Source organism: Crotalus tigris, unplaced genomic scaffold, assembly GCF_016545835.1.
Source record: "Crotalus tigris isolate CLP2741 ecotype Arizona unplaced genomic scaffold, ASM1654583v1 scf7180000019649.48550810456:505611, whole genome shotgun sequence".
NCBI lineage: Eukaryota > Metazoa > Chordata > Lepidosauria > Squamata > Viperidae > Crotalus > Crotalus tigris.
In genome coordinates, this window is record NW_024097641.1 from 132,501 (window position 1) to 252,500 (window position 120,000).

The 120,000-nt window shown below is 42.0% G+C and overlaps 1 long non-coding RNA gene across 2 annotated transcripts; it reads right to left on the reverse strand.

Moving 5' to 3' along the window:
• Window positions 1-42,561: 42,561 nt before the first annotated feature.
• LOC120317439 lies at window positions 42,562-117,457 on the reverse strand. 2 transcript variants are annotated; one of them, XR_005559233.1, is made up of 6 exons: window positions 117,361-117,457; window positions 112,695-112,788; window positions 68,629-68,741; window positions 52,008-52,169; window positions 46,613-46,648; window positions 42,562-43,706 (listed from the first exon to the last, which is right to left on the reverse strand). It is a non-coding gene; the product is annotated as an uncharacterized LOC120317439 (long non-coding RNA). The 2 variants fall into 2 exon arrangements; XR_005559232.1 differs by lacking the exons at window positions 112,695-112,788; window positions 117,361-117,457 and adding an exon at window positions 104,245-104,620.
• Window positions 117,458-120,000: the final 2,543 nt, after the last annotated feature.

Below are 120,000 nucleotides of genomic sequence, written 5' to 3' on the forward strand. Positions count from 1 at the left end.
TATCGAGTCCTTATCCAGGACCTGGGATAAGCAGATGTGGATGTTGGATGGTATTATTATTATTAATAATAATAATAATAATATGGATCATCGCACAGTCAGCCAGATGTTCAGACTGGATTTGGCATTTTGTCTACCTATCGAGTCCTTACCCAGGACCTGGGATAAGCAGATGTGGATGTTGGATGGTATTATTATTATTATTATTATTGACTTGGAACGGCTCGCATCCTGCGATGGTACCTTGAACACCACCAAACCTGCCCCCAAATCCTTGGGAAGGACTCCAGAGGTGGGCAGAAATGCCAAATCCTTTCTAAACATCTGGCTGACATATCTTACACCACATCTGCCTGGTCCTGGTGGTGAGGAAGGACTCCGTAGGTGGATAAAGATGCCAAAGGCAATCTCAACATCTGGCCAACTGGGCAACAAACCCTATTGTTTCAATGTATTGTGGAACATCTGCCTAGCCCGGGTTCTCAGGAAGGACTCCGTAGGTGGATAAAAACGCCAAATCCAGCCTGAACATCTGGCTGACTGTGTGACCACCCCTCATAGTAGTAGTAGTAGTAATAGTGATAGTAGTAGTAGTAGTAATAATACAATAATGATAACAATAACAATACTACTACTAGTAGTAATAGTAATAATAATATCATCCTGGACCTACATCCTCTCTACATTGACACATCGAATATTCCAAGTTATGCTTCCCTTTCCAAAAAAGCCAATCCTAAAAAAAGGGAGGGAATTCAGTCAATGAATGTGGAGCATTGCCAGATGAAAGTTGGAAAGCAACCAATTTTTATTGAATACATTTTTCTTGCTTCCCTTCCCTTTCGGCTCCACAGACCTCACCCATCTCTTTCCCCCACCTTCCTGAATTGCACTGTTAGAAGCTACAACAATGAGCAAACATGAGCATGCGCGCGCGCGCGCACACACACACACACACATAGAAACATACACACACATGCACACAACCTGGCCATCTCTCTTTCTCCCTATCCCTTTTGCTTGTGCTCAGTACCCACTAGATTTGCAACACTGAGTAAATTCATCCATCCACAATATGTCTCGGATTTTTAAAGAACCCAGCAGTCAAATGGGAAGGTGAAGGGGGGGGGGGAATTCTAAGACAGCGATCCCCAACCTTTATGGCTTGGTGGCTCAATTGGGGGGGGGAACTGGCCCACTGCTTGCACAGGTTGAGCTGCGCGCACGTGTGCACCAGCCCGCCACTTGCGTGGCCCAGTTCTGAAGGGCCCACAGCCCAGGGAATGAGGACCCCTATTCCCAGACATTCTAAGAATTCTAATTTTTAACATGCTTTAATTATTCTTCCCTCCTTAATTTTTTTTATCATTTTTCCAATTTTTAGCTTAAAATTGGACTTTAGCAGTTCAATTTTCACAGATTGTTTTACATTTTGATGTTCTATTGTACAACGTCCAGAGTCCCCCTCTGGGAGAGATCGTCGGTGTGACATATCAAAAAGTAAATACATGTATAAATAAATAAGCCACTTTCTCTCTTCAAAGGCAGATCAAATTGTGATTTTTGCAAGCAGGTTCCCCGTACACCCACGTGGATATCTATCTGTCCAGCACCATTTATTCTTCGCTCATCACCAAGCCAAGCAATAAAGAGATCAGGCTGAGAAGATGACACTTGTATAACCCATGTATATGTGTGGTTGTGTTGTGTGTTGTACATGCACAGTAATTAGACAACAACATTCACCTTGGAAGAGGAGTATCCAGCATTTGTGGAGCTGGGGGTATAAAATGCCTTATTTCAGAGCTGTTTTCCAGGGGTGTTAAGAATTATAGCAAACCAAATAAGCTATTACTATAGAAACAAGAGGATGGGGAGAGAAACTACCTTAGGATACCCCTGAAGGATAGGGCTGAGAAAGCCCACTGGAAGGACCCATCATCTCCCAATGTATGGTTCTTGATGATTGCTAGAGTTTATCAATGATGGACCTACAACTGTTGAGTTTGTAGAAAATCCTGGAAGGGGGGGGCAGCCCTCTGTAGAATCCTTGTTCGTTGGGCATTGCTTGAGCTGCACAATGACAAAATAGGACAAACATTTACAAAGAGAGGTAGGCTTTGGTGAAGGCTATAGTAGTGAGTTTCCCCTGTACACATCCATCCATCCATCCATCCATCCATCCGTTCATCTAAACATCCCTGGGTGATGTCAGGATGAGGAGGACCAAGGAACGGGGAAGGGCAGGAAGACTGTTCAGAGGACTTTGAGTCATTAGGGAGTGTCCCTTGGACACAAGAATTGATGATTATTCAAACCCATTACAAGCTATAGCTTGGAATCTTCTGGTCCCCAGTGGGTAGATCAAAACTTCTCTAGCCATGATGTGATTGCCCTCAACCAAGCACATTTACTCAGCTGGTAGGTTCTGTCTCTCTGTTTTAATGCAGTTAGGTTATGCTAGGTCAATTACTTCAGACTCTTTGGCATCAGCCACCACAAACTATGTATTCAGAAAGACTTTCCCCATCTAGACTTTCCCCACCGGTTCCTTTGAGCTTGGTCAGATGGACCAGCTAGGTGGCAGCATCTCACTGACTTTGGTTGGTCTTCAAAAGCTAAGGAGGACCTGTCTGGTCTTTGCAGGTGAGACCACCAGAAAACCCAGGGCTGAAAATATGTGGGAACAAGGTAATGGCTGTCCACTTCTGTTATCAAACCTTGGCAACTGTAAGACTTGTGGACTTCAACTCCCAGAATGAAGATGTGCTATGCTGGTTGGGGAATTCTGGGAGTTGAAGTCCACATATCTTCAAGTTGCCAACACTGCTCTAGAGAGATGAAACACTGATACATATTTGACCTATTTTCCCAAGTTTGGTTTAAAAACAAATCTCTATTCGGCTTTACCAGCTCTTTGGAGGATACGTCTCAAGCAGTTAACACCTGATCCCAATTTACCACACAAAGTGGGTAATTATTTAGTACCCAAGGGCCCATTGCAAGCGGATAGTGGCTGGCAATGAACATCTCTAATTATTCCTTTTTTGTGCTGGCTGTGTTTTAAAAATACGGTGGTTCTTCTGTAAGGGCTTGGGATGAACCAGAAAAATGTGGGGTTCTTTGTAGTCCAAGTTACACCCAAGGAAGACTGGAAAGTAAATAGAAATTAAATGCACTTACCTTGTAGAGTTTCCTGGTGGAAGAAGGTAACTTACTGCTGATGGCAGTTAGGTCTTTGGTGGGTCAACAAGCCCCAGAAAAATCCTTTTGAGTTTTCACACAAAAAAAGGAACACTTGACTGGTGCACCAACTATGTGAGGCTGATTTCATCTACGAAACATAGTGAAAACTTGCCAGTTTATCACAACACAGTTGTTTCATTCTGTCCTTTGGCTGGTCCTCCATTGATGCTAGTGAGACTTAGGTCTGCAGGATGACTATTTTAAGGGTGCAGCAAAGCCAGAATAGCAGGGACTTCCCAGCTACATATAGGAGAACAAGGAACAAAGCCAAGCAGAAAAGAACAGAGCTATCTTTTCTCTGTCCAAAGGACTCTTTATCATTTTATACTTTATGGGAGGGTTAAGATTTGTCTGCTCAATGCTTTTTATTGTCCTGAAAAACAAGGATGTTTCTTTCAGGACTTCACGACTTGCAACTGGTGGTAAGGCTGACGTTTCTCGAGTGCATATTTGTGCACATGCAAAACTCTCCTCAATCTTTGGAAGGATAATTTTGGATGGACACCCTTCCTCTAGCTCAGTGGCCCCCAACTTTTGGGCACCAGGGACCGGTTCTGTGGAGAGAGGTTTTTCCATGGACCGGAGGATGCGTGGTTTGTGTGCTGCCTGCATCCCAATGATGGGGCTTTGCTTGATTGTGTGGACTGGTTGCTGGCATGCTGTGGCCTGGTACCAGTCCAGGGACTGGGGGTTGGGGACCCCTGCTCTAGCCAGTCCAGCTAGTTTTGGCTTTGACTTGGCACTCCGAACAGGTGAGAGTGAAATCTGAAGGAATCTTTGTTTCATCTTTCCATAGAGTTTGGTTTGACTGCCATTTGTTTTGGGAGTCATCATTGGTGCTTGGGTCTTTGGTTTATCTTTTTTTTTTTAGTGTATTGTTCTGTCTGCTTTTATTTGGGAATTTAACAGCTGCAGTGATTCACTTAACAACTGTGGCAAGAAAAGGTCGTAAAAGAGGGCAAAACTCCCGTAACAAATTTCTCACTTAGCAACATAAACCTGTAGCTCAACTGTGGTGGTAAGTTGAGGACTACCTGTATTTTGTCTTGAGTGGCCCCGGGGAGATGTTTGTCTCTGCCCCATTTGGGTTGAGTAACAATCTTGTGCTCATTATTTTTAAGGAAAAAAAAAAAAACAAAGAGCCGAGGTGGCACAGCAGTTAGAGTGCAGTACTGCAGGCCACTTTAGCTGAATGTGTTCAGCAGGTCAGTGGTTCAAATCTCACCAGCTCAAGGTTGACTCAGCCTTCCATCCTTCCGGGGTAGGTAAAATGAGGACCCAGATTGTTGGGGGCAATGTAAATATATATATATATATATATATATATATATATATATATATATACACACACACACACACACACACACACACACACACACACACACACACACACATATATATATATATATATATATATACACACACACACACACACACATACACATTGCTTACTGGTGTACACCGCTTAGAGAGTGCTTGCACTTAAAGTGGTATATAAGTCTCATAAATAAATAAATAAATGTTCCATGACAGCCACTTGCATTTGTAATATATAGCAGAGGTCCCCAACCTTTTGGGCACCAGGGACTGGTTCCGTGGAGGGAGGTTTTTCCGTGGACTGGAGAGTGCCTGGTTTTGTGTGCTGTCTGCATCTCACAGATGGGGCTTTGCTTGCTTGTGCAGCCCGGTTGCTGGTATGTCCGGTACTGGTCCACAGACCGGGGGTTGGGGACCCCTGCTATACAGTATCAACTATACCAGTGGTTCTCAACCTCAACTATTGAGGTCATACAATCAAGGGGGGGGCAGCACTCCTGGTGTGTGACAGACCTCATTGTTGGTCCTTGTTTTTATCCAGTCTTGGTACAGTTCAGTGGTTCTCAACCTTTTGGGGTCGAATGACCATTTCACGGGGGTCGCCAAACAATGTAGTCTGCCATTTTCTCCCCCTTTTCCTTAGCTGTGCTACTCCCTTTTATTCTATTGGCTTTCGAAAGCCAATAGAATAGACTCTCTTGAATAGAGTCTAATTCTATTGGCTTTCAAAAGCCAATAGGAATTGTCCAGGCTGTCTCTGCCCTGCTGAGCCTGCCAAAAGTCCCATTCTGCAAATGGTGCTGCACCAGTTGAGTAGTCTTTGACTTACGACCGGTTGAGTAGTCCTCGACTTACGACCGGTTGGGGGTTACGGCATTAAAAAGGTTGAGAACCACTGAACTACCAAGACTGGATAAAAACAAGGACCAACAATGAGGTCTGTCACATACCAGGAGTGCTTCCCCCCCCTTGATTGTATGACCTCAATAGTGAGCAGCTTAGTAGATTCTCAGATGTACTATTTCTTTGGTGTCCTTTGCAAATAGCTGGGTGGTCCCTATAATCTCAGAATGCAAGACATAACACTGACAATGGAGCGATGTATTTTCAAGGACACACTTTTCCCAATGGTAACATAATGCTGGACTGTCAGAAAAGCTGAATGAAATATAATCAATGTCTTTCAATGGTGGAGCTGGAGACAAAGGTTGGGAAGACCTTGGCCTTCAAGAGGAAGAAATCCTTCAGTGCTGGATGGTGAAAAACCACTGAAAGCTTCGTGGGCAAGGAAGCTAACGCGTAACTATTCTGCAGACATAATGCAAAGTCAAGAGTCATTGTAGAAGGCTGAGACTTGGAACAACAGAAGGGAGTTGTTCAAAAGACCATCAGAAAGCAGGATGGCCAAACGCTCCCACTGGTGATGCAGGCAGAAGTTTGCAAGTATCCAAAGTTATTAAAAAAACAGTCTGACTAATGCAATGTCTGTAAAGCCACAAAGAATTAAAAGAGATTGAACTGTAACCATGTGCTTCTGCATTAGCAAGAATATGAATACCACTGTTGAGTCAAGTTTCCTTTCTAATATTTGGGTGATGCCTCCTTGGTGCATTAGTAATATTACTTCCAGTGGAAAGGGGGAAAAAAAGTGATGGCAAAATGGCATATTAATCCCGGCAGAGACTGCAGCTAACGAAGCTACGCTACCAAGGTGATTGCAGGATCCATTCCAAGTCATACTGGAGTAGACCTTCCTGGGTGAATATTTAAGATGTGACAGTTGTTTTTCTGTTTCGCTAAATTGGGTTTGATTATTTGTTCAGCCTCCTTGCCAAGGATCAGTCTGAATCTAGGAAGTGATTCAGAGAGCAGGAAATATAATATTGATTTATTTTAAAAGTCTAATCTTCCTTCCAGCTCATAAAGGCATTCTTGGGGCAGTTTGCAAGCAATTGGAAAGAAGGCTGAGTAAGGCATAAAACCATGAGCCCAAAGCCCCCTTTAGGACCAAGCTCCTATTAAAACAAACAGTATTTTTTTTTAAAAAAAGAGCACATTAGTATCATCACTCAGATCTCTCTTTTTTTCATACAAAATCAAACTGGCCAGAAAGTTTTTATCAACAGTTTGGGTGAGGGGAATAACAAGCGATTGTTTAATATCCCAGCCTGGCTTACTTGTTTTCTGGTTAGTGCCCAATATTAGACTTATTGAGCAGTTGCTCTAAGATGGCATAGTCATTTGGGCCCTCATTTTCAGAAATATATTCTCTAAAGGAGGATATTCTTTATGCTACCACCGAGAAGTTCCTGTTGCTAGCATATGTTCACTTAACTTTAGCTAGTAGAGATACCACCTAAACGAGGTTTCATCCAAACTCATGCAAAGAGAATAAAACAAAAAAGAGTCTCAACTACAGTACAAAGAAATGTTTTTGCATAGTTACAAGAGCTGTGCGCTCATTGAAAATTATTTGTGCATGTGCTATGAATCATACATAAGCAGCACTGTTCTCTGACCATTAAAGCATCCACTCCTTCAGGCCTCTGTGCCAGGATGGCAAGTGATACAGATGCTTTAAAGAATCAAACTTATTAAAGTTAACGCTGTGCTGTATTCTCACGATAGACAGGGGGTCTTCTATGAGTTTTTTGACGCGCTTCGGGATTCATATTCAAGCTTGTCCATCCCTAATGTTTACACAGATGACAGTTTCCCAACCTTGGCATCTTTAAGACATGTAGATATCAACTCCCAGAATTCCCCAGCCAGCATGAAAGGTTGTTAGTCGAGAACAACCATATAACCACTAAGTCAGCCTGCCACTTTGGGGATCAATAAAGACGCTGTCCAATTGTCAGTGCTGAAGCAAATTTTAACCTCCATGCAAGTCAGCTCTGATCCCAGATAGCAATAGCAATAGCACTTAGACATATATACCACTTTACAGCCCTCTCTAAGCGGTTTACAGAGTCAGTATATTTGCCCCCCAACAATCTGGACCCTCATTTTACCGACCTGGGAAGGATGGAAGGCTGAGTCAATCTTGAGCCCCATCAGGATCAAACTGCTGGCAGTAGGCAGAGTCAGCCTGCAATACTGCATTCTAACCACTGGGAAGGAAGGAAGGGGGGAGGGAGGGAGGGAAGGAAGGAAAGCAATAGTGCTTAGATTATAAACCGCTTCATAATCCTTTACAGCCCTCTCTAAGTGGTTTATAGAGTCAGCCTATTGTCCCCAACAAACTGGGTCCTCATTTTACCAACCTCGGAAGGATGGAAGGCAGAGTCAACCTTGAGTCGGTCAGGATTGAATTGCTGGCAGTGGGCAGAGTCAGCCTGCAATACTGCATTCTAACCACTGCGCCACTATGGGAAGGAAGGAAGGAAGGAAGGAAGGGAGGGAGGAAGGAAGGAAGGGAGGAAGGAAGGAAGGATAGCAATAACACTTAGACTTATATACCGCTTCATGGTGTTTTACAGCCCTCGCTAAGCAGTTTACAGACTCAGCCTCTTGCCCCAACTATCTGGATCCTTATTTTACTGACCTCAAAACGATGGAAGGCTGAGTCAACCTTGAGCCGGTCAGGATCGAACTGCCAAACTGCTGGCAGCCAGCAGAAGAAGCTTGCTGTTGTTGCCATGGGTGGTGGGATGCACTTTTTTTTTAATGGTATTATATGGTGGATCTTTTAAATTTTTAAAATGTTGTTAAGCTGCCCAGAGTCATCAGGGTGCGAGTTAGGCAGTGAGTTAAATTTGTTTAATAAATAAATAATAAATATGCTGGAGAAAGCAAAGAAGCAGCTTTTTTAGTCCCAAGGAAGCTTTTTTCAAGTGGCAACTGGACTTTGTTTGTTTTTCCTTGAAGACATTTCGCTTCTCATCCAAGAGGCTTCTTTAGTTCTAAAGAAGAGAACCGAAGAAGCTTCGTGGATGAGAAGTGAAACGTTTTCAAGGAACAAAAACCAAGAAAGTCTAGTTGCCTTTTGGAAAAAGGACCTTTGGGACAACCATGACCTAAATAACAGAATAACGGAGTTGGAAGGGACCTTGGAGGTTATCTAGTCCACCACCACCACCCTGCTCAGGCTGGAAACTCTATACTATTTCAGACAAATGGTTGTCCAATCTCTTCTTAAAAGCCTTCGGTGATGGAGTACCCACAACTTCTGGTGGCAGGTTGTTCTCACTGCCAGGAAATTTCTCCTTAGTTCTAGGTTGCTTTTCTCCTTGATTATTTTCCATCCATTGCTTCTTGTTTTGGAGAATAGGTTGACCCCCTTCTTCTTTGTGGCAGCTCCTCAGATATAGGAACACGGCTGTCATGTCCTCCCTGGTCCTTCTTTTGATTAAATTAGATGAGTGAGGATCTCCATAGACCAGGGGTAGGCAACCTTGGCTCCACGAGTCATAAAAGAGCCAAGGTTGCCTACCCCTGCCATAGACAAATAGCTTTTTTGTATTGCATTAATCCATCTCTGTACATATTGCAGAGATCAATCTATGTATGGATCCATGATCGGGGAGAGGTTTCTTCTGGTCAAACCCCAAAAAATAAAGACTGCAAATCCTTCACAATATCCCATTGGGTGCCACCACTGTTGAATTTCTCCTTAACAAGAAGCATCCCCATCAGTGCTACTTACTCCTTAACAAGAAGCATTCCCATCAGTGCTACCTGCTCATGCTGAGGCTTTCGTTATTATCTGGCTGAGTTCAATGAGCATTTGACTCTTAATGTCTCCAGTGGCAATCATTCCAGCTGTTCATTATCTAGCTGCAGCGGAGAGCAGTATGAAAGAATCACTATTTGAGTCTCTCCCTCCTCTTCCACCGTTTTTTTTCCTTTGTTCTCCTTTCGTAGCAGATAAATAAAAGCAGAAGTGTAAAAGTGCAAAAGAAGCCCAAAGAGATGTGATGAACTGCTGGAATGGGGAACGAGGAGTTGACCTCCAAGGAATGTCTTTCCCAACCCAGAGATGCCATCATAGTAACAAGGAAGGAGGAAGACAGTCAGCATCTGGTGCCTGTCCATAATTCTGAATTATGTTGATGTTATAATCCAGACTGGATCACACCCAGATGTTTAAGTTAAACAACTGCGAATTGCAACATTCAGGAGTATTGTAATAAGGTTGATCCATTCAGGTAAATCAAAATGAAACACTTAAGGATAACCTAAAATCCCATTTTTTTTCCTTTGGTATAACTTCACTCCTTCCCTCTCTTCCTTTCATCATTACTTCCTTCCTCCCTCCCTCCCTTCCATCACTCCTTCCTTCCTCCCTTCCATCACTCCTCCCTTCCTTCCTCCCTCCCTCCCGCCCTCCCTCCTTCCTTTCTTCCCTCCCTCTTCCTTCCTTCCTTCCTTCCTTCCTTCCTTCCTTCCTTCCTTCCCTCCCTCCCTCCCTCCCTCCCTCCCTCCCTCCCTTTTTTCATAACTGACAATTTCACAGTAGCTTTCTGCATTCGGTACTTTTAAATATTTCATCTCCTTATCGACTACTTATTAATTAAACACCTAGAGGGTCTTGTGACCTCACTTAAAACTTGAAGCTCCGAAAAGCCTCAATTATAACCTGTTTAATCTCTTAACACCTTCCAAGAGGACAATTTTATGTCTCCTGCACCTGCTGATTAGGAAATTGGTTCTGCTCCACAGGTTGAGGGAGGAGGCTATTCAACAGGACAAGGCTACTGCTTAAGACCAACCAGATCCAGGGATTTCTCATCCTGGTTTTGAATACTGGTGATCTTCCTTCCGGCACAAAATTATTGGAAAAGTCTTAGAGGCTGCAGTACCAAATTACTTGTGCTGAAGAGTAAGCCCTGTTGATCCCAATGGGACAGACTTTGGAGTAAACATCCATAAGGACATAAGTTTACGTCCATCACACAAACATACAGTACAGACAACACAGGTTGGAAACATCTCAAAGGCTGTAAGACTGCCATAAATATGTTAAAACAGCTACCCCAACCTAGTACAGGCAGTCCTCAACTTACAACCGTTCATTTAGTGGCTGTTGAAAGTTACAGTGGCATTGAAAAAGTGACTTATGGTCACCTTTCACACTTAGAACACTTGCAGCATCCCTGTGATCACATAAATGACTCACGTTTATGACTGTTGCAGCATTTCGGGGTCACATGTTCCCCGAATTTCTGACAAGCCAAGTCAAGGGACAAGTCCTTGACTTAACAAATATGTTGCTAACTTAACCACTGCAGTGATTCATTTAACAGCTGTGGCCAGAAAGGCTGTAAAATGGGGCAAACCTCACTTAACAACTGTCGCGCTTAGCAACAGAAGGGCTCAATTTTAAGTCAAGGACTAACTGTGAACTCTAGATGTGAGGACTTCAGCTCCCATAATGCTCAGCCAGGCTGTCCAATCTACCTTGAGAGGATCAGGTTGAAGAGGGGGGAGAAAACTTTGCCCAGGATTGTTAACCTCCCACAAGAGGGAACAGACCGACATTTCATTCAAAGCCACTTTTTCCATTCTTGAAAACCAAGGTAAAATCCGATCCTTGGCTCCTCCCTGTGGCAAGACCATTTAAATAAAGCCAGGCATTTCCTATGTGTGAAGGAGGTTGCAAACAGAGTTTGCCTCAACCCACCAAGACTTTGCAATTGCATCAAAGTTGGCCGAGCACGTAGCAAACATACCCAGCTCATTTGGCAGTCATCCCTTGACAGTTCCAGGAAAATGTGGAATATTTACAGAATAAGTCAAGAGGGCCTCTCGGTGATCCCTGTCACAACAACTTGACCGTGTCTACTTTAAAAATGGAGTTCTTGCAAAAATAACAACAACAACAAAAGTCTTTTAAGTGCAGGCTACTGGAAAGAAATGGAGAAAAAGAAAAAAGCCCAAACTGGTAGGGTTTGTGAGATCACAATTCCCAAATGTTTTTTGTATGCTGTAGGGAAATCTTGGCAGGACTGAGAAAAATCTTCTCCCTGAGTTGGAAGGAAGAAGCCACCAGCCCCTGATTTCAGAGTTTCCTATTAATAAGAGAATAAAATGAGATATAGTCGAGAGTTAGGTTTCTCTGATGAGCTGTCTTGAGTTTCACTTTTGTTCAGGTAGGAAGGCCTGTCATGGTTCTGATAGATGAGACTAGTAAAAGCAGAATTCCAAGGCAAGAGGTTTCCTTCAAGAACATATTTATTGGCTACAGAGTATTGGCATGATCAAAAGTGAAGCCAAGACTGAAATTCCCTCCTAAAGGTTACAAGGTTACACAGTTGAATTCCCCACCCAGTAATATGTCCTAAATCACATTCCCCAATAAACTACTTTGGCAGGCTTTCTAACAGAAGCCTCAGCCCACCAAAACTCAGGCAGCAATGACCTTGGTTCCCACAGGACAATGTATTGTTTTGTCTAAACCTAAAAGCACACATCCCCCACTCCCAACACTGTGGCAACCGAAAACAAAGGGAAAATGGCTTCAGCTGAATTCATTGCAGCATTGACAAGGCCCTTTTATGGCTGTTCAATCAGAATATGTAAAAGTGGAACATGTACTCCGAGGAAAGACAAGCAATGGAAGCTCAACTTAAAAGTGCCTGGAAATCTCTATCTGAACATTGAGCAAGAGTTGATGTTGTTTTTTGAAATGAGCTAGAGGAAAGCAGAGACATATCTTCTAAATCAAGGATCACCAACCTTAACAACTTGTGGACCTGACCTGTGGACCTCAATTCCTAGGAGTTGATTGGCTGAGGAATTCTGGGAGTTGAAGTCCACAAGTTGTAAATTGCCAAGACTGGAGATTCCTGCTCTACATAACCAAATCCCAATCAGGAGCCACATTCAAAACCCCAATACGCAGGGAAGCCCCTTCCTTCCCTTTCTGTTTTGATGAAAGGCATTAAAGGCATTTATGAACACATTTGGCCTACTTAATGGTGTTCTGCAGCTCCACCATTGGTTTAAAGAGGCTTGGACAGCAATATAGGCCTTGTATAGGTGAAGCTCCAGATGTTCTATCTAGCAAGAAGAGTAAGCAAAGTTATTTAAGAACGCTGAAAGATCTAAAGAACAGCTATGGGGTGTCTCTAAAGTTACTGGGTAAAGGAAACAGCCTGGAAGAGAATGAAAAAATACTCTTAGAAAGTTGGAAAAGGAGGGCAATTTGGAGGCCGGGATTGTTATTTTACAAAAGGAATTTAAGGAAAGGCTTCTCCAGCTTGAAAACAGCCCATCCGTTTGTAGCAGAAATTGCGTGCTCTAAAACAGGAACACTTTTTAAATCTTTTCCAGATCTTTGGAAAGCAAAAATTTCTAGAGATGGAAAATTTCTAGGCCAAGCTATCCTTCTGTCCTTATTTTCAGTGGCAGGGAATTGTCTTCCCTGGGATGCCAACACGTTGACTGTCCGCACAAATCATTTATAGTTTTTTTAAAAAGTGTCATTTTCAGCACCACAGCTGTTATTCTTGAACACACTGACAGTAATATTTAAGTTAGCCAGCTTTGTCATAAACAAAGACTTTTTATCTGTTTATGTTTGAGTGTCTGCCTACATAGACAATTTATTTATAAAATAGTTCCAAGGCAATTCCATTCAAGCCAACAAAGTTATGTAAAATAACTTTCGCTCAAACTGAGCAGTAAATCTTAGTGAGAGTCTTTTTTTTAAAAGGGGGGGAGGGGAATAACGTAATTGTGACATTAAAATGTTGAATGTCTCTCAACATTGTTTTGTGTTTTATCATTTCGGACCCAATTGTATTTCTCCAAATGGTCTTTCTTCATGAAGTCTGTGTGAAAGACGTCAACAGTTTCTGATGGAATTTTTGTGGGGAGAAAAAATGATCTCAGATTAGTTAATAGTTAATCCATTAGTTAATCTGCCTTTTTCAAGATAAAACAGAACTGGGCACTTACCCTATTCCACCAATGGAATTCAGATCTCGGAAAGACATCTAAAGAACAAGTTAAACTAAGCTTTTCCCCATCAGGTGAGGATATGTTTGCGTATGTATGAATGATTTGCTTCTGGGTACAATTTAAGATGCTGGCTGCCACATGACTTGAGACTAGGTTATTTGAAGGACCATCTTTTCCTGGTCACATCTGCCCAACTCACCAGAGGGGAAGTTATAGGTCTCCTCTCCCAAGGAGGCACATCTGGTGGGACCAAGAAGAAGGGCCTTCTCCGTGGTGGCTCCCTCCCAGTGGAGCATCATCCCTATGTAGATAAATTGCCCCCCACTTTGACACTCTTTCATGAAGCCCTGAAGATCTGGCTTTGCCAATGGGCCTGAGAACCCCAGAGTGGAATGGACCCCATTAAATGCTCATGTGATTGTTGTTGTCGTCAGGCATGTGTGGGGGTATTGTTTTTTCATTGTTTTATATTGGGTTTTTATCTTTGTAAGCTGGCCAGAGTGACTGAGAGTTGGGCAGCCATATAAACATGAATGAATGAATGAATGAATGAATGAATCTATTTCAGATGGATAACTACATAGCTTAACACACTCTCTGATTCCTTTGGCTCATATTTATTTCCCCTCTCTTCCTCTGCTTAGGACAACATAGCCTAAAAGCCATCTTCAACCACACTTATGACCACTGAACAACCACATTCACACCAATGCAGATTGGCACCCCAAGTGACACAGATTGACAGGGTGGACTCTGAAGGTCTGTGAGAGGAAGAACATGCTATCCCACCCCCTTATCTTTGTTGCAATCTCAATTGCTCTTTTCCCCTGCAGTTCCATGACATTCATGCCCACAGAGGATGAATTAAATCTTTCTCCTTGTAGCGGTGAGCCTGGTTCATTTGCTCTCCTGGAGGTCACGCTTTTAAAGTACGATAAAAACAGAAGGAGACAGAAGAGGAGAAAAGCTGGAGCCAAGGGCACCTTTAGAGCATTCTGCACATAGCCAAGAATGAAACCGAGTGAAGGATCCCCAATGCATCAGCCTCACTTCAAAGACAGACTAATCTCAAAAATCCAAGAAGCGTCATGCGGTGGCTTTTGAAAGCATTCTTGGTCCTAAGAAGACAGAGGTCACTGTTCAAGCCAGTCTGGATGGCAGACCTGCTTTTGAGTCATATTTTCCAAAGAGAAGCAGCGACTTCCAAAATAGTTGAATTTCTCATGATGTTTTGGCTCAGATGAAGTCCAAAACCAGCACTGCGTGACCAAATAATTGCATGCCAAATACATTTCCACAGGAATCCTTATTCATTTATGGGCCTTGCTTATTTCTATTAGCCTTTGCCTTTACATGTATTCAAGACGGACAGCGGTTAATATTTATGTGTTATTTATACGTACGGATGTAGGTTTATACGTATGTCGTATGTAGCATGTTTAAATGTGTGTTAAGTATGTGTATGCTTTTGAGAGCAAGCAACAAAATTTCATTTTTAACGCATGCCAATATGCCCACAGTAAAAAATGACAATATCTATCTACAACTAGTGTCTGAATTCAGTTTCTCTCCACCACCCATCCAGCCTTACCACTCCACCTGAAAACCTACAGCTAGCCAGCAGCTGGTCAAACACCTTCCGCGCCCCCCCCCCCTTCCCAACACAGACTGAGAAACAGCAAAGTCAACATTTTAGCAACAATTCAGAAAAGCAACGAGCAGCAACAGGAGCCACAAACCGAATGGCTAAATGAAGGCGACACGTAGAGCTATACAGTAACAAAACATACCAACAAAGGTTTAGACAATATTCTTATGAAGCTCAGGAAATTTTGCCTGTACCATTTCTCGAAAGAACCCCATCACACCAACACAGTTCATGAAAATTTAGGTCAGTTCAGTCTTTGTTTCTTCTGCTTTGTTCTAAAAGGCCGGTTCCCACCCCAAGGCTATGATATTGATCGTCAACCTTGATACCGAGAACTACAGTGAATTATAAATTGTTCTCCGGTGACTTTCAACCCAAACATTATGATAGCCATAATGAAACCCTCTGAGCTTTAGGTGTTCTTTACCTGGGGCTAAGATGAACTTGGAAAATTCATCAAGGCTTCAGAACCGAAAGACAGAACAAGGCGCGCTCTGAAATGAACAGTTGCCTTCTGTTCCGGAGACACTGAATAAAGAGGAGAGGCAGAAATAACTCTTTAATTTCATCCCAGGTTTTCTCCAAGGGTTTTCACTTATTTATTTTTTTTGACTCACTGTCAGCTGCACTACTGAGTAACGTGTCTTCGGACTGCGGGGGGGGGGAGGACCTTTCTTGCATTCTTCCCAATCCCTAACTCAATAAATGTCATTAAATAATCTCCCAAATTAGTTGGGTTTTTTTTTTTGCAGACGTTTCATTACCCAACTAGGTAGTGTCATTGGTGCTAGAAGGGAGTGAGGTTTGGTTTCGTTATAAAGAGAGCGAATCTTACTCCCTTCTAGCACTGATGATGTTACCTAGTTGGGCAATGAAACGTCTGCAACAAAACAGAAAAGGTCAGAGTGCAACTGAGGACCTCTCATTTTAACCCTGATATGCAAATATTCTCTTCTATCTATAATCTCCCCGGCTGGCCTCAACACAGTAGAGTGGGGTGTATATTTTGTTTTTCTCTTTCAAATGAGAGAACAAATTTTGGTTAGCGACCATAATCCAAATTCTCTTCTCTTCTAAGAGAGAAATAATTCTGTTTAAGACTAACATTCTAAAGGGAGAGTCCTACTGAGTTTGAGGAAGTTTATTTTCAAGGCAGCCTGTTTTGTCCTATAACTTTCTTTTCAAACCTTCAGTTTATAAGCCAGGCTGGCTGGGGAATTCTGGGAGCTGAAGTCCACATAGCTTCAAATTGTTAGGGTTGAGTAACATTGCTTTATGATGACAAAACATGTTTTTAGGAATGACAATTGGTCCATTAAGGTGAAGGCAGCTGCCACCTTTGTAGAAAGCAGGAGACCGTTGCATTTATTTATTATTATTTATGTATTACTTTTTTAAAATCATGTATCTTCCCTATAAGGTGGAGACTGGGACTTGGTCATCCCCAAACAATTGAGCAGTTAAAAGCCTGGTATGGTTTTGAGACTGTTCACTTCCAAACATGAATACACAGCATTCAATCTTCCAGCTTATTTGCTGTTTTGGAAAAGTTTGCCTAGGAAACACCTAATACTCTCAAGATTCATAAATCGGATGTATTTCATGCTGATATTTATAAACTGCCTAAATATATCCCATGGGATGCTGGGTGTTAAAACAATACATCATTTTTACATTACATTCTATTTTGGGTCTGTGTTTTCACACATTTGACCATGTGGGTTGTTGGTGAATGGCTGGAAAATGATGGCTTAGGATGGGGCTACGGGAGAATCAATTACAAAAGGGTAAAGAGAAGTTCAGTGCTCTAAAAAAGACAACAACAGTTTCGTTAGTGTGAGTTTAGGATTTGCTTCCAGGTGAGTGCCAATCACGACTGGAGGGATCTGCTTTAAAATTCACAAAATGACCGTGGGCTACACACCTCTTCCTTAAGTCAAAAGTTGAATAGGAGAGAAATGAGCCAATCTGTCAATTTCATTTTTCCCTAGTTGCAAATTAATGCAATTCTGCATCAGTTTTACTATGTTTCAAAACAGAAAATCCCACCACCACTCATTTTTATAGACCAGGGGTTCTCAACCTTGGCAACTTTAAGACTTGTGGACTTCAACTCCCAGAATTCCTCAGCCAGCTTTGCTGGCTGAGGAATTCTGGGAGTTGAAGTCCACAAGTCTTAAAGTTGCCAAGGTTGAGAACCCGTTATAGACGCTTTTGCCTAAGTACAATAGTTTTTTTTTTCAATTTCCCCTTTATGTGCTTCTTTTAGCGAGTTACTTTCTTTCAAAATACCTGTTTTGTGTACGTTTGCTCAATCACATCCCTAGGAGCATATTCTTGTGTTAGCATGGACATTTTATCTAATGCCATAGCCAGAAAAAAAAAATGGATTTTGGCATGAAACTATGTTCTGGTTCAGGAATGGGCTACATACATTTGCACGTAAAGGCAAAGCCATTCCCTGAATTTCTGTCCCTTTCTCCAGGTTTGCATACCACATTGAGCTTCTTGGAAATAAGATGAGAATATATCACATGCTAAAGACATGTATTTGACCACCCAACAAGGTCAGATACAGTGCACATACCCCAAATCCTCTAAGACATTTCCATCTAAAGAAAGACAGGGGGCATGCATTTTCCATAGTGGTCCCTGCCCTACACAACATCCTCCCCTGGGGATCTGGTAGGTCCCTACCATTTCAGACTTCTAAAAGATTGCAAAGAGCTGGCTGATCCCCAGGATGATGAAATGGAAACTCAAGTTTTGTTGGATGCATCCATGGAGGATGCCTAAGGCAACAGGCTTTTGTTTTTATGGTCTGTATTTTTTTTCTTGTTTTTTTTTTGTTGTTATTGTTGTTGTTGTTGCCAGGGCTTTTTTTTTTGTCATACAACGCCCAGAACGGAGTTCCGGCACCTTTTTTGGATGGAACCTTGTAGGGTAGGCAAAGCGGGTTGTATGACATGTGTGAGTTCCGGCACCTTTTTTTTTCTTTTCAAATAAAGCACTGGTTGTTGCTATGAGCCATCCAGAGTTATGTCTTAAGTTATGTCTATTTTTAATTTCAGTTCATGAAGGAAGAGGAAGAGGAGCAGAGGGAAATCAACGTACTCCATTTTCTTCCCTTCTTCTCATCTTCCAGCAAGCCCTAAAACTTTCAGCAAATTAACAAGGGTGACGATCTTCTGTAAGGGCGATTCGTTAAAAATAAGAATCTATAGAAAAGTCAAACTTTCAAGCTCATGAAGATCAATAGCAGGAGGGACTTTCCTGGCACATCTGGATTGCTTATGAATAGACCTCTCCTTCCTTTCTAATTTCTTGCCGGAGGGCTGAAAAGTCCAACAAGGCTGTTATATGATGACTGCAAAAGGTCCCGACTTGTAACGCGGCCACATTTTTCAGGAAGTCTAATTAATATGCTGGAAGACATATGATGGAATGCTAATTACCAGCGAGACATATGGAAAGCATATTTTGAAAGGACATATGGAGGAGCTTTCAGAAAAGGGCACTTGAGGACATATTAATGTATTAATTGCACCAGGTTCTGATGAAGAATGCTCTTTTGCTAGAAGTACTAATATTCCCTTGAATCATAAATGTCTGCTTTACTCCTGAAAGACCTTTTAAGGCAACCTTTTCCAACTCACTGCCTTCCTCATATGCCAGACTTCAAGAAGCTGCACAGTGTTGCAGGCTAACTCTGCCCACCGCCAGCAGTTCAATCCTGACTAGCTCAAGGTTGACTCAGCCTTCCATCCTTCTGAGGTCGGTAAAATGAGGACGCAGATTGTTGGGGGCCACATGCTGACTCTGTAAACCGCTTAGAGAGGGCTGTAAAGCACTATGAAGCGGTATATAAGTCTAAGTGCTATTGTTATTGCTATTCAATAATCTCCAACAGGGCCAAAATATGGATATTGAAATAATTCGACATATCCACCCTTCGTGCAGCTTGCTCCTTTCCTTTCCATCTTGGTTTTTTTTTTAATTTTGTCAATTTTAACATTTTAATGTTTGGTCTTGTTGCCTTTACTTGGGTGTCAGCCACCTAGAGGTGCCTCCAGGTGCAAAGGGCAGCATGTAAATTTCATAAATAGAATAGAGAAATAAAATATCTGAATGGGAAAGAAGGTTAAAGAAAGAATGGTTAAAGAAGGCCTCTTTAAAGAAGCTGAAGCAGCTTCATGGATGAGAAGCGAAACGTCTTCAAAGAAAAACAAGAAAGTCCAGTTGCCTCATGAAAAAAGCATCTCTGGGATAAGTTCTCTTTATGATTTCCCTTATGAGTTCACGTATGTAAAGTTGAAGTATATTCACCAGAAAGGGAAGGAAAGAGTAGGGATTTAAAATAACTTCTGCAAAACTATATTTGATGTAGAGAGATATTCTAAACATTTTAAATCAGTGTGTCCCATGACCACTTCAACCCTCCTAATCATTCATCTGAGAATTCCTCAGGCAAGTAAGGGCAGGATATTATTTTTGCCTTTGGTCTTCATCGTTGTCATAGTCTTTGTTCTCCTCTCTAGACTACTTCCTTACACCTGGCTGACCTAGTCTGGACTCAGAAGTCCTATCAATTTGAGAAGAGACCACGGGGCTACGAGGCTATTTTGGGAAGTTGAAGTCTGCAAACCATTTCTTGTAGGGTTGCCGAGAGAACAAAATTAACGCATCCTTGAAATTGCCAGGAGGCAGTTGTGATTGGAAGGAGATTTTTCAGCGCTACGTTCAAAAATGAACATGTTTATACCTGAGTCCATGTCAGAGTTCTCCAACCTTTCCGGGCTCGCGGCCCAGAGGGAAGAGCAGCTTCCAAATTTCTGCGTGTATGTTCGTGGCCCGTTTGCACATGTGCAAATAGGCACTAGGCGCCACGGGGGTGCACAGCCGTTTGCACATGCGCATGGCACCAGCGCATGCTGCATGCATAAACATGGGCACTAGTACTGTGCCAGTGGGCATGGCCCCATTTGCGTGGCCACTGGCACAGTACTAGTGCCCATGTTTATGCATGCAGCATGCGCTGGTGCCATGCGCATGTGCAAACGGCTGTGCACCCCCGTGGCGCCTAGTGCCTATTTGCACATGTGCAAACGGGCCACGAACACACACCTCCGTGCTTGTGGCCCATTCGTGCATGCACAAATGGGGTGCACATGCCCCCCTGCATTAGCGTTCCTGTTCGCGCTCGTGCACATGCTCAAACAGGGTCATGGGCGCTAGCGCAAGGGGCCGAAAATGCACCCACACATGCGTGCCCTGGCCAGCCATTTCTGTGGCCCACTAGCCAAGAACCCTCGGCCCGGTACCATACCCCTAGTCCAGAGGTAGGCCACCTTGGCTCTTTTATGACTCGTGGACTTCAAGTCCCAGAATTCCTGAACCAGCATAGGGTAGGCTCAGGAATTCTGGGAGTTGAAGTCCAAGAGTCATAAAAGAGCCAAGGTGGCCTACCCCTGCCCTAGTCTATGTCATTCAGGTTAACAGAGCTGAGTCGAGAGTCAAGATTTGGACATTTGGGAGAAGAAATGAGGGACTTCAGACCTCCAGAAATAAAAAAAATGATGGGAATTTTACTGCCGAGTTATCTGGCTGAGCTTCCCAATCTCTGAGAAACAAAGTGAAATTTCAACATCCAGCCAAATCATAATTACTACTAAACTGTCATAATGCTAAGATGCTTTTCCAAAGGCAACCGGAGTTTTCTTGTGGTTTTTTCCCTTGAAAATATTTCAGTATTTCTGGGATGAGAAACAAAACATTTTCAAAGAAAAAAAGATAAGAAAAGTCCAGTTGCTTTTGGAAAAGTACCTTTGGACAACCGTGATTTGGATGATTGGGAGTCTCACTGCTGAGAACAGTGCTCACAACAACCATGCAATTCACTTAACAATCGAGGCAGAAAAGGGAGTCATTAAATTGGATGCAACTTACTTAAACAACCGCATCGTTTAACAATGGAAATTCCCATCCCAACTGTGGTCATAAATCAAGGCATACCTATATTAATTATTAGTGATACAGACTAGTTCTTTGCTATTAGAGAGGCATATTAATAGAACTATCTCAAGCAGAATTTCACAGACTTAATTGGGGAGGGGGAAAAAAATCAAACTCAGAGGACTGTTTTGTTTCATATTGATAAAAATATTCCCAGACTTCCTGTTGTGAAAAATAGGAACTGTACGATGTTATTAAGTTCCAGAATATATATATGGAATGAATAAAGCGCGTTCATATATGTGTGTGTGTCTCTGTGTGTGTCTGTGTGTGTCTGTGTGTGTGTCTGTGTGTCTGTGTAGGTCTTTAGTTATTCGGGTTTTCTCCCGCGTAAAATTGGAAGTGTCTTGGCGACGTTTCAACGAAGTCCCATTCGTCATCTTCAGGCTGGTGTTTTCAGCTTCGTGCTTCGAGGAGCTTGAAGCATGAAGCTGAAAACACCAGCCTGAAGATGACGGATGGGACTTCATCGAAAATATAAAATCCCAAAGAGCTCCTGTCTGCACGGACCCCAGCCACTGGTGATTACTTGGCCACAATGCTCGGCTTTATAACTTTGAGTCTTTGTTAAAGGAAATTCCTTCTTTTTTCCCCCCTGTTAGCGTTTCACAAAAGAGTCCTTACCTGTCCACTGGCGTCCCAAAGGATTACAGCCTTTTCATCAAACTCGCTGCTTTGCGCACGACCCAAGGAAAGCTAGGAGGCTGTACAGTTATCTCCCTTGGTGTAATTCTAAACCATACAACCTACTACCTCAGCTTGGATACATGCAAGAAGTCAAAAAAAGAAAAGAAAAATAATGATGGCAGGGTAGGGGGACAGTAAAAGTAAAGGGAAGCATCGTCTTCCAGAGCTCACCAGACTTTCACAAAAGTCTTAGAGTTGGCCAGAAATACAGCTGATCTCTACAAATTAATTAAACGGGGAATGAGTTTCATTCCCCAGCTCAAGAACCATCAAATATCAAATCAATAGAGAGCAGACAGTAGCAAGCATGGAAGGAGACAAGCGATCTGCAAGGAAACAGAGGGAACTCAAAGCACATGAAGGAGACACAAGGGCTTAAAATCCTTCCAAACTAGAATTAGTGGGTCTGGGCAAGAGGCTAATTAATGGCCAGCTGTAGAGAGGCGTCATCCAGCTAGCCAATCCAACACTGTTTTGCCAAGATTGAACCAGGATGATGCATTCAACTTTATCATTAGTCTTTGAAAGCTCTCTTATAAAAGTCTAAAGCAATATTTCTCAACATTGGCAGCTTAAAGATGGATGGACCTCAATTTCCAGAATTCTACAGCCAGCTACGCTGGATGGGGAATTATGGGAGTTGGAAGTCCACCCATCCTCAAATTGGCAAGGTTCAGAAATGCTGGTCTAACATATCTCTTCAGCTTGGCTGCATGTTGGCTTTCTTACTAGTTTTATCTGAAATGTAGCTTATATCAAAATGCCATTTTCAGACAGGATCTGGAGAGCTAATGTTGTTCTATGTTACGCCACATTGCAAGTCTGAAAGAAGAGGCTAACCATTGTGCCAGAATGTTATACTTTTAGTAGCAGAATTTTGAGCTGGAACGATTCAGGTAAGTATTTTAGGCTGTTCAGCAGATAAGCGAAACAGCTCCTTTTTCCAAGATGAAAAGTGAGAGTAAAAACAAACAAATTTACAGGGCAAAGAACAGTGAAAAATAATAACAGGGTGATGTTTTTCACAACAATGTAACTTAGGCTGTAACAAAAGGAAAACCCATATCCAAGCCCAAATGAAATTTAATTGGAATAAAAAGAGGAAAAATTTCCCACAACATTTCAAAGTGTGGGCTGACAGATTCCAACCGAACGGAGGGGGAAAGGTCATGAAATTATAGCACATGTGATCAAGATGTTCAGCCAATCAGAATTAATAAATGACATTGAACTCTATCAACATGATTACTTTGACGGCATTACAAGAACTTCATATTTTAAAAGCCCTTTAGTCGCTGTGCCTCTGTACCAAATATTACAAAAATCACATGTTGATCAAGTCTTCCAAATCTATAATTGTTACAAATTCTTCTACTGGAATTATTACCTTCAATAGAAGAACATTTTTCTAAGACTGTTTGGTTGATCTTTACTTAATGAAAGGTGCCACCTGTTAATTTTGGTGGAACTTACTCCAAAATAATTCCAAGTAAATTTATCGCATGCGTAAACCTTAAAAACATTTTTTCTAGAATCAAGATGTAAAGCTGTCGAGATAAACTTTATTGACGTACTACTGAAAATTCACTACTCAAGTGAAGGAACCATTTTTACAACAAGTTGCAAATGAGTTGTTTGAAGAGTTGACCCAGAAACAATTTCTGTGGGATACAGCTGGAAAACACTTTGGATTTGATATGGAGGAGGAACACATTGTTGTGGGAATGCAGTACAAGCTTGAGGTTCATTAAAGTAACTTTGTCTTTGTCCACTACTGCTTCTGCTACAGCTGTGTGATCCCGGAAACAGATGTGGCTACTTTAATTAGTCCTAGGTCAGTGGTTCTCAACCTGTGGATCGGGACCCCATTTGGGGTCGAACGACCATTTCACAGGGGTCGCCAAACAACGCAGTCCGCCATTTTTCCCCCCTTTTCCTTAGCTGTGCTACTCCCTTTTATTCTATTGGCTTTTGAAAGCCAATAGAAGAGACTCTCTTGAATAGAGTCTAATTCTATTGGCTTTCAAAAGCCAATAGGAATTGTCCAAGCTGTCTCTGCCCTGCTGAGCCCGCCAAAAGTCCCATTCTGCAAACGGTGCTGCACCAGTTGAGTAGTCCTCGACTTACGACCGGTTGAGCAGTCCTCGACTTACGACCGGTTGAGTAGTCCTCGACTTACGGCCGGTTGGGGATCGCGGCATTAAAAAGGTTGAGAACCACTGTCCTAGGTAGAAGACATGCTACCGTTCGTACATGTTGTGAACATCTAATTTTAAATGTAACCATAGCATTATACAGCTCTAATCTGGTACTGAATTGACATATAAAATATATGTACCAATAACATTCTATATCAGTGGTGGCGAACCTATGGCACGGATGCCAGAGGCAGCACTCGGAGCCCTCTCTGTGGGCACACATGCCATTGCCCCAGCCTTGCCTCTGCCCACGACCCCCTCCTCATCAAGAGCCTCCCTGGAGGAGAGTTGTCCCTGAGTGTGGCCCATGCAGAGCAGCGCAGCCAAGGACATGGCAGCCAGGCAGCATGGACAAGACTCTGCCCTCACGCCCCAATGCGCACAGTTGATGCTACGGGGCGTGGGCAGAGAGCGTGACCACCATGGCACTACTGGGCTGCCTGGGCGATCTGCGGCAGGCCCTGGAGGTGGTGAGTGGCTCTGCGGGCAGGCAGGGTGGGGCGGAATGGGGGCGGGGCAGGGGGTGGAGCAGGGGCGGGGCCAGTTTTTGGGCACTCAGTCTCCAAAAGGTTCGCCATCACTGTCCTATATCATCCCCTTAATTCCTGAGATCTGAACTTTTCAGAATATTGTGTTGCTATTCCCAACTTTTTTTAAAACAAAAAACAAAAAAAAAACAGGTACAGATATTAAGTAAACCCAAGTATATATACCCACAACTACTTTCCAAAAGCTTCCCCCCAAAAATACAGACATAGGAAACAGCATTATATGAAACAAATAATGGAAATTCATTGTATTTTTTTTTATTTTGGAAAAAATTCGCAAACTGATGCAAAAACAGCCGAAATTAATTCAAAGTAAAAAAAAAAGGAGCACAGAACCCTGCTGAAATTGACAAGTGACCCATTTGTTTAGGATGAGATGAAAGTTTGGTTTTGCCCTAGATCTGTCATCTCAACAAGGAGACATGATCAAGGTGTCATTTGGTGGTGAGTCAAAGAGATTGCCCTTCACCTTCTTCATATATGGATAAGGATCTGTCTACAACAGGGGTGGGGAACCTTGGCTCTTTTATGACTTGTGGACTTCAACTCCCAGAATTCCTAAGCCAGCATTTATATCCCTTTATTATTTTTACAAATAACTCATGGCAGCAAGCATATCCAACATGGCTTCCTCCTCCTTTTCCCCCCACAACAACCCTATGAGGTAGGTCAGGCTGGGAGAGAATGATTGGCCCAAAATCACCCAGATGGCTTTCCTGGCTAAGGCGGGACTAGAACTCACTGTCTCCTGGTGATTGGCCCAAAGTCACCCAGATGGCTTTCATAGCTAAGGCGGGACTAGAACCCACTGTCTCCTGGTGATTGGCCCAAAGTCACCCAGATGGCTTTCATAGCTAAGGCGGGACTAGAACTCACCGTCTCCTGGTGATTGGGCCAAAATCACCCAGATGGCTTTCCTGGCTAAGGCGGGACTAGAACTCACCGTCTCCTGCTTTTTTAGCTCTCCTTTGGGAAGTTTTGTTTTATTTTAGGTTAACCATTGCCTCTAACTTACGTTTCCCCACTTGGCAGAATCTCTTTGTTGATTTCCAAGTGATTTTCACCAATTATGTCTTTACTCAATTAGTGCAATTATAGATAATTATGTAATTAGGGTGAATATGTGCAGTCACATAATAACAATGTGACAATACAGTATGTGCTGATGTCACAAAGGCATTTGTGAGTTAAATGCAGCCAGAATGGAAGTATTATCTGCTTCAGACCCTAAAGTTTCTTTTAAATTTGTATACTTTGGGTTTGTTTGTTTTTTTAAATTTCTTTTGATTAACTTGAGCTCTTGTTTTTAACAGGGTTTTTTTAAACCATATTTTAACGAGTAGAAACAATTGTTGATCCCGTTTGTGTTGGATCGGCAGATATATCCAATGTGTGTTGAACTTGGAACAAGGAGAAAACTCAAAACCAAAGAATACAATACTGGTGTCCACACAGCAGAAATAGGCACGATAAGACATTGCTTTGGGACAAACCCAAACATTTTTCAACATACTGGACGCTATTTGCAAATCTTCTATCTCAGGAGATGTAGGGCACTGGGACTTCAATTCTTCCCTTCTCCTTCTCACATCTTATGTTTCAAAACAGTGTTTGGAATTAGAGGTAGTCCATGACTTACATAATTTCCTTTAATAACCGTTGGAAGTTACACCAGCCCCGAAAAAAGCGACACGGCTATTTTTCACGCAACCCTTGCAGCAGGTCACGTGATCAAAATTCAGACGCTTGGCGACTGACTCCTATTTATGACGGTCACAGCGTCCCAGGGGGAGTCAGGGGATCCCCATTGGCAACCTTCTGATGAGCAAAGTCAAGGGGGGGGGAAACGGGTTCACTTAACAACCGGGCTACTAACTTAACCCCTGCAGTGATTCATTTAACAGCTGTGGCAAAAAGGTCATAAAATGGGGGCAAAACCTGCTTAACAATGGTCTCACTTAGCAACAGATTGGGGAGGGGTCTCAATTGTGGTCATAAGTTGAGGGCTACCTGTAATATCTTACTCGCAATGAGACATTTGACTAGCTGGGAATATAGGAGTTGAAATCCAATATATGTAATGATAACAACAACAATAATAACAACAACAACAATAATATAGAGTTGAAAGGGACCTTGGAGGGGAAATAACATGGAGCCTACCTCCTTGTAGACCAGGGCTGGGGAAGATACCATGTTAGCAAAGGCTGAAGTTGGAAGGCTGAGAAGTAAAATGGCGTTTGACAGGGGAGAAGATCTCTGAGAATGGACTAACACCACCTTCTTGAAGCTAAGCCATCTAGATATGGTCATCATCTAGATGAGACAGTGCTTGGAAGCCTGGATCCGCTGCTTTGAGTTCCAGCCTGGGAAAAATGAGCGGCAGGGGTACCAAGAAACAAAATGGCTAAGAGGAAAAAGGAAGGCATGCACAGCACATGGAAAAATGAGAAAAAATCTCAACTAATCTAGCAGGCCTACAATCTCTAGCAATGTTTTAGCAGTTCTTCTTTCCTCCTCCCCCATTTTCACGAGCAGATCCCGTAAAGCTGTGCTTTTGTGAAAGAGTTTTGTGAAATCAAGAACAATGTGGAACATGGGTACAAGGTAAGGAAACTGATATTTGATAGATACCACTCCATCGTTCCTTGCCATTGTTCATGGTGACAGGACCAATTTGTGGTTGACTGAAGCCAGTGCAATCTAGGTTGCATTAAGAAAAGGATAGAATCAAGATCATGTGAGGTATTAAGTACCGCTCTATAAAGCCATAGCAAGGCCACATCTGGAATACTGCATCCAGTTTTGGTCACAAGACTATAAAAAAGATGTTGTAGAAAGAGTGCAAAGAAGAACAACGAAGATGATTAGTGTCCTGGAGGCTAAAACATATAAAGAACTGGGGATGGCTAGCCTAGTGAAGAGAAAGACCAGGGGTGACATGATAGCAGTCTTCCAATATTTGAGAGGCTGTCACAGAGAGGAGGAGGTCAGCCTATTTTCCAAAGGGCCTGAAGGCCAGACAAGAAACAATGGATGGAAACTAATCCAGGAGAGAAGCAAATAATAATTAAGGAGGAATTTTCTGACAGTGAGAACAATCAACCAATGGAACAGCTTGACTTCAGAAGTTGTGGGTGCTCCATCACAGAAGAAGACTGGACAGCCACTTGTCAGAAATGGTATAGGGCACGGGTCAGCAACCCGTGGCTCCAGAGCCGCAAGTGGCTCTTTGAGCCTTCTCCAGTCCTCCGCCATTTGCAGAGAGAGAGACAGAGAGAGGCACTTGTGCTTCCCTTCTCTCTCTCTCTCTCTCTCTCTGTGTGTGTGTGTAAAAAAGAAAGTAGTCTCATGCTGTTCTCTGACAAGCTTATTGGGTGGGGCTCCTGCCTTTGCTGCATCTCCGCAGAAAGCAGCAGAAAGCAGCAGTGCTCTCTCTCTCTCTCTCTCTCTCTCTCTCTCTCTCTCTCTCTCTCACACACACACACACACACACACACACACACACACACACACACACTGGGGGGGAGGAAGAGGACTGGCAGACCAAGGGCAGGAAAGAGCCAGCCCAATAAGAATGTGTGTCAGCTTGTCGGAGAGCAGCGTGAAGCCAGCTTGCCAGGTGAGCAGAAGATCGGAGAGAGGGAGAGAGAGGGGGAGAGAGGAAAGAGAGAGAAAGGGAGAAGAAAGAGAGAGAGGGAGAGAGCGAGAGAGAGGAAAGAGAGAGAGGGGGAGAGAGGGGGGAAATAAAAAAAGGGAGAGAGAAAAAAGGGAGGGAGGGAGAGAGAGAGAGGGAGAGAGAGAGAGGGAGAGAGAGAGAGGGAGAGAGAACTCATGCACAGCAGCCCTATTTCTTTTTAATTAAACTCTTCAATCAAGCCTTTTCCCTCCCGGGGCGCATATGCGCACAAGTTTTGCGGCTCCCAGTGTTTTCTTTTCTGTGGGAAATGGGTCCAAGTGGCTCTTTGAGTGTTTAAGGTTGCCGACCCCTGGCATATGATCTTCTGCTTGAGCAGGGGGTTGGACTGAATGATCTACAAGGTCCCTCCCAACTCTGTTACTCTGTTAATCTGACCCTTCTGAAGCTTCCACAGAGGACTTCTCTGAGGTCTCCCTCTCTCTCCCCCTCCTTCCCTCCCTCCCCAGAGGGAGAGGTGTAGACCTTCACAAATTCAAGCTCACCGAGAAAGATGGAGGATGTTGTTGACAGGATGAAAGACCAAGAAGCTAAGAATGCTGGATGAGGGAGGTGGTGTATGCACCGGAGAAAAGGCCTCGATTTAGTGCTATGATAAATATTTATAGACAGATGGTTCCAGCTTTAACCCAGCTAGCTCTTGTTAAAAAGAATCAGAGCCGTTGAAGGTGAACCTCTTGTTGAAAGGAGCCAATGCAAGGCAGCTTATTATATCATTTTATGTGTATATTTAGCTGGTTTACACACATACATTTCAGAGCGCAGAGCTATTAATCACTTCTCCTGAGAACAAGCTTCCTTAACTGTTACCTGCCCAGCAGCTACTTCATCCCGTTTTATTTCACCCTATCTGGCTGAGATAAGAACTGTCATTTTAAGAATCGGTGCCTGGGCTTTTTTATTTTTTCCCTTCCTCCTTCCCTGACCCTTTCCCCCTTGGGTACCATGTTTTTCTGAGAGCTATTGGTCTTCATGATAGAATAAATACACTTTAGTTAGCAATTGATCTATCACCAGGTGGTTATTGTTTTTTGGGGGGGGGTTGCAAGTCTATTTTACATATCCAGTCTTTTGTTTTGTTTTTGTTTTTGTTTTGTCTACGCCAGACAAAGAAAAAGCTTCTTCCTCTCAAAAGTCTACCATTTTTAGATAACTACTTACAAATTCTTAAGGACTGGGAAGTACAGACATAATCAATTATCTACTCTGGGAATAGCAATAACCGGAAAGCCAGCAAACAATGTGGCAATTAGGGTTTCTTCATCTTCCAGAATTCCGATTCAGGAATTGGCTTATATGACAACCATCCTGCCCTCAAACAACACAAAGGAAAACACTGTGGCAAAGCATTGTCTTCGGGAAGCAGAAAGCATCCGTGGGCAGTTCCAATCCTAATGCAGTCAAGAAGGCCTATCTATTGTACCAATGCTACCAGGAAACATAACCCAGGACAGACCATCTCAACATGACAGCTTGCTGACTGATAGGAGAAGAACCCCGGAATCCTCGCGGCTGTCTTAGTAGTGTGGAACCACAACTCAGAAGCTACATCCAGCATGCCCAAAGGCCACAGATGACAGTAGTCGCAATCCAGTAACCTCTGACTCACTGCAGGCTCCCTAGTTCTGCCTTAAATCTCGGATCAATATTAGGTGTCTTCCTGGATATAGAAGGGAAACGGGGGGGGGGGCTCCTGGAGATAGTGTGATCAAACCTCTAGGATATTCCATAACTTCATGCATGCTATATAATCTGGAATTGACTACCAAAAAGGGGGGAGGGAGGGAGGGAGGGAGGGAGGGAGGGAGGAAGGAAGGAAGGAAGGAAGGAAGGAAGGAAGGAAGGAAGGAAGGAAGGAAGGAAGGAAGGAAGGAAGGAAGGAAGGAAGGAGAAGGGGAAAGGGAAGGGAGTGAAAGGGAAGGGGAAGGGAAGACTTGTGTGGTTGTATCCATTCAGTGTAGGATGTTATCAATGTTTAGTGAAATCTTCAAAATCAAAACATGAGAAGGCTGAGGAGGGTGACTGGTGACAAACAGGACAGGAAACCCTGGAAGTTCAGATGGGCAGACTAACAACATGCAGCCTCTGGAGACGGGACTGCATCTCCCAGAATCCCTTGGCCTTGCCCTCGCTGGCTAGGGGAAAGGGAGATGGGAGTCCCAAATAGCTGTAAGTCACAAGAAAGTCACAGGCCTGGACAAAAAAGGAGGGGTTCTCTGAAACAAACAGACGAGGGCTCCCAATTTGGTTCAAAGAAGGTGGCGATGCTTCCAGAGATTGGACAGGAGAAGCTCAGCAACAGTGCATCTGTTTGCATACTGGAAGTCCCCTACTTACAGCCACAAGTGGAACCAGAATTTCCATCGCTAAGCAAGGCAGCTGTTAACTGAGCCACACCCGATTTCACAACCTTTTTGCCACAATTGTTAAAGGGAATCACTGCAGTGGTTAAGGCGAATCCAGCTTCCCCCCATTGACTTTGCTTGTCGGAAAGGGCAGGTCACAAATGACCTCGGGACACGGCAACCGTCATAAATACACGCCAGTTGCTACCACCCAACTGTGGCCGTGGGAATGCTGTGACGGTTGTAAATGAGAGGACCGGCCATAAATCACTGTTTTCATTGTCACTGTAACTTCGAGCAGTTGCTAAATGAGTGGTTGTAAATCAAGAACCACGTCTACAAAAGGTGCCTGGTTAGTCCCAGGTAAGTATGCAAAAAAGGCTGGTTTGATGCTTAGCAGAATTGCTGCTGGCCAGTGTGGTCCATTCTAAGTCAGATGAAGCTATGAATTGTTTAGGATAAGTCAGCTCCTCTATATTCATTAAAACTATTCAAAAATACCTGCTCAGTTCCTATCTTGAATTGATGCCGATCTCCTTACGTTTAGGCTAATTTGGGACCACTTTAAATTTTGCTCTATATTTCAAGAGGAGAACAAAAGTAGAGAGAAGAAGAGGCAGATCAGGGGCAGGTGGGCAGGGCTTCCACTTTTGCAAACGAGGGGGGGGGACATTTACAGCCTGTAAATCCACCATTTGTGCATTGGCCAAGCAGACACATACCTATAGATACAAGCTTGTGTAGGATAGGAGCACAAGTTCGGATCTACGGGTTTGTGGCAACCGGCAGAAAGGTCTTCTCCTTAATAGCAGTAGGAGCAGTAGCATTCATAATCATAAGTTTTAATCACAACCATTTCTGGAAATAAAAACACAAACCTGTTAGAAACGGTCAAAAGTCACAGCGAGCCTTTGCAAGACGCGCCATAAAAACAAAGAAACCTGCCTTTGTTCTGAATTCTGGTGGTGGTGGAGGAATGAAAGATCAGTTCTCCACCCCGGGAGGTCTCCCAAGGCGCTCCTGAAATTCAACCTGCACACGGATCACTCACAAACACTGGCTGGACCAAGAAAGACTATCTGGGCCCCAAGTCCCTTCTCTGCTCCGCTCCTAGCTGCTTCTTTTTTTTGTTCCTAGTCTGCATATTCTTGTAAGCTGGCCAGTTCTTTCTATTTCACCCCCTTCCAGTTCTCTCTAGTTTCCCACTTCTATTTCTCTTTTCCAACTGCTACTCAACAGTTTGTGGCTTCTGGTGAATACTGAGCAGGCTCAGGCCACTTTGCTCTGTTTTGTTCTTCTGAATCCCTAAAGATTTCTCCAAGCAACTGACTGTTTCTCCCTGGTCTTGCTTTAGCTTTAATCCTGTTGGCACCACCTGAGTTGGGTATTAAAAGGCCAAACTGCTTCCCTGTTCAGAGGCAACAAAGGAGCAGCTGCTAAGGAGAAACAGAGAGGAGGAGGAAGAAGGGGGGGGGAGGAAAACACCCTCTCTGTCTTCCTCTGCTGCTTTTTGGGGTTTTCTGCATTTTGTTTCTGGCCGTTCCTCTTCAGTTTAAATGCCTTCAACATTTCTTCCCAAGGAGAAAAATGTGGAGAGATTTCCAAGGAATCGATTGCGCTTGTGTGCTTATTTTGATACCCGGAGGCCAGGAGACGTCGGGCGAGTGTCTTTCATCATGCGACCATCTCTCCAATATCCTTCAGCCTCCCTCGTTTCCAACAGTTCTGTTCAATCTGGACAGCAGAGGTCCCAAGAAAGCGATGGAAAAACGTATAATGGAAGACAGCAACACTCAACAGATCACCTCCATCTGTGAAGGAAACTCCAAGGTGTCTCCCACAGAAGCTCAGAAGATATCCCCAAATACCCAAGTAGCAAGTCATACTATGGGAGCCTCTTTCGCAGCTGACGAAAACTTCTGAGAAATTGAGAGGGAAGTTTCTGCAGAATATTGTTATTGTGAGCTCCAGGATAATGGACTACCCTGTCTTGCATTGGTCAAATATGTCTATTTTTGAAGGGTCCTTGGTGCTCTCTGAGCTTGCTTGTTTTCTTGCAGACGTTTTATTACCCCAAACTAAGTAACATCTTCAGTGCTCTGATGATGTTACCTAGTTACCAGAGCATTGATGATGTTACCTAGTTTGGGTCATGAAATGTCTGCAGGAAAACAAGCAAGCTCAGAGAGCACCAAGGACCCTTCAAAATAGACATATTTGACCAATGCAAGACAGGGTAGTCCATTATCCTTGAGCTCACAATAACAATCTCAACCCTGAGCGACAAATATTCTCCTTTATTGTGTCTATATTTGCCAGGACACCAATGTATTTCAGCCTTCCTTGGTCTACTCTAGCATTCACCTGCCAAGAAGGGAAAATTCTCCACTCTCTCCCCTTCTGCTGGATGAAAGCCCTCAATGACACGCCCAGTGTGACAACTTGGTCTGCTATTTTTTCTTTCTTTCTTTCCATTATTGCTTGTTTAAAAGCCCCCTTTCATTCCAGCCTGTGCTTACTCTTTATGTCACTTTATATAACTCCAATAGGTAACATTTTCTTATGTTTTATTTCTCTGAAATATTTCTTTAATGCCACCCTACGCCAACATTAGCTCGAGTGTAGATGATGCCATTACGATATAAAGACAAGTAGAACCCCTACATCATAAAATAAACAAGCAGATAAATCAAAGCTGATGGTACGTCTGGAGCCACAAATCCTTCCAGCTCTATGATTCTATGAGTAAGCTAACTTGAACCCAACAGAGTACCATAGATATTTTGCATGTTGCTGAACTACATCCCCCAGCATTCCTCACAATTGGCTTTGCTGGTGGGAACTGCTTAAATTGCGGACTAGCAACAACTGGAAGGCCAAACTACTAAGCTGCTATAATACCTAAGGAATTTTTAAAATGGTTTACTTTGATACCCCAAGTGAAGCCATGTTTTAGGCAGGACTGGACTTTAGATACACGGGAATTTGTGAATGAAACCACATGTTCTCCAGGGGTTCTGATCCACCTCTTTGAAGGAGGTCATCAGTATTAGGGAATCGGCAAGTTGGCTTTTTAATACACTCCTGTAAAATTCAGGGTGGATTGAACTGTCAACCTTGATTACTCTTGATTACAAAGGCAGTTATGATCAATTACATTAAGATAGAAGCTCATCTTCTAATTTTTGAGTTTCCAGTTATGGAGAAACTGAAACCGTGTTAAGCTATAGTTTGTTCAGCCATGGTCTGCTGGCAAATGCACTGGAGAATTTATGCCTTATACGTAGTTGACAAACTAAAGAGATTGAGTTTACACAATATGTTTAGTCAACTCTACGCAAATTATGTTATGATTTAGTATGATATATGACCCAATAAGAAAGGTGGACTAGAAATACTTTTGTTTGATCCCATGGAATTATTCTCATCTCCTGTTGTTGAAAGAGTACCATGAGTTACAATACGTCTACACACTGCTTGCACACTTTTCTATTCATGATTTATGGAACAATAAAAATGACATGCTACGCCATTAACAAAGGCAGGCAAAGTACAGTGGAACTCACTCAACACCCTGAACTCAACCAAGCAAACCATATGATTTACTGTAGAGTATGAATCAGATCAATCTTTACCCTAATTAAAGCACTGTTTCAATCTATCACTATACAGTATCTTCACCAGGTTCCCCAAAAGATTTCTGCACATGGATTGGTTACTGCTTAGATTTTTTTTTAGATCAGTTTGTATCCAACCTTTCATTCAAAACAGTCTCATAGGATCCCATCTTCATGTAAGGTCCACATACTGTTAGCAACATGAGTTTTATAGGTAGTCCAGATCAATTTCCTATGGCCAAGATAAGAAACTGAAATATAATTCCAAAGAACACTTCTATTTTCATTTATAATGCAAAACCTTAATGAAGACCAATGGAGTTGGCATAAAATTAAGTCTTTGGCAGAAGTTCATTCTTCTTTGGGGACAATGTTGCTATCTATAGGTGAAAGAGCCATTCCTGAAAACATCTTACAAGCTTGATTAATGTAGATAATAGTAGCAAAAATATTGAAATCTTTTATTCTATTGGTACATAGCTATTCTAACAGGTGTTTTACCTAGGGAGATGCAAAAAAACAAAAACCCATCACCAAAGAAAAAGAGCAGATGTGTCACCAAGAGAGAGAACCAGACACTGAGCTACATAAAATCTGCTTGTGCTAATATGTATGTACAGGTGCAAATTAAGGAAGGGAGGGTATTTAATTTAAAGAGAAATAGAATCTTTCTCACTTTTGTGGAGAAGATTGATCAGGTGCACACCAACTTCAGCTTCTCTGATGAACTCAGAAAATCAGGACGGGAAGGCAGTTTTTTTCAGAACAAATGTCAAATAAACCTTCACTCTTCTTGGCTCTCCTCTTCCAAGTTAAAGTCTCTGTCAAGTTGCGATTGATTCCTGATTGTTTATGAACTCATCCATCCATTTTTTGTGGCAATAGCACATGTTTGGTTTGCCTCTATTGTCTTCGTTTAACACTATCTAGTTAAATAGTGTTACTATAGAGCAGGGGTGTCAAACTGATGTGTCACGCGTAAGTTGTGCCCACTCCATTGCCAGCAACAGCAAATTGTCCCAATACATTGTGTGATGTCACGTGACATCATGAGTTTGACATTTCTGCTATAGATAAACTGTTGATGGCCCACAGTCTTGGGGCTAACCAAGAATCTCCTATCCAGGTGCTGGTTTGGTTTTTCTGCCCAGACAAAATCAGCTTAATGCTGGTTACTTCCTCTTGGTGCCCCAACACTACAGAGCATTCAAGAAAACAAAGGTATTTTGACTTCGGAGATTTTCACACACACAAACATATACATACATACACACAAACACACGCACACACACGGGAGAGGGAGTGAAAGAGAGAGGGAGGGGGAGAGGGAGGGAGCGAGACAGAGGGAGAGAGAAAGAGAAACATTTCTCTCATAATTTTAGAGACTGTAATACAGGTAGTTCTCGACTTACTAAGGTCTTGGTGAGCGTTCAAAGTTACAACAGCACTGAAAAAAGTAACTTATGACCATTTTTCACACTTATGACCATTGCAGCATCCCCATGGTCACGTGATTTACATTCAGATGCTTGACAACTGACTCATATTTGTGATTGTTGCATGGGATCATGGGATCCCCTTTTGTGATCTTCTGACAAGCAAAGTCAATGGAGGAAGCCAGCTTCACTTAACAACCCTGTCACTAATTTAACAACTGCGGGAATTCACTCAACAAATGTGGCACGAGAAATTGTAAAATGGGGCAAAACTCAATTGACAAATTTCTCACTTAGCAACATACATTTTGGGCTCCTTGTTGGTTGTGAGTCAAGGACTGCCTGTACCTTACTAGCTTGTCTTGAGAAAGCATTTACTTCTCCCCATCCCAAATCTGACCTTCAAAATGAGCACAGGTTCACAACAGGACTATTTTCACGGAACACATATACATTTATTATTCACAACAAGCAGGGCCCAGCTTAAGTAGACAACGCTCTTTCATGCCATTGATGGCTGGCGTGGTAGCTAAATCCCATTTTAAGCACTGGTTCATTTGACTTTAGCCTTTCCTAAGCTGAAATTCCCAAGTGTGTTGGAGTACAACTTATTACCGTCGGTGAATGATGGGAGTAGTAGTCTGAACATCCAGAGTGAAACACTTTAGGGAAGATTTGGGGGGCAAGATTTAATAATTTAGTAATAATAAATGGACGGAAGAATGGATTGAAACAGATCTCAAGGCCTTCTCTCCAGCAGATCATACATTAAATAAATATTTTCTTTGTCTCAGCGTTAGACTGATCTGCATATGCTTTTTTAAAAAATACAGATTCACATTTTTCCCCACAATACATTCATAGGATTAAAACAATGCTGCCATCTTATTTTCCAAAGATATCATTGTCTCTGAAGAGTATCTTGAGAAACCTGGAAAGGTGCTCAGATAAACATGGAAAAAGAAGAGATTTCCTTGTATTTTGCTTCTATATCTTATACTAAGTATGGAAAGACTTGGGATATCACCATCTCAAAACCTTTTTTTGCTCATGTCAAAGAAAGAAATATATAAGCACAATTAAGATAATTGTATTATCTTAAAAGGCTTCGGTATATCAGAGAGACAACTATGACTGAAAAAAAAGTGAGTTTGCAGTTGTGTTCACATAAATTAGCAGAAGTATCTCTACTATATGCCAAGCTTGATTAGGGTTAATATTAGTTACTTGTGTGCATATGTGTGGCTGAATGTGTGCTATGAATCCAGACCATAACAGAAAATAAGTCATATTAGTAAGCTGTTTTATTGTGTTTCCATGAATGTAGCATTAATCAAGCAACGATAAATACTCTTAAACTTTGGGATTTCCCGGAGTCAGTTTTAAAAATGACCTGAGTAAACATCGGTGCAAAACTAAGCATTTTGAGACAACTAGAAAAAGGAAATTTGATTAGAAAGCCGTTTTGAAAGAGAAGATTTTCCCTCTCTCTGCCAATTACATTCAACAATTCTGCATCCGCTATGAATGTGGTTTTCAAGCAGCTTGCATTAGTCTTTTCAAGAGACTTGTCAAACAATGTGAAATAGAGACAGGGTCAAAATAAAAGTATCTTGTGACTGTTGGCGTTCGGTCAATTGCATCTAGATTTCTTCATTAAGCTACTCATAGTTTTTCCAAACATTCAAAAATTAGAAATATATTCTTCTATAACCTCCTTTTTACATTTCAAAAAAAAAAAAACCCAAACAAACCTGTAACTATTAATACGCTGGGGAGAAAAAGAATATTTATAATTCTTGAGATACTTGCAGGGACTGGATCAAAATGTTGTGGAAATCCTTGCTAAATGCAGGAGACCATCTCATTAGGCCCAAATTTAGGAAAAAAATGTATCCCTGGGCAGGTGGTCATTTGTTTTGTTGCATTTACATGTTCACAGAAAGAGATATGCCATTTTTAAGGAGCATAGCATTTTATCTTTCTCTGTGCCCCCCATCCCTCTAGCTATCTAGCTAAACATACATCCGTTGATAGAAGACGATAACTCATAATAAAATGTGATTCTTCTAATTTGAATATCATCAAATAAGCCTCAGGAACAAAGAGTGTTAATAACACCAGATTATTAAAAACAACAAGAACAATTACCCTAACTAGCTACGGTGAGAATTTTGCTGCGGATTTACATCAGCAAAGATAATAAGAGAGAGAAACGTTACCTGGCTCCATATTGGATCATGCATTCTCCACTGTAACTTTTTGACTCTTCACGCAGATGGAGGAATAACTGTTCCAGCTGCTGAGATTGTTTTAAAAAAAAATATAAGAGGGAGGAGAAAGAAACCCTCAGCAGAGATCTTTAGAGAAAGCTATTCCCTCAGTGCCCCAGCTGGACGCTCAACTGCCAGCTTGAGCTGCTCCCCTTGCCAAGTTTGCTGATTTTGCCTTTCGGTTTATTGTTTCTTTTGCTACCGCTAAGACCACACAGCTGCTAACAGGGGATAGCAAATAATAATCTAGATAGATAGTAGAGAGAGAGAAGGAGAGAGAGAGAAGGAGAGAGAGAGGGAGGAATGTATTTGTAGCTCAGGGTTGAAATATAGGATGCTTGGTGCTCTCTGAGCTTGGTTGTTTTCCTGCAGACGTTTCATTACCCAAACTAGGTAACATCACCAGGGCTAGTAAGGAGTGCAGTTTGCTGTCATTTTATATTCTAGAATATAGTATAGAATATGGACTCCTTACTAGCCTTGATGATGTTACCTAGTTTGGGTAATGAAACGTCTTAAAAAAACAACAACCAAAAGCATCAAGGATCCTTGGGAGAGATAACTGGATAACTGGATAGATAGATAGATAGATAGATAGATAGATAGATAGATAGATAGATAGATAGATAGATAGATAGATAGATAGATAGATAGACAGACAGACAGACAGACAGACAGACAGACAGATAGACAGACAGACATTATATCACATCAAAGGACATGAAAGCTTGAAACCAAAAGAATGAAAATAATCTTTCTTTCTTTCTTTTTCTTTCTTTCTTTCTTTCTTTCTTTCTTTCTTTCTTTCTTTCTTTCTTTCTTTCTTTCTTTGCTTTCTTTCTGTCTGTCTTTTTTCCTAAGACTTTTGATGTTCTGCCTTCTACAGTTGCCTCTGGGGAGGAGAATTAATGGCTACAGCCAAATCAGTGTCAAAATCCAGAATGGAAATGGAAACTGGTTCAAATGCAATCACATTTCGGAGTTTTTTCAATCCCATAAAAAAAATGGGGGAAATAATTCAGAGGGTCGCTATTGCTTTTTTAATGCAACAACCTGGCTGAAAATGGTGGTGTAGAGAATTCCCTAGCAAATAATGTGGGATTTTTTTTTTTTACCATATTCATTGAAGAGACATGGAAGAATGATCTAATAATGGGTGACCTTCGTGAGAAATCTATTTTTTCTAAATAGTTTGGATCATCTATATATAGTAACCTGTAGAAAAATATACAGAGTGGTTAACTATATTATAAGTAATATACTATTGTAAATACTGTTTATTTCTAAGTACACTATTTGTTTATGCACATATAATTAGAACTCTATATTGTGTACAGACCAGAGTTTGACAAGCAAGTAATGTTGTCCTGTCAAAAACAATATACTTTACATTTCAATGAAGACTTTAATTAATCCATCAATCCATTTTTTTTAAAAACTGGAACATGAAAAGAAATACCCAGAATGACTTAGTCCATAGCATGGATGTTCCAAAAAGAATCAATACCAAATAAAAAATAAAAAAATTGAAGAGAGGGTCTTTTTTGTTCCCTTTTTTTAAAACTAAGTTTAAAAAACTTAAACTAAGCATGAAACGCAAAATCAAAAAAATAAATAAATATTGCAACATTGATCAGATGCTAGATTTTAGTTTGTGGGGCCCCTCCCTGAACCCTAGATAACTCTTGTGGACTTTTAATTTGAAATAAGTTCAAAAAGATGGATGGATGGATGGATGGGCGGATGGAGATACAGATAGACAGGCAGGCAGGCAGATATAGATATAGACAAATAGGCAGATGGATAATTACTAGATAGATAGATAGATAGATAGATAGATAGATAGATAGATAGATAGATAGATACCAGTAGATATCGGTAGATAGATAAGATGATAAATTAGGTAGATGCCAGATGTTTAAAACAACAATTACAGCAAGATGGAGAAAATCCCGCCTAGAGATGCAACAGACAAAAGAATAAGAAATAGAGATCATTTTACATTTCATTCAACTTCTACTGTGTAAAGAAGGTAATTTTTCTCTAAGAAACTGGCCAAAGGGGCCTTCAGACCTCTGCAGAGCTTAACAGCCAGCCCACCAAAAGAGCTTTTCTACATTTAAAAAAGAAATACCAAAGTGATAAAAAGAAATAAAGTAAAAGGTCCCGTCATCTAGTCCAGGACCAACATTCACTTATGGGGGAGTCTCTTACAGGATTTCGAACAGAAAACCTTCTATTTGTATGCATGTGTGTATATGCGCGTGCACATGCACACACGCGTGCACACACACACACACATAGATGCACACAAAGATATCAATGCACACACACAAAAGCACCACCTTGAAGTGGAAGAGGTCAGATTATTTTCCTCCCTGTTTTGTCGAGACACGAAAGTAACCCAAAGAGTAGCTTTTCAGACAAAATTGATTCTGATGTGGAATCACAGACGGACCCAGACAAAACCTTCTCTCTCTCTCTCTCTCTCTCTCTCTCTCTCTCTCTCTCTCTCTCTCTCTCTCTCTCTCTCTCTCTCTCAACACACATCTGTAGCCTTCACCCACCTTTCCAAAAACTCTGTTGCACATGTATATCTATCTATCTATCTATCTATCTATCTATCTATCTATCTATCTATCTATCTATCATAGGGCTTAGTATTGGAGCAAAAAATAAAAAATTATATATATGGGGGTGTCAAAATCGGAATTTGGAATAGGAAATCTGAGATTGTTAGTTGCCTTGGAATAACTCAAGGGAGACAGTTTCTGTTTGGTGCAGAAGCCTGGTGAAATATATGTATAATTTTTTGCTCCAATACAAAGCCCTACTTAACTTTGCAAAGACAAGGAACATCTGTTTGAATGGCAGCCAATTTCAAGTCTTTCCGAAAAAGCAAAATGGAATTTTTAAAAAAGAAAAAGGGAAAAACAAAAAGAAATTCATATATATATAATATATATATATATATAATATCTATCTATCTATCTATATATATATACATACATACATATATTAATCTCCCTCCTATTCGCTCTCCCTGTGGCCCACAGCCCTTTTGGAGTTCATCCTTTTCCAGCCACAATTTCACCAGGCTTCTCACCAAACAGAACTCTCTCCCTTGAGTTATTCCAAGGCAACTAACAATCTCCAATTTCCTATTCCAAATTCCGATTTTTGACACCCCCACCCACCCACCCACCCAGCCATATTAATTTCCTTTCTTCTTTCTCTTACACCCCCCCCAAATGCAACGTACCTTCATCGCCACTCCTCCCAAAGGAGTTTATTCTTCAGTTGTCAAGTTAAAAAAAAAAAAAAACTGTGGGAGGGGTAGAAAGGGGGGGGAACCCCACGGGAAGGTTTTGGGGGAGGGACAGGAAGAAAAAAAATTCAGGGACCGGAGCTCTCTTTCTTTTGTTTTACTAGTTCTCGTCTAAAAATAATAATTAAAGGAAAAACCCTGCAAGCAAACGCCTTCCAAATTGTTTAACAAACAACAGGCTTTCGCTGGTGTTTCAGCACCTCAAAGAGGGGAAGTGAAAAAAAAAAAGAGGGGGGGAAATAGGTGGGGAATCTCTGTTCCAAATTGGAAAGAAACTGGGAAAAACCCCAGTTCTCTAGAGGTTTCTCTGCATGAAAAAGTCCTGAGTTCCTCACCTCCCACATTTCCAAAGGGGTGTGGGGAGAAACACCTCTGCCCCCCCCCAACTAATTAATTCCCCTCATTGGACCCCAGGACACAAAGATTCAGTGGAAAATAAACTATTTTTTTTTTAATGAAAAGGCATGTTTTATTGCGTGCGAAATTTGGGGGATGGCCTTAGGGATGTGCGCGCACACAGACTCACACACACACACACAGAGACACACACACAGACATGCACACATGGACATGGCCCCCTCTGCCCTTGCCAACATTTTTAAAAAGATGTCAGACAAGTTGCTAAGGAGACTTGCAGAAAGTCGGGATGCCAGCACCATGTCTTTGCCTCGTTCGCTGATACAGAATTCCATCTTGCATTCTGATCACGCTCTGCTGCGGCACAGGAACACCAATGCTTTGCAGTAATCCTGGTTTTTAATGCGTCAATGGGCAAAGCAAAATGTTATCTGTATCATCTTTCAAATTTAGCAAGTTGAGAGAGAAGGAGGGAGGGAAGGAGAGAGAAAGAGAAAGAGAGAAAGAGAGAGAGAGGGAGAAGAGAGATGTTCAGAAAAGAACTGGGCCGTTTTTTTCAAACGGGGGAACAGGAAGGAAAGGAACCAAATGTTTTAATATGTTGCTTTCATTTGGAATAGAAACATGTATGTATGTAATATGTACGTGTGTGTTTGTGTGTGTGGCTGGATGGTGATAGATAGATAAAGAGAGAGAGAGAGAGACAGACAGATATATAGATATAGTCCAAATTATATGGCAATGTTATGTTTTACAACTCTTGAATGCAAAATTGGAATAGATATATATAAGCATGTAATATACAAACATATGTATCTGTCTGTCTCTGTCAGTCTCTCGATAGATAGATAGATAGATAGATAGATAGATAGATAGATAGATAGATAGATAGATAGATAGATAGATAGATAGATAGATAGATGATCTGATTGACTGATCGATAGACAGACAGAAAGATAGACAGGCAGGCAGACAGATAGCTAGATATTCCAAATTATATGGCAATCTTCATAAGGGATCATGTTTTGCATCTCTTGAATGCAAAACACTGGGATACATATATCTATGTAATACCTATGTGTCTCTGTCTGTCTGTCTGTCTATTTATCATCTATCTCTATATGGCAATCTTCATAAGGGAATCACATTTTGCATGTCATGAATGTAAATTTTTTTTTATAAAAGCATCCTTAAACGTCTGGCTTTCTGTCTGTCGCCTTTTGATGGGACTCTGCATCGTCTGGCTGGGGTTGCCAGCCCACTGCTCAATCATTCCTTCTCTCTCCGCAGCATTTTCCCCAATGCAAAACCAATTTTCTTGCCCCAGCCCAGAGCAGCTGGAGACATAATACGCTGCTGTTAATAAAAGACAAAAAAAAGCAACTGGTTTTTCCTTTTCTTTTGTACGGTGTCACGTTGGCCTTTGAGATGAGGAGGGGGTGCTTTTACTGTAAAAAAAAAAAAATCAAAGAGGTTGGAACCCACATCCCTACCTCGAGCGATGGACATTGGGGACAAATCTCTCCTCTCTTTGTCCAACCCCTTCAGAGATAGCCATGCCTGGGCTAAGAGAAGAATAAACAGTTGGGTTTTTGAGTTCCATTCTTTTCTCTCTTTTAATAAGTAAGTCTGGGACTGAAATTTACATTTTCTTTCAGTGCTCAGTCACACACCAAGTTCCTTTTCTTCCTTTCAGCTTTTCTCCCCCTTCGTCTTTGGAGCAATATTGTGTGTCAGGAATTCTTAATTTATCCTTGCAGTCAAGGAGGAAGGTGGCACTATAAATTTGTGTGCTGCAGGGTATGTGCGCGCGGCAAAGAATCGGCTCGAGAAATAAATGGACCCACCTTCCCCCAGAAAACTCTGCCCTGCTTCCCAAAGGTGTTCGACGTTCAAGCTCATTGGATTACAACTTCGTTTAAAGCAGGAGGCTTTCTAATCATGCCGCAACCCCAAAAGTCAAGTTAACAGGATTCCACGGAGCCTGTTTTGCTTCCCACCATCATCTGGGACCAGCAAACTTTGCATAATGTCTTTGGGGTTGAAAATCTCTTACCAGTTCGTCGGAGGGTGGGGGAGCAAAGCATCACCTGCAAGAGGTCAGAGAAGGGCACCCCACTCAAATTAGACCGCAAAGCCCACCGAAACACTGAGCATGCTCACAAGAGGTTCACAGGTATCTTCATTCCAAGTCGTGTCTTTGAAAGGCCAAAGGAATGCATCAAGGGACAGTTTTGCTGCTTTTTGAAAATCTGCCCACCTCAGGGAATGACCAGCCTTGCTAAGAAGTCCCTGACATTTTATCACAATGTTTCTTCCTCCCAAATCTAGATAATTTCCAGCAGATATAAGCCTGGATTCAGAACTGAAAATTGTTGTGGTCAAATGTCCCTGAGAAGAATGGGGATCCTTTTCTTAAAGTTGCTGAAGAATTCTTTCCCTCCCTGCTGAGAATCTGATGGAGACACATCTCCTGGAAACATGGCTGTCCCTTAGTCACCAATTCCTAGAAAGCTCATTCTTTGGATGTCCTCAGCTGTCCACGATTCCTCTCCGGGGACTTCCTCAACTTCCGAGAAGCCGTGTTTAGTACGCCAGCGGAAGCAGAAAAAAATCTTTCCCAGGAAGGAAACTATTCTCCTTACAGTTGTATTTCTATCTTCGGTTGACATGGCTTGGATTGAACTTCTTTTGGCTTGGAATTCTGTCCTAGATCCTAAACCTTTCTCTTTCTGTGTCATCTTCTATAGTTCCTGCTCTGAAGAGTTTCCTAATGGAAAATCTGTCTTTCTACTATGCAAGAGGCCTTCATAGTCTTTAGCCTTAAAGAAGAGCCTGTGCGGTATCATAGCAAAAGCTTTGTCTCTTTCCTGCTGGAAGAAGCAAGTAAGAGGAAGGAAACAACATTCTTCTGAATGGTCAGGGAGCCTCCCACACACGAAATAGGGAACAGTCTGAAAATGTTCAGTACAACTTTCAAACCTTCTCCATTTAGATCAGTGGTTCTCAACCTGTGGGTCGGGACCCCGTTTGGGGTCGAACGACCATTTCACGGGGGTCGCCAAACAACGCAGTCCGCCATTTTTTTCCCCCTTTTCCTTAGCTGTGCTACTCCCTTTTATTCTATTGGCTTTTGAAAGCCAATAGAATAGACTCTCTTGAATAGAGTCTAATTCTATTGGCTTTCCAAAGCCAATAAGAATTGTCCAGGCTGTCTCTGCCCTGCTGAGCCCGCCAAAAGTCCCATTCTGCAAACGGTTCTGCACCAGTTGAGTAGTCCTCAACTTACGACTGGTTGAGTAGTCCTCGACTTACAACCAGTTGAGGGTCGTGGCATTAAAAAGGTTGAGAACCACTGATTTAGATTGTGATAAATGTTGACTATGAAATGCGACATGTGAGCAGACGTTGGTCTGAAGATGAGGGAAACAGATTCTGGAGAGAAACCAGTCAACCATCAGATTCTTGGAGGAGAGATTCCCTAGAAGTTGCTGGGAGGACTTAGTATCCCTTCTCTGCCCTGCCAACTCATACAGATAATTGTCCATGGACTTCTCCTTTCTCCCCAATTTCAACAAATGATTGGCGCTAGTCAGTCACATAATGCGAATATAACATACGTGGCAAATTCAAATTTTGTGCCCAGGACTTGGCTCAAAAAGACTGAAATCTTATTAATATTAAAACTGACTCCTAGTCCTGGTTGCATCTTCGCTTTTTACCAAATAAGACTTTTCCCATTATTTTTAGCTTCTGAGATTCTTTATGAATCATCAAGGCACTACAAGGAAGCAGAAGGGACGCTTAACGTTCAACTTACGCTGATATGCCCAACTTAAATCCAACTTTTGCATGAAATGACAAGTGAAATTAAGAGAATGAATGAAGAGGAATGATCTGGAGGAGGAGAAAAGGAAAAAAAAAATTCCGGTGGAAAGCAATATCTTCTGTTTTCCCTTTCATGTTAAGTTCTCATTCATGGTTTCCAAACCAAAGTATCAAATATTCTGTGGGAAAGAGGAATGGTGCAACTGTGGGTCAAACAGTGGCTGCCCCAGGAAAGTTTAAAACATGCAAAAAAAAAAAAGAGGGGGTATAAAACGTAGACATAAAAAGAAAGATAAGCAGCTCATAGAATCCTAGGGCTGGAAGGGACGTTGGAGGTCTTCTAGTCCAACCCTCTGCCCAAGGCAGGAATCCTTATAAAATCCCATACAAACAATTGTCCAAACTTTTTTTTTTTTGAAAAAAAAACTCAAGCAATGGAGCATCCACAACTCTTGGAGGCAAGTTGATTAACTATTGTTGCTGTCCTCCTTATTTCCAAGTTGTATCACCTTCTGACCAGCCTTTACCTGTTGCTTCTTGTCCTACCCCTAGGTGCTATGGAGAATAAATTGATGTCCTCTTCCATGTGACAGCCCTTCAAGTCATGGAAGATCCTGTCTCCCCTAAGCTTTCTTTTCAGGTACTATTCTCCAAAGCACTTGAAGGCAGGACAAGCAGCCATGGATGGAAACTAACCAAGGAGAGAAGCAACCTAGAACTAAGGAGAAATTTCCTGACAGTTAGAACAATTAATCAATGGAACAGCTTGCCTCCAAAAGTTGTGGGTGCTCCAACACTGGAAGTCTTTAAAAAGAGACTGGACAAGCATTTGTCTGGAATGGTTTAGGGTTTCCTGCAGGGGGTTAGTCTAGAAGACCTCCAAGGTGCCTTCCAACTCTGTTATTCTGTACTGTTCTATTCATTAGTCTAAACATACCTAGTTCTCTTAGCTCACTGTCTCATCCTCTTGTCTTGTAAGATCCCTTACCAAATACATTTGGGGGATTGGGGCTGGCAGACCAAAGGAAGTCTAGATAGCTGGTTTTCAAATTCTCCCAAGTCACTAAGATGGTAAATTGAGTGGATCTGCTTGCTCCCTTATCAGGTGAGGTAGAATCAGAATATATCTCCATTGGTAACCCCTGATGAAAAAAGAAATTTTACTTACTGATTGTGCCAAAGTCTGCTGTTTTGACTCCCAGCCCTGGAAAAGAAAGCAAAATACAGTCCATGTATTCGCAATGAAAAAATGTCAGACAAGTGAGCCAACCAATAGGCAAACACGTTCAAAAGGATTAATTCAAATTGTAAAAATGACCTTCTCCGGGAACATGAAGCTCAAGAAGTGTCAACGATTGGAGGAGCGTAGCTTTTCCTAACTAGACCCTACTAACTGTGTTGGATAGCAACTGGCTGAGGATGATGGGAGCTGTCCAACACATCGGAAGCATGGCATATTGAGAAAGAGTTGAGGATTGTAACCAGGGGCAGAAGAAAACCCCTTGCCTTCCTGCTCTTTTCATAGGCTTCCTAAAAGCCATCAGTTTGACCGCAGTGACCTTTTGGTCTTTGATCTTGCAGGCGGTTTTGACATTCTGAAGAAAGACTTTCACTTTCCCAGCAATTGAAAACAACTCTGTCTAAGTTTAAGGCAACCTTGTGGTTATGGGGAAGCAACTACAAAGGAAGCTTGGCAGGAAGAAGATGGAGTTGGAGAAAACCAAAGCTGATTTAAAAAAAAAAAAAAAAATCAAATCTCTTGAAAAAAACTGATTGGTCATATAAAGTGAAGATGGTTTGTGGTTTGCTCTTCCTTTCTGGGTCTGAATTCCTGGGGGTGAGGGGAGAAGCAACTCATGGAAATGATGGTGGACCTTGTTATATGGTTCATGGATGAATCACAAGCTACCGTGCAGTAGGTTCTTAGATGTCCTGTCCCTTTGTATTTTTTTAATATAAAGTTGATTAAAATTTTGAATAGAGAGTAAAAACTGAGAAGCAATATTTAGACTGAAAAAAAAGAAGAAAGAAAGGAAGGAAGGAAGGAAAGAAGGAAGGGAGGATAGAATAGGATAGAACAGGACAGGACAGGATAGGATAGAAATTACAAAATAGAATAGAATAAAATAGAAATTACAGACTAGACTAGAATAGACTAGAATATAGAGTAGAGTGGAGTGGAGTGGAGTGGAGTGGAGTGGAGTGGAGTGGAGTGGAGTGGAGTAGAGTAGAGTAGAGTAGAGTAGAGTAGAGTAGAGTAGAGTAGAGTAGAGTAGAGTAGAGTAGAGTAGAGTAGAGTAGAAATACATTTACATGTTATATTATAATATAAATCCTTCCATTCCCCACCCATCCAGCCAGAGCTGAAGGAGCTTGTTGGTTGAGAAGCGAGACGTCTTCAAAGAAAAGCAAGAAAATCCAGTTGCCTCCTGAAAAAAGCACCTTGGGGACAACCAGGACCTGGATGACGGAGAATCTCCACAGACATCTATCGAGACCTCAATTCAGCTGCCTCAAATTTGTTCCAGAACCGGCTGTGGTTTCACTTCCTGCCACATTTGCCGAGAGCCGTGACTCAGAGAAGCATCGCAAAGACAGGGGGAAGCTTTGCTGGGACTTTAAAGGAACAGTGGATGCAATTTCTCCTCCTCCCCCAACCCCCCCCCTCTTCCCAGCTTTCACTTTCAAAGAATATGGTTTCAATCAATACCCATCATCTTCGATGTTGCTCCCCATTTTGGGGTGGGTCAGAGGAGAAAGATCTACTCCCCTCTGATGAGAGAGCGACATATTTGCAAGTTGATCAGCAAGCCAAACCATGCTCTGGTTCATTCATAACCTGACTTCGTAAACAGTTAGTTAGCATGAATGAAGTGGGCGTGGGACTTTCTCGTAAGATCTGTCAAAGCAAAACGACGACAACACCCACCCCTATCAAGAAGCTTCCAGCTCGCAGATGTGACTGAAATATGCCACTCTTCTCTCTGGAGTCTAAGGCGGTATTTGCGCGTGTATTTATGCATTTGCATGTATGTATTTTTATCCTGCTTTTATTATTATTTTTATAAATAGCTCCAGGCAGGGAACATACCTAGACCTTCCTTCTCCTATTTTTCCCCACTACAACAACACTTTGAGGTGGGTTGGGCTGACAGAGAGAGGGATTGGCCGAAAGTCGCCCAGCTGGCTTTCATGCCTAAGTTGAGGCTAGAACTCACCTCTCCTAGTGATTGGCCCAAAGCCACCCAGATGACTCAATATCTAAGACAGGACTAGCACTCATCTCCTGATGATTGACCCAAAGTCATCCAACTGGCTTTCATGGCTAAGTGGGACTAGAACTTACCACCTGCTGGTGATTGACCAAAAGTCACCCAGCTAGCTTCCATGCATAAGACGGGAATTGAACTCACCCTTTCCTGGTGCTTGGCCAAAAGTCACCCAATTGGTTTTTGTTCCTAAGGAGGAACTAGAACTCACTAGCCCAAACTCATCAAGCTGGCTTTCATGCCTAAGGCAGGATTAGAACTTACAGTCTCCTGGTGACTGGCCCAAATAAAGCCCAAGCTGGGAAAATTGGATGTTGCATTATTTAAAGATGTATCAACTCTTTTCTAATGAAACCAGTGCTCCGTGGCTGGCTGAGGAAATCTGGGAGTTGAAGTCCCTAAGTTTTAAAGTTGCCAAATTTGGAGAGCCCTGTTCTAGTGCTTTTGAATGGCTGGGGCAGACCCAAAACATAGGTCCCATGACAAATCCCAACCATTTTCTTTTTCAATGGGAATTCCACAGAGAGGGCACACCAAGCTTCTCACACCCAAGGTAATACCACCAACCACGCTATCAGTATTTCAGAAAACTATGATAGGAGAAGATCGGAAGACCTTGGGGTGAGATGATAGCAGCATTCCAGTATTTGAGAGGCTGCCACAAAGAAGAAGGGGTCAGCTTATTTTTCAAAACACCAGAAGGCAAGACAAGAAACAATGGATGGAAATAATCAAGGAGAGAAGCAACCTAGAATTAAGGAGAAATTTCCTGACAGTGGGAACAATTAAATAGTGGAATGACTTGTCTCCAGAAGTTGTGGGTGTTCCATCACTGGAGGTTTTTAAGAAAAGACTGGACAGCCATTTGTCTGAAATGGTATGGGGTCTCCTGCTTGAGCAGGGGGATGGACTAGAAGACCTCCAAAGTCCCTTCCAGCTCTATTCTGATTACCTCTCCATGTTAGTCCTTTCTCTTTCCCCTCTTCCTTCTGAGGAAATGATAGTGTTGGCACACACAATTGAGGTTGAGTAGCAACGCTCCCTGTTTCCCTTCTTGGTTCCCCCAGCTGGGCACAGACATTTGTCTCTTCAGTTGTGCCTCTCCCAACACTCACTGCACACTTTGGAATGTGGTCACGTTGCTCCTAAGTGAATGCAAGCGATGACTCAAGCTTGCTAGATGAGGTTGTAAAATGAAATCCACGGACAGATTGTCAGAGGGAAAAATGAACCCTTTTCTTGCTTCTGCCTGGGTAAAAGGGGGGAGAATGGAGAAGGAGATGGCCTGAATCATTTCCTGAAGGAAAAAAAAAAGTTATGTAGCGTAATTGGGTGATTAACCCAGGAGCCATGCTTGACTCATATGGGAAAAAGGTCACGAATGATTCAATTTTTGTTTTTTGTTTTGTTTTTTTTTAAAGAAGAAAGTAATAAAATCTCATGCCAGTAAATGTTTATAAAAACAACCTGTTGCCAAAAAATGGGTGGATAGGTTCTACTTTAAAGCAAGTTTCTTTACTTCTCTTGCAAAGAAAGATGCACTGATGAGGTTATATAATTTGGCAATGAAACAGCTACAAGAAAATAACCAAGCTCAGAGAGCACCAAGGACCCTACAGTCCACCTCCTCCTCCTCCTCCTCCTCCTCCTCCTCCTCCTCTTCCTCTCCACAAATGCCATTTCTTTCTGGCACTGATGATGCTAGTTTGGCAATAAAACTAGAAAACAACCAAGCTCAGAGGGCATCAAGGGCCCTGCAAAGATGATAAAAGGTAGAAATAAATTGGGGGGCAAATCAAGGGGAATTAGAATTCCAAGGCAGAATGTGTGGAAAAAGAAAAGTAAATTTGTGGATTCTCTGAAACACATTAGGGATGAAAGGTGTTATCGTTAACAGTCGAGAAATTTCTCATTAGCTCTAGGTTGCTTCTCTCCTTGATTAGTTTCCATCCATTGTTCCTTGTCTTGCTTTTGTATTCGAATGTATTGTATTGTATTGTATTGAACACAAACCAAGATAATGCAAATAACAAAAGAATAAAATACAACACGATAGATATACGCATAGAAAGAAGAGTATCAATATGTATGGGTCACGTTTTGCCATTTTATTGCTCAATGAAGCCAATGGCCCAGAGCTTGAAGTTGCTGTAACTTCATTTCTGATATGAAATGTTAAAACTCTTAATAGAGCAGGTCAACTTCACAGGGTGCAAAAACAGAAGGCAAAGGATAATAGTCTCTCAAAGAAGAATAAACAGATCTAACTTAAGCCACTTTTTGAGATGACTTGCTCGGCATTGCTGGAATTGTGTCAAGTCTCCTTTATCCAAGCAGATTGCTGGTCTTTGGCCTTCTACAGGTGTGTCCCTAAATTGGGGGCTAGAACTCCTGGTCCACCTCTGCCTAGCAACCTGTTTGAAAGCACGCTTTCACGAGGATGTTCTAACTCATCCATTCTTGGCACAGAGGACAGCGAAGCCATTGTTTGCTTGGATACAATGATCCGAGTTTACCTTGCCAACTTAATGGCCTGAAAGAATGGCTGGGTTTGAGATAACTCTAAGAAAAAAGAAAAAAAATCAAGGTAATTTGCGGTGCTTTCTGTGCTAAAGGGAATTTGGCAATCCCACCAATGCATTCTGTCTGAGACCTGTTATGAGGATCCAGTTCTGCCTCAGGAAATATAGTTACGCCTAGGACAAGCTATGCCATTTCAGACCGTGTTACACATCGTTCAGTGGTTCTGCATGTCCTGGTAACATAGCACGATTTGAATAACATCTCTTACTGCCCTCTACTTTTCTGCATGGAATTTCATGGGATGGAGCAACAGATTTGACTTAGAATTTTAACATCACTGTAGGGCAGGGGTCTTCAAACCTGGGCCTTTTATGACTTGTGGACTTCAACTCCCAGAATTCCTCAGTCAGCGTGCCTGGCTGAGGAATTCTGGGAGTTGAAATCCACAAGTCATAAAAGGGCCAAGTTTGAAGATGCCTGCTCTAGGGTATCTGAGGCCTATTAATACACACTATTGCTAAGATCTTCTTGGGTGAGAAGAAGGAGGAGATGCAGCAATGGCTCACTTGATAACTTGAAAGAAGGGATATACAGAAGACCAGGCAAAGCCTGGAGGTGGAGTCAGGTGAGTAATCAGCCTAGAATCATTACGTTCCCACAAACAACCTAAGTCCAACCCCTCTTGAATTCCGTTGACTCTTATCTAGCCCCAATTTAGTGCATTAGTTCACTAGATTGTTGCCTAGAGGAATGACCAATAAATCATCTTACCTTTAATTCTATGTGTAGTCCCGATTCTTCGCACCTAACAGGAGGCTAGCCAGACATGGACCTTGCTGGGTTGAAAACAGGACAGTCCAATTTGTTTTCCTCTATGACATTATATTTTCATAATATTCACCAGAAAGAGAGCTCCCCTAGGTTCCCATTCATCTGGAAGGAGAGAAAAGTAGGAGCAATGTTAGATTATCATGGCCTTGGCAAAAAATTGATAGGTGGGGGAATCCTGAGCCAAATTCCACTTCAAAATTGAATAGCTGGATAACCATTAAGTAAGTCAGATTTAGTTGGCCCAAGCTTTAGGAAGAGGAGTGTAGTTAGAATTATGCATCATATTCTAAAATATGCTTTTGAAGGTCATAACAGAAGCATCTTGAAAGAGCAGTCCCAGCCAAGAAAGTGGCTGCGATAGCATTCAATATTAGGATATGATTCAGAAGACTGAATGCGATGTGGCTGGATTTGAGGGCCACACTGTGAGCTAAGGAACACCTGGTAGGGCAAGGATATATTGCTGAATGTTCCCATTCTTACAAAAAATAAATAAATGTTCTGAGCTGCTTAAAGAAAAAGAAACAATGGAGAATGAAAAGCCTCGCTTAAAAGGCGGTGCCTCTTAGGATAAGGTTACCCCGTGAGTTCAAGAGGGAAAATGCATTGCTATTGAAATACTCTGTGCTGGGTGTACTTCCGTATTTGCCAACAGTCTACTATCTGACCCAGGAATTCTTTTACTGGGGAGAGCTTAAAGGGGGCTATAAGTGCCGACAACCTTATTGAATTAAAAACGAAAGCCAAATCCACCACCTTGGGATGTCTTAGCAACCATGTTGCCCCCTCCAGCATTCCGACCCTCGACAGCTGCATTGGTAACTTGCAAAAGAGGGGGGGGGGGACGACAACTTTCATTGGATCTAAAGTCATTCAGAATCGCTTTCCTCCTTTCTTCCAGCCCTGGCCCCAAATATTGACATGGCCATTTATCTGTGCCCGTGACATTTCCTCTCCTCTTTATAATCTTCTCGGGCAAATAATGGCAGCTAATCCATCATCTGCACACATACAGGGGGGGGTGTTTTCAAGTTGCCAGGAACGGCCCACCCAGACAAGGGGGTCAACAGAAACTCTATTGGCTTGACCTAAATCCTCCACTTCACCCTGAAAAACACAAAGTCTCAAGTGTTCCGGGTCCAGCCCAAGGACCCCTTCACAAAGGTCTGCCTTAAGCCCCAGAGGAAGCCCTTCTGAGTTGTAAAACCCAGCAAATAACCATGAAAAAAAAAAAACACAGTGTGAGGGGTCCTTGGTGCTCTTTGAGTTTGCTTGTTTTCTAGCAGACGTTTCATTACCCAAACTAGGTAACATCCTAAGAAGCACTAATGATGTTACCCAGTTTGGGTAATGAAACGTCTGCAAGAAAACAACCCAGCTCAGAGAGCACCAAGGTTCCCACAGTCTTCCTCCTCCTCCTCCTCTTCCTCCTCCTCTTCCTCCTCCTCCTCCCTGTAAACCCCACTCCCTTTTATCACTAGTTGGGTAATGAAATATCTGCAAGAAAATAACCAAGCTCAGAGAACACCAAGAACCACACAGTTCTCCTCCTTCTCCTTCTCCTCCTTCTCCTTCTCCTTCTCCTTCTCCTTCCCCTCCTCCTCCTCCTCCCTGCAAACCCCACTCCCTTTTAGCACTGATGATGTTACTTAGTTGGGTAATGAAATGTCTGCAAGAAAACAACCAAGCTCAGAGAACACCAAGAACCACACAGTTCTTCTCCTTCTCCTTCTCCTTCTTCTCTTCCTCCAACACTGGAAGTTTTTAAGAAGAGATGGACAGCCATTTGTCTGAAATGGTATAGGGTTTCCTGCCTGAGTAGGGGGTTGGACTAGATGACCTCCAAGGTTCCTTCCAACTTTATGATTATAATTATAATTATTATTATTACCATCATCAACATCATTCCTCTTCCCTTCCTCCTCCTCCCTGCAAACTCCACTCACTTTTAGCATTGATGATGTTATCTAGTTGGGTAATGAAATGTCTGCAAGAAAACAACCAAGCTCAGAGAACACCAAGAACCACACAGTTCTCCTCCTTCTCCTTCTCCTTGCAAATCTCACTCCCTTCCAGCACTGATGATGTTACCAGTTTGGGTCATGAAACATCTGCAAGAAAACAAGCAAGCTCAGAGAGCACCAAGGACCGTGCATCTCAACCCTGAGCTACAAATATTCTCCTTGATTGAAAAAGGAGTGTGCTAGGAGTGGTAAGGAAGGGTCTGAATCAATGCATCCCATGTAAACTGGGACATAATAAATGCCAAACCAATAGCATGATATACAGGTAATCCTCAATTTACAACCCTTTGTTTAGCGACCGTTCAAAGTTACAACAGCACTTAAAAAGGGGTGGTTCTCACACTTACAACCCTCACAGCATCACCGTCATATGATCAAAATTTAGGCACTTGGAAGAGTCACGGGTCACGGGATCGTCATATGGGACTTTCCCAGCCGACGTCTGACAAGCCAAGTCAAGAGGGAAACTGGATTTTCTTAGCAACTGCAGCAATTTGCTTAAAACCTATGACAAAGAGGTTGTAAAATGGGGCCTGATTCACTTAACGACCGCCTTGCTTAGCACCAGAAATTCTGGTTCCCATTGTGGCTGTGAGCAGAGCTCTGCTTATGGTGCCTTATTTTTCCCAATATTCTCCTGATATTTATTATCACCATTTGCATGCTGCCCCAGTGAAACAACGTCACCCAGGCCTGTCAATTTAGACTTCTTTATGGCCAACTTCTATCCTCCATGGAGAACAAAGTCAGAATGCAAGATCACATTTTTTTCTAATGTGATGTCCTCCCTTTGCACCTGTCATATGATGTTATGTTTTTTCCAAGGACTCTCCTTATTTCTTGATCTATTCCAGTTCCTTCATTTTGACTTTGGGAGAAACAAAAAAAAAAGAACTGTGGTTGGATATCCCGTCAGCTGGGCCAAATGGAGATAAGGAGCCTTTGAAGTCCTAGAGGCCTGTTTTGAATGTTGATAGCATGGAAGGCATCTCACCCTCCCTGGCTAATTTCACAATAGATACTTCTTGAAAGCAAGTGGTGAGGGAATTTCTCACAGCCCCTATTGGCTTCCAGGATACTGTATATCTCAGTGTCTCTCGGCTCCTTCTTTTCCCCTAGGTTAGAAGGACACACAAGTCAAATTCTGGGCTTCAATCATCTTCCTTCCTTTCTTTCTTTCTTTCTTTCTTTCTTTCTTTCTTTCTTTCTTTCTTTCTTTCTTTCTTTCTTTCTTTCTTTCTTTCTCCCTTCCTTCCTTCCTTCCTTTCTTTCTAAAAACTTTCTAAGACCGCAGCTGGAATACTGCAGCCAATTTTGGTCACCATATCACAAAAAAAGATGTTGAGAGTTTAGAAAAATTTCAGAGAAGAGCAACTGAGATGATCCAAGACCTGGAGACTAAAACATACGAAGAATGGCTGCAGGACTTGGGTTTGGCTAGTCTAAAGAAAAGAAGAAATAGGGGAGACACGATAGCAGTTTTCCAGTATCTGAGGGGCTGCCACAAGGCAGAGGGGGACAGGTTGTTCACCAGAGCACCAGAGGGAAGGACGAGAAAGAATGGCTGGAAACTGATCAAAGAGAGAAGCAACCTGAAATTAAGGAGAAACTTCCTGACACTGAAGACAATCAATCAATGGAACAGCTTACCCCCAGAAATCGTGGATGCTCCATCACTGGAGATTTTTAAGAAGAGACTAGACAGTCACCTGTCTGAGACAGTATACGTTCTCCTGCTTGAGCAGGGGGCTGGACTAGAAGACCTCCAAGGTCCCTTCCAGCTCTAGTCTAGTTTAGTCTAGTCTAGTCTAATCTAGTCTAGTCTAGTCTAGTCTATCCTTATCCTTATCCTTATCCTATTTTCTATGAAAAAGCTTACAGGGCTCAGAAGAATTCTGTAAAGAAAGATGTAGGCAGGTAATTTGCTTTCTAGCAAGTCAGTTTCCTATTTCATTTTTACTTATTTTTTTAAAAAATTAAACTCAGCTAAGACAGGAGGGTTTAAGACTTTAGGGCCCCCCAGGTAGAGGGGCACAAGTGTCCTGCTCTGCCGTGTCAGCACATAATTTTGTCTGATTGAGGGAAATGCCACGCTGTGTGAAATTTCAATTTTTTGCAAAGAGAAATCCCCACATCCAACTCCTAGATAAAAATCCTTACCCAAATTTTGCAAGTTCAGAGTGTATGTTGGTATAAACAAAGAAGAAATAGATCTACCTGGATCTGAATGGTGTAACACAGGTTCATACATGCCATTTTATTCTGATACAATCAGAGCTCCTCTTTGAATCAAACCTTCAAGTTGAATCGTCAAGATTCCCTTCAAAGGTTTGATGGGAGTTTTTACACACATGCTTTTACTGGATCACATCACAAATTCAGTTTGCACTGATAATTCAAATAGAATTGCAAATTCAAATTGGATCTTTGATTTGCATCCTTCTAATTTAGTAGGTCTGGTCTGGGCTCAAAAGCTAAGCAAGTTTAGCTTGGGTTCATGCTCAGATGGGTGAATGCCAAACCATTCTAGGGCTTAGGGTTGTTAGAGCACTTGAAAAAGACAACAGGAAGCCATTTCTGGATTGTTGCTCAGCCAACTACAGAGATACATCTCATCTGGGATCAAACTCACGTTAAAAGAAGTTCTACTTTTTTTGCTTTTTATGTAGAAATGCTTGCAAACAGCCTGAAAGCTTGATGAAATCTGCAAGGATTCCAAATGTTTGCTTCTTTTGAGTGCCATTATTCCCATAATAACAGAAATCTATTATTGTAGCATATGCAGCCTGTTCTGCTTCCAGTTAAATGTGAATATTCACAGTTCAACCACCATGCAACAAACTCTCAGAAAAGAGCAATAAGTAAGCTATATAAAATTTATCTCAACCTGGGCTTTGTTATTGTTTTACAGATTTCCTGTTTGTTCCTTTGTAACAAAGGAAGGGAAAAGATGAAAAAGAGAGAGGGGATCTTCTCAAAATGAGTGTTAAAAGTAGCTTGCGTATCAAATATAATATCCAATGTGCTTCAGGTTCTTTTCGAGATTTCTAAAATTGTTTCCTTCTCTCTTCTTTAAAACGACCCCTAACCCAACATTCTGATCCCTTTAATAACTTCCTGGAAGAAGTGATAAGAAAAATCCTGGACTGTGCTGAGATGGACAAATTAACAAAAGAGATAAAAGAAAAGGAAGACACAGAGTACTATTTAATATGGAATAAGTGGTACGACTGGTTGGAGACTAGAAATAATAGAGGAGAATAAATGTGGAAAGGCCAAAAGTGGAAAATGTGTGTATAATAATGTATAGTAAAAATAATATGTATTATTTTTAGTATGAAGTATAGAATGAAGGAAGAAAAATGTAAACAAGAAACAACGGGACAACAAGGACAAATATATTTAAAGAAGAATAAGGGGGGGGGGGAATGTAAATAATAGATTACCGTTACGAAATTGCTGTTAAAAAAAAAAAAGGAGGAGCACACACTGTGTGTGTATGTGTGTTATGTTTTGTTTTGTCTGGTTTCGTTGGTTTAAAAAATAAAAAATATAATAATTTTTTTTAAAAAGGGGCAATGAAATAATAATAATAATAACTTCCTGGAATTTTTGACCAAATGTTTCATATTTTGAATTATCATTTGCTGTGGGTTTGTTCATATCTTCCGAACTCTAACCATACCTTTACCACCCAATGCATGCTAACATTGTTTAAATTTTCTGTTTCAGCTGGGGAGTATGCAAATTGCAGTGCCTAAAAACAGGTCCCTGTGTATTATCTGAAATGGGTACAAAAATAACTCTGGTCAAATTAGACACTGGGGAAAAGCCGGACGGACACGAGGCAGGCAATAGCTGCTCAGCTAGTCTGCATTTTCAGCACAAAGGTGTGGTTGTGTATCCTTTGAAGGCCATGAAATGTGCAAGTCAGTGCCACCTAGTGGTTAGGAGCAGTGGTGGGATTCAAATAGGGGAACAACCGGTTCTCTGTGTGGATGCCGCTTCCAGAGGTCTGTTCTGGGCCTGGGCAACGAATAATTAGCTACCGGTTCTGCCGAAGTGGTGCGAACTGGCTGAATCCCACCCTGGTTAGGAGTAGGAAAGAGAATGGAAAAAGATGGATTAAACCTACTTGCCACTTTCAAGAAAGTTACGGGGTCTCTAACATGACTCCAAGATCATTTTCATGGCCAACAACTGCCAGTTTGATGTATATCGGAAGCCAGGCCTCCATCTATCTATTTTGTTTGTTTGTGGTTAAATCACTTCACACTTTCATTGAATCACAAATTCCATTTCACTGACCTTTAACCAAGTGGATGAGTTCACTATGGGATTCCTTCCAATCCTTTTTATTTCAACCATCCTCAATTTGATGTCCGGAGCAAACTTGAACATTTCCTTGTTGTTTTTCTCACTCTAGGTTGTTCATGATGAAACTAAAAAGCAGCCAGCCTCTTAATATAGAATCTCGCTGGTTTTTGCATTCCTCTGCTGAAAGATTCTTCGCCTCTTTAACTGCAAAGCCGGAACCTGCATCTGCCCTTTTATCTCATGCCAAGTTTACTCACAACTTTCAGGAAGAACTTGATCAAAAGCTTTTAAATGTCCAAGTGCAATATCTACAGAATCACCATCACACCCCTCATTGCTAACTGTCAAAAGGTTAAAATGATACAGAGAAAGGACTCATTTTTACAGAAGAAATCTTGAATTCCAGACTTCTTTAAGAATTGTCATTGTTACCAAGAGAATCAATGGTGTAGTAAACTAAATAATAATAATAAACTCAAAAAGCAATATTTTTATTATGATTGTGATGAAATTGTGGAGGCCATGCTTGGTAAGCTAAAGAAACAGGTTGAAAAATAAACAGCATGGATTTTAAAAAATTAACAGTGCAACCCTCTTCTGGGAGAAGGCAGAAATCAAAGGCACAAGAATAGAAAAGGCCTTGGAATAGAAGTTGATTAAAAACCAATTATAAATATAAATCAGCAGCGTGATGTGGCTAACAAAAGGACAAATGCAATTTTGCGCTACATCAACAGGGTTCCAGAGCTGGGTTGCATCCAAACTGAATACATTTTTAAAAATGTATTTTATGAATCACAGTAAGCAAGAATTTCCACTTTCTTCTGTTTGGGCGGACTTCACTCCAATGACAGTATCTCAATCCTGAAACGTGTTCTGAAAAGAATCACTAGAAAGATCAGGGATGATCTTGGGAAGAGGGATTAAAAAAGATGTAACGAAGTTTAGCTGTGACAGAAGATTGAACTGCCACTCATAAGGCAGCAACTCTTCAAAGAAACGGAAAGGTGCTACCAAACCTGTATTTTTTATTTATTTATTTTGGAGTACCGGGCATGAGAAAATGATTTTAAGTTTCAGCAAGGCATATTCTGACTGAATGTTAGGGGGGGGGAGAAACTTTCTAAAAGTAGCAGTACTTCAAGAGTAGAACAAGAAGCTGAGCAGTAGAAAGATGATTTTGAGGAACAAAGTTTAAACCTCTCCTTCAACCCAAATTAGACAGCAAAGCTCTCGGAGCACAGTCATGGCCCGCTTGCAGTCTTTTTCTGGATCACATGACTTGGGAAAACGGCACCATTTCCAATCCAATGACAGTTTTGGGAAACGGGCAACATTTTCACGGCCTCCTGTCTACAGGATGGAAAGAGATGGAGTCTACAGGATGGTCTCTGGAGTCAACTGCTTCAGAGAGAAGGGATTGCAGTCAAAAAGTTCTGCGCCCTGGAAATTCCAGAAAGGTCTCTCCACTGTTTTTTTGCAAATAAGCAGAATAGCATTCATTGGCATCAGGAAATTTCATGTTACCCTGGCAAGTCCTCGTGACACAGGCATTCAGACCTACTGTAGGTCCTATCTAGTAGACCATCCGCTTGCAAGAGGCAGTTGGATCATAGACATAGAATGTGATGTAGAATAATACAATTGGAAGTCTATCTAACCCTGTACTATTTCAGACAAATGCCGGTCCAGTCTCTTTTTAAAAACCTCTAGTATTGCAGCATCCCACAAGTTTTGGAGGCAAGCCATTCCACTGATTAATTGTTTTCACTGTCAGGAAATTTCTCCTTAGTTCTAGGTTGGTGTTCTCCTTGATTAGTTTCCAGCTGTTATTTCTTCTTCTGCCTTCAGGTGCTTTGGAAAATAGGTTGACACACACACACACACACACACACACACACACACACACACACACACCTGTTCTTTGTGGCAGCCCCTCAAATAAGGAAACATTGCTATCATGTCACACCTGGTTCTCCTTTTCACTAGACTAACCATTCCCAATTTCTAGCTGGGGGAGAAACAAAAATAATTTCAACTCCTTCTTGGTGCCGTGCATCTAGCAATGAGCCGAAGGAGAAGCTATCTCAGATTACCTCCAAACAACAGTTTGGTGTTCCTTTTCACCACTCAAAAGAAGATTATGTTCTGAAAGAAGCTGTTTTCTGCCTGGTCACGTGAAGGGACATGACAGGGATACCATCCAAAAGTTTAGAACTACTGGCATTTTGAGGAGAAGGAGGGACTAAAATAAATGCTCGGTATTCCAGAAGCCAATCACAGAATAGTTTGCAAAATTAACTGCCCAAAATGCTATGCAAAGTGTAGCTAAAGTCTTATTTTTTCAAGTAATGCTTAATAGGATGCAGTACAAGATGGGGAAGTCTCTTTGTATTACAAGTAGTAATACTTACAATACAAATATTGTATTACTTGTATTGTGCTTACGACCACAATGGAACCCAACGTTTCCGTTGCTAAGCGAGACATTTCTTAAGTGGGTCTTGCTCCATTTTACAACCTTTCTGGCCATGGTTGTTAAGTGAATCACTGCCATTGTTAAGTTAGTAACACGGTTGTTAAGTGAACCAGGCTTTCCCATTGACTTTGCCTGTCAAAAGGTTGCAAAAGAGGATCCCATGGCCCCGGGATGCTGCAATTGTCATAAATATGTTAAGCGTTTGAATTTTGATCACATGATCATGGAGATGCTGCCATGGTCATAAGGGTGAAAAATGGTCATAAGTCCCTTTTTTTCAGTTCCGCAACTCCGACCGGGCACTAAAGAACTGTTCTAAGTCAACAACCACCTGTATTAAAAACATACAGCCCAGACACATGGGAGATCATTTGGGTGAGGAATGTCAAATTTACACAAGCCCAAAATCTAAGGGAAATTTTTTATAAAATGTTTTATAGATGGCACCTTGATCCACAAAAAATGTCTCGTATGTATTCAAACCTGCAGCCTAAATATTGGAGATGTGGTTGCTTGGATGCCACTTACTATCATATTTGGTGGTCATGTAAAAGTATAAAAGCTTTTTGGATTAAGATATGGTGGAATATTCAAAGAATTTTTAAAAGAAGGATAAAATTTACTCCACAACTGTTTTTGTTGGGTATTGTTTTGGATTGTGATGATAAAGAGATTACTTTAATGTTAAATTTAATTACTGCGGCTAGGCTGTTAATAGGGCAATATTGGAAGAAGGAATTTTTGCCTACTTTGCAAGAATGGGTTTTTAAAGTATCTTATTTAGCGGAAATGGCAAAAATTTCGGCTTTCTTGAAAGATCAATCGCAAGAGAAGTACCTCTTGGTGTGGAAAAGATGGATACATTTTATACAATATAAGTATGATACAAGAAAATACCATCTAGCTTTTGAATAATTTATAAGTTTAAGATATTTATCTAGAAGTATAATTATTATTATTCTTTATTTTTTTTTATCTTTTTATTTTATCTTCCTTTCTGTTTTTTATATATCATGGAGTTAAAGTATGTCGTAATTTGTTCATTGAGTGTAATGATATTAGTTTAAGGTTTATTTGGGTTTAATTTTTTTTTTTTCTTTTAAGTTCTAGTTAAGCCTGTATTCAGCTCTGGGAAGAATGGGGGAGGGTTTTGGGGAGGGTTGGGAGGGATCGGGGAAAGGGTTTTTATTGTAAAATTTTAAAAAACTTTTAATAATAATAAAAAAAAACCTACAGCCCAGCTTCACCCCAATGGCTGAGAAAAATGCTGGGTTTCAGGGATGGAGAAACCGTCAGAGCCACCAGGACAATCAACTTAATTGTTATTATTTAACCCTGTGGGGCCTGGATGTGGAGAAAATTCATCCTGCCCAGATCAATAGATCAAATGAATTATGAGTCACTTAAATTGGACTGGTTTAAATGGCCCTTTGGTATGATCAAATTTCTTGGGGAAATGGCCCAGCGTAGAGCTCAGCCTTGTATATTCTCCATCCCAGATTATATTGAATTTGGAAAATTCCCTGCCTCTAAATAGGCAGAAGAAAAACAGACCAAGTTATGGGAAAATGTTCCTTTAGCCCTGTAAGTCTTCTCAACTGTCCATTTGTGTTTAGATTGGCTCAGACTTTCTTAATTATCCATCATCTGTAGGCAAACCAGCGACTTCAGTTTTCTTTAAAGCAGTCAATCCTTTGATTAAAAGGTGAGCCTTAACAGCTCCAATTATTAACCTGAAAGGTTTACTCCTCAGGAGAATGAATAGCACAAATTTGCTAATTATTGCTATTATTTATAATTGTTTAATGAAGGAGGAGAATAATATCTTAAATGTCAAAGTTCCTATTTTAATTGCCTCAAAGGAGCGATGGAGATCATTATGTTGATCCTGGAGGGGGAAATATACATAAATTTTATTTTAAATGCTCCAGGAAAATCTGAAGATATGTTTAGAAAAACACATGGCATTCATATTGTTACTGTGTGTGTGGATGGCACAAAACCCCCAGAGCTTATTGGGATTTCATGATAAATAAGCTTTTTACAGTTAGGGCTTTACTGAGGTTTACTTCAATAATCTGATTCATTAACAACGGAAGATCAGTTACAATTCAACAAAGAGGGTTTATTTTTATTTTTTAAAATGAAAAATCAGCACAAAAGAGGGAGGTTTATTTCATGTAGGTGCCAAAATTATGACTTACAGAGATGGCTTTCTTTTAAAATGATTTGCTGTTGTACATCTTAAATAAATCACCTATATATTACAAAATGTATACATATGCAGATATATAGATAATCTGTAGAAAAAGCTTAATGCGTGTGAGCGGAAGCTGAATGTTTAAGTCTACCAAATTTGGGTGGGATTTCTCTAGAGCAGCGGTCCTCAACCTTGGCAACTTTAAGACTTGTGGACTTCTACTCCCAGAATTCCTCAGCCAGCAAAGCTGGGAGTTGAAGTCCACAAGTCTTAAAATTGCCAAGGTTGAGGAGCCCTGCTCTAGAGTAGTGTTTTTCAAACTTGGCCGTTTTTAGATGTGTGAACTTCAACTCCCAGAATTCCTCCAGCTGGAGACGTTAAAGAAGGAAATCCAAATCTCCAGCTGGTATTTTAACTAGGCTTGCTCTGCTATTGAAATATGGTGTCTCGTCTACATCTGTCATCCATGAATTGCCTCCATGACTTGCATTCAAGAGAAATTCAGCTGTTCTGAGAAGATACAGGGGATGGCACGACCAATAGGACCTCAATAGAAGAATCCACAAAGGTAGCAATCCTGCTCAGTTTCTTGTAAACCAGACATGGGCATTTTACGCCCCCCCCCCTCCAGCCACATCTGGCCCTTTGGCTGTCCCTGTCCAGCCTGCGTGAGGTCAATCAGAAATTAGAAATCAAATGTAAATCAGTCGGCGCCATAAACGCAACACAACTGCATTGCATTCATTTTGAAGGCGACTGCTTTATTTTTCAATTTGCGTGCGCGTGTCCCTGTGCACCTTCGCAAGCCTTATCGGTTCAAGCCGTCCACCGCAATCCCAGTTTCTCGTATGGTCCTTTGGGAAAATGAACTGCCCATCCCTGAATGCTTCCCTTTTCTGTAAACCAGGGGTTCTCAACCTTGGCAACTTTAAGACTTGTGGACTTCAACTCCCAGAATTCCTCAGCCAGCAAAGCTGAGGAGTTGAAGTCCACAAGTCTTAAAGTTGCCAAGGTTGAGAACCCCTGCTTAAACTGTCTGGAAAATATCAGAGCCTGCCTTTCCTCAGGTCCAATGTGAGGTCCCCACTTCCACGCGTGCCCCGTCTCTCCTACAGAACCAAGAGTCTGAGCGACCTAAACGAAGCCTTTCTGTTGGCAAAGGCACAGCATCCGAAAACTGCTTTCAGGACTGGCCAATGAAAACAAGCCCCAAATTGCTGAGCAAAGGATTCTGTGGCCAAGATCGGCTTACATTCCCTTGTCGGAAGGAAACGAGAGGCCCCTTTCTCTGGTGCATACATACCGAAGAGAATGTGGACTTTGCTTGCTTTTAAGAAGCCATCAATATTATGACATAACACACCCTCCTCCCCAAAAAGCCTTCACCGATGTTAAAGCCTACCATCACTAGTAGAGCAACTAAGACAATGAAAGGCCTGGAGACTGAAAGATAGGAAGAACGGTTGCAGGAATTGAGTATGGTCAGTCTAGACGCAGTGTTTCCCAAACTTGACAATTTTAAGGCATGAGGACTTCAACTCCCAGAATTCCACAGCCAGCGTTTGGGAGTTGAAGTCCACATGCCTTAAAATTGTCAAGTTTGGGAAACACTGGTCTAGAGAAAAGAAGTTCTAGGGGTGACAGGATAGCAGGGTTCCAGTATTTGAGAGGCTGCCCCAAAGAAGAAGGGGTCAACTTATTTTCCAAAGCACCGGAAGGCAAGACAAAGAACAATGGATGGTAACTAATCAAGGAGAGAAGCAACCTGGAACTAAGGAGAAACTTTCTAATAGTGAGAAAAATCAATCAGTGGAATGGTTTGCCTTCAGAAGTTGTGGAGGCTCCATCACTGGAGGCTTTTAAGAAGAGATTGGCCAGCCCCTTCTCTGAAATAGTATCTCCTGCTTGAGCAGGGGGTTAGACTAGAAGATCTCCAAGGTCCCTTCCAACTCTGTTTATTTGCCAGGGTTTATTTGCGCCGAAGCAGAGTCCACTTGAGTAGACTGCCATAATTCAAAGCAATCCAGAGTGGATAGCCATTATTTCCTTCCCCAGACTCACTTACTTATACTTTGATTCTCTGTCTGCCTATCTCTATAATCCAGCGTGACCTATCTGAGCAGGCTTCTCCTAATTTTAGTCCCCACTCTGGTACAGTTGGACCTGCCACCTGAGTGCAAATGTTCTGCTTTCTTTGTTTCCGAAGACTTCCTTCCTCAGAATCCTCAAAAGCAGATTGCCTGCTTCTCTTGCAAAATCTCTTGTTTTAATTGTTCAATAATACACGCTTCCCCCCCCCCCGCCATAAGCCAGCCTTGTTTTCAAAGCAATAAAGAGAGGCAGCCCACCCCTTTTCCCACTCCCTCGTCGTCAATATTGCAAGTGCTAGACATTGTCAATATTGCAAGTGCTAGACAAAGCGTGGTTTTATTGGGACATCCAAGGATGGGCTTGGCGGGGAAGACTTTGACCTCCAAAGAGAATTAGAGCAGAAGGCCCAGCTCAGTAGCCTTGCCGCCTTGCCTTTGTGTCTTGCACTTTCATTGAATTCCGACTTTGATTGAGGTGGGCAGATAAATGGGGAGACAATAATCCAGAGATTTCATACCAGCTCTGGAGAAGGGAAGACAATTACCATGACAACATGGCTAAAAAAGGGGGAAATGGGGCACCAATTTTACTCTGGTGAGAGAAACATAGGCTTTCAGGAGAGGGGCGGGGGTACAAATTTAGATTTTCGCCAGTTGGTTGCCCTGATGCTTGGCCCAAAAGAGTAAGTCCTTTTGATTTTCTCCAGGACAAAGTTACGGGCTTACAGTGGCGTAACTGAGATCAGGATATGGTTGATAGCTCTCCAAAGACAACAACATCCGGGCAGATGGTCTTTGCATTTGGATTCAGAGGCCAAGAAGCCAAAAAACTTTGCAAACCTTTGATTACTGACCGATGCATTCGTTTGGGGAGTCACAAAGGTACAAAAACTCAGCATGGGACAATTCTTGTCATTTTCTCATCATTTGCTCTTCTGGGCAATTTTCTTCTCCTGGCTGTTGGCCAACACCTCTAGCCTTGTTAACTTTTGTGTTGTAATAAAGCACCTGCAGCTCATTCCGTGTGAAAGCGAGAGAGGGAGAGGGACGGGGAAGGGGAAGAGAAATCTGCCATGGGCTGGAGACAAGGATCCCATTTATTCTTTTGTTCCAATTTAAAAAAATGTAGAAAGGAGAATGGAGGATCCTTTGCCTTGATCTGACAGAATGGGCTGCAAAATGGAGAAGCTTGAAACACACCCTACAAACACTTTTAGGAGTGCTTGTACATTCTGTGTGTGCAGGTGTGAAAGTACAGATATTTTAGGCAGTAGACACAGATAGAAATGTATCAGGAGAGTGACCGATTCAATATTTCAAATTCAGAGGGAACCTGGTAGAACATCAACTTCAAGCTTGGAAGAAAGTAAGTGTCTATATCTCACTCCCTTAGATTGGAAGATCTTCACCATTGGTCTAGACCAGGGGTAGGCAACCTTGGCTCTTTTATGACTCGTGGACTTTGCTGGCTGAGGAATTCTGGGAGTTGAAGTCCACGAGTCATAAAAGAGCCAAGGCTGTCTACCCCTGGTCTAGACCAGTGATGGTAAACCTTTTAGAGACCAAGTGCCCAAACTGCAACCCCAAACCCTCTTATGTATCGTCAGGTGCTGGGTGGGCATGGCCGATTGGGTGGGTGTGGCCCATTGGGTGGGCATGGCTGCCGTGGTAACGGCAGACTGGGTGGGACTAAAAAGTTCAATCGATCAATTCCAACTTTGTGAGCTCTTTTTTTCCCCCCCGGGAGAAGTTGAAATTGATTGATTGAACCTTTTGGGGGTTTTTTGCACATGGCCGCGGAGGCCTAAAGCGAAAAGGTTTTATAAAACCTAGCTGAAGGCCTAAGACTGGGGTGACGGCGCACATGCCCACAAAGAGCCATAGGTTCGCTACAGACTCTAGGCCATTTTTAAATGTGGACTTCAACTCTCAGAATTCCCCAGCCACACTTGTTAAAGTGGCCAAATTTAAAAAGTGCTGACCTAGCCTGATCTAAACATGAATCCTTTGCTTTTGGTCCTAGCTTGTTCCTGATTTGGTGACTCCTTGTGTTCATTGCAATTCAACATCCCATTTCCACTCTGTCATTGTACCTTGATAAATACGCATCATGAACTCTTTCATCACTATTTTCTATTTTATAAAAAAAAATAGTTTTAATTTTTTTCTAGAAAATAGAAAAAAAACTATTTGGAAAATTTTCTATTTTATGAAAGCACTATTTGCATGTTGTCCCGGTCCTCCCACCCCATAAAAAAGTTCATACATAGCACTTTTTAGGAATTTCTGCAGTTAAAAAAGAGAGAGGAGCGGGGCTAAGCCACAAGGACATTGAACATTGCCATCTACCGGATGGAGATTGTATATACAATCATTGCATTTTTTTTCTCCAGCTTAATGTTTTCCAAATGTTTTGATATATGACTCCTGAAGTTGAAATATAATGGAGCAACAGTTTATGCACCAAGGTACCTCAAATAGGTTAAATTACAGAATGCATCCAAAATCTTAGACCTATGACTCCCAAGGGAATGATATTTGGGAAAGTTGTGGCTATTTCAATGCTATTGGCTGCTGCTGCATAGCTGGGCTGCTGCTGTCATTTTCTGTGACAGTTTCCCAGTCACTCTCACAATCCCTTGTTCCCTCTCCCATCCAGCAACAGCCATTTTCCCACCTTCTGGGAAGGGAAGGGAATTAGAGAGCATAAAAGATTGGAACCGATTGGCTCGTAGAGGACAAGGGATGTAGAAATCAGGCTACATTCATTCTATGTAAGTATTAATCATGAATCCATTGGTTTCATGTTATTCAACATGTGAAGATTGCCAATATCTCCACTTTTGTTTCATTTGAAGTTTTCCTGACCTAAGGATGGATGTCTTTTAGCTTCATCTTGCACACAACAAACATACACATTTTATGTCCTAACTTACCAAAGTATGCATTTTTTTGCATCAGATGTGGAAAACCATCTCCTTTTGCATATTCCAATCTACTCTTGTGTGCCATTGTTGACCCAAGACAACCTGCACAACAGGCTCGAGAGCCATGCAATGCTTTATAGGTGCCCAACCTTGACAAAGAGGTCTACAAAGAATGTCTTTGAAACAACTTCACAAAATGTTGCCCATAGACTGTGACTCTATAGAATGGAGGAGGGTAACCACAACTTTGTGCAGATGAGCTAGTATGCATGACCAGAAGTCCATTTCTAGTGAACTGAAGAGATGGAAGAACTGTTTCAAGAGTCTAATCAAAGATTAAAAAAAATTAAAAAAAAGAGTCTAATCAAAGAAAAGTACCTTGCACTCTCCAGGAGAGAGCATTTCACTGGACCTCATTCATGTCAAGATGAATGCCATTTTGGCACCTCATTTCATACTGCTGGAAGAGGAATCTATGCCACGTTGTGGCAAATCCTTCATAACAATATCTCTAGCCTACTTACATGTGCTCTAGAAAGCTGGAAACCGGTTGTGAGGGGATGACTGTCTTGTCTGGGCTCCAGGGAAAGTAGGACATCTTTTTGCATCTTTCCATCCCATGTCCGTTGCGCAACATCTAAGAATGGAATAGAGGGACAGGTGTGTTATAATCTTCTCCAACAAAATAGTCCTGCAGCCTGTTAAGGATTAAGAGGGTTATTGTCTGCAAAAAGAAAAAGTAAAAAGAAACCACCCAAAATATTTTCTCCTCAAAATGAGCGAGTTAGAACTCACCAGAAAATTCAACTCCATTTCTCACAGGTTCAACAGAGACCTGGCTGTCTTCACACACAGTATACATTCTGCAACTTTTCATGTCACTTCTGCTTCCTTCTCCTCCTCCTTCTCCTCCTCCTCCTCCTCCATTGCTCCAATTCCTACCATCTTTTAAAGACCCCTGAAGAACTGGCTTTCCCCTCCCACAGGCCCTGGGATGAGGTGTTGTTTTTAATGGAGAGTTGTAAACTGGGCTGATATTATTTTCAGTGGCGTTCATGAAGCAAACATGGCAGTTATGAAATGAAGGCCACAGTCATTAAGCATATGCTGCAATCGTTAAGTAAAGCTATTAAGTTGTTAAATAAAGCTATTTGGGACAGTTTTTGCCCAAAAGCAGGAAGTAAATGCTCTTTGTAAGCAGCATTTGGAGAAACCTGTTGCAACTCTGAACAACACTAAGCAACTGGTGGAAAGTTGAGGACTACCTATATAATACTCTCTTTTTCTGTACTGATAAAAGAGAATATTTGTACCGATAAAGGAGAATATTCGTAGCTCAGGATCGAAGTCTGAGATCCTTGATGCTCTCTGAGCTTGGTGGTTTGACAGCACTCATAAACATCAAGAGCACTGATGATGTTGCTACGTTTGGTAATGAAAGATCTGCAAGAAAACCACACAATTCGGAGAGCACCAATGACCCCACTATCTTCTGGGGTTTTTTTTTCTGTCAAAATGGACTGTGATCCATGAAAGCTTGTGCAAAAAAAGCTTACACAGGCAGTCCTCAACTACGACCACAACTGAGCCCAAACGTGTTGTTAAGTGAGAAATTTGTTGTTTTGCCCCCATTTTACGACTTTTCTTGTCACATTTGTTAAGTGAATCACTGCAATTGTGAAGTTAGCAACGCGGTTGTTAAGTGAGTCCAGCTTCCCCATTGACCTTGCTTGTCAAGTCGCAAAGGGGATCCCTTGACCTCCGAGACACGGCAACCGTCGTAAATGCGAAGCATCTGAATGTAAATCACGTGACCCTGGGGATGCTTCAATGGTCCTAAGTGATAAAAATGGTCCTAAGTTGCTTCTTTCAGTGCCGTTGTAACTTTGAACGGTCACTAAATGAATCATAAGTTGAGGACTACCTGTGTAGCCTTTAAGGTATCACTAGGCCCTTTATTATTTTTTTCCCTTAAAACTGGTCAAGATTCCTCTACGCCCAAAGCTGCAACTGGAGACCAACTTTACGGGAGACCCCTGATAATTTTATACACTCTAAAAGAGGAATTTTATATCAGCCACGCTGGGTATTAAAATGGCCTCCCGATTGAACAGAAAACAGCACATCCCATTTGTTGCCATTTCAGCTACTTTAATCAATGTTCCCAGGGAATTCCTTCTGGGAAACTCATCTCATCTGGGACTGAGAATGTAAAAGTAATCATCAAAGCTTTAGAATAATTACGACAAATGAAAGCAAACGCATACGATGCTCTTTTTCGAGATATTCCCCACGGTCAATGTATTAAGACAGCTGTAGACCTGGCTAGTCTGAATTAGAAGAGAGATCCTACATAAGCTCTGGAGATGTGTGGAGGTTCCTTCACCCTGCCAAGTGAATATCCAGGTGGCCAGTATTTGGATTGGAGATTATATGAGAGCCCAGAACAATCTGACTCTTTATGCGTTATGAAAGGAAGGAGAATGTTAGAAAAATAATAAAGGCAATTTGATCACCTCCCCCGGAATGACATCCTCCATAAATTTTGCCTAATTCTGACCCAGGACTAGTTGAGCATGATCCCAAATGGATTGAGATCCAATGGTTCTCTTCATCACAGAGGATATAAAAAAATCACCTGGAACAAAAATTCAGAGGTTTTTTTTCCTGACTTTTTCCTGACATATTTGAAATCTTCCAAGATACAGTTGGTTAGATGCAGTATAGTTTTGCTACTAGACCTTGAAATTCTTTATTAAGCCTACTTGCAATAGATTTTAACATTTCCCCAAGATGAAAAACACAATAAATACGACTGTTAAAATAATCTACATTCAAAAAGCCAGGCACTTATTACCATCTTTGATAGACATGCTCCAAAGCCGAAAGATTCTGGTTAAGAATACACATATGGTTAGAGAAAATGACTAAAAAACATATAGATTTTAATCCAGAACTATTTTTGTTAGGCATAATTGTAGGAAATTATGAGAAAGAGTGTATATATCTAATGTTACATGTATTAACTGCAGTGATAATTGTATTCGCTCAACATTGGAAAAATGAAGATTTACCAACGGAGGAAGAGTTAATTAAAAATTTTAGATTGTGCAGAAATGGATAGATTGACATTGAAAATGAAAGAGAAAGAAGATTCAGTATATTTTAGAACATGGGACACCTTTTATCAATGGCTAGAAAAACGAGGTAGAGAGAAAGAAATTTAACACGTATTAGTAAGTTAAATGTTGGAACCCAGACAATATGTTGCTGATAAAATATTAAGCACTTGTGATTATAAAAAACTACTGTTTGACGTGGGACTCCACAGTCACACTGAGGGGTGGATACTATGCCCCATTTATATAGGGCAGCGGTTCTCAACCTATGGGTCGCGACCCCATTTGGGGTCGAACGACCATTTTACGGGGGTCGCCAAACAACGCGATCCGCCATTTTCCCCCTCAGGGGGCGCCGCCACGCATGCACGCTGCGCATGGGAGCGCCGCCGTGCATGGGGGCGGCACCACGCATGCGCGACGCATCCATGTGACCGGGGGTCGCCGTATAAAAAGGTTGAGAACCGCTGATATAGGGAGTCCCGGCAGAAGCTGTGGGAAAATGAAATCTTGAAATCAATAAATGATCGAAAACAATCCTCTGGTATTCCTATCACTATTTCCTGATCAAAATCACTATTTTCGATGTTGTTGAAAACTGGCTGGCTATAACGATCTACATAGTTTATAGAAACAGTCACATACCGGCTCCACTAACTGAAGCAGGGGTCTTCAAACTTGACCCTTTTATGACTTGTGGACTTCAACTCCCAGAATTCCTCAGCCAGCGGGTCTGGCTGAGGAATTCTGGGAGTTGAAGTCCACAAGTCATAAAAGGGCCAAGTTTGAAGACCACTGAACTAAAGTCTACTGAAGTCTTCATTTGTACCTATGGACAATGGAGAGAAAAGTCTGCCCGTTTGTCTGTCTGTTTGCCATTGCCTCCTTTCTAGAGCTGAGACAGAAAGTGATTGGCGCAAGCAGGACTAGAACTCCCAGTCTCCCGTTTTTTAGCCTGCTCCCTTAACCCTAACCCTGGCCCAGCCCGACTCTTGCAATCAAGTGTTGCCCAAAGGAATGATTAAGACAAGTGCCATTTCTTCCATCAGAAGATCAAATGGCCAATCCTTTCTCCTCTTACACTCACAGTTGTTCTAACAAACTGATGGAAGGAAGCAGCTAAGCTCCTCTTCATCGCTTATTAATTTCCTAACTGGGTGGAAATGGCACAATTCCCCTTGGAGATCCAGGCCAGCTCAAAATATTGAGGAAGCTACTCAGGCATTTTCCAGTGTAACTTAGAGCTGAGGACACTGGAAGGGAAGGATAATGGGGTGTTTGTGGGGGACATAGAGGGTGTATTTTCTGCTGTTGCTAAGACAGATTTCCTTCCCTCCTCCCCCCCCAGCTCATGGCCCCCTCCACTTCCGTACCATCCAATCCTGGCACTTCTTCTCTCCATTGGTTCCACTGTCGCATCGAATGATTGTGACAGCTTTGCATTCTCCTCACTTATTGGCTTAGTCCGATGGCCTATTATCGAGGGAAGCAAATCGGATGCTTAATCAATACTTGGCAAAGGCTGCCAGAGGCTACATTAGCATCACACCACTGGCTGTCTGGCTGTCTGCCTTTGAGATAAGCATCAAAGGAGCTCGTGACATGATGGAGCACCTGGCTAATTCCATTTCGGTTGTGGAGGAAGGAACACCACTGATGCACACAGAGCTCCCTTTCCTACAGAGTCATTTGGAAGGAACCATTTGTGACTGTTGGTCTTCTAGGAGCATCTTCCAGGTCCCTCACTGCTCCCTGATGTATTGAACCTAAGAGGAATGTCCAAATCTATCTCCTACACCTGTTTGGAAAGATCTAGATGACTATGAAAGGAGATGTTGGACCTCTATGCTGGAAGCTTCACTACGGTCAACATTTGATGAAAAGCAGCTTTCTTAAAACATGGGGACCTGGTCCATAGTTCAGAATCGCTGTAGAGCTGGGTGGCCTTATGAAACAAACACAACAAAAAAAAATTACCTTTCTGCTTCAAAAAAAGTTAGTGTAAGATAGAGATTAAACATTTCATCTGGGAGGGAAAGTTCAGATTCAGATCTCCATCCAACCATAAAGCAGGGTGGACTTTAGACTAGTCAAATTAAACTAACCCACCAAGATTGTCATGGAGGAAGCTCTAAATGCAACCCATAACTACAAAAGGGAAGAAGACATGGATTCTGTTTCTTGGTTCTTCCAAACCCAGTTTGGTCACCACCCTTTTTTTCTTGCCCACTTTGAGGAATCGGGTGCATCTCATCTAGATCAGTGGTTCTCAACCTTTCTAATGCCGCGACCCCATAATACAGTTCCCCACGTTGTGGTGACCCCCAACCACTTATACATCACCGGGTGCCAGGGGCGTGGCCAAAGAAAAGGGGGGAAAATGGCGGACAGCCTTGTTTGGCGACCCCCGTGAAATGGTCGTTCGACCCCAAATGGGGTCCCGACCCGCAGGTTGAGAACCACTGATCTAGATGATTAGAGGAACCAATAAAGTTCAGAAGGGACCAAATAGGGGAACTCATGGATGAGAAAGCTCTTTCCCTCAGAGTATTCTCCAAATTGTGACTTACTTTTCAACACCGGCCACTCTCCAATTTATTCAAGGGAATTTACTGAATAACTTAGGTGACATGGGTGATAGAGAAATGTGATGAATGAATTAATTAATTAATGAATTAATTAACATATACTAAAGCTGTTAATAGCTACTCGTCTTGATAACCATAACTAGCATGAAAATACCTTGCTACTAGGATGTGTTTGAATGGACTCCATGCAATGCAAAAAATGGATTATATAAGTCTTTAGCCAATTCTTCTTCTTCTTCTTCTTCTTCTTCTTCTTCTTCTTCTTCTTCTTCTTCTTCTTCTTCTTCTTCTTCTTCTTCTTCTTCTTCTTCTTTTTCTTTTCCTCCTCCTCCTCCTCCTCCTCCTCCTCCTCCTCCTCCTCCTCTTCTTCTTCTTCTTCTTCTTCTTCTTCTTCTTCTTCTTCTTCTTCTTCTTCTTCTTCTTCTTCTGCTTCTTCTTCTTCTTCCTCCTCCTCCTCCTCCTCCTCCTCCTCCTCCAGATGCATTCAGTGTGCTTAAGACAGATGACCACCATGCAAATGTGGTTAATGTTAGTCTAATCTTAAATCCAGTCAGCTCAACATCTTTCTGGCTTCTCGCAGACTTCATCCAAATAGCTCCTACAGAGAGCCGGTCAACAGTTATCTGCTCAGCCCCTGTGGTTTTTATCTTCCTGTTCACTGTTTGCTTCCCCAAGTTTTAATTTTTTTTCAAACTTGCATCTCTTGTTCCATAGATCAACATCCTCTCCTAAGCTGGACAGTTTTTTTTTCCTCTTCCCCAATTAACAGGCCAGACATTCTAAATAAACTGGGATACAATGACTTTATAAGTCTGGCGGAGATGGCTGGGCCTTGATGAATGTGCGCTCTTCAATGAAACCAAACAAAAATAAGCCAAGCTAACAAGTCTCCAGACTGGTTCCTTCAGGATGATAGATTGACAAAACATTGGCTTTTTATAACTCCCAAACCAAAATAAGCCATGGACCCAGCTGCGGTGCCATGCTAAAACAATCATGGCTCTATCTGGCCTCCTCCAAAGGACAGAATGTTGTGGGCGATGAGGATAGAATCATTTTAAACTTTGCAAAAATGCAGAGTGAAGAGATGGTGGGTGGGGCTGGTTTGAACATGGGGGTGGGAGGAACAAGTGCCAGAAACTTGGAGAAAGGAGACAAGTCTCAAATTTAAGACCTGGGTTGAATCTGAAAAGAATACTCATTGGAATTTAGGTGCATAAAATATCTTCCTGCACAGACACCACAAAAAAGTTCCAGTACACTGGCACAGATGATGTTACTTAGTTGGGTAATGAAATGTCTGCAAGAAAACCATCAAGCACAGAGATCACCAGGGATCCAAGTCATTGCTAGCTTGTCCATCCTAGTGGTTGTGCTCATCGTCCTCACCCTCCTCCTCTCCCATTCCGCAAATGCCTCTCCCTTCTAGCACTGATGATGTTACCTGTTGAGTCATGAAATGTCAGCAGGAAAACAACTAAGCACCAGGAACCCCACAGTTCAACCCCGAGCTACAAATATTTTCTCCTATAAGTTCCAGACACCAACCAGAGTGGAGAACAACCCAGAGAAGCAGTGCAAGATCAGAAGAGGTTGGAGGGATCTGCCCCACAGAATCAGACACATCTGAATGGACTGAATCAATACAGGAAACGAAGATGGGGATGCTTAACATAGATAGATTCAGGAGGCCTGTTGGCTTCTGAGCACGGGCACTCAACTTTCCACAGTTACAACAGTGAGGAAAAACTAACTTTGTGACCCATAGTCACATTTACTACCTTCACAAGACTGTAGAGCAAAGGAAAGCTGAAGTAAGACCATAAGCAAAGTCTCGGTTTTACTTAGTGACTGCTTCCCTTAACCACGGAGTTTCTGGTCCCAATTGTGGTCATTAAATGAGGACCAAATCAGGAACTCTGATTTAGAACTAATTCAATGTCTCCATTGGAATTAATTATAAATGCTTGCTAACATACCACAGTGATGTCATTTTTGTGTGCAAGGACCCATTAATGCTATACAATCAGTCTTGTACTCTCGGGATCCTACTACCCATATCCGAGTAGATTAGAGGGTAAAACAGATTGCCACTTAAAGTTAAGGCAAATGAGTTTTTTTTTTCTCATAGTCGCAACAATGTTAAGTTGTTCAGACAGCACCAGAACGGCACGGTTTAATTATCTCTTGGAGTGTGCATTTCCCCGATCTTTTTTTTTTTATGCACTGCTTAGTAAATGAGAGCTAATTAAACCGTTGAGTGAAAGAGAAGGAAAAGTCATAACTGAATAATGAGAATAAAGGGAGCATACTTATGTTTAGAACATACTCTCTGCCACACCACATCTTCGATAAGGTGCACCAGCAAGGCACTAGTGTTGGTTCACCATAACACTTTTCACGGTAGGCGACCAAGTTCACATTTCTTAGGGAGACTTTGAACGGGCCAGAACACAGAAGTGGGCACAGTAATTCTGGGAAGTTGAGGTCCACTCATTTTAAAGTTGCCCAGGTTGAAAAACGCTGGTCTAGTGCAAGGGTCTCCAAACATGGCCACTTGAAGACTTGTGGACTTCAAGCCCCAGAATTCCCCAGCCAACCTAGGGAATTCTGGGAGGTTGAAGTCCACAAGTCTTCAAGTTGCCAAGTCTGGAGACCCCTGGTCTGGTGCAAAACGTCATTTGCCGATTTCTTTCATATTCTTCTTCTTCCAAAAATGGTGGGGGGGGGATTTCCACTCAGTTGCAGCAGCCAAATTAAAAGGACTTTTGTTTCTAAACCAGGAAAGGATCCAGTTATAGGTGTGTGCATCACTCTTAGAAAAGAAGAATCAGCCACCTTCATTAGGGCTACCCCAAATATTGCCGAATCCACCACACATGTTCAGTTTTCTCAATGCAAAATGCTCAACACTTTGATTCTCTATATGGCAAGTGCTGATTTTAAAAAGCATGTTTTAAATGCTGAAAAGATATGAAATTTGAAGAGGTTGATCTTTTTTTTTTTTTGTCCCAAACTGAATAGAATAAAATTCTGTGTTTCTTTTCCAAGGATTTCGAAACACGTTCATTCATCAGTGAAAATTTCATTTCATCCCCAGCACCCTTTCTGTCCGGTAGAGGGCAGTAGCACACCTAGACACCAATTTTTCACTAATTTTGGTGCAGGGCTCTGGGTAGGCACATGATATTATGCTCAGATTTGAATTTCCGGTTTCCTCTGACTCGGTGCTCCGCTAGAGGCAAAGCTGATTGTATTTATCTCATGGTTACAGAGGTTGTGTCCGGAGCATGGAAGTGAGGGCTGGATCATGAACCAAGAGCTAGAAACAAAGACTGAGGAGGGGGGGGGGGGTAGGAGGCTAGGTAGATGCCATATCACAACAATCTATGTTACTGTCAAAGGCCAGCACAGGTGAGTATGTAGGGGGCTAGGTACAGCCACAGAGAGAGACAAAGAGAGAGACAGGGAGAGAGAGAGAGAGATGATAGACTGACAGACAGATGTTTGCAGTATAAAATCTGGTGATATGTAATGCCTGTAAATCAATTCCTTCCTTCCTCCTTGCCTTCCTTCCTCCCTCCCTCTCTCCCACCTCCTTCCTTCCTTCCTTCCTTCCTTCCTTCCTTTCCCTTCCTTTCCAGTAAGGCTGCAAGCTTCTAGGTTAAGAAAGGCAATTCACATTTATCCTTTGGCCACTTTGTCGCACAGTCAGTACAAAACACCACCCTGTACCCATATTAAGAGAACGATCCTCTTGGGATGGAAAAGGCAGACTGTTCTCTGCTTCTGAACATCCACAGTGGAGCCCCCATACTGAGGATGGTAAGGCTTCCCTTAGACAAGGCTTCCCCAAGATGCCTGGATGCGTTTTTCATGGTGAAAGGGGCCATGAGCATGTTCCCTTGATAAAGGTGTGGATTTGCCCTGTTTGAGCAATACTTGGCCAACTACTGGCCTCTCCTTCAACCCATGTTGGGAAGGGGCTTTCACTGCCCCCATCTGCAAAGAATCTCCCTTTTTGGCTTGTCTAAGGGGCTCTCCTGCTTAGCTGAGAAGAACACATTGGAATAATAATCAAAAGGAATCTATTTTTTTCCCCCTGTGTAATCCCTGCTCTATTGCCATGGTACCAGACAGTGGTCTTTTCCTTTCATTGACCACACAAGTCTCCCTGAGACTCCTTCTGGCGGCATCTTTCTGTTCTTGCCTGCCTAGTGCCAGAGACGAGATCTCCTTGGTAGGGCAGACCAGACCTAGAATCTTGGAGGTCTTCTAGTCCAACTGCCTGAGGCAGGAGACCTTATACCAGACAAATGATTCCGAAAGACCTAGAACAGACATGTCAAACACAAGGCCCGGGGGCCGGATGCAGCCCGCGAAGTGGTTTCATGTGGCCCGCGAAGCCATCCTGGAAACAGTGAGGGATCGGCCCCCGTTGCCTTGGCCCTGGCCCAGGCTGGATGGCCGGGAGCCAATGTACAATTTTGTGGTGGCCATCTATGCTGAAATGCATTCAGTCTTAGCTCCACAAGGCCGTCTGGAAACAGCGAGGAACCAGCTCCTACCGTGTCGGCCCCGTCCCCTGGGTGCATGCTGGGGAGGTGACACCTCCCCAGCTGCGTTTTTTGCCTGTTTTTCTCCCTCCCTCAAATATTTTCCCATCACTCTGTACTTAGGAAAGAAGGAAAGAAAGAAGGAAAGAAGAAGAGGGAGGATCTGAGGGAAGTCCTGCCTTAGTCCTGCCCTGCTGCCCTTTCACCATCCCCTTGCCCCCTCCTCCTAGCCCAGCTGTTCTCAACCTCTGGGTCGCAACCCCATTTGGGGTCGATCGACCATTTTATGGGGGTCGCGAAACTGTTCTGATCTGATCTGTTCTGTTCTTTTCTGTTCTGGACATTTGTGGTCTAGGGTGTGGATGAACAAGGTTTGGTGGTGAGAAACAATTTTTGCAGATGCTGGTTAGGAGAAAGAGGAAGATGAATGTTCTTGATGTTCTTATTGGACTTTCACTAGACCTAGGTCTCCTCCATTTTCAAAAGGTTTGCAAATGCATATTTCGCTGAGGAACGTCAATTCCTTGCAAAATGCATTGCCCTTAGTGAGGCAAAAACCTCCTATTGTCTTTTCTTGCACTTTTTCCTCACTCTCCAGCCACTGACAAAAGCCCTTGCTTGATTAATGGTTTCTTTTGAAGACATTGCCTATTGTCCTGGCGGTAGAAGCCATTTTTCTTTCTGTGTGGTGAGGTGACTCCTCACCCAACCCTGAACGTCTTGAACCAGGAAAAAAAAAATAAAAAACATGGCTGTCCCATGACACCCTCTGGGAATATTCTACTGCTCCCCAGCCTGTCCTTTTTCTGACCACTGCAATGCAAAACACAACACAACAAAAGGGACAGAGGAAGAGGGAGGCCAAAGGTCTGTCTCTGTCAAATTCAGCTTGTGCAGAATGGGGAGCCAGTCAGGGTCCTAAGAGTTGCTCTTAATGAAGACCACAGGACCAAGAAGGAGAAACCACTCCATTCTCCAAGGCAATGGATGAGCAATTTCTGGAAGAAGAAAAGATGTCTCTGCAGGCGAGAGGAGAATGCAAATGGACGTAATGTAAGGGCATTGTGGGAGAATGGCTGTTCCAACATCAAGCCAGGCTCAACAGCGCCAACTGAGATAAATAAGTCAAGAAGAATCAATAATGCTAAACAACTCTCATCTCTCCAAGATGCAAATCAGTGCAAATGAAGTTAAAAAAGCCTTCTCCCTTGTTCTGCAAATATCAATCCCAAAGGAGGTCAAGCAGACACTACCCAGGCTTTAATAAACACAAGCATTTTCCATATTTCCCAGGAGCCCCATGAGATATTTAAAGAGCCACTGCACCTCTCTCATATAAATAAGATTTCTAATAAGTCCAATTTCCTCCATATTATGAATCCAGGTCTGTTTATTTATTTATTTATGAGACTTATATACCACTTTAAGTGCAAGCACTCTCTAAGCGGTGTACACCAGTAAGCAATGTGTATATATATATATATATATATATATATATATATATATATATATATATATATATTTACATTGCCCCCAACAATCTGAGTCCTCATTTTACCTACCCCGGAAGGATGGAAGGCTGAGTCAACCTTGAGCTGGTGAGATTTGAACCGCTGACCTGCTGAACACAGTCAGCTAAAGTGGCCTGCAGTACTGCACTCTAACTGCTGCGCCACCTCGGCTGTTGGCTTCCATTTTTCCTCTTCCTCTTTCAATAGCCTATTGAAAGGATTTGGAATCATTTGCAGAGATAACTATGAAATGTGGAACGAAGAAAAGCAGTGTTTCATTTTCAGTCTGGTGAGGGTTCCCCAATGCAAAGCATTTAAATTGCAGGAGAAGAGATACTCCAGGGAGTTAACCTTGTTGAACTCAGTGGAATTTATTTTGGAGGGGGGGGAAGGATAAGAAACCGCATAATATCAAGTCAGCTTCTCATTCCATCTAGTTTAATTTTCAATCCTGATTTGTTTTCATGGTTTAGACAGCATCCTGTAGGAGAAGAAATGGCAGAACCTGGAGGTGGGGTGAAAAGAGGGATCAGCCTAGAACCCCTATGTAGCCACAAATGAACTAAATCCAACCCTCCTTGAATTCTGTTGACTGTTATTTAAGTCAAGACTGTTATTTGAGTTAAGAAGATTCCTGTTTATAGGCATGATTAGCAATAAATCAGTTTAACTGGATTGCCATGTGGGGACCTGATCTTTCATGCTTAACATATTTATTCCTAGCCCTCCTTGGAGATGCTGTAGATCAGTGTTTTTCAACCTTGGCAAATTTAAGATCTGTGGATTTCAGCTTCCAGAATTTCACGGTCTGCTTGAAGGACCCTTAACTCCACTAGAATTGAAATTTGGCAAACTTGTGGCCCCTTCTATGCTACCACACCACTGCTGTCAGCCACAGTCACATGATCATCAATCCCAACCTTCTCTGCCTGCTTCCTATAACGAAAGTCACTGGGGAAGCCAGTAGGAAGTCAGAAGTCACTTCTGCTCTCACTGCTTTTTCATCCACCCGTGGTCATTCTGCTTTTGGCTTTAGGGAAGGACATTTTTCTGAAATGATGACCCAATAGGTCGCAGGTTGTCTAATGACACCTAAATGTCTCCACTGTTTCAGTCTGAACCACTGATTCAGTTTGACTCATCAGATCATTTCTAGGTCCTTTGGGGGAAAGAAAGTGAGTCAAATAGTGGCACCGAAAAATTCATGACTCACTTTCTTCAACCACAATTTTCTCATTTTACTCAACACTCATTCTTCCTGCAAACCACAATGGAACTATTGAAAAGGAAACCAAAATTATGTTGCCTCTTTTTTTCAACTGGAACTAGAGTTCTACAGCAAATATAAGCTTTTTCTCCCCAATAGTCTTCAAGAGGGTTTTGAGCTGTCATTTTCCCTGATACACAGACATCCTTTTGGCCGTTTGCTGTCAGATATGTTAAGCACTCCAGGTTTTTGCTTATTTTTCCCCCATACAAATAGATTTGAGGTGAGAATGAGGTGCAATGGCTACGCAAAACAGAGCATTTATTTATCCAACTATCCTCATCCACTGTTTGATGAACCTTTTAATCATAATCTTCCTCAAACCAATTTTTAAAGTTCATATCTAACTTTCTTATAAACAGTTTCAAGAAACATATCCCACACCGCAATTAAAAAATGGAATATCAAAAACATATTGAAAGGATCAAGTATTACATGGAGCCAACATCTAGGAGGCTGAGTTTTGAACAAAGCTTTCCCCGCTTCTGTTTACACCAGGTTTGGACAACTTGGTACCCTCCAAATATTTTGAATTTTTAACTTTCTTCAGTATTAAACAACACAACCAATCATAATGGATTATAGTAGGAATAATGAAGCCATCAGTATTTATTTGGTATAATTTGCAAAAAGCACTAGCGGCAGTCCTCAGCCTATGGCCACACTGAGCCCCAAATTTTTGTTGCTAAGTGAGACAGCTATTAAGTGAATTTTATCCTCTTTTACGACCTCCTTGCCACAATTGTTAAGAGAATCATTGTGTCTGTTAAGTTAGTAACAGGGTTGTGAGATGAATCTGGCTTCCCCATCAATTTTGCTTGTCATAAGCAAAGGGATACTTTACTTGATGCTACATATTCTCACGGCTGCTAGATTGGCGTATGCACAAAACTGGAGGAATAAAGAAATTCCAACAGAAGAAGAGATTTTATATAAAATCCTATCGTGTGCTGATATGGATAGGCTCACAATGGAAATGAAGGACAAGACAGAGTCAAATTACTTTGAAATCTGGGACAAATTCTATTGTTGGTGTGAATCAAGGAGAACTGTTTGGGTTTTAAATTAGTGTTAAGATAGAGATATATAAAACTGTATGTTAGTATATAGAGAAACAAATTAGAGATTGTATTATATAGAAAAATATGTATATATAGAGATTAAGAATTATATGTACAATGAGGAACAAATTGTTAGGAATATATACACTGGAATGTTACATGATGTCCATCTTTGTTTTAACTGTTTTATAAATAAAAAACTTTTTTTAAAAAAAAAATTTGCTTGTCATAAGGTCGCAAAACTGGATCACGTGATCCTGGGAACTGCAACCGTCATAATTATGAGCCCGTTGCCCAGGGCTTTGATCACATGACCATGGGAATGCTGTAATGGCTGTAAGTATGAAAAATGGCCATAAGTCACTTTTTTTCTTGCTCTTGTAACTTCAAATGTCACTAAACAAACAAAGTCACCATTGGCAACCTCATTTACAAAGCCAGCTTATACTATTTTTTTAATCAGGTCCCCTTACGCTTTTCTTCACCACAATAAGGGGGGGGGGAATCTACTTTAACTATTTGGTCCTAGTCAAGACTCTGCCTGTGTTCCTTGATATACAATCTTGGGGTGAAATCAAACATATCTTGTTGTTGACTAAATCTCAGGTCAACAGAAAAACTCCCATAGGGGCTCAGCAGCAGCAAAATCAGGCTTAGATTAAGAACCCTTAAAAACCTCGCCCTTGTTTTTATATCCAAATTTTTTTTTCCCCTAGCTATGATTGACAAAACAAAACACACCCATCCTTTTAAACTGCTTATCCATGGAAACAGGAAAGTCACCTGACTCTTCCTGTTACAACAGAATGACCAGGGGCACAACTGTATAGAAAGGATGATTTTTATAACCTTAGTGCAACGGTGGGACGCATAGAGTGTCCCATTACAAATGAACCAGGCAAGGAAAAATACACACAGTAGATCTTGGAAACACAATAAAAAGGAGCTTTACTCCAATGCATAACTCAAGGCTCACGTCACCCCTTGCAAATGTCAGGAAAGCTTATGCAATAATTCATTTTTTAGGCAGACATCAGCAGAAGTGAATCTGAAATGTAAACATTGATTATTATTTTTTTTTCACCTGTATCCCTAGTTCTGAAGATCTTCTTTCCTGATTTAAGCATTTGTGAGGGAGCTGTCTAACCCATCCCATCTACAAAAGAGATTATAACATTATCTCACTTGCAAAGCAGAAGGGCATGGGGGGAGAGAAAGAAACAAGGCACTTTATCACTTATCAACCGAAATGGCAGCTGAAGTGATAAATGTAAGATAAATGTGGAAGAGGGGTGCCTGCTGAACTCTAGCTAGCTAGCTTTAACTGCACTCAGAATTAGCTTCAAGAAAAAGCCAGCCTGGGTTAGGGCTGCTTCCAAAAACAAAAAACAAAAAAAAGTTGCATTCCGAAACACAATCTGATCCTACACAATGTGGAAAGGAGAGAAAAAAATAAAACTCTATAAAACCAGTCCTCTTTTTCACACTTTTGTAATCTCAAGAAGATTTGCCAAATTACCACCCAACCTGTTTTTAGAATAACAATAGCGATCCTTTAATGAAAAGATGGACTAGGGGAGACATGATAGCAGTGTTTCAATATTTGAGGGGTTGCCTCAAAGAAGAAGGGGGTTAACCTGGGTATGTTTAGTTTAATGAAGAGAAGGACGAGGGGTGACATGATGGCAGTCTTCCAATATCTCAGAGGCTGCCCCAAAGAAGAGGGAGTCAAGTTATTCTCCAAAGCGCCTGAAGGTAGGACAAGAAGCAATGGGATGGAAGCTAATCAAGGAGAGAAGCAATCTGGAACTAAGGAGAAATTTCCTAACAGTGAGAACAATCAGTGGAATGACTGGCCTCCAGAAGTTGTGGGTGCTCCATCACTGGAGGATTTTAAGAAGAGATTGGACAACCGTTTGATTGAAATGGTATGCTTGAACAGGGGCTGGAAGACCTCCAAGGTTCCTTCCAGCTCTGATTTATTCTGCAACCCTCTGTCCTGAAGGCAGGACAAGAAGCAATGGGTGGAAACTAAAAGACGAGAACCAACCTAGAACTAAGGATAAATTTCCTAACAGTGAGAACAATTAATCAGTGGAACGACTTGCCTTCAGAGATTGTGGATGCTCCAACACTGGAGGTTTTTAAGAAGAGACTGGACAGCTATTTGTCTGAAGGGGTATAGGATTCCCTGCCTGAGCAGGGGGTAGAACAGAGGCCCCCAACCTTTTAGGCACCAGGGACCAGTTCTGTGGGGAGACGTTTTTCCACGGACCGGAGGGGGCGTGGTTTCGTGTGCTGCCTGCATCCCATGGATGGGGCTCTGCTTGTTCACACGGCCCAATTTCTGCCATGCTGTGGCCCGGTGCCGGTCCATGGACCATCAGTTGGGGACCTCTGGACTAGGAGACCTCCAAGGTCCCTTCTGTTATTTTCTTATCATCATTCTTCCATTCATTGCTATATATTAATTGCAAAGTTCTCAATTTTCTTTCCAGCCCAATCAAATAAAATACAAACATTTCATGGCATACAAGGAGTCAATTCCAAATGGCCAGGAACAGACGGGAGATACTTGCTGTAGGTTTAAGCCATGTTTGTGGCAAGGAAAGCATTAAACGACTAAAATTAGACACTTTGAAAACGATACCAGACCTTCGTAATCACTTAGACGTTTCAAGGTGTAAGGAGTAAACATGCTCAAGTGATTTGAAATGTTTCTCCACATAATTACTGAGATCAAAATACTTTCCTTGATGGCATGTGATGAGCATGCTTGCTAAAAATAGGAACTCAGAAAGCCTGTATTTTGAATCCAAGATATATCCTTTTTATAGCGAGAAACAACTATAATAATGCCATTTTTGTTTTGCTGGAAGTAACACTGAGATGGTGTTCTTTCCATTTCTTACGCTTCTACCAAGATGGATTTTTTAAAATCAGAATAAATAAGAGCACTGGAGCTAGAATATAGAGGAAGCTTTCTGAAAACATGTCTTTTAAAGAGCCAAGAGGTTGTTACACAGGGGCTTCTAAGAATTGGAGTTTAAATATCTCAGATCTGGATACTGGTGGGCATATAATCTATTAAACATTCTTGCTTCTGAATAAGATGTGCAAATCTGAAACTCAAGAATAGGAAGGCAACAAAGAACCTAACAATATTTTCTGGACATCAAAGGAAAGTTAATGAAATGGATTTTACTGGTAGGTCTTTCAACAATCCAAATTTCTTATGCAAGAGAGAGAGGCACACACATTCTTTTCATTTGCCAGGGCAAAGTTACAGGCTCCAAAACACCACAGTTCAGCTTTCTATCTGGCTGCTGTCCAAGCTAAACATGAGTTTTTCCGGCCTCTTTAGAAAGCACTGGTGTCTAGTCCTAGACAGAAAAGTCAGTCAGAAAAATGGACAGGTAGATGGCAAAAGAAACTTTCTCCAAACTGTAAGCTTTATTTTCTCCAAAAGGTAAGTCTTGAAAACCCAGCATTCCAAACAATGCATTCATCCTCTCATTTCGGGGTAAGCATCCCACCAGATCCATCCAAGTTGCCTTTGGAGGTTGCAACTTACAATTATTTCTTATTGCTTGACGGAAAAGCAAACCCCAGCAATCCACCTCGCCTTCCCAATCAGCCCCTTGAACACGAATCTCAGAAAAAAGTGCAGCATTTTGACATATGGCCAGGGAGCCACAAAACACATCGAAGCAACAAAGAATCCGCCCCACCACCCACTCCATCATTATAGCTCCGAATTTTGCAGGATGTACAGCAGAGCTGTTTATCATAACAGTGCCGAGGAAAGAAGGAAGGAAGGGAGGGAGGGAGGAAGAGAGAGAGAGAGAGAGAGAGAGAGAGAGAAGAAGAAGAAGAAGAAGAAGAAGAAGAAGAAGAAGAAGAAGAAGAAGAAGAAGAAGAAGAAGAAGAAGAAGAAGAAGAAGAAGAAGAAGAAGAAGAAGAAGAAGAAGAAGAAGAAGAAGAAGAAGAAGAAGAAGAAGAAGAAGAAGAAGAAGAAGAAGAAGAAGAAGAAGAAGAAGAAGAAGAAGAAGAAGAAGAAGAAGAAGAAGAAGAAGAAGAAGAAGAAGAAGAAGACTCATATTGCTGATTTCTTCTTCCTCCTTACCCCTGGATCGGAGTCATGGGTAAAGAATGAGGTTCAGGGAACCGACAGCGTGAAAGAATGGGGAACAATAGACAGCCATGGCATTGACAATGATGCCCCAACCCCTTCCTTCCCTCCCACTGCGACAGTTTCATTCAACAGCCAGGGAGGCTGCTGCCGTCATAAGAATGGACAATGGCATGAGGAATACAAGATGACCGGGAGAGTGGAGGGGACGGGGGTGATGGAAATAGGGAAACTGACGGATTCAGAGCCAAAGATGGCAGAGTTCTCACCTTTCCCATTTTTTTCCCCCAGACATTCCGGATCGAGTCATCCCACACGGAGCAAGACGATGAAAAGAATATCCGGAAACGGTTGGACATTTTTGAAGATTTGGGCTTTTGACAAAGGCGGTGTTAGAACTGTTTGGGGGAAAACACATATGCTGGATGATGCCGTGTGTGTGTGTGTGTGTGTGTGTGTGTGTGTGTGTGTGTGTGTGTGGCGCCACGCTTGCCTGTGAGAATGTGCACCTTCTGTTTTATGTCCTGCGATCTGCATCACACACCTCTAAGGAAAAAGGCTTCCTGTCCATGTAAATAAGGGAGCGAGCCTATTCCTTAAATGTTTGACTCGGAGATAACACATCTGCATGCATTGGGAAGGGAAGGACAGCCTGGTAGCAGTTGCTACAACTATCAATTAGCCAGCCATAGCGGGTGACCCCCCAAGCTTGGGGTGAGTATGAGGGTTAACCAAAGGTGGGGAATATGCAAATCAGCTCTAACACCTGGCTAACTTTGTTTCCAATCTTCTATCTAGCATCTTAGCTTTGTTGTCTTTCTTCCTTGTTTCTTATTTTGTCTGTAAACAGGTTCTTCCCAATAAGGTGACAATTTTGCCACCAGCTTTGGGATGCTAAGCTTTTCTTTTTTAAAAAAAAAAAATTATTATTTTATTTTAAACCTCAATCTGATATGGATGGAAAGGTGGCTGGGAAGAAATCTTTTTTAGGAGTGAATTCGTCAGACGGACAGAAAATGGAGATAAGTCCTTGTGATTTCAAATATATGTTTTATGTTCTTTCTGTGGTGAGGGTAAAATTGGAGAGAAGAGATTAAATATATCTTAAATAATTAACAGAGGATCAGCCCTGGGGGATAGAGTGAAAAATAAAGCATTTGCCCAAGACTATTCTGCTTTCTTAAAAACATAGCCCTTTCTTAAAACTTCCTACAACGACACGGGTTCCAGTAAGATTTTTTTTGAGTATGTGTCTCAGTCAGTGACCGAGAGAAAAACCAGCACTAAAAATGAAGTGTATACAAATTCATACATAAAACAACAGCAGAGTTTGATTTCCTTCAGATGTTTTGGAGACCTCAAATGCAAATCGCTTTATTTCCACCACACAGCAACTTTTGTGTAGTAACAGAAGGTTACATGCTGACCAGAACAAACTAATAACCTACTGAAAAGCTGAAGAATGAAATAAAAAATAATCTTTTTTCCCCCTCACTCTAGGCAACCTCAATATCCCCTTGATTCATCACTCTCAAAATTGCTCTGTTGTAAATGAGAAATAACGACAGCAAAAGACGAGCATGATCTATCCTGCTAAAAATAAAATAATAAAATAAAATAATAAAATAAAATAATGGGGAAATTGGTTTATGAATATGGCAGTGCCAAGGGGGAGAAGGAAGAAGAGGAGAAGGAGGAGGAAGAGGTGTGTAAATTCGGAGCTGTTAATGGTATTGAATGGTAAGTGCCACCACTGTCATTTACTAAAACACTGTGAACTTTGTCACATTAGAGTTGTGCAAATGTCTACTCCATCTATAGCAAAGAACAACAAATTGTACAATAATCTCGAATAAATCTCAAACGCAATGACACGGATTTCAACAATCAATTTCATTAAACAGACAAAAAAAATGGTATTTCTCCAAGAAAAAAAGATAATTATGAAAGGGGGGTAGAAAAGACCTAATGCTCCATTTTGCGGTTTTCCAACTTGGTGGAAATGCCAGATTCTGAACCCCACCTTTTTTTTTTTTTTTTTTTGATCAAGTCAACCAGCAGCCACAATAACACTATGAATTCAAGCAGCCTTTTGCCCAACAAAGACATATTACAATCTCTCCTTGGAGCAGCGTGGGGGCTTGGCTAGATGGAAAACAGGGAGGGGAAAAGAAGTGATAACTCCTCAGTTGTTCTTCCACCACGGAGAAATCTCTGCCATAAAAGAAAAATCTCGAATCTTCGCCCTTTTCAAATTTGTCAGTCACATTGTGGACCATTCCCAAGAAAGGTAGGCATTGAAAAACAGCTATGCTTCCAAATATTTTCTTTTTTTAAAAAAAAAAATAGGCTCAATATTTGAGGTTGGCTGGGATCCAAAACTAAAGGGGTTTTGATTAAGCATAAATCAACTGGTTTCACAAAGTCTGTCTTAGAATCAGCTCCTGATCTGAATGGAAAATGCAAGAATGCAGAGCATACATTTATTAAAACGAATATGTTGCAACTTTGCCGATAGGGAAAAAAATATACACGGGAAAGAGTAAGAACTGATCGCTTTATTTTCCCCCTTCATGGGGTCTTAACTATATGCACATATAACATACCTCCCATTACACATCATTAAAATGTTATAAGATCAACATTTTCTGCTGTTTTTAGGTCTGAAAAGATGGCTAGATCGTGGCAGTTTGTGGCTTAACCTAACTGAGAATTTAATATTTCAGACTGAGCTCCAGGCAAGCTGTCCCGTGGTCGTTTGCCCAAGGTTATACAGATGAGAAATTGATGCCTAAATATTGAAAAATAAATTATTCTTCTAATTTGGCTAACTCACCCAATCTTTGCTTGGTTCCTACAACAGTTTTTTTCCCCCCGTTCTAAAATTTTGCTTTGAAAAATTTCAACGGTGACGCCTCTCGAATTTTCGCGCCTCCCCAAATAATAGATCCAACAAGAGACTTAGAATTGATTCAATGGAAGCTTGTAAAGATGTCTGCCATTGCTTACTTAAAGGGCTCATGAAACAAGACCAACTTGGCCTCAAAAATTTTTAGGATGTGCTTTTGCCATAAATAAGAAAAACATCCTTGAAAACGAGAACAAAGAAGTCCATGCCAGTTCAAATCCAGTGATGATGACAACAATTTTAAAAATCCTTCTTCTGTCTCCTTTTTCCACCTCATTCCTGATCGAGTGAAGTGATGTGATTATTCCAAAGGAAGGCAATCTTTCACCTTATTGTGTTGAAATCCCTTCATCCAGCCAATCCCAACACAATAAACATCCTATTTGATTTAAAAGATTTTTTTTTTTAAAGGATCTTTAAGCAAATAGCTAGGAAAGATTGCTGGGAGATTAACAGGAATGGCAAACAACATCCCACTGTTTAGCTATCTAGAATTTTATAAAACAAAGAAGTAACTAATGAACTTGCACTAGTCAATTTGATATCTATCATAGAGAGGAAGGGAGGGAGGGAGGAATAAGAGGGAGGAAGGAAGGAAGGAAGGAAGGAAGGAAGGAAGGAAGGAAGGAAGGAAGGAAGGAAGGAATAATGGGAGGGAGGGAGGAAGGAAAGGAGGACAATCTTGAAACTCAGTGTTTTTAAATCAAAATATTTTAATATTTAGAAACAAATTTAGAATAGAACACTTGATCAACGCTTTTGATCATTATTTCTAGGATTCCAAAGCTTAATTTATATACATACATACATACATACATACATACATACACACACACACACACAGAGAGAGAGAGAGAGAGAGACACACATACATATATACATACATACACACACACAGCATTTCAAATACATTGCCATCTAAGATTTCATACTGTAAACCTCCCAATGTTGGAAAGCCATTACAAGATCTGACAAATTCAAGTCAGCCCCCCCCCCACTCAAAAAAGAGGAAAAAAAAGAGAGGTGGGGATACTTCAATCAGGGTCCTGCAGGTTTTCTCCTGCAGAAGCCCACCAGGATGAAAACGCAGGGCTGTGCTTTGCACAATCCATCATCTCTCACGAGTCTTTCAATTAAAGACACCGCAATCAGATCGATAGAGTGTAATAAGAAGACAGCTTTGCAATTCTGAAACTATTAATTTGCCGAGGAGCTGCCATGGATCAACGGGGCCTGAAAAACAGATAACCACAGATATCAGTCCCATAATTTTGGGAAACAGGAGGGGGCTTTCTAAGTGGCTGCCCCAGTAATGTCATCTCTGCCTATAACTCTGGAGTGCTTTGAAGAGAAAACAATCACACCCACAGCTGCTTAGGTGCTTTCTAGAAACAGAGTCAGATGCGCCTCTGCCCTCATCCCAACCCCAAAGAAGATTCCTGAAGGTTACATCAACATGGAAAGCCCAGAAAAACAACAACAACAGAGAGACCAAATTTGAATACACAGGTCACTAAACAAACCAAAATAAATTGTGCCAAAACTGCCATGTTTGCAGAATATTGCAGAATAGAAGCAATTTTCTGACCGCAGAATGTAGAATCCCCAAAGAAAGAATTCACCATAAAAATGTTACCAATTATGCACTGATGGGCAGTTTCACAAACCTGGCTCCCCATCATACATGCGCTTAATATCTGGTTGAAGTATAAGCAAAATGATGTATGTAATCAGCTTGTCCTCCCTACTGGACCAGCTATATTTACCATATTTTCCGCCGTATAAGGCGACTTTCTAAAGCATGGAAATTGGCGCTGAAGTCGGGGGTCGTCTTATACGCCGAGTCTCCTTATATGCCGGAAAATACGGTACCATTAGGTACACGGCTGCCCAGCAATATTTGGGAGTTTGAAATATGGTTGAATGTAAAGGAGTCTTCAAATTGCATTTTGATAGTAAAGTTGGAAGGGACCTTGGAGATCATCTAGTCCAACTCCCTGCTCAGGCAGGAAATCCTATACCATTTCGGACAAATGGTTGCCCAGTCTCTTCTTAAAGACTTCCAGTGTTGGAGCATTCACTGCTTCTGGAGGCAGGTTATTCCACTGGTTAATTGTTCTAACTGTCAGGAAATTTCTCCTTAGTTCTAGGATGGATGGATGGATGGATGGATGGATGGATGGATGGATGGATGGATGAGTAGGTGGGTGGGTAGGAAGGTAGGTAGGTACGTACATGGGTGGGTGGATGAATGGGTGGGTGGGTGGTAGGTAGGTAGGTGGATGGAGGAAGGGAGGGAGGGAGGGACAGACAGACAGACACTGCCTCTTACACACACCTCAGAAAATGGTAGAATTGCAGAATAAGCTTGCTCGTACAGTATACCCAGAACTGAGAGTGCAAGGTAGCACCATGTAATTCAGTCTTTGTTTGTTGTGGGACTGCAATTCATGGAGTTCACCTCAAGCCTGACCTCTGAGGAGGGTGGTTAAATCCAAACCAGCAATGATAAAGAAGAGCTTTGTAGTCTCTTCTCAATGACTTCTTTGAAAGGAGAGATCGCCCTTTGGGAGCTTTTAAGAAGAGACTGGACAAGCATTTGTCTGAAATGGTATAGGGTTTCCTGCCTGAGCAGGGGATTGGAGTAGAAGACCTCCAAGGTCCCTTCCAACTCTACTGCTACTACTACCACCCACCTCCAGGGACCAAGTCCATTGCTGAACTATTCTCAATTGTGTCTTAACCATCCTGGAATCAGGTACAATTCGCCTTTTGGAAGCCTCACACTCTCAAGATGGTGACTCCCAAAAACCAGCCAGAGTTTCCCTTTGCCCCTTCTTACACAAGCAGAATCAAGGCAGGGTTATTTTGAGTTGCTTCCTCACACTTCTCCTTTCTCCAGCCTGAGCTGTCTCTTGTTTTTCCCATTCCTGCTTACCTCCTTCGAGGTTATCTCTGCGTCTCTCTGCAGGCCGAGATCTTTAATTAGAAATATCAAAGGTATTTCTAATTAAAGTGAGGACAATTAACAATGAGAACAATTAACCAGTGGAACAGAAGTTGCCTTCGTGGGCGCTCCATCACTGGAGGTTTTTTAAGAAGAAACTGAACAGTCACTTCTCTGAAATGATATAGGGACTCCTGCTTGAGCAGGGGGCTGGACTAGAAGACCTCCAAGGTCCTTTCCATCAGAATCTGTTCTGATTCTGATTCTGAAGATCTTTGTGGGACTAATCTATTCGCTTCTCTGATCTAGAAGCTCTTCTGCCAACCTCTAGGTCTCTAAAGCACTGGGGGTGGAGAGGAAGAAGACACTGCTTGTTCTGGAGTAGCCCACAATTTCACAGGGATCACGGGAGAGAGAGAGAGTTGGGGTTCTCCAGGCTTAAGGGCATGGATATCCAAGTAAGGATCATTATTTTTGTTTTGCAGACATTTCACCTGCTATAGCTCTGAACTCTTAGAAATGGAATTTCGGTTCCCGAAGTACACAAACCAAATTCTTATCGGGGAATGAATCAATGAATCAACGAATAGGTTGATTTCTTTTTCCTATCATTTGCATGTTCCATCTTAAATTCATGATATCCTTAGTATAGCAAGATTTGAGGTTAAAGGAGGTCTCATTTAACAAGTTGGGCCAGTTGGTCATTTCCTACCTGGAAGGAGCATGAGTATGAGAGAAACCTACTGAATTACAAATTCCCATGAAATATCCAAATATCAGAAGGAAGGAAGGAAGGAAAGAAGGAAGGAAGGAAGGAAGGAAGAAAGAAAGAAAGAAAGAAAGAAAGAAAGAAAGAAAGAAAGAAAGAAAGAAAGAAAGAAAGAAAGAAAGAAAGAAATTTCAGCATTGGAGTATCTATATTCAGACTATATTTTCTCCTTATCTAGTGCATTTTTCTTTTTCTGGGTAAATGGGAAATCTTGACCAACTAGGAGTTGCAAATTGCTTAAAAGGATCACATAATACTATCACCAGTAAGACTTTATATCAGCAGACCAACTCAAAGACATAAAAGAGGAGACAATAACATTTGTTATTTATGTTATTTATTTATGTTATGTTATTTATTTATTTATTTTGCATTCATTAACACACACAGAGAGGGAACATGAGTGAAAAAGGCCAGTTTGACCTAAAATAAAATCAACACTTAGCAATTCAATCTACGGTACTACTGCTGTACAGACTCTGTACCAGGATGGGAAACAGAATAAGTCATTGTCCTTCTGGCAGAGATGCTTGTTGTTATCAGAGTTCCAGGAAAACCTCAAAGTGATCTTACTCAATGAATTTCCTTTGAAAGAAAGAAAAAAAAAAAGGAAGACAACAAAAAACAAACACCACAGGGGAGTAACAACCTGTACCCTCTTTTTGACTTCAAAGATTCTCCTTTGGGACACTTTTAACCCTTTGCCAAAGATTTCAGAGAACTTTTAAACAAAATATTATATTTCATTCTACGGCTGCTCAACAGTCATCTGCAGAAGATATCACTCCCTTTCTTCTCCCGAAATTACCATCTGTTGCACCTTGCCTTCGTCTCCTTGGCTGGACCCTCTAACTTTTGCCCAAATCCTTCTTGTTCATCCCGTGCTTTGAAATTTCTCCTCTAGCCTTCTGCTTGGGAGTAGACAATAGAGGTGATATGGGGCCATTATTCATGAGGAACTTCATGTGTAACGTGAGAAACTTCTCATCTCCTGACCCTTCTTAGCATAAGAATTGATGATAAAGTTCACAACTGAAAAGGAGCAGAAGAAAAACCTTCTGGGAAACAGGAGGTAGAAAGTGAGGAAGCCTAAGAGAGACAGAAGAGTTTTCCTGCCAAGATTCAGGGTCAAAGAAGAATCACAAAGTTTGTGCCATTGAGAAGTGACCAAAATTTTAAAGGGAAAACTGAGATGCTGCTGCTGAAAACATTGGACAGGAATTTAGGGCTCTCTTAATATTTAGGATATTTCTTTACTGATGAGTTCAATCTTGAGTAGAATTGCAAAGTAGGAGAAACTCCCAAAAGCAGTATGTCATACTTTCAAGTATGTATGGAAAAGAATATTCTACAGAGTTGTTCAAATATAGCAGTGTTTCCCAAACTTGACAATTTTAAGGCATGTGGACTTCAACTCCCAGAATTCCACAGCTGTGGAATTCTGGGAGTTGAAGTCCACATGCCTTAAAATTGTCAAGTTTGGGAAACACTGAAATATAGTGTCCTACTTAAAGAAAAAATAAAGATTATTAATTCAGCTCCATATAACTAAGAGTCGGTGTTCTCCCAATAATTGGGAGAAATTGTTTTTCTAAAGCTTTTGGGGGAGAAATGAATGGAACACCTCCGAATAACACTTGATTTCTCCAGCATAGCTCTAGATTCCATAACAGTTCAAGAAAGAGCTAAAAGAGTTTCTATTCCACACTATTTTTATATATCAAGAAAATATATGCTGTCAGGAACACATGTGAGCATTTGCTTCAGTGTCTAAAAGATGAAGATGTATTGTTCTTCTCATGCAAGCCAATCCTCAAAATAGTCTTCTCTTGCAAGGCACATGTCCTGCCCCACAGCTCAAGGTTGACTTCAGCCTTCCATCCTTCCAAGGTTGGTAAAACAAGAACTCAGATTGTTGGGGGCAATAGGCTGACATCTGTAAACAGCTCAGAGATATTCAGCACTATGGAGCGGAATATAAGTTTATTGCTATGGCTACTGCTACACTTTGAAGTGTTCAATTTTTCTTCTGGACCCATGGACACTGCCAATTCAACCAGGCAAACTCATTCCAAAATCAAAGAGAAAGAATGTCAAGAGTGAAAATTTGGCAGCTATGTGCCTCTCTTGTAATAGTAATGGTAATAGTAGTAGTAGCAATAGTAGTAGTAGTAGTAGTAGTAGTAGTAGTAGTAGTAGTAATAATAATAATAATAATAAAAATTGGAAGGGACCTTGGAGGTCTTATAATCCAAACCCCTACTCAGGTAGGAAACCCTATACCATTTCAGACAAATGGCTGTCCAGTCTCTTCTTAAAAACTTCCAGTGATGGAGCACCCATGACTTCTGCAGGCAAATTGTTCCACTGGCTAATTGTTCTCACTGTCAGCAAGTTTCTCCTTAGTTCCAGGTTGCTTCTCTCCTTGATTAGTTTCCATCCATTGCTTCTTGTCCTACCTTCAGGCGCTTTGGAGAATAGCTTGACTCCCTGTTCTTTGGGGCAGCCTCTGAGATATTGGAAGACTGCCATCATGTCACCCCTCGTCCTTCTCTTCATTAAACTAAACATACCCAATTCCAGAAACCCTTCTTTATATGTTTTAGGGGGGAGGTGTTGCTTTCGAATGGGTTAGTTAGAGAAACAAAAACTCTCCAGTTCTACTCTCTCTTGCTGAGAGTTGTCAGTATGGAAACCTTTCAAGGACATTCTAGCAGGTGTGAAGCAGATAGCAGATGGGTCTCATAACAAAGACAATTTGTTTACATGAGTTATGTGGACATCTGGGAGGGGGCGGGTTGGCTGGGAAAATCATTGTTATATGCTATGGTCTGATGCCTTGGGACTTTAGAGCTAGTTTTACTTCGCCTTTACCAAGCCATGTATTCAATAAAAAGTGAGCTTTTCAGAAATGAAAATAACCCTGGACTTTTATTTGGATACATGAGTTGACAAAGAATACCAACAGGTGGAAGAGTCTACAACTCTTCTGTGTACTGCTCTCCGTGAATCCAGCCAGACTCAAATAAACATGTACAGGTAGTCCTTGACTTACAACCATTCATTTAGCAACCATTCAAAATTACAACAGCACTGATGAAACTAACGTATGACCATTTTTCACACTTACGGCTGTTGCAGCATCCCCACAGTCATGTGATCAAAAGGCAAATGCTTCCCAACTGATTCATATTTATGACAGTGGCAGTGTCCCAGGGTCTTGTGATATTTTGTGACCTTCTGACAAGCAAGGTCAATGAAGAAGCTAGATTCACTTAACAACCGTGTTACTAACTGAACAACTGCATTGATTCACTAACCAACTGTGCTAAGAAATGTCATAAAACGGGGCAAAATTCGCTTAACAAATGTCTCACAGTAAAAGAGGTTTGGGGTTCAATTATGGTCATAACTTGAGGACTACCTGTAGTTGAAGACACAGGCTGCCTCCTTGGTCTTCACATTTACTCACATACAGTACACACAAGTAAGAAGACATAAAATAGACACACCTTCCAATGAACTGGGAATCAATCATCCTTTGACTTGGGGATGGGAAGAAAACCATTTCTTGTGTTTATAAATTCTGAGTTGTAATTAGCTGTAATGAAGAATGTTTATAGACTGACCAGCCATTAAGTAGCTTGCAAGTGGTTTATACTTGAAATTTCACATGCAAAAGAAATTTGTTTATAAACTGACCACTATGTTTGGGTCCAATTTACAAGTGGCTAGAATTCCAGGACGAGTGGAATAAGACTGCTCTGTTTTCTTCATGGAAGATCTTCTAAGACTTCAGGAATGAACTCTGCCAGAAGATCAGTTAAATATTGCAAGAATTCACTGTGTTCCAGTCTTTCCTTCTTGGTATAGCTAAGCCATTCACCATGAATTTTATCACATGAAAAATCATACGTTGCAGCTCTCTGTGTATACCATTTTTAATATTAACAATCCTTTATGGAGTTTCTTTTCAACACAAAACATTAAGAACCAGAAATATTTTTATTAGCATAAGTTTCTTATTTAAACAAACTACATAGAAACAACTTCTTTTAAAAAAAACAAAAAACGAGAACAAAACCATGGCAAACCACTTCCCTATTTATGCCAAACACAAACCAAACCCCCCCCCCACATTTTTATCCATCAAGACATTGGGATACGCAACGGATATTTTACTTTTGATTAGTACAGTGGTTCTCAATCTTTTTAATGCCGTGACCCCCAACTGGTCGTAAGTCGAGGACTACTCAATTGGTGCAGCACTGTTTGCAGAATGGGACTTTTGGCGGGCTCAGCAGGGCAGAGACAGCCTGGACAATTCCTATTGGCTTTTGAAAGCCAATAGAATTAGACTCTATTCAAGAGAGTCTATTCTATTGGCTTTCAAAAGCCAATAGAATAAAAGGGAATAGCACAGCTAAGGAAAAGGGGGAAAAAATGGCAGACTGCATTGTTTGGCGACCCCCGTGAAATGGACGTTCAATCCCAAATGGGGTCCCGACCCACAGGTTGAGAACCACTGGATTAGGAGATCAACATCTATTAAGAGTTGAAGAAGTTGTATCAGATAAAGCATTCCATTTCTAAGTCTTCATTGCAAAGGTGGCCACTTCATGAGAATAATTGTATGTTTTGTAGATAAGTCAGAAAGTTTCACTGATAATCTGGCTTGGCTACTATGAGAAATATGTGAATATGTATCTTGATTGGTCATTAATTGTAATCAATTAGACATGGGACTCAGTAATGGTTTTAAAATGTTTGGGAGGGTTGAGGTTGTTTTATCATTCTTTTGTTTATCTAAGTATAAAGAAACTCAGGAAGCCTTCTCATCTGGTAAATTTAAACTTATCTCTAACTTTGACACAAATGAAAGAAACTCTAGACAGACGATCAGGAATTTCTTTGAGTCTCTGGCATAAGATAAATGTGATCAAGATGAATATAACGCTGAGGTTGATTTATATTTTAAAAGGTCTTCCCATAATCATTTTTTCACATTACTTTAAACAAATTTATATGCTATTAAATAACTTTCTCCAGGAAGCACATCCTAGGAGACTTCCACTGCATAAATTACAATTGTCTGTTGGGAAACATAAATTATATTCTCTTCCCTGTCAGACGTATTACTGGGAATTTATTTAAGCTTCAACTAAAATAATTCAGAATTTACCCATTCTTTGGGCTCAACTCAAAAATGATTCTTTGACCCTACTGAAAGTTTTAGGATCCTGCTTTGTTCAGAGTTGAGTTTCAATACGTTGAAATCCTGTTGCAGAAGGAACAAGAGGCAATGACAAAAGTAAAGAGGAAGAATGGGAAATTCTGTTCCAAATGGATGGAAACTAATGAAGAAGAGAACCAACCTAGAACTAAGGAGAAATTTGCTGACCGTGAGAACAATCAATCACTGGAAGAATTTGCCTCCAGAAGTTGCGGGGGCTCCATTCCTGGAGGTTTTTAAGATGAGACTGGACAGCCATTTGTTCAGAATGCTATAGGGTCTCCTGTTTGAGCAGGGGAACTAAGAAATACATCAGTCTCTAAGATCTAAACAAGAGTCTTTGTTGTTACTAAACACCAATGCCATTATTGCTACCATATTAATACACCATTGCCACTGCTAGAAAGGCCACTGGCCACTGAAGCTGCCAGATATTGCTTAAGGAACCTCCTCATGCTCCAACTTGACAAAAAAGGACACCACTCAGTAAAGATCAAACAGTATTGTGGCTTCTAATGAGGCTAGCAGAGATATAAGGGTAAAGAAAGGGGCTTCTACTTCGGTTGCTACTTTATTCAACTTCAACAAAAGCACAGTTAGGTTAAAATGCTAGATAGGTTCAGTTTAGATTGTATCTCCTGCACACTACTCTATAATCCATCCATTATGCACAAGATTTTCAGCCATGGGTCATATTCAAGTCCTAAACGAAAACTTTGGAGCAGCCCAGGTGCTATTTTTTTGTAAAAAATAAAAATCATTTTTAATTCCGGCTCATTTTGAGTTGACATTGTGTAGCTTCAGTTGCAGAGAAAAACCTTGGCTAAATATAGACATATATTTAAGAGGGAGAGAGGAGGGGGTTGGTTGATGGAATGTCTAGTACACCGGTAGTGAACCTATGGCACGGGTGCCAGAGGCGGCACTCAGAGCCCTCTCTGTGGGCACGTGCGCCATCGCCCCAGTCCTAGGCCTTCAGCTGGGTTTTATAAAACCTTTTCGCTTTAGGCCTCCGCCACCATGTACAAAAAAAAAAAGGTTCAATCAATCAGTCAATTTCAACTTCTCGCAGGAAAAAAACGATCTTGCAAAGTTGGAATTGATTGATTGAACTTTTTAGTCCTACCCAGTCTGCAGTTACCACCGCAGCCACGCCCACCCAATGGGCCACACCCACCCAATGGGCCACACCCACCTAATGGGCCACACCCACCCGGCACCCGATGATGAATAAGTGGGTTTTGGGTTGCAGTTTGGCACTCGGTCTCTAAAAGGTTTGCCATCACTAGTCTAGTACAGTGGTTCTCAACCTGTGGGTCGGGACCCCATTTGGGGTCGAACAATCATTTCACAGGGGTCGCCAAACAAGGCTGTCCGCCATTTTTTTCCCTTTTCTTTGGCCACGCCCCTGGCACCCAGTGATGTATAAGTGGTTGGGGGTCACCACAACATGGGGAACTGTATTATGGGGTCGCGGCATTAGAAAGGTTGAGAACCACTGGTCTAGTAGGTCTTCCTAGGGATTTTTCCTACACATCTTGAAGTAATTGCTTCTCCTCCCCTTTTTGGACTGCCACACTTGCTTCCAAGCCATGCCACCATGCCAGAAATAAATTAGGCTGAGGTTCAGGTCACACCATGGAGGGAAGTAAACCTTTAGACCAGAATGGATGGGGAAATGCCCAAAGACAGCTGAAGCAGGAAGAATCATGGCTGGATTACAAAAATAGATTGTTGGTGTGATTTTGCATAGCAAAAAATGCTGGTAGGCTTTCCCACTTCAGAGAAGAGGAGGTTAGGTGGGACTCCTATGATGGTGGACATCTCTATAGCAAAAGAAAAACAAAGCTCTCCAGGTGGATAAGTAGCACATAAAATAAAAGGCTGGACTAGAGGTGTATTTCCTTTTCATTTGATTTTGGAAGTGGAAGGATTAAAATGTTGGGAGATGAACTCCCTATGGAGAGTTAAGGGAACTAGATGTGCCCAATCCAGTGTTTCTCAACCTTGACCATTTTAAGGCATGTGGACTTCAACTCCCAGAATTCCACAGCCAGCAATGCTGGCTGTGGAATTCTGGGAGTTGAAGTCCACATGCCTTAAAATGGTCAAGGTTGAGAAACACTGGCCTAATCTAACAAAGAGAAGGACTACTAGGGGGTTGACACAATAGCAGTTTTCCAATACCTGAAAGGCTATCAACAGAGAAGAGGGGATCGACCCATTCTCCAAAGGGTAAGACAAGAAGCAGTGGGTAGAAGTTGGTCAGAGGGTGACCCAGCCTGGAAATAAGGAGGATTGTCCTAATAGTGAAAATGATTAATCAATGGAACAGCTTCCCTCCTGGATTTGCTAATCAATGTTCCATCGCTGGAGGTTTTCAAGAGAAGACCGGACAACCAGGTTGATATAATGACTCCTGTTTTGGACAGGGAGTTGGATTAGAAAACCTTCAAGGTCCCTTCAAGCATTTCTTGAACTGGCATCCAGATGAAGAATGAGGCCTCCAGCTTGCCTGCCTGATTGATTTAGAATCCGCCTAGCTCCCTCTCAGAGGGACTCTGTGCAAATAATAAGATTTACTGTAAGGTTGCTTCTTCCAAGATTCACTTTAGGAGAAGTTAGCTGGTATTTATAAGCCAGACTGTGGGCCCCGTGTTTTTTTATTCACCAATATTGTGAACCAAACTCAACAAAAGGAAGTTTCATGGGCATTAGGAATTATCCGTCAAGCTGGTTGATGGCTTCACTTGCCCCATGAAAATTCAGTGACCCATCCCATTTTGCTCTAGCATGGAGAATTTGGGAAAAGCAAATGATTTGGTAAAAATACAGAAGCTGAGCCAAATGGAAGCTTGTGCTCCCCATGTCATTCTCTTCTTGTCCTTCTGGTGCAAATTATTTCAGTCAAGGAAATTGGCTCCCATTAATCTTATAACAAAGATTGTGGATGCGTTTCTGGTGAGGTTGTTGACAAGTCTTCTGAAACAATGATTAGAGAATGAACATGGCCCAAGTAGTCAAATCAAAAATATTCTGGAACAATATAATATAAACACACATAAATACTTAAATGGGTATCGTCCTCAATATTTTTCATGCGTCCCTTTTTCATATCCCAGATGTAAAATATTGAAACATGGGGTAGATTTGCACATTTCACTCAGCTACCATACAATTTCATTGCTTTAGCTTAGCATGAAGTGTGAATCCAGCCCCTGTAGTTTATGCAGCAAATTGGGATTAAAGTAGATGCCATTTAATCCAAAGTATAAAACAGATCACTTTCAAAGCAGTTTGCCACCAAAACCAACAGCAAATTTGGGAGATTTTTCTGGGGCTTCCTAAAATTCTTCCTTGAGCTAAAACCAAGATGGTGCATCAACCAATTACAGCATTTCTTCTTCTGGATAGGAAAAGAACAGGCAGAGCCTAGGGGTGGAGTTAGGAGAATAATCAAGCTAGAGTCATTGCTTTCCCACAAGCAGTCCAAGATCAAACCCTGTTAAATTCCATAAATTTAGTGCTGACCGTTAATTGACTAGATTCCTGTCTAAAGGCATGAGAAACAACTTAGTCTAACTGGAGCTTAAGATGTGGCCTTGATTCTGTGTACCCGACAGCCACACACTTTTTCACAGAAGCAAATATTCCTCCTTTTCTTCCTCTCAATAATGCAATGAAATTAGCAGACAAAATTATCCTTATCCCATTGAACACCTGAAGGTTACTCTGCTCCAGCATTTTCTCATGATAGCCAATGAAAGGCCACTCTGGAAGCAGAAGGTGGAGACATTTTCCCTCGCCTATTGTTTTGCTACAGCTGTATTCTCCATGAATTTATCCAATCCCCTGTTAAAGCCATCTGGTTTACTGGCCATCACAAGGCAGGACAAGAAGCAATGGATGGAAACTAACCAAGGAGAGAAGCAACCTAGAACTAAGGAGAAACTTCCTGACAGTTAGAACAATTAATCTGTGGAATGTCTTCCCTCCAGAATCGGTGAATGCTCCAACCCTGGAAGTTTTTAAGAAGAGACTGGACAGCCATTTGTCCAAAATGGTATAGGGTTTCCTGCCTGAGCAGGGGATTGGACTAGAAGACCTCCAAAGTCCCTTCCAACTTTATTATTATCATTATCAATATCATTATCATTATCATTAACATTAACATTATCATTATCATTAACTTACGATAACAAACTGCTAGCTAGGAGATTCTGAGAACTGAAAAGTCCACACATCTTAAAGTCGGTGAGGTTGAGAAACACTTTGCTAAAGACATCGACACCCTGTTATAGGACAACTATGCCTCCTCAATTCTTTTTGATAGCATTTGTGTCCTCTTATTTATTTTTATTTATTTATTCCATGTATATATGTCTGCCCATCTCAAGGATATGACTCTAGGTGGCTCACCATATAAAGAACAAAAATATATACAATATCAAAAAAAAAAAAAAACCACACAGCTGCCGGAGAATCATAGAAAGCCCTCAACATACCAAGGAAGAAAAGCATCAAAAAGAAGTGATAACGATGTGGACTTTCAGTATTTGATCTCACTTGGCTTTGAGAGAGTTAAAACGAAGCTAGGGCAACAAGTATTGGACCCAGGTCAACAAAAATACCTAAGTAGACTCCTCTTCTCTACCTGTTTTGGTGGTGGCCTCTCTGGAAGATCTTTCAACCAACCAATTATTGGATTATGACCTTGTGCTTGTCTCACTGGAGACCCTTTCGGGAGGAAGAGAGATTTCGTGTTCTGCCCTCCGAGGGAGACACAAAAACACTCCCAATGCAAAAACCTTTGTGTCCATTTGAACTTGAGACCCTTACTACATTTTCTACGTGGCTTCAAAGGTGCCTGTTTCACCCCACTCCCTTAGTAGGCCAGATAAGAAGAGCACAGTCCTCTTACCAACTGCTCCCAAAGATGCTTTTTCAAGAGGCAACTGGACTTTTTTGCTTTTCTTCTGCTGAAGAAGCTTCTTGGATGCGAAGCGAAACATCTTCAAAGGAAGTCCAGTTGCTTCTTGAAAAAGCACCTTTGGGACAACTGTGACCTGGATGACGGAGAATCTCCAGAGACATTTACCAGCTAGTCTTCAGAAATCTCAAGGATTGCCCCGTTTTCTTCTGTAGCTCTTACTGCTTGAGATTATGATGGGGTTGTTTTTATTTCTCCTCTCTCTTTCTCATTTTGAAGTTATCCTAAGATTATTATGTGTGGTTTAACGCTCTGAGAATGTTATTCTCTCTTCACTTCCTTTCGATTGTCTGCCTGATTATGTGTAATGTGTAACTGGCAGCTGGTCTTTGACCACAAATCAAGTTTATCCTTCTACTCCTAACGGGTCTCTTTCAGGCGACTTAATTTGCCCAGAAGTAATCTTTCCCACACCCCCTCGCCCCCACGACTGCAGCCTCTTTGAAATTCACAACATGACTTCGAATACAGATTGAAACGATCCAGGCGCTATTCAACGAACATTTTAATAGGGAGAAAGAATTACTAGCTCTGACTTTCTGCTTAGCAAGACAATATGCGATAAGAAAGGAATAGCAGTTCAGCTCGGGAGTCTCCCAAACATCTGCATTCACATCAGGCACAACTTCAATTAAGTTTCTCAGCAACTTTCCAAAACTTTACTAGATCAATCAAGGCTAAAGAAGGAACGTTAAATGCAGAGTGCCAGGAGGGAATCAATCCATTTCTGAACAATTTTTCTCGACCAACTGAAATAAATCTTCTAAGCTCCCTCCTCCCTCCCCTCTCTTTCTCTCGTTCTCTTTTTTTTCTTTCCTTCTTTCATCTGCAATTGTTTAAAGAAAGTCAGTGAAACATTTTTCTATCACGTGTCCTTCCTACAGTATGGTAACCTGCTTCGTAAACAACTGCCCAGAACACAAAGCCCTCTCTGATCAAGTAAGAAAAGCAAAGCAGGAAAGCCTTTCCCCCTTGAAAGGATTAATAAAAATCTAAAGGCTGAATCGTGATCCCTTTTAAAAACTTTCAGTCTCCACTGAAGGAGAATTTAATACTGACCTGAGCGGTCTCCATTCCCTTCCACTCCACTTTCTTGCTCGCTCATCGGCAAAAAAAAAAAAAAAAAATCTGCCTCTACGAAGAGCTTAGATAGGGCTTCCAGCCTCTTTCTGGCACTGCAAAAAAGAAAACACCCAATTCAGACGGTCCTTCCAACTTTGCAAAGTAAATCCAGGATCCTGGAGCAGGTTCGGACCCCGTCTTGACAGACAGCAGGGAAGAGGCTGGCGCAGGGGCCAAGCAGAGATCTGAACTCTGCCGATCCGCCTCATTCAATGAATAGCAAGCATTTCCCTTCCCTCCAGCAGTCATGCTGAGGAAAACCCACTGCTCTCCTGCTCCTTCCACAGCTGAGAATGCAGCTGAATTCAGGAGAGAGCTCAGATCCAGGAGACAGGTACCTCCACCTCCACCAAACCAGCCCTCATAGGTCAGGGGAAGCAGGTCAGTTGCAACCTGCAAATCAATTCATTAAAAGAGATGTTTGGGTGGCTAAATCCTATATATATATAGGATATATATAGGACATATATATACCAAACCAGCCCTCATAGGTCAGGGGAAGCAGGGCAGTTGCAACCTGCAAATCAGTTCAATAAAAGAGATGTTTGGGTGGCTAAATCCTATAGATATAGGATGGATATATATATATATATATATATATATATATATATATATATATATATATATATATATATATATATATAGGCACGAAGCTGAAAACACCAGCCTGAAGATGACGAATGGGACTTCGTCAAAACGTCGCCAAGACACTTCCAATTTTACGCGGGAGAAAATATATATGAATATGTGAATATAATATATTGCCTTTCCCCTTGTCTCCCCACCCGGCCAAGTTTGCTCTTATTTGCAACATTTGTTTCCCCCAGGAGGACCTAAATCTGAGGATTACTCAGCTCCAAGGAATGGCTTGCATAAGCCGTAAGGAAAATTTGCCAAATATGAAGGCTTTTCTGTCAAATATAAATAAGGCTAAGGCCATTCCAGACTGGGAAGAAGAAAGGGGGGTGGAAAGAAGGGGGCCAAGAAAACACATGGAAGCAAGCCAACCCATTGAGAAGCTCTGCTTTTATTGTCTCGATAAATATTATTGCAAGAGTTGAAGGAATGAGGTGTGCTTGGCCTTGCTTTTTTGTGCCCAAAGAGGAGGTGAGACAAGATACCCGGGAACCTGTCTGGGTGAAGGTAAGCTGCAAAGTAAAGTTCATGGCAATGACTTGCATGAATTATTGCAGTGGATGTTAAGAGTTAATTTCCCTTCATTGGTTGGGACAATCCATGGCTTGATGAATGTTGTTATAACAGGCTCTGTCCTTCTGTCCTGACTTTGTTGAACTGCCTGACCATTACTGGAGTCAATTCCAGGTTGTTCAACCCTACAAACCTTGATTAGAGTTCAGATCATGTTGCCAGTTAAAAATCCACTAAGAGGTACAAAATGTATATAAAATAAATGCCTTGTGGATCTTGCATTGAGATAGCTAGCTGGAAGGCAACTTGATAATTTAAAGTTACAAACTGGGTTCCTACCTTAAGGCATCAACTTTGGTCTTGGCTGGGAGTGGGTATCCAACCATAGTTTAAACCAGGGGTGTCCTACCTTGGCAACATTAAGACTTGTGGACTTCAACTCCCAGAATTTTCCATTTTAGGAAGAAAGGCAGTTATTTTGACTGTTCCAGCATTTCTGGATAAGTTCTTTCCTATTGCTGTCATCTAGGTCGGTCCTATGTGGACCACCTTCTGATGCCTCTTCTTTCATGCAAAGAGACAAACTGGAGAACAGAGACAACAAATGGTCTAAAGTAGAGGCATCAATTTTGGCAACTTTAAGACTTGTGGACTTGAACTTCCAGAATTCCCCAGCCAGCATTGGGAAGAGACACCCTGATCTGAAGGGTTTCTACCACAAAGGATCCTGGGAGCAAGGTTGGGTGCCCAGTTCTTACTGGACTTTGCAATGCCACCAGTGAACTCCATCCAGCATTCTCTTCACAAGTCTCCACCAATAAATGCATTTGTAAAGAAGATGCTCAAGAAAGGAGACAGGAATGAAATTTAGTCATCACAAAATGAAGGCAGACGAATTTGTGTTTTTTACAATTGACTATTGGGCAATGTAGGTGAAGAGGCTTACAAAGTAGCCACATTCTGGAAAGACAAATGATTCCGAAAGACCTAGAACAGACATGTCAAACACAAGGCCTGGGGCCCGGATGCGGCCCGCGAAGTGGTTTCATGTGGCCCGCAAAGCCATCTTGGAAACAGTGAGGGAACGGCCCCACTGCCTTGGCCCTGGTCCAGGCCGGCTGGGAGCCAATGTACAATTTTGTAGTGGCCATCTATGCTGAAACGCATTCAGTTTTAGCTCCACAAGGCTGTCTGGAAACAGCGAGGAACCGGCCCCTGCCGCGTCGGCCCCGCCCCCTGGGTGCACGATGGGGAGGTGTCACCCTTTGTGAGGAATGAAGAAATGGACCATGACTTGGCGGTCCCACCCCCTTCTGCCAGAGACCCTCAGATCTGTCTTACTCCTGCCCAGCCACCCACAGGCACCCTTGACGCGAATGATGTAGAACTGGCCACACTCACCCAGTAGGCCGCACCCACCCTGGCCACACACCTCCCCCGAGGACAACCGCAATGCTGATGCAACCCTCAATGAAATTGAGTTTGACACCCCTGACCTAGAGTTTTCAAAATTGTAGGTTGCCTTCCTTCTCTACCACTATATGGGAGCAACCAGATTTTAAAGCATCTCAACAACCTGACTGTATAGTGCTTGATTGCTTAGAAAGACCTTGTTCATTTTGCCTTTGTGGAATTGAAAAACAGATTGTCAAGAGCAGGGGTCTCCAAACTTGGCAACTTGAAGACGTGTGGACTTCAACTCACAGAATTCCTCAGCCAGCCACATCTTAAAGTTACCAAGTTTGGAGATCCTTGTTCAAGAGGGTGGGAGTTTTCAATCCTAGCCTACAAGCTTCCTTTGGATTTGTGAACTTTGCAAAGATGTGACAATATTTAGATAAATTCACTGGTCACGAGCTAGCATTTACTGGGAACTATAGGCAGTTATCGGCTCAGTAAGATTGGGAATATACAATATACTGTACAACCTTCACTCTACTTCAAAGTTTAAAGCAATAACATACATCTTATCTTTCACCTTGGGAAGATACCTCTAGAAAGGAAGATCTGAAAAAACCAGGCAATTAATAACAGGGGGACCCTGAACCTTTCTTCAGGGGTGTGATGTTCTGTATTGACTTGATATGACATTGCATGAATGCAGGTATTGTGTCTGCTGTGCATTGCAAATGCAGGAAAGAGGCAAAATTATGAGAGGCTGGAGGACTCCTTTACTATGGACAATGCGTAACAAAGAATCCGTAACATCTGAAATCATTCCAAAAATAAGGCGAAAGGTAAGACAATTTGGAAAGTGTCAGAGTCCATGTTTGCTAATAAAGGGCCACCTTGAATATTTTGATAGACTGAATCAAGAATCAGAATTGACACCAGTAGATTCTACAAGGTATCTCGAAAGCAAACTAGGTCACTTAATCTTGGCAAACCGTATTTATTATACCACATTTAATCCCACTTCAAAGCTAGATTGTTTATCTCATGTTAGTTAGTTAGTTAGTTAGTTAGTTAGTTAGTTAGTTAGTTAGTTAGTTAGTTAATTTTATCATCTTGCCCTACCTGATTCTCATAGGTATCTTTGCAGTACTTTTTCTTTAATGGAAAGGGACAATTTGCATTGTTGGGACTGTCAGCTCAAAGGCTCCTTGGGTCAAAGAAATTACTGGACCAGGAAATTAAAGAAGCAGAAAGAAACAGGCTGTAGCCTTGCTTCACTTCCTGCTAAACCTCACAAGATTGTTGTGAATATAAACATGGGGATGCTATACCCAGATCACTTTGCACTCCTCAGAGAAAAGGCAGAATCTAGAGATAATAAATAAACTAATACAATCACAGTAGTAGTAGTAGTAGTAGTAGTAGTAGTAGTAGTAGTAGTAATAATAATAATAATAATAATAATAATAATGCATGTCTATTGAGATTTTGATGATGGGCAGATTTCTTTAAATTCATTCTTTTTTAAAAAAAAATACAGCTGATTGTGCCAGGAAAAATGCTTAGTTGAGGAGAAACATCCTATGTATCTTCCCACCCATCACCCACCACTCTTTTGTTGGCCATAAATTTCTTTTTGTTTCCCCAAAACTGAGTTTTCTAAGAACAACCTTTCATACAAATGGAATAAAAGTATTGCGTGGTGCTCACTTGCACAAAACATCCAACTGTTTACAATCTGCTGCGTGCTTGCTTCATCTCTTTGTCTCTCCTTGTATATCTATAAACTTTAGAAAGCTCACATACGTACAAATATGCTCACAAAGGCTTCATCTCTTGTCCTCTGTCTCACTCACACACTCGCCCCCCCCTCCATTACGTGCTCAGACTTCCCAACACTTAGGGGCCCCAAAGTATTCACTATTATCAGTTGAGTCACGTCTAAAGCTCAGCAAAAGGTCATTTTAGGTCATTCCGGAGATGAAAGAAAGGAGCTAAAGTATGTGAAAGAGAGGAGGAGGAGGAGGAGGAGGAGGAGGAGGGAGGGGAGTGGAGGAGGAGGAGGAGGAGACTATTGAGGTGGGAGAACCAGATGGGTGATGGCAAAAAAACAAGGAGAGAAAAAAAATGAAAAACAGGAAGATGAAGAGGTGTCATCAGTCCAGAATTAAGCCTGATGTTATTCATTCCAAGATTCAGTTCAGGCAGGCATTCTGGCCTTCTCCAAAGCCCACCAGCTGAACTTGAATCTGTGTCAGTGCCAGGGAGATAGCTGTCCAAGGTCACCAATTTCATTCCTTCCCATCCTTCAGATTCCCCCCACACACACACACACTTTCTCTTTTTAAGTCCTCTAAGAGACCCTTTTCTAGGTTAGGGAGAGGAGGAAAGATCCTCCCTTGTACTCTAGGATCAATCTCTCTGCCTTTTCTTTGGGCTGAAGGGGAAAAAAGACCCAGAAAGAAAGACACATCCCTCATTTGTGATATCCATAGAGAATTGATTTTGCATTCAGGGGAGGGAAAGAAGAAGCATCGATGACATTGCCACAACTAATGTTCCTCCTTCCTTCCTTCCTTCCTTCCTTCCTTCCTTCCTTTGGAATTTTTATCAGATGCAGAAGATGGAGGTTGCTGGTAGAGGAGGTGGATGTCTCTGGAAATTTTGGCATCCTCCTTGGAGCATTTTACAATGTACCTAAAGCAGTGGTTCTCAATCTTTCTAATGCCACGACCCCATAATACAGTTCCCCATGTTGTGGTGACCCCCAACCACTTATACATCACCGGGTGCCAGGGGCGTGGCCAAAGAAAAGGGGGAAAAAATGGCGGACAGCCTTGTTTGGCGACCCCCGTGAAATGGTCGTTCGACCCCAAATGGGGTCCCGACCCACAGGTTGAGAACCACTGACCTAAAGTATTAATATGTGTGTACACATCATTGCATAGAAGAGAACATTTATCATTCAGGATTGGTTCAGGGTTGAACTGTGGGGTCTTTGATGCTCTCTGAGCTCCGTTGTTTTCTCACAGATGTTTCATTACCCAATTAGGTAACATCCTTAGTGCTTGAAAGGGAGTGGCAAACTACTCCTTTTGTCTGTCCCCCTCCTTCTAGCACTGACGGGGTTACCTAGTTGGATCATGAAATGTCTGCAAGAAAATATCCAAGCGCAAAGAGCATCGTCTATCATGGTTGAATTTCATAAGTTAGAAGTAAAACAGGGGTGAAAACAGCTAAAGATGGTGGGGAGAATGTGAAGGACTCTCTTCGACCTTGCTGCAGGAGTCCATAAACCCTGATTTGGCCAACCTATTCTCCAAAGCACCAGAAGGCAGGACAAGAAGCAACGGGTGGCAAGGAATCAAGGAGAGAAGCAACCTAGAAGATGGCAGACCTTTTAGAGACCGAGTGCCCAAACTGCAACCCGAAACCCACATGTATCATTGGGTGATGGGTGGGCATGGCCAATTGGGTGGGCGTGGCTGCCGTGGTAACGGCAGACTGGGTGGGACTAAAAAGTTCCATCGATTCCAACTTTGTGAGATCTTTTTTTTTCCCACGAGAAGTTGAGATTGATTGATTGATTGAACCTTTTTTTTTTTTTGCACACGGCGGCAGAGGCCTAAAGCAAAAAGGTTTTATAAAACCCAGCTGAAGGCCTAGGACTGGGGCAATGGCGCGCGTGCCCACAGAGAGGGCTCTGAGTGCCACCTGTGGCACGCGGGCCATAGGTTCGCCACCACGGACCTAGAACTGAGGAAGAATTTCCCGAGATTGAGAACAATTAGCCAGTGGAACGACTTGCCTCTAGAAGTTGTGGGTGCTCCAACACTGTAGGTTTTTAAGAAGAGATTGGACAGCCATTTCTCTGAAATGGTAGTGAGTCTCCTGCTTGAGCAGGGGGTTGGACTAGAAGACCTCCGAGGTCCCTTCCAACTCAGTTATTCTGTTATTCTGAACAACTTGCCTCCAGAGATTGTGGGTGTTCCAACATTGGAGGTTTTTAAGAAGAGCCTGGACAGTCACTTGTCTGGAATGGTATAGGGTTTCCTGCTTGAGGAGGGGTCTCTTCCAACTCTGTTATTCTGTAAGACATCCTTTGGGCAATTTCGTTTTCCTTTGTTAGCTGCAGCCAAAAGGTCAGATCAGTTTTGTGCGGAGCAGGGATGGATTGGCTCAAATCCTCAGCTCTCTCTCCTCTGTCAAATCTCCACCCAGCCTAATCTTCCAGTCAGGGCTTCTCCAAGCCAATCAGCTTTCAGCAGACACAGTCAGCTGTTCCCAGCCCCAACGGGAACAAACTGGGAAAGGGTGGCAGCCAGAATACAAAACAACACCCCCCCCCCCGCCGCCAGCTCTTCGAGAAAAACGCTGATGGAGCAAAAACGGTGGCATTACTTGGTTGAGCATAAGCGAGAGAACAAGGGACGTGTTTAGGAATACTAAAATCACAAGGACGCACAATGGACAAAGTGCGGACGCACATAGCATTGCTGATTGTGTGAGAGTGTGAACAGATGATTCATTTATGCATAGTGACTGACTCAAGAGGATTCACTGGATCCCTTTAGACCAGCGTTTCTCAACCTCGGACACTTTAAGACAAGTGGACTTCAACTCCCAGAATTCCCCAGCCAGCCGTGAAGTCCACCTGCCTTAAAGTGACCGAGGTTGAGAAATGCTGGCTTAGAGTAACCAAATTCGGCAGCAAAAATTCAGAACAAAACAGAACAAATTTGGAAGGGGCCTTGGAGGTCTTCTAGTCCAACCCCTCTACCATTTCAGACAAATGGTTGTCCAATCTGTTCAGGATGATCAGATAGAAAAGAAGCAGAAAAGCTACACCAAAGAAGCTTTTTGTATCCGTTGGGAATAAATGTCAAGGGACAGGGTTATATCCACGGGTGCCGCATTGTGAATGAAGTGGCTTTATTTTCACAACAGCCTTATAAGGTAGGTTAGGCTATGAGTTAAAGTAAGTATGGTAACCACCAAGGGTAACATTGCTCCATTTAGAGATGAATTATTACAGGAGTACTATGTAGGAAATTGATACTTAGAGGTGAGTTGAAGCAAGGATAGAACAGAACAGAACAGAATAGAATAGCTCTTTATTGGCCAAGTATGATTGGACACAAAAGGAATTTGTCTCCAATGCATAAGTTCTCCGTGTACATACAAATAACAAAGTGATAAATCGTAAGATACCAGTAGGAGAGGTAATAGGAAAGATGAGAAGGATAACAACAATACAGCCCTACTATCCGGGTAAATATCCTTAGACATAAGACAATGCTGTGGGAATTAGGTGTTTAGCAAAGTGAAGGCACAGGGGAATAATATGGATGGAAATATGTATTTTGTTTTCCTCTGGTTTTCTTTTTTTTTTTTCTTTTTACAAAAATCTCATTCTCCTTTCTAGCTAGGCCAAAAAAGAAAGATTTTTCAAGCTGTCTGAATTTACCTATCTTGCCTAAATTAATCTGAAGGATCTGAGGTGAAAACTGGAACTCAATATATATTTTAAAAACGAGTTAAAGCACATTATGGACTTGGTTATTTATATAGTTGGTTAATGTTAGTTAGAGTTTGATTATTATATTTTTAACCCTGTACTCAGCTCTGGGAAGTGGGGGAGGGAGAGGGGGGGTTTAGGTTGGGAGGGTTTTGGGGTGTATACTGTAATTTTTATAAAACTTTTCTATATATATATATATATATATAGACACACATATACACACATACATACATACATACATACATACATACATACATACATACATATATATATATATATATATATATATAAAGCAAATTCAAATAAAAATACATTTTCTAACCTTTTTTTCTCCCACAAGGCAAGATAAAATTCAAATCCAACCTTTTCAGGCACTCTTCTGAAAGAAAGCAGGCTTAGATATCCTCCTGGTGGATCTGTGAAAAAATAACACAGTCTTTTATTTATTTATTTTTTCACTTATTTATTTATTCTAATGGTTAGCATGTCCTGCCCCCCACTGGTTCACATTCACAATTCCAGGAAGCTGCAATTCTCCCTTGGCTTTTTACAACTACATTGGTGGCTCAACTTCACAAACATAGGCCCGAATTTGTTTGTGTCCATTTTTATTTTTTGGGGAAATGTTGCAAATAGGGCACAAAAACGATTTGGGGGACATGTGTTCAAGCATCTTTTTCAGAAATGTTTCTGAAAGTTTGCCAGGATTCGTGGAATTTTGACACAATTATGTTATGGGGCAAGTCCTTTTGTTTGCAAATGATGTACATTGTGCACAGCTGAGGAAAATAAAATTTTGAAGAAATATTCTATAATTGCCAGGGAAAAGGCAGGTGCTTCTTATTAAGGAGATCTAAGCAGGACAGGGCTTCCAAACCTTGAAAAGTAGAGATAGATAGATAGATAGATAGATAGATAGATAGATAGATAGATAGATAGATAGATAGATAGATAGACAGACAGACAGACAGACAGACAGACAGACAGACAGAGACAGAAGCAAAGGTAGAGGTAGAGATAGAGATATAGAGAGAATGTTTCCATTTTCAGTAATTTAATATGCTTCTCTTTTACAATTTTCTCCCTCTTTAACCCCAACTGAACTCAACCCACCAAGCCACCCTAACCTAGGAAAGCGATACAGACAATGAAAGAAACAACACAAAATATGTTCAGTCCATTCAAGCTGCCAAAATAGCCCATTTCCCTTGTTCTTTTAGGAAATAAATACCAAATCTGAGCAACGGCTCTAATCTGAAATGTGCTATCTGCACGTTCACTCATTTTCAAAGCTTTCTCCCTCTCCCAACCTGCGCTGGGGCAAGGTCTCCTCCACCTACAGTTTAATCTGTCAAAACACAATCCAGGGAACTTCCTGCAATATGAATATACACAAAACTGATTAGCACCTTTGATCTGGCCCTGTGCCACACACTTCCTCCTGCAAAATCCCTCCCTATCACAGGAAATCACTTTTTCACTCCACAATGCGACAGGATGCTCTCGCAAAAGTTCCTACCAGAATCGTTAAGTGTATGTAGACACACAAACACCCACAGACTTGGTGAAAGGAGAGTCTGAAGGAACTGCGGAAAAGTGGTGTGAACGTTACTGATGTAAAAGTGGTTCCATCCAGCTTGTTGCAAACATTCTCCTGGCAATTAACATGCATGTAGAAACATAGATACTCACACAAACACACACACAGAGAGAGAGAGAGAGAGAGAGAGAGAGAGAGAGAGAGAGAGAGCTATAACACAAAAAGTACAGGGCACCAGAGGTAACACAACCTCTCTCTCTCTCTTTCTCTCTCTCTCTAATGGCAGGTCAATCAACCTCATTTGAATATAATGTGAAGGATTTGTGTCTATAATTACATTTATACTTGTGATTCTTACTCGTGTGTACTGTGGACAGCACTTAATTTTGTTGTGAGAAACACAATGACAATAAAAATATTCTATTCCAGTGGTGGTGAACCTACGGCACGCATGCCAGAGGTGGCACTCAGAGTCCTCTTTGTGGGCACCCGTGCCATGCCCCGGAGATGGCAACTGTCCCTCTTCAACCAGCCGCCCGAGGTCCCACGTGGCCGGATGCATCCCAGCATGGCTGGTTTCCCTCCCCCGTCCCATCCCATCCCATCCCATCCCTCCTGGCCTCACATGCTCTCCTTTCCCGGGCACGACCCAGTGCATCACCTCCTCAGCTGTCAGCCAGCTGTCCAGCTCAGAGGTGGCTTCTCTGAACTGCTGGTGGTGGGCTGTGGAGCCCCAGAGTGCGCTGGTTGAGGAGCGGGCAGGCTATGGCTGCTGACAGACACCATCAGCCCCCATGCGCTTGCTGGCTTTTGTGTGCAGGGTCTGATGGTGTCAGGCAGCAGCTTCCCCAGGCCCTGCCTCACCTTGCCCCGTGGCAATGGTATCCCCACCCTGCTTTGCCTCGACTCACTCTGCAGGATGAGCCTCCTGCCCACCGCCCCACCTGCCAGAGACCCCCTGGATCTCCTCCAAACCTCCCCCAACCCTGCCCACGGGCATCCCTCTCCATGAGCAACATCAAGGTGACCATGCCCACTTTGGCCACACCCACCCAGTCTGCCATGACCACCACAGCCACACCCACCCAATGGGCCACGTCCCACCTGGCACCCGGCGATAAATAAGTGGGTTTTGGTTTGCAGTTTGGGCACTTGGTCTCTAAAAGATTCACCATCAGTGTTCTATTCTATTCTATTTGCCAGAGAACACCAAGATAGCAGAAGTGTTAAGGCCTCAAAAAACACCATACTTTTCCAAAAACGTAGGTTCAGAATGCATGCCAGTGTTGGAGAACTATCTTCCTACTATTCAAAGATGAACTCAAGAACCAGAGAAATCAGGAGATCCCTGCAGTTCAAATGTGTGTCTAAAGATTTATTTTAAGCTTAAGCTCTCTACAAGAATCTGAGCTACTAACGGTCAAGGGAAGTTAGCACAGTGGTTCTCAACCTTTTTAATGCCGCGACCCCCAACCAGTCGTAAGTCGAGGACTACTCAACTGGTGCAACACCGTTTGCAGACTGGGACTTTTGGCGGGCTCAGCAGGGCAGAGACAGTCTGGACAATTCCTATTGGCTTTTGAAAGCCAATAGAATTAGACTCTATTCAAGAGAGTCTAATTCTATTGGCTTTCAAAAGCCAATAGAATAAAAGGGAGGAGCACAGCTAAGGAAAAGGGGTGGAAATGGTGGACTGCGTTGTTTGGCGACCCCCCGTGAAATGGTCGTTCGACCCCAAATGGGGTCCCAACCCACAGGTTGAGAACTACTGAGTTAGCAGATGTTAAGAACAGAAAGGGAATTAAGGTGGGCTGGACTTAGGTCTCTGCCTGGTCATCTCCTACAGATGAGCAAGTTTTGATAGATTTGGACCATACCTCAAATTTAAGGACACAAGGGGAGAGAGATTAATGGAAGCTGTGTGAGGCTATGGCAGCCATGAAAGAGGGGTAGGATTTAAGAGAGATCACAGTGTTTTCTGGAGATGTGAAGGAGATGTGCAGAAAGCAGAGAATTGGATCATCTTAGCCTACCAAAACTGAAGACAATAAGTTGTGTGAGTCAATGAACAAATGCTCATCAACTTAACCTGACTTTAGTATTAATTCCACCTTTTTCAAGGACATTCCTTTGAAATGGTCATGTGGGGAGGGGGGAGGGATGATGCCCCCTGCACTGTTTTTGCCATCCGGCTTCTGCTGAGTACTCATGAGCTCCAGTCATCTCCTGGAATCCATCCACCCTACTTTTCTAATCAGTTCTTCTAGTTCAGGGGTCGCCAAACCTGGCAATGTTAAGACGTGTGGACTTCAATTCCCAGAGTTCCTCAGCTGGCTGGGGAATTCTGGGAGCTGATGTCCGCAAGTCTTAAAACTTGCCAAATTTGGAGAGCCCTGTACTAGTTCGTCAGCCACGTTCATCATATCCCCGACCAAAGCTTCAGTCCAAAAGGACAGAAACCTTAGCGCAGTGGTTCTCAACCTTTTTAATGCCGCGACCCCCAACCGGTCGTAAGTCGAGGACTACTCAACCAGTCGTAAGTCGAGAACTACTCAACGGGTGCAGCACCGTTTGCAGAATGGGACTTTTGGCGGGCTCAGCAGGGCAGAGACAGCCTGGACAATTCCTATTGGCTTTTGAAAGCCAATAGAATGAGACTCTATTCAAGAGAGTCTCTTCTATTGGCTTTCAAAAGCCAATAGAATTAAAGGGAGTAGCACAGCTAAGGAAAAGGGGAAAAAAATGGCGGACTGCGTTGTTTGGCGACCCCCGTGAAATGGTCGTTCGACCCCAAATGGGGTCCCGACCCACAGGTTGAGAACCACTGCCTTAGCGTGTCTCTGTACTTGCTGGGCCTTCTCATCCTTCAATTGCTAGCTTCGGCTTTGCCCTCCTGCATCGTTTATCTTACTCTGAGTCCTGAGCTTCCGAGCTTTGTCCTTCTCCATCTCCCTGGTGGCTACAGCTGTTTCTTCTGCTTGCTCCTCCCATAAGATCTAGTCCTCAACTTAAAACAGCTTGCTTAATGACCAAGCAAAGTTACAGCAGCACACTGAAAAAAAGTGGCTTATGATCACTTTTCACACATATGACCACTGCAGTATCCCCATGGTCGGATACATGACAACTGACTCATATTTATGACGGTTGCAGTGCCCCAGGGTCACATGATCCCCTTTTGCGACCTTCCAACAATCAGAGTCAAGGAGGAAGCCAGATTCAAATTAACAACCATGTTATTCGCTTAATAATCACACAGGGATTTGCTTAACCAAAGTGGCCAAGTCATAAAACGGGGCAAAATTCCCTTAACGCATTTCTCACTTAGCAACATAAATTCCGGGCTCAATTGTGGTCGTAAGTCCGAGGACTACTTGTAGCCAAAGGTTAAGCTCAGCTGAAAAGAGGGACTGTATTAAATAAAACAAAAAAACAAAAAACCACCAACCAATGTTGAATTTCCAGCTGTGTGTGTGTTTTCTCCCTTTTTTTCATTTCTTGGTTCCTGTCTCTCCTCTTCCTTCTCCAGCCTCCCAACTGGTCAGGGTTCAAGGTTCATTTGGCCTGAGCCAGCCAGGCTGTGTAGAACCGCAATGGCAACCTGCCAACACAACAAGGGCAAAGAAGCTGGCTATTCCTATTCTCTCTGTTGTGTTCCACGCGCTTCCGAAGGGCCAATTCTTTCCAACCCAAGCAGAAAATTTTATCAATTGGGACCAGCTAATCAAACCTCTCCTGCGGTCTGTGGCAATTTCCGACCTTTTCTTCTCCGGCTTCTTCAGATCAAAGTTTAAAACAAAAAGCAAAACAAAACAAAACAAAACCCTAGACTTGTTCTTTCCCCAAGGACGCCCCCCCCTCCGCGCTTAATGAGCTCCAACGGAGGGGACACCACAACGACCCCCTCCCTCCCCCCCCCCCCAAAAAACAGACGCAATGAGGTATTTCAGGGAGTTTGATCCACGGCACAAAAGAGAAGGAGGGACAATGGCTCCCAAGGGGGGCTTTGCCCACCGTTACCCACTAGACGGAGCTGCCTTTTCATCCAATTATGAATTTTCCCCCGGGTCGACGCACGTGGGAAAAGGCTCCCTTCCCCCCCCCGCCCCTCCACCGCCCCTTACCTTCCCCCCCACCACTGGGGAGTAGCCTTCCCCATTTCATCTGCCCCGGTTTGGTGGGGAGGGGGAGAAGGGAAAGGGCTGACCTCATCGCCCACCCTTTTCTGAACGTTCCTTTTACGCATGAGGAGCTTCCTTGAAGCGTTTGGGGAAATGCAGAAGTCAGACTCCCCCCCCCCCTTTCCTACCTCCCCCCCCCCTTCCTAGGAGGCCCCCAACGTCTGAACCGTTCGCCTTTAAGACGAAGCTGGAGGTGAGCGTTTGCATACAGATTTATTTCCCTTTGTTCCAGCAAACCTGCTCGGCGGCTTCTTCTCCTCCTCCTTCTCCACCGCCGCCGCCCCTCCTGCTTTGGAAAGCTGGCCAAGATTTGGGGGCGCATTATTCATCCCCGCAAAAAAAAATACGCATCGCCCAATTAATTTAAGAGGTGCTGACAATGGGGCAAGTTGGGAGGATACCGCGGGGCCCTCAAGAGTCTCCCACTTGACCCCTTTGGAGGAGTTTTCTTTCTTTCTTTCTTTCTTTCTTTCTTTTTCTTTCTTTCTTTCTTTCTTTCTTTCTCTCTCTCTCTCTCTCTCTCTCTCTCTCTCTCTCTCTCTCTCTCTCTTTCTTTCTTTTTCTTTCTCTTTCTCTCTTTCTCCCTCTCTCTATCCCTCTTTCTTTTTCTCTCTCTCTTTCTCTCTATCCCTCCCTCCTCTTTCTTTCTTTCTTTTTTTCTCTCTGTCTCTCTCTCTCTCTCTCCCTTTCTTTTTCTTTCTTTCTCTTTCTCTCTTTCTCCCTCTCTCGTCCCTCTTTCCCTCTCTCTCTCTCTTTCTCTCTATCCCTCCCTCCTCTTTCTTTCTTTCTTTCTTTCTTTCTTTCTTTCTTTCCTGAATTATGACAAGGTTCAACCGAGAAGTGGGGGGGAGAAGGAATGGCAGTTGCTCATTAAAGTATCTTCTTTGCAGGGTTTTTAAAATTATTATTATTTATTATTATTATTATTATTATTATTATTACTATTATTATTATTATTATTATTATTATTACTATTATTATTATTATTATTATTTCAATGCCGGCCCTCTTAGTTGCTCATGGAAATGCACCATCAGGAGGATTGGAATTAAATGAGCACATCACGTTGATTCAGACTAAAGCCCTCCTTGTTAGCTTTGCTTATAAACAAACAAATAAATAAAAATGCGGTTCCTGCCATCCGGGCTAGGTTGGTTGAACGGGCCTGGGAGATCCAGAGAGTTCTCCACTTGCAATGATTGCTTTAGTGGCCGTTGGAAGTTACAATGGCCCTGAGCAAAAGTGTCTTATAACCGTTTTTCACACTTAGGACTATGACAACATTTCCAGGGTCATGGAATCAAAATTCAGGGACTTGGCAACTGGCATGCATTTATGACAGTTGCATAGTCCCCGGTGTCCCGTGATCACCATTTGTAACCTTCCCACAAGCAAGTCAACAGAGGAAGCAAGATTCGCTTAACGACTGCATGATTCACTTAAAGACAGTGGCCAGAAAAGTCGTAAAATGGGGCAAAATCCACAACAACTGCCTTGCAAACCCTGAATTAGACAACACCTTGTTGAATCTTAACAGATTTGTCAACAGAGATATAGAGTACCAGTGACCATTGTAATCTGGGATTCTTTGGTGTGTTCTGATCCTATCAACAGAAATTTTCTAGAAGATGGAAATAGGTTATTTTTGTTCTGTTTGGCTTTCCCTTAAGGGGGATCAGGAAAGGGGGATTTCCAGGTCCTTTATGTCCTACAGAACTGTTTTTCTCCTTCACAAAGTAATGAAAAAGTATGGAAAAAATCAGTGCGCAGAAATGTAATGCAATGGTGCCCCTTAGTGGCCAGACCTCTAGGAAAGTAACACAGAGAATAAAATGGGTTTGTTTGATTCCCACATGGATAATTTAGAAGTACAAATGAGCGGGGGGGGGGGGGAATTTGGGAGGGAA